The sequence below is a fragment of the Bidens hawaiensis genome, unplaced genomic scaffold, assembly GCF_021521415.1.
Source record: "Bidens hawaiensis isolate Kalapana, Puna unplaced genomic scaffold, B.hawaiensis_p1.1 tig00017570_1, whole genome shotgun sequence".
Lineage (NCBI taxonomy): Eukaryota > Viridiplantae > Streptophyta > Magnoliopsida > Asterales > Asteraceae > Bidens > Bidens hawaiensis.
In genome coordinates, this window is record NW_027492658.1 from 272,597 (window position 1) to 403,547 (window position 130,951).

The following is a 130,951-nucleotide window of genomic DNA, read 5'->3' on the forward strand; positions in this document are numbered from 1 at the left end:
AGATCGAGCGTATGAATGGGGAGAAGAACAAGAAATGGCCTTCCAAACGTTAAAACAGAAGTTATGTGAGGCTCCAATATTAAGCCTTCCAGATGGAACTGATGAATTGGTGGTATATTGTGACGCGTCTCGTAAAGGTTTAGGATGCGTACTAATGCAAGGAAAGAAAGTAATAGCATATGCCTCCCGACAATTAAAGATACACGAGAAGAACTATACAACCCACGATTTGGAATTGGGAGCGGTTATTTTTGCATTGAAGATCTGGAGACACTACTTGTACGACACAAAATGTACTATCTATACTGATCACAAAAGCCTACAACACATATTTGATCAGAAAGAGCTAAACATGAGACAAAGGAGATGGGTAGAACTGTTAAATGATTATGATTGTGAGATTAAATACCATCCGGGTAAGGCCAACGTAGTAGCTGATGCTTTAAGCTGAAAAGATAGAGTCAAACCAGTAAGGGTACGAGCACTCTGAATGATTGTTCAAAGTAGCCTAACCGAACAAGTTCGTGTTGCACAAGATGAGGCTTTGAAGGCAGATCAGCTAGAAAAAAAAGAACTACATGGGAATGAAAGGAATTTTGAGAAGAAAATTAATGAAGTATATTATTACAAAAACCGGGTCTGGATTCCAACACTTCATAAACTCCGAAAGTTGATTCTTGATGAAGCACATAAGTCCAAATATTCTATTCATCCAGGTACTGATAAGATGTATAGGATGTTAAAGAATTTTACTGGTGGCCTGGCATGAAAAAGGATATAGCCGTGTATGTAAGTAAATGTGCAACGTGTGCAAGAGTTAAAGCCGAATATCAAAAACCTTCGGGAATGTTACAACAACCCGAAATCCCACAATGGAAATGGGAACAAATTACCATGGACTTTGTGACGCACCTTCCTAAAACCTCCCGAGGACACAATGCTATCTGGGTAATTGTTGACCGATTAACCAAATCTGCACACTTTATTCCCATCTGTAACAACTACACCACCGAAAAAATCGCTCAAATTTACATCGATGAAATTGTATCCCGACACGGAGTACCTCTTTCGATTATTTCAGATCGAGACAGTCACTTTACTTCACATTTCTGGCAAGCAGTACAAAAATCTTTGGGAACTCGAATAGATTTGAGTACCGCCTACCATCCCCAAACCTACGGCCAATCTGAGCGAACCATTCAAACCTTAGAAGATCTACTTCGTGCTTGTGTACTTGATTTCAATGGAAACTGGGATCAACATCTCTCGCTTATTGAGTTTTCCTATAATAATAGCTACCACAGTAGTATAAAAGCTGCACCTTATGAAGCTCTATACGTGCGAAAATGTAGATCACCACTATGTTGGACGGAAATGGGTGATACCCAAATTTCAAGGTCAGATTTAATTCAGAAAACCACCGACAAGATTCACCAGATTAAGCAAAAATTGAAAGCTGCCCGCGACCGACAAAAGAGTTATGCCGATGTTCGCAGAAAACCGTTATCTTTTGAAATAGGTGATAAGGTGTTTTTAAAAGTATCGCCGTGGAAAGGTGTTATAAGACTTGGAAAGACTGGTAAACTAGCCCCGAGATACATCGGACCTTTCGAGATTATTGCAAAAATTGGTCCCGTAGCTTACCGATTAAAACTACCCTTAGAACTAAGCACTATTCACGACGTGTTTCATGTATCGAATCTGAAAAAGTGTTTGACTGATGAAACGACAATAGTACCACTGGAAGAAGTTCAGATTAATGAAAAGCTCAACTTCGTAGAGGAACTGGTAGAAATTGTGGACGGGAAAACCAAACAGTTACGACACAACAAAATATCTCTAGTAAAAGTTTGGTGGAATTCAAAACAATGACCCAAATATATTTGGGAACGAAAGGACGAATTCCGAAAGAAATACGCACACCTATTCCCTAAAAAGAAAACCGATGACACATTAAATTTCGAGGACGAAATTTCTTAACGGGGGGAGAATGTGACATTCGTGACAAAACGAGGTATATTATATTCACTATGTAGCATGTAAACGATAAATCGGTTAATTCGTAGTGCTTAAACGAGTAACCGACCGATACTAATTATGACCCGTATACATAATGAGGGGTCATATACGAGTTATAGATATATTATAGAGGCTAACATATTGATATTTAGGACCCAGTACGTTTAAAACTCTTTAAACGAAAAAGGTTTCGTTTATCGATACGCTATAAGCTTAAACGCAATCGTTAATATCAAAACGAGCATTGTAGCATCCGTTAAGCCGAAAAAGATTTATAAAACACTTATATGACATATTCTAAGCAATCCGTGAAAATATTTTGGAATTTTACAACGAGTCAGTACGTTTTTCTTATTTTACAAAAAGAAGCTGAAAAACACTCGTTTTCGCGCTGGCTTTCGCACTCGAACTAGTTTTCTTGCAAAAAACCAAACCCGAATTAAATTTTTGACCGAAATTTATGCGTGGCACGAATACCGAGGAACCATTGGGCCAAATAGGAGGCCCAATGGGCCCTTATGGGTTCCGGTCGCAACTTTGGGGGGGGGGGGCTTTTGATTAGCTTGTTAAATAAGCTAAGGTAATACCGTATTACTCATTTAGGGGCTGTTTAGTATTAGGTTGTGATGTAATTGTTGTTTTATTGTGAAAATATTCAGGGACATTAGGGATAATATAAATGAGTCCCTGTTCAAATTTGGTAATTTTTCGATAAACGGAGAATATTTGGTGAGTTTATTTAGGTTTATGAGCGTTTATTTGGGAAAAATAGCTAAACATATTGAAAAATTATGAAATTTGGCTATGAAGATTAATATGTGATGGTAAGATCACTGGTAAAGTTTGGGGATCATTGGAAATGCCTAAGTATGTTTTGTGCAATTATGATTTAACCGAATTTTAACAGCCGAAAAACGCACAAAAAGGCATTTTGTCAAAAGAGTTAGGTTCTGGAGATTTTGAAGGGGCTATGTAATAACATTGAGGCAATTTGTAAAAATTATCGGATTTTTCGGAGGTCGTTTGATATAAACGGGCCATTTATTACACGATTATAACCTATTAAATGAATTTTATAAATAAATAATTAATCATAAAATTTTAAAAATATTTTTATAAAATTCTCCATATTTTAATTTATTTTTACCAAAATTTACATAATTTATATATAAATACATATTTAGTTATGATTAATCAAAGATTTAAATTATTATTGTTTTAACGAAACCGGCAGTTTGATGTTTAGCGGACTGACTGGTACGTCAAAATTTCAAAAGTGGTCAAATATTATATTTTTGGATGAAATTGATAAAAACAAACTTTTTACGAGAATTCCGGACAATTCGGGTGGATTGTACGCGTCTTGTATAATCAAACCCGTGTGAAAACGGGAACGAACCTTGCGATCAATCCAGATACCGAAACCTTAAAATTCTTTTATAAATTAAATCATTTTATCAATAAATATGTTTACTTAAGTTTTTATGATCCTACCTATTCCCGAAACGCGTAAACGATCAACTTGGCTAGACTCGGAAAACGGTGAAACTGAGCCAAATCTGATTTTAAGTATTTCACAGTATACAACATCACAATCTAAGACTATGGTCATGTTTTGAGCCTAACAGCTATAACCAAACTAGTTATACAGCCTGATTTGGTTTAAACACTTTACTAGTATTAACAGTACGATACCGATTATAGGATACAAGCTATAATCGAGGCATAACACCTATTGACGTATATTACCTGCTCGAACTACAATAAGGTGAGTTTCACGACCCCACTTTCTAAACTGTTTGATGAACTTTTGGGGTGGAAAGCATGTTTACATATACTTATATACTTGAAAACGTGTGATGATGTGAATTATCTAAGTACTAACACTTGAAAGTCCCCACAAACACAAGTGATTAACTTCGTGCCGGTGACGTGTGGATAGTACTATCGGTTTGACAAACCCAACTGACAGAGCCGGTGGGGTATGCCGGAACATGTTAACCCAGTTGCACATTGTCATTTAAACTTATTACATACTGCTATGTGGTGTTAGACATAGTACATACTTGGGGCAAAGTGGCTGTTAAATGCCAACGGGAGTGCATGGGCAGGGGTGGCCATGTGTTTTAGCTCGTTTCGGTTTCACTTGTGGCTTAGTATAATGCATCATACACATACATGTATACATACACACTGTAAACTTTACGAACTCGTATACTGATTTCGTTGATACTCGTGAAACTTGAAACTCACCAACTAGACGTAGTTGACCCGTTTTAGCATGCTTTTCAGGTATGCCGAAGTTGGAATGATGCTTACGTGCTTGGTGTTAGAAGGAAAGTTGAATAGCTGTGAATAGATGCAAATACGTACTAATGAATAAGGAACCGAGAACTGGTTATGTGTTTTTAATCTAGTTTGTAAACATAGTACCTACCAATGTAATATGATGTAAATTACTTGTTGAATTTCTTTATAAACAATGTGGTTGATACCAGTGTTATCTGTTACATTCCCGTATTACGCTTCCGCAACTACCTAGTCGGGGTGTGACATCAGTTTACTGGCACTAAGTCCAACGTTCAACCTTAAAGTCTAAAATTTGCTTTTATATATAATCTTTTGATCAAGCACTAGGGGGTTGGAGTCAAATTGGGGTGATATGAGGAAAGCCAAATATGCTTTGAGAAGAGATAGGAGGCATCACAGGTCTATGAGTGATGTCCATCTAAGCTTTATGCCGAACTGAACCCTAATCAAATCACTGATACGATGAAAATCAGGCTAAGTATGTTATACATGCTATCAACCTGTCTCTTTATGTCATAATAACGTTGAACATGAATCCTAGTGACAGCCTCTTAAACGATATGATTCCATATTCAGATCTTTTCGGAAAAAGGGCGGCGATTTTACTAAAACTTAAATTTGATCCCGACTTTATAAAATTCAAGGGAGTTCATGTGTATATTAATGTGGATTTATTCTTCTTGCTCTATTTTAATTTCATTTTGTTTTGCTTTATCTATTTTATTTTATTTATTTATTTTTTTTCTGAAACTACTCTCCTCGAAATGTTTGTATAAATTGAGCTTATTTTTCAATTTGGGTTTTTGAAAGTTTTGGGTCACCTTACTGTTTGGTCATGTTCCTACTTGGATTGCCCTTTGAATTGAGCCATTAAGGGTTTTTGGCCTGCATTGGTTATAGTATAAATAATCTCAAAGTTTTTTTTAACACTTATTACCCTCATCTGATTAAAAAGACTTAACTTTTCTCTCAAAGTGTTCTAGCCGAAATCTAAACCCTCGTCACTAATCATCTTTCAGTGTGCACTTATTTGCTTAACAGGTATTGAACAAAGTCATATGGGATCTTTGTACCGACAGAGGCTTAATTGATGTTTCCATGAACTGATTTCATGGATAGTTTGATAAATTAAAAGTGGATTCTTGAGTAATTAAGGGTTTTAGTGGACTTCTTAGGGTTTGATTAAGTCTTTTCGGTTGGTTGTTGTAGACTAGTTGCAGGTTTAATGGAGGTTTTAGAGATCTCGGTGGGTTGAATATGATTGCACGTTTCCCAATGAGGAACCCAAGGGGTTCTCTGTCCCCAGCTGTCAAGGGGTTCTCAATTGACTTTCGTTGACCGAGACCACCTTGTATTGACATAGAACTTATGTTCTCGGTCAAATGTTGACAGAGAACCCCAGCTCTCGGCTGATTCCATTGACTTTCGTTGACCGAGAACTCCCCCAGTTGACCGAGATCTCTCCTTTTGGGCTTTATTCTATACTGGTTTATCATTTGGGCCAACTAATGTGACTTTTGGGCTTTCAAATGAGCCCTATTTTGGGCCTGGTTCAACTTATTGGCCCAAATCTCTTATATGTCATGAACCATTTTTAAATACTATCAAATTAATCTATATATTTATCTAACTTGATACATTTGGTGCAGAAATGGCTGATCAGAATTCGTTAAAGGTTGTTGATACGCACAACATAGCTGGATACTTATATGATCCACCTCTGACTTACAAGGAATTCAGGTCTATGATTTTCGGTCTTAACACTTGTAGGATCTCTCACGCACTACGAGAAAATCCTGTCATATGTAAGAAGATGATCACGGATTTTTGGAACAACGCTTCAATCAACCTGCGAGGACAAGATTGAGTCGTGTCCATAGATTCCAAGGTTAAAAAGAAGCCAGTTAGTATCACTAAGGCTACAGTGAGAGAGGTGTTGATATTTGGTGATCAACCTGATTACCCGACTGAGTACCCCACTGCTGATGTTACGGAGATCCTCTCCAAAATGGGTTACGAGGGCACCTATCCTCCGGCAATCAAGAAGCTATTTCACCCATACTGGAGATTCTTGATTCACACGTTTTTCACTTGCGTGTTCTGTAGGAGAGGGGGCTCTGATGAGATTAGTCATATTCAGATGTCCGCTGTCACTGCTCTGATCATGGATTGGAATTACAATTATTCCAAGTTCGTTTTCAATGAAATGATGAGCAATCTGAAAGGGAAGAAGAAGGAGATGTTCCTTATGTATCCAAGATTTCTGCAGATGATCTTCGACTCTCACTACACAGACCTTGTCAAGTCTGTTGATACCTTGGATATGAAGTCAATGGGACCCAGTACCTTTGGGTTGATGAAACAAAACAGAAAAGGATCCAAGATTGTGTACCGGGGCCTCCATTCTTGGCTAAATTCGGACGATTTGCGAAAATAGAAGTTGAGCCAGTTATAGCTCAGGTTGCTTATGAACATGTGGCTCCAACTCAGCCACGTGTTGCGTCATTTTAAATTTCTGATGATGAAGAAGATGAGACTGAACACCGTCAGTCAGATACCTCTCCAAGTGCTTAGAACTTAAGTGCTTTGGAAGTTGTAAAAGCTTTATTACAGTCCACTGCTCTGAAGCTTCCTCAGACAATTGCTGAAATCATTGAAGAAAATATAGCTGAGGATCCAGCCGCAGACCTCGGTCCACGTAACGAAGAAAGAAAGACCCAAGGACTGGCGTGCTGATAAGTGAACTTGAAACAACCACTACACCAACCACAAATGCAACAATTAGCCCACAACAACAAACTGCTCAACCTGAGACACATGCTCCAGAAATACAAGCTGAACAAGATACATCTACTGCTGAGCCTTCATTTCATGATCTGTTGACTAGTGATTTTGTTAGTGAATTTGATTTTGAGACAGATATTCCACACACCGACACTACAGATATTTCCTCCGGTTCATCTGGACCAGATGTTCAGGGTCAGTCAAGCTCAAGTACATCAAACAAGATTGCCCAAATTCTGGCTATGCAAGAAACTTACTTTCAGAACAAAGTTAAAGTTGTGGTTATTGAAGATGCTCCTGTTGACATTCATGCATTACAACGTCGAGTATTTGAACTCGAACAAGATTCGGTAGTCAAAGAAGTTCGTATTCATGAGTTGGAAGCAGGTAACTCTGATAAAGATGCCAAGATCAAAGAACTACAGTCCAACATGGGAGAATTAACAGCCTTGTATCTTGATCTCCAACAAAAACTGTTTCAAAAGTTTGGAGATGAGTTTAAAGGTAGTGATGATATGGTCTCTAAAATGCCCAACGTTAGTCAAGGCGGCAGTTCTACTACTCGCCCTGTTGACAACATTGATGTGTCGGAATCACTGCAACAGTACATTGATGCCCCCTCCATCACCAAAGAGAAATCAGACAGAATTCAGAAGAAATTACTTAAAAAGGGTAAGAAGTAATTGTTGGTGATGAAGAACTCAAATCAGAACGTTGAATCATCGAATCATCCAGACAGGTTTGTCATTACTTTTCAAAAGGGGTTCTCGGATAAATATGGTGACCGATCAGGAGTTTTATCATGGGGTTTTGATGCGGACAAGAATATGTGGTGGGTAAAGAGGAGGTCAGGAACAACTGAATATTACAAGAAGATAAAAGACTTTGGCTCCTGGACCAAATTGGATCTTAGTGACCTAATTAATTCTCCATTCACCAACCCGAAAAACGACAAACGTGGTAGAGATTTTTGGAATTTCTTGAGAAGTCAAGTCGATAAAGGTTTTCCTGACATGCCAACTGCAGAATCGTTTTCAAAGAAAGCTAAAGGGGTCATGGATCCAAAGATAGGGAAAACGATGGTGAATGTAGTGTGGCCTCCCACAAAAAAGGCTACTCATATTCCTGTTCATGAAAAGATTCCAGATGGCACAATGGACAACATGAGATTTTGGATGTATGATAGTGTCACTACCACTGTTGTTATTAAGCTGGCGACAGGAGAGGGTCAGTACAGATTTGTTGATCCAAGAGACTTATTAAAGTTGGGAGAAAGGGACATCAAGACCCTCAGTACTTTCCAGATAATTGTTGATTCGATTTTTGAAATGGCTGCTAAAGAATTCACCGGTATGGTAGCTTCTATTATCAGATGCAAGTTCTGGGCAGGAGGATTGAAGGATGCTGATATAGACTACAAGGACCATGATTAAAAGACAAAGCTACAAACCAAGGGGGAGATTGTTGGGCCTAGTTTATATGGTTTGTGCTTAGTCTAAGGGTATTTGGGCTTAACTTGTATATGGGCTTGGGTTAACATGTAAGCCGAGAACTCCTTAGTGTTCTCGGCGGGCTTTTGGTGTGTATGGGCTTTGGTGGTTTGTTTTCTCTATATATAGTTGATGTCATGTATAGGCAAAGGTGGTTGGTTCACTTTTTATTCAGTATCGTGTATTGTAAGTGCTTAAGCACCCGACGTATCTTAATTTACATGTGTTTTGAAGCAATCTCGTGTTACTTACTGGTGTTCATTCGTGTTCTTGAATCACCAAGTATCGGTATTCCGCACCTATACTTGTTATATTAATATCATAATTGTAGTGATCCAGATTCGGGACTTACAGGTAATTAAACCCAATGCTTTGGTATAAATAATTGTAGTGATCCAGATTCGGGACTTACAGGTAATTAAACCCAATGCTTTGGTATAAAAAAGAGAAGGGTCGGTTGATTCTGGACAGAACCCTACGCACACGAAGAAAGAAAAGAAAAGAGGGGGTTTCTTTGGGATGGCTCTTGTTTTACATATTTGATCAGCCGCAAGAAGAAGAAAAAATAAAGAGAACAAATCTTTTGGTTCGAGCATAAAGCTTTTGGGTTCAACACTTATTCAACCAAGCATCATTAATATTCGGTTTAAATTTATTATTTTAATTATGAGCTTGGTTGTTGAACTAAATTATTTTAGTTTCTTTGATTTTAAGATGCTAGGCTAAACTTCATAAACTACCTAGGTCGTGATGAACCTTTTTTTGGTTTGATTTTGATGGGGATTTCTTTTCGTTATGGATTTTATGTTTTAAGTAAAGTGTTGAGTTTGAGGTAATTGATGCATATTATTGCTTGGTTTTATTTACTTGGATTTATTGTTTCACATTGCCCTTGGTGATTGTTTCTTAGGATAGGGTTTTGTTAGATCATTTGTAGTGTGTTCTTGACTAGTTTATGATTGATATGCATTAAGATCATAGAAACAATAAAACTAATTAAATAGATAAAAGTGAGTTGTTAGCCTAAAAAGCTGTAAGGTGATAGGTTATTGATAGATCTTTGTTGGTCAGGATTGCTAGATTTAGTTCTTCGTAAGGAGTCCGTCTAGGTTTGATTGTCAGCTTAGTCTATTAAGTCAATTGAGTCTTCTTAACTATCTTTGATTTCCGCGCTGTAAGGTAGGATTTCGTCATAAAGATACTTAGACATAAATTGTTAAATAACCGTAAGGAAGTTTAATTCATAAAACTGGTGAGTCTTAAAACTTGTTAGAAATCTATAGGTGTCTTCTTGAAGGTCAATGGTCATGTTCGGGTTTTCTGTCAATGGTCTATTTTACGATCCCAGTTCCATAACTTAAGTTTCTTATTTGATTGATTGCCGTAACATTAGGGATTCTAGCCTAGGTAGTTATTTTTATCATTTGAGTTAATCTAAGTGTTTTAATAGTTTATTATATTTTATTTAATTAGGGTTAAGTTTATAATATTTAATTAATTAGGTTTTAAGTAATGATTATGTTTTATTATATTTTAATCAATTAGGGTTAGGTTTAGTTAATTAATAATTAGTTTATAAAAACCCCATTAAACATTATTATTAAATAGTCATGTCTTGTAGTTGAGTCTAATTAGCTAGTATACGTAATTTATAGAGTCTCGTGGGTTCGATATCCAGACTTACTTAGCTTTACTAGAGTCGATCGGTTCACTTGCCGGTTAGTAGTTTAAGTTAAGTTTAAGAGTCTAGAGTATTACTTATAGTTTAGCGTAATTTTAGTTAATAATTATTTGACTACTTTTAGCACATCTTTGGCCGTTGGTTTAATATGAAAGTTATTTTTTCAATTTTCAAATCGAAAAATATTTTTAATTAAAATTAATAAGTAGGTGTTAACGGCTATATTTATTTTAATTTTTTTAGTAGTTGTTTGATTTTATTTAATTGTTTCTCTCAACACAAGACAACACTTTTTTTGTAACTTTTATTAAAAATATATTTTAATAACAATAAGTTTTCTTGGAAGGGATTTGAGTGTTATGTAAAAGAAAGCATTCGTCAGTGAAATTCCATTTTTCTGCTAGTAATCTGATTATTTTTATATGAAACAAAAATGCAATTATCAATTTTTAGTTAATATATTTAGTATGTACATTCATAATAGTTATTATTATTTACTTTTATGATAAAAGTAACTCAATTGTATATTATGTTATATATAAAAACTAATATTAATTAAAACATATATAAAACATAATTATTAGTATAGGGTTTGGATCAAATACAAATGAAATTAACATGCTAATTGTGAGAATCAAGTAGAGTAATTATATATATATATATAGGGTTTGGATCAAATACAAATGAAATTAATGTTCTAAACGTGATAATCAAGTAGAGTAATTATATATACAAGTAGAGTAATTATGTAATTACATCATAGAATAATTACATAATTACTCTACTTGTATATATAATTACTCTACTTGGTTCCCACGTTTAGCACATTAATTTTATTTGTACGTTAACCTTTCCCTATATATATATATATATATATATATATATAACTAAAGTAATTATGTAATTACATCATAGGGTAATTACATATATTCTACTTGATTTTAACAATTAACAAGTTAATTTCGTTTGTACATTAACTTTCCCATATTAATATATTTAAATAACTGATAAATAATAAACGATCCTAGTCCTAGCATAGCCTGAAAAGTTACTCATGAGATGAGCTTAGCTCGAGCTTTCATAATTTTAACAAGCTAAGCTCGAACCTAGACGAAATCGGGCTCGGCTCCACTCGTTTACACCCCTATTTGATCTAATATTTTCATTTTTAGTTTGTACTTCATACATCACGGCTGGTGGGTCCTACTTAAGTGTGACAAACAATGGGACCGACAAAATTTATATTTCAGGTGATCATGTAAGTTGGTGTGTTCTTAGTTTCGTCATATATATTTGTAGCACAGGAAAAAAGATCAACATAGTCAAAATTACACATCAAAGTTTAAAACTTTTTTTTTATAGAAGGTAATAAACTCTAGTTTTTAAAATCAACATGGTCAAAGTTACACATCATGTTTCTTATAGTTCACCAACTTGGTATCTGATCTAGGTGCCTTTTGTTTCCATTTATGAGATTGTTTTATAAGTTAAAGACATTTTACGTTTTGTAACATCCCAATTTTTCGTTCAGTTAATATTATAATGGAATAAAGTAGGAGTCATTATGAGTCGGGCTTGTGTTGGATTAAGTAATATGGGTAATGGACATGGATTAGAAACGGAGGAAGATGGACCATGGGCTCAAGCCCATGACCATAATATATAAACAATAATTAACCCTTAATCCATTCATTCTCATCCATTCCATACACCACCTAAAACACACACTTGGCTCTCACTCATCCTACTTTCTCTCTCTAGCCGAAACAGAAGAAGAGCCGATCCCGACCCGAGGTAATGATAGTATGATATTGTAGATATATAAACCCGTTAGATCTAGTCGCAAAACGACGAGCCGACACCTTAAACCGTTAAAGTTATGAGATCTGGATGAAATCAGGTATAAACTGATCAAAAGATGAGCTTAGGGATCACCCTAGCTCAGATCTGGATCGAACGGGATGAAAAACGGTGAAAACGGTGGTGAAAGAAGCGAGATCTTGCTTTTTCGGCGAGATCCCGTTTTTCCGGCAAATGCGGCGCCGGAACAGTGGGGATGTCAGAGAATGTCTCTGACCTAAACTTAATTCGTTAGCGGGGAATTAATGAATTAACGGTAATTCGTTATGTTGATTCGCTAAGGAAGAACAACGAACTAGCTTCAATTCGTTAAGTAGTTCGTGATGATCTTCGTTAAAGTCAGGTCGTTATGGAATGCCAGTTCGCTATGTTAAGATGACGAATCAAGTGATTCGTTACTCACCCAGTTCGTTATGTTAAGATAACGAATCATGAGATTCGCTATTCACCAATTAGTTACGTTAAGATAACGAATCAGGCTGTGTTCTGAATAACGAATAAGACTTTAAAGTAATGACAGAATTGGTCCCTGGACTTGAGATAGAATGAATTAATCAAAATAGCCCTTGGACTTTATTAATTGATGGAAGATACCTTAAAGGATTAAGAGGTTAACAATAAAATATTATCATGAAATCGTAATGGAAAATATGTTAAGACAGTTAATGAAAATAAAATTTTTCCAAGCTGACCTGGTAGCTTAACCCCAGCCAGGGGCTCTGCCCCTTGGACTTGCTAGGGGCTTCCGCCCCTAGAACCCCGCTGACAGGGGCGCTGTCCCCGGACCCCCGTTCGTTGAGGGTTATAATTAGACTAGAAACGCGATATGGGTAGTGAAAGTTAATTGATACATGTAATTGTTATACAGTTAGTAACGCACAGCCAAAGAAAGGAATAACCATTAACGGTGAGGGTACCGAATTCAGGTGAGTTTATAGCCCCATTTCCTTGTTATGTTTTTGGGGCTGTGTGTATACTCGATGTGAAGTGTGAATACACTTACCTTAAGTGGTAAGTGTATGCCATATATAATATACGAGTTAGTTATTGTAATGAGGTTATGAATTAATGCTTGTCGGTGCTTGAATGATCTTCGGATATTGCACGCATCGCCAAGGTGAGTGAGTGTCAGGTGTTTATTAGTGTGTATGAATGCTATGATGTAACTTGCTTAATATGTAAATAATGAACTGATAGGAAGTGTGTTATAGACGAGTAGAAGTAGAGTGTGATAGTAGTGGAGAGGGGTCTAGAAAGGTGTTAGTGGCATGACGATAGTACGTGGTAGGGTAAGCCTATATGTGCCTTCGTTATTAAAGTGGCATAACGTGAGTGCGTGGTAGGGCAAGCCTATACGTGCCTCCGTTATTAAGTGGCATGACGATAGTACGTGGGAGTACAAGCCTCTACGTGCCTTTGTTAATAAGTGGAATAACGTGAGTGCGTGGGAGGGCAAGCCTCCATGTGCTTCCGTAATCGAGTGGCTAAGCTGTAAGGGTAATAAAGAGGTTAGCGGTGAGATGAGGAAGTTATATAGACGACCATGTGTCTTCGGACACGTATATAAATGCATGTAGTGGTTGTATGGTAAGTTGCTTGCTTAACTAGAACTCACTTAGTGTAGCTGACTTTTAGTATGCACGCAGTTGATCAGACTATAGAGCTAGCTTGAGGATGACACATGGCATGGATTGAACTGCTATCATCTGAATATGGAATAAATGATTTTTTAAATATGATGTATTATGATACGTTTTTATAGACAAGTTGTATATTTTGTAACAAATGATTGAAGTTAACACTTCCGTGAAAAGTTTTAATTAACTCTGACTTGTAGAACTATGTTTCTGAGTAAATCCGACGTTAAAGTAGGGCTATCGGATTCGGGGCCTTACACGTTTAATATATGGTGTTCTTGAATTCATTTTTTTTACCACTTTGAGAAAATTACGTCGTACTACCAAAAGATTACAAAATCGACACCAAACAAATTAGCTTCTAAAATGATACCGTTCATAGTATATATACATAAAGTCTACCACAACAATTTTACATGGAGCAATATCTGTTTTCACCTTATTTTAAGAGCTAAGGCCATCCATATCTTATAAAACAGCTAATCATATCTAGGAAAAGTTAAAATTCTGATTTAACCAGTTTCTTAGTAGCCATTGAATTGAAAGAAACGTGTCATATATTCATCGTTGTTTCCAAAGCGGAGTTAGCAAGAGCACTTTCTGCACGAATATGGGAACCGGTCCCCTCTTCCACGCCTCTTTCTCTCTTCAACAAATAGTTGGATCCACTGGTTAGACCTTCTAGTTTTCTTTCTATTAAACTTGTGATCCATATTAGCACTACTATCTCTAATGCTAAAGACGGAGGGATTTGCCATTTCTTTAAAGACTTTTTTGGCCAAGTGTCTCAATATTTCTTCTTCCAAATAACCGTGTTAGGGGCAAAACGGTTAAACTCGGAATAGAGATAATCAACATACATGATCACCACTGCTTTGTTGGTAATCTCAAACGTAAAATGAAGAAATGCAATACACACTAATGACGAAAATAAGACAAGAATATGTGTGTAAATGAGAGTAATCAATTACCAAAATCACCTTATATAGAGAACTATTGATTTTATAGCCGTTAGGTAACGGATATATTTGTAGAATTTTTCAACTTAATTAAATGTGAGATCAAAGTTATTCAAAATGATGAATTAGTTGGTCGTTGATTTAATATGAAAGTTATGTTTTCAATTTTCAAATCGAACAATATATTTAATTAAAATTAATAAGAGGTGGTAACGGCTATATATATTTTAATTTTTTTAGTAGTTGTTTGATTTTATTTTAAAGTTTCTCTCAACACAAGACAACACTTTTACACGCTCTTTTTTGTAACTTTTAGTAAAAATATTGTAACATCCTGAAATATTATAATATTAAATAAAGGAATATTTCGTTAAGTTGTCAAGCGTTAAATAATATTAGCTAGTGTTTAATAAAGAATCATGGACTTGGATTAATTATGGTGGATTAAAGGGTAATGGGCCTTAGGTCCATGGGCTTTAAGGGATATAAATATCCCCTTAAACCATCCTAAAACCCTAATCCTCATTCCATCTTCCATATTTCTCTACACACGTAAAAACACACACATCCTACACCCTATACGGCAGAGAGAGAGAGAGAGACGAGCGAGATCCGAGAGCGAGTAAACGTTAGTTGTGATTAGATCTTTGTTATTCGAGTCTTATACAAGATCTAGAGTTCCTAAACAAGCTAACCAAGATCAAACGAGCACGTAAAGGTATGTCTTTCACCTTAAAGTTTACGTTTTAATAAACGTTTAGCCTTAAAACTTAGAACGAGAGTAGATCGGGTGTAAATGAAACGTAAAGTTCTAAACTTGATGATAAAACGAACCTAATGAACCTATAAACCTGTGCGGCTCGATTAAAAGAAAACCTAAGATCTAGTTTGGAACGTTTTTAGCTTAAAGGTCCAACCTTTATGCGTTTCGGCCCGAATCTTTATTAAAACTGACCAAAGGAATGATCGCGGGTTGGTTAAAATCATAACCAAGACTTAAACAATAAAACTGAGATGATTATAGAGGTTATCGGGATGAGCCGTAGCTGCAACTTAACAACTTCGTCTGCAACCCCAGCCAGGAGCTCTGCCCCTTGGACCCCGCTAGGGGCTGCCGCCCCTAGAACCCCGCTGCCAGGGGCGCTGTCCCCGGACCCCCGTTCGTTGCGGGTTATATAAAGATAGAAATACGATATGACTAGTAATAGTTAATTGATACATGTAAATATTATACAGTTAGCCGTGCACAGCTCAGGAAAGGGATTACGATTAACGGTGAACGTAACCGCATTCAGGTGAGTTTCTAGCCCCATTTTCTTGTTATATTTTCGGGGTTGTGTGCATACTCGATGTGATTGTTAATACACTTACCTTAAATGGTAAGTGTATACCATGTATGATTTATGTGATAGATATTATGTTATGATTGTGAATGAAAGTTTGTCGATACGTGAACGATCTTCGGATATTGCACGTATTGACAAGGGAGGTATGTATATGAAAGATGAATGTGTATGGTATAAATATATGAATGATATATGAGTATGTAATATTGATTAAAGAAAGTATATGTATGAGTATGTAAAGATAGTATGAACGAAGAAGAAGAAAGAGGGATCAGACCCTAATAATATCTGAGATAGAGAAGACGGGATCAGACCCGATATTATATCTGAGATAGAGAAGTAAAAAGAGATCAGACCCGAATAATATCTGAGATAGACAAGAAAGGGATCAGACCCTAATAATATCTGAGATAGACAAAGGAAAGAGGGATCAGACCCTAATAATATCTGAGATAGAAAAGGAAGGGATCAGACCCTAATAATATCTGAGATAAAATGGACAGTAAATATAAAGTATAAAAGTAATAAAGTATGTACGTATGTATGAAAGTATGAAATAAAAGCAAATTAGTAAATTAATTATTATGTATCTTCGGATGCATGATTGAAGGTAAGTGAATGTATTGTATGATGTATGATTAACTAGAACTCACTCAGCGTAGCTGACTTTTAGTATGCACGCAGGTGAGTAGGATACGACAGCTGGCGTGAGCGGGACACATGGCAGAAGAATAAGAGTCTGGAATCTGAAGACCTGTCATGTTTTATAAGTTATGATTTGATTTTGAAAGACAAAAAGAATGTATTAAGACATGTTTATGATTTGATATTTAATGTTTAATGAAAGTTTTATATTCCGCGTAAAGTTTTTAATTAACTCTGATTTTATAACTGCGTTTATGAGTAAATTCAACGTCTAAATGTGAGGCACCGGTAACGGGGCCTTACAAATATTTTATAATAACAATAACTTTTCTTGGCAACAATTTGAGTGTTATGTAAAAGAAAGCATCCGTGGGTAAAATTCCATTTTTCTTGTAGTAATCTGATTATATTTATAGGAAACAAAAATGCAAATATCATATTTTAGTTAATATATTTAGTATGTACAGTTATAATAGTTATTATTATTTACGTTTAAGATAAAAGTAACTAAATTATATATTATGTTATATATATAAACTAATATTAATGAAAACATATATAAAAGATAATTATTAATATAGGGTTTGGATCGAATACAAATGAAATTAACGTGCTAATTGTGAGAATCAGGTAGAGTAATTATATATATAAATATATATATATATATATATATAACTAGAGTAATTATGTATTTACATCATAAAGTAATTACATATACTCTACTTGATTTTCACAATTAACACGTTAATTTCGTTTGTATGTTAATTTCCCATATTAATATATTTAAATAACTGATAAATAATAAACGCGCCTAGTCCTTGCATATCTTGAAAAGTTACTCACGAGATGAGCTTTAGCTCTAGCTTTTGTAATTTTAACAAGCCAAGCTCGAGTCTGGACGAAATCGGCTTGGCTCCACTCGTTTACACCCCTATTTGATCTAATATTTTCATTTGGTTTGTACTTCTTACATCACGGATCGTGGGTCATACTTAAGTGTGACAAACAATGGGACCGACAAAATTTATATTTCAGGTGTTCATGTAAGTTGGTGTGTTCATAATTTCATCATATATATTAGTAACACAGGAAAAAAGGTCAACATGGTCAAAATTACACATCAAAGTTAAAAAAAAAATTTATAGAAGGTAATAAACTCTTGTTTTTAAAGTCAACATGGTCAAAGTTACACATCAAGTTTCTTATAGTTCACCAACTTGGTATCTGATCTAAGTGCCTTTTGTTTCCATTTATCAGATTGTTTTATCAATTAAAGACGTTTTACGTTTAATATATTGTTGTCTTGAATTGATTTTTTTACTATTTTGAGAAAAGTACATCGTACTACTAAAAGATCACAAAACCGATGCCAAACAAATTAGCTTCTAAAAAGATACCGTTCATAGTATATAAACAAAAAGTCTACAACAACAATTTTACATGGAGTAGTATCTGTTTTCACCTTATTTTAGGAGCTAAGGCCATCCATATATTATAAAACAGCTTATCATATCTAGGAAAAGTTAAAATTCTGAGTTAACCAGTTTCTTGGTAGCCATTGCATTGAAACAAACGTGTCATATATTCATCGTTGTTTCCGAAGCCGAGTTAGCAAAAGCACTTTCCGCAAGAATTTGGGAACCATTCCTCTCTTCCACGCCTCTTTCTCTCTTCAACAAATAGTTGGATCCACTGGTTAGACCTTCTAGTTTTCTTCCGGTTAAAATTGTGATCCATATTAGCACTACTATCTGTAATGCAAAGGACGGAGGGATTTGCCATTTCTTTAAAGACTTTTTTTTGGCCAAATGTTGCAAGATTTCTTCTTCCAAATAACCGTGTCAGGAGTAAAATGGTTAAACTCGGAATAGAGATAATTAACATACATGATCACCACTGCTTTGTTGGTAATCTCAAACGTAAAATGAAGAAATGTAATACACACTAGTGACGAAAATAAGACAAGAAGATGTGTGTAAATGAGAGTAATCAATTTCCAAAATCACCTTAAACAGAGAACTTTTAATTTTATAGTCGTTAGGTAACGGCTATATTGTAGAATTTTCAACTTAATTAAGTGTGAGATCAATGTTATTCATAATGATGTATTAGTTGACCGTTGGTTTAATATGAACGTTATGTTTTCAATTTTCAAATCGATCAATGATTTTAATTAAAATTAATAAGTAGGTGGTAACGGCTATATTTATTTTAATTTTTTTAGTAGTTGTTTGATTTTATTTAAAAGTATCTCTCAACACAACACGAAGCTTTTACACGCTATGTCGAAAATAGCTATAACTTTTATTGAAAAAGTTTTCTGTTAATAACAGTAACATTTCTTAGCAGTGATTTAAGTGTTATGTAAAAGAAAGCATTCTTCGGTGAAATTCCATTTTTCTGGTAGTAATCTGATTATTTTTGTAGGAAACAAAAACGCAATTATCAATTTTTAGTTGATATATTTTGTATATACATTTTTAATAGTTATTATTATTTACGTTTATGATAAAAGTAATTAAATTATATATTATGTTATATACAAAAACTAATATTAATTAAAACATATATAAAAGATAATTATTAATATAGGGTTTGGATCAAATACAAATGAAATTAATGTGATAATGTTGAGAATCAAGTAGAGTAATTATATATAAAAATAGAGTAATTATGTAATTATGTCATAGAGTAATTAGATATACTCTACTTGATTTTCACAATTAACATGTTAATTTCATTGGTACGTTAACTTTCCGATATTAATATATTTACATAAGTGATAAATAATAAACGAGCTTAGTCCTTGTCAAGCTTGACAAGTTACTAACGTGATGATCTTTAGCTCGAGCTTTCGTAAGTTAAACAAGCCAAGCTCGAGCCAAGACGAGCTCGGGCTCGGCTCCACTCGCTTACACCCCTATTTGATCTAATATTTTCATTTTTGGTCCATACTTCTTGCATCACGGATTGTGGGTCCAACTTAAATGTGACAAACAATGGAACCATAAAATTTATGTTTCTGGTGATCATGTAAGTTGGTGTGTTATTAATGCCATCATATATAGTAGTTGCATAGGAAAAAAAGGTCAACATGGTCAAAATTATTCATCAAAGTTTAAAACTTTTTATTGATGGTAATAAACTCTAGTTTTTCAAAGTCAACATGGTCAAAGTTACACATTAAATTTCTTATAATTCACCAACTTGGTATCTAATCTAAGTGACTTTTGTTTCCACTTATGAGATTGTCTTATCAGTTAAAGACCTTTTACGTTTAATATATTGTTTCCTTGAATAGATTTTTTACTATTTTAACCAAAGTACATCGTACTACTAAAAGATCACAAACCCGACGCCAAATAAATTAGCTTCTAAAAAGATATTGTTCGTAGTATATAAACATATAGTCTACCACAACAGTTTTATACGATGAAGTATCTATTATCACCTTATTTTAGGAGATATGGTCATCCATATATTATAAATTAGCTAATCATAACCAGGAAAAGTTACAATTATAAACAATTTCTTGGTGGCCATTGCATTGAAAAGTTAAGGTGTCATATATTCATCGTTGTTTCCGAAGCGGAGTTAGCAAGATCACTTTCTGCAAGAATATGGGAACCCGTCCTCTCTTCCACGCCTCTGTCTCTCTTCAAAAGATAGTTGGATCCACTGGTAAGACCTTCTAGTTTTCTTCTAGTTAAACTTTTGACCCATATTAGAACTACTATTTGTAATGCGAAGGACAGAGAGATTTGTCATTTCTTTAAATACTTTTTTGGCCAAATGTTGCAAGATTTCTTCTTCCAAATAACCGTGTCAGTGGCAAAACGGTAAAACTCGGAATAGAGATAATCAACATACACGATCACCACTACTTTTTTGGAAATCTCAAGCATAAACTTAAGAAATGTAATACACTAATGATGAAACTAAGACAAGAAGATGTGTGTAAATGAGAGTAATCACTTACCAAAATCACCTTAAAGAGAGAACTTTTGATTTTATAGCCGTTAGGTATCGGCTATATTTGTAGCATTTTTCATCTTAATTAAATGTGGGATCAATGTTACTCATAATGATGTATAAGTTGACCGTTGTTTTAATATGAACGTTATATTTTCAATTTTTAAATCGATTAATGATTTTAATTAGAATTAATAAGTAGGTGGTAACGGTTATATTTATTTTAATTTTTTTAGTAGTTGTTTGAGTATATTTAAAAGTTTCTCTCAACATAAGACAATGCTTTTACACGCTCTTTGCCAAAAATAGTTGTAACTTTTATTGAAAAAGTTTTTTTTTTAATAACAGTAACTTTTCTTAGAAGTAATTCGTCGGTGAAATTCCATTTTTAAGGTAGTAATCTGATTATTTTTGTAGGTAACAAAAATGCAATTATCAATTTTAAGTTAATAAATTTAGTATGTACATTTATAATAGTTATTATTATTTACGTTTATGATAAAAGTAACTGAATTTTATATTATGTTATATACAAAAACTTATATTAATTAAAACATATGTAAAAGGTAATTATTAATATAGGGTTTGGGTCAAATACAAATGAAATTAACGTGCTAGTTTTGACAATCAAGTATAATAATTATATATATAACTTGAGTAATTACATATACTCTACTTGATTTTCACAATTAATGCGTTATTTCCATATGTACGTTAACTTTCTCATACTAATATATTTAAATAAGTGATGCTTTACATCATGGGTTAGGTTGCATGTTAATGCAACGAGGAATGGTGATAGCTTATGCATCCAGAAAGTTGAAGATTCACGAGAGTACCTACCCGACGCATGATTTAGAGCTAGAAGCAGTAGTGCACGCTCTCAAGATATGGAGATATTAACAGTATGGTACTAAGTGTACTATTTATACAGATCATAAGAGTTGAAGTATTTCTTCGAGCAGAAAGAGTTAAATATGAGACAAAGGAGATGGTTAGAGCAAATAAAGGACTACGACTGTGATGTCAAATACTATCACGGTAAGGCTAATGTGGTTGCTTACGCGCTAAGCCGTAAGAATGAAGAAGTCATTGCAACAGTGAAGTTGTATAAGTTGATCATTAACTCATACTCTTCGAAGAAATCATCAAAGTGCAGTCTAAGGTGCTTGCAGATGAAGGGTTAGTGAAAAGGAAAGAATCTTCGGACAGCAAGACGAGCTGATGGACAACACTCATGGTGTTAAGACTAAGTTTGACCGTATGTTGATTCATCCGGGATCCACGAAGATGTATCAGGATCTAAAGAGAGACTATTGTTGGCCGTGTATGAAGAATGATGTAGTAGATTATGTCAGTAGGTGTTTAACTTGCTTGCAAGTCAAAGCAGAACACCAGAAAACTTATGGGAAGTTGCAGCCATTAAAGATACCAAGTAACACATCACCATGGATTTCATAACTAAGCTATCGCATACAGCAAAACATCATGATACCATTTGGGTGATAATGGACCGTCTAATGAAAAGTGCTCACTTTCTGTCAATACAAGAGTCCATCTCGTCAGAAACTTTAGCAAATGTGTTCATAAAAGAGGTTATGGCTAAGCATAGAGTGCCGATGTAGATCATGTTTGATAGAGATACTCGTTTTACTTCAAGATTTCGGAAAAAGTTCCATGAAGCTATGGGGACAAGATCGAACATCAGTACGGCGTATCATCCTCAGACCAATGGGCATTCTGAAAGGACTATCCAAACCCTTAAGGATATGCTACGTGCTTGTTTGTTGGACTTTGGAGGAAGTTGGGATGATCACTTGCATCTTGCAGAATTTTCTTATAACAATAGCTACCACTCGAGTATTGGTATGCTGCCATTTTAGATGTTGTATGGTAGACATTGTAGAACTCCTATATGTTGGGGAGAGAATGGTCAGAAAGATATTGGAAGCCTATAGGTGGTGCAAGAAACCTCTTCAAGGTTTGATCTAATCAAGGCAAGAATGAAAGCCGCCTAAGATCGCCAGAAGTCGTATGCTGATAAGTGGCAACGACCAATCGAGTTTAACGTTGGTGACAATGTGATGCTCAAAGTCTCACCTTGTAAAGGAATTATTCGTTTCAGAAAGAGAGGGAATTTAAGTTCAAGGTACATGGACCGCTTAAGATCATAGATCGTGTTGGTGAAGTAGCTTAAAAGATGGGTTTGTCTGAAGAGTTAAAAGGGATTCACTCTACTTTTTATGTTTCTCACTTGAGAAAATGTCTAACTGATGACACGTCCCACGTGCCATTAGTAGATATTGAGGTTGACGAGCAGTTAAACTATATCGAGCAGCTTGTTGAGATATGGATCGTAAGGAAAGGCAACTCCGCTATAAAGCTATTTCTTTAGTTAAAGTGATATGGAAACACCGAAAGGGATCAGATGCCACTTGGTAAGTAGAAGAGGAGATGCGCAAGTTTTACCTAGACCCGTTTAAGTAATTGCTAGGTTTCGGGGACAAAACCTCTTTTAAGGAGGGTAGACTTGTAACATCCCGAAATAAAGATAAGGATAATAATAAAGATAAGTATGGTGGGCTAAAATAAATGAATTTAATTGTGGACTTAAAATGAAGATGGGCCTAAGATCCTTGGGCTTAGGGAGTATAAATATCCCTTAAACCCTAAATCATTTCCATCCCCATCATTCTACACCTTAGCCTACACCATCAAACAAACACACACTTAAGCCAAACACTCTCTACTCTATTCCGTTCAACGATCCAAAACCAGCCGAAGGTAAGAAATCATTTATCTCAGCTGACCCAACAATTTAGAATCCGACACCGCAGCCCCGAGATGCTTAATGAGCCATTTGAATCTAGATCTAGCTTATTTCGGGTGTTTAGTCGACCAAAAACGAGCTTAAGGGCCCCCTTAGCTCAAATCTAGACGCCCCGAATCCACCTAGGTCATAAACAATCAAACTCTGGCCAACCATGGTGGTTAACGGTGGCTAACAGCGCTGGAAACGAAGAAAAACCCTAAAAACGCGAATTGGTTTGAACGTTAGGGCGTATAAGTATGTGTAGCGTATAAGTACATACACCATATAAGTATACCTAGCTTGTATGTATATATATACCTTATATATGTATAAGCCGTATATGTAACGTACCGTGTATGTATCTACAGCGCATATGTATGCAAGCCGTATATGTATATGTATGACATATATGTATGGACACATATGTATGTGCCGTATATGTATATATATGACGCATATGTATGTGCTGGATATGTATATGTATGACGCATATGTATATGCATGACGCATATGTATAAGTATGCCGTATGTGTATATATATGATGTATATCGTATATGTATATGTATGTATGCTATAAATGTGTATGCATGTATATATATATACATGCATGCCATGTATTTATGTATACCGTATATGTATGTATGACGTATATGTATGTGAGCAAAGAATATGGACTTGTACGCTAAGAACAAGGAACCAATTAATAAGGAAAGGCAACGTAGAAATATGATATAATTAGGATTAGTTAAGTAATACTTGTTAATGATACACAATTAGCCATGCACAGCTCAAGAAGGACATTACCATAAATTCATAAAGGAATCGTTTACATGTGAGTTTCTAGCCCCATTTCCTTGTTATATTTTCGGGGCTGTGTGCATACTCGATGTGATTAGATAGTACACTTACCTTAAGTGTTAACTGTATGTTATGTGAATGTTTTATAAAGTATGTAAGAATGTTTTATAAAGTACGTATGAAATGGTATGAATGATAGCATGAAGAAATATATGTATGAAGGTATGAGTAAATGGAAAGGAGGGACGAGACCCTTATAATATCTGAGAGGATAGGGACCAGACCCTTATAATATCTGAGAGATTATAGGGCGAAAGACTCTTTAAAACGTATAATTATATATGTAAAGTAAGATAAAATACGAAAGTATGAAAGAAGGAAAGTAAGAAGGTAAGAATGAAAATATATACTTATGTATGTATAAAAGGAAGTAAAGTTTGAATGTATGAAGTATGTGAATGTAATGTATGATTAACTATAACTCACTCAGCGTAGCTGACTTTTAGTATGCACGCAGATAAATAGGATAAAGAAGCTGTGGCATGATCTAAAGAGGCTGACATCGACTGAAGAATTGTCATGATGTTCAAATACTATGTTTTATGTTATGCTTAAAGACAAGATTTGAATATTTGTACTGAATGGTTGACTTTTATTTCCCGCGAAAAGTTTTTAATTAACCCTGATATTTAGAACTGTGTTTATGAGTAAACCCAACGCCAAAATAGGGCACTGGAACTGTGGCCTTACAGTACGGGTTGCTTCGACTATTCGACCAACATCTCACTCGGCATATAAGGATAACCATTTCTAAAAAACATTGCTAGCACTATTTTTGGGATAGTTAGAAAAATTAATAAGTAGGTGGTAACGGCTATATTTGTTTTATTTTTTTTAGTAGCTGTTTGATTTATTTAAAAGTTTTTCTCAACACAAAATAACACTTTTACACGCTCTTTATTGTAACTATTATTGAAAATATTTTATTAACAACAATAACTTTTCTTAACAGTGATTTGAGTGTTATGTAAAAGAAAGCATTCGTCACTGAAACTCCATTTTTCTGGTAGTAATCTGATTATTTTTTTAGGAAACAAAAATGCAATTATCAATTTTCAGTTAATATGTTTAGCATGTACATTTATAATAGTTATTATTATTTACGTTTATGATAAAAGTAACTGAATTTTATATTATGTTATATACAAAAACTTATATTAATTAAAACATATGTAAAAGATAATTATTAATATAGGGTTTGGATTAAATACAAATGAAATTAACGTGCTAATTGTGAGAATTAAGTAGAGTAATTATATATACAACTAGAGTAATTATGTAATTAAATCATAGAGTAATTACATATACTTTACTTGATTTTCACAGTTAACACGTTAATTTCATTTATACGTTAACTTTCTCATATTAATATATTTAAATAACTGATAAATAATAAACGAGGCTAGTCCTAGCCAAGCTTGAAAAGTTACTCAAGAGATCAGCTTTAGCTCGAGCTTTTGTAAGTTAAACAAACCAAGCTCGAGCCTAGACGACCTCGGGCTCGGCTCCACTCGTGTACACCCCTATTTTATCTAATAGTTTTATTTTTGGTTCATACTTCTTACATCACGGATCGTGGGTCCTACTTAATTGTAACAAACATTGGGACCATAAAATTTATATTTCAGGTGATCATGTAAGTTGGTGTGTTCGTAATGCCATCATATATATTAGTAGCACAGGAGAAAAGGTCAACATGGTCAAAATTACACATCAAAGTTTAAAACTTTTTTTATTGAAGGTAACAAACTCTAGTTTTCAAAGTCAACAGGGTCAAAGTTACACATCAAGTTTCTTATAGTTCACCGACTTGATATCTGATCTAAATGACCTTTGCTTCCATTTATGAGATTGTTTTATCAATTAAAGACGTTTTACGTTTAATATATTGTGTTCTTGAATTGATTTTTTACTATTTTGACAGAAGTACACCGTACTACTAAAAGATCACAAATCTGAAGCCAAACAAATTAGCTTCTAAAAAGATACCGTACATAGTATATAAACATAAAGTCTATCACAACAATTTTACATGGTGTAGTATATATGTTTTCACTTTATTTTAGGAGCCAAGGCCATCCATATATTATAAAAAAACCAATCATATCTAGGAAATGTTAAAATTATGAGTTAAACAGTTTATTGGTGGCCATTGCATTGAAACAGTTAAGGTGTCATATATTCATCGTTATTTCCCAAGCGGAGTTAGAAAGAGCACTTTCCGCAAGAATATGGGATTTGGTCCTCTCTTCCATGCCTCTTTCTCTCTTAAACAGATAGTTGGATCCACTGCTAAGACCTTCTAGTTTTCTTCTAGTTAAACTTTTGGTCCATATTAGCAGTACTATCTGTAATGCGAAGGACGGTGGGATTTGCCTTTTCTTTAAAGACTTTTTTTGCCAAATGTTGCAAGATTTCTTCTTCCAAATATTCGTGTCATGGGCAAAACGGTTATACTCATACTAGAGATAATCAACATACATGATCACCACTCCTTTTTTGGTAATCATAAGCGAAATGAAGAAATGTAATACACACTAATGACGAAACTAAGACAAGACGATGTGTTATGTAAAAGGAAGCATATGTTGGTGAAATTCCATTTTTCTGGTAGTAATCTGATTGTTTTCGCAGGAAATAAAAGCGCAATGATTCATCTCACTCGTTTCTATTGAAAGTGAGCTTTATGCAACTCGAGTTTACGTAATTCAATATTGTGTGTGGTTAGTTAGGGCTGGCTATTGAAAGTGAGCTTTACGTAACTCGAGTTTACGTAATTCGATATTGTGTGTGGTTAGTTAGGGCCGGCTCTAAGGGAGGGCCGGGTGGTCGACGGACCCTGCCCGACACCCCGATAGGCCCAGATTTAAAAAAAAATTATATATGTATTTTTATGAACAAAAAATATGTATATATATTGTGTTTAAACTTAATTAGACAACTATTAACCTGGTTTAGTGGCAAAGGGGTATGACTTTCAACCAAAAAGTTGTGAGATTCAAACCTCACTTGAGACATTTTAACCCTATTTTATAAAAAAGAAAGTTTTTTAAACAACCAAATCATAAGGCCCAAAAAGTTAAGGCTTATTTCAAAATTAAATTGTTTAAACCAACAAGACATCTTAAAGCCCAATAAAATTTAACCATTCTCGGAGCCAGATATGTGGTTAGTGAATTTAAGGCATGTGGTTAGTGAATTTAGGTTGTCAACTGTCAGAAAGTATTCTTGATAAAAAAAACTAATCAAATAAAACTTAGATTATACTAAAGAAATTAAGGGTATTGGATTTTAATAAGGAAAGTTGGATATTATTAATTCAAACAAGTATTGGCTAATATTAATCCTAACTAATAATTTGACTCATGATTTTGTTATTAGTGGGATTTACCGAGTTTGGAATATTCAAAAAGTGATTTTGGTTTTTTCGGCTTCCATTTTTGGTTCAGTTTTGTTGTTTTTTTTCAGTTTTAACATTTGAGTTTTGAATTTTTTGGCCAAAAATTAATGAGTTTATGGACTAAATCATTTTGTTAATTAATAACTAATTAATTATTATACAATTAACCAGGTATGATTACTTAAGCAAGCTTAAGCTTATGGCGGTGGCGGAGATGCCCGTAAAAGCTCAAAAAGGCTTCTTTTAATTGAAATTATTTATTCTTCCATTCAATTCATTTGGAAGCAAAAGAACGAGCGGGTCTCAAATAGTCTTGTCTCTTTATCCAAAGGAATTTCTTAGCTTAGATAAAAGTATGGTCTACACACAAGGCAATTGCTCGGTCAGTTTACGTAATTCAATTTTGTGTGTGATACACCCAAAATTCATGAATTTAGTCAGTCAAATGCCAAAAAAAAAAACATTCTTAATAAAAGTTGATGAATAAATATTTTTAACAAACTAAGGTTTCAAAGATTAACAAATTGTTACAGCCAATAATGCCACTGCTTTGTTGGTGATCTCATGCGTAAAATGAAGAAATGTAATGCACACTAATAATGAAACTAAGACAAGAAGATGTGTGAAAATGAGAATAATCACTTTCCAAAATAACCTTAAATAGATGACTTTTATTTTATAGCCGTTAGGTAACAGCTATATTTGTAGAGTGTTTCAACTTAATTAAATGTGAGATCAATGTTATTCAAAATGATTTATTAGTTGACCGTTGTTTTAATATGAACGTTTTGTTTTCAATTTTCAAATCGATTAATGTTTGGTGGTAACGGCTATATTTAGTTTAATTTTTTTAGTAGTTGTTTGATTTTATTTGAAACTTTCTCTTAACACAAGACAACACTTTACATGCTCTTTGTCAAAAATAGCTACAACTTTTATAGGAAAGAAGTCTATTTAATAACAATAGCTTTTCTTAGTAGTGATGTAAGTGGTATGTAAAATTCCATTTTTTTGGTAGTAATCTCATTGTTTTTGCAGAAAAAGAAAACGTAATAAATTCTTGATAAAAACTAATCAAATAACTTTTAACAAACTCAGGTTATAAAGACAACGAATTTGTTACAAATAATCAAACTCAAGTCCATTGATTTCAGGTTGTATGGTGTTATGAATCGAATCCTGTATGTGCTATTTCTTTGAGGAATATTTTGGCCGAGTGTTGCAAGACTGCTTCGTTTCAATAACTTTATCAACATCATAATGACAAAACTCGAATAGAGAAAACACTTTTTGACGCTCTTTGTTGTAACTTTTGTTGAAAATATTTTTATTAATAACAATAACATTTCTTAGGAGTGATTTTAAGTATTATGTAAAACAAAACATCCGTAAGTAAAATTACATTTTTCTAGTAGTAATCTTGATTTATTTTATAGAAAAAAATACAATAATTGATTTTCAATTAATGTATTTTGCATATAAATTTATAATAGTTATTATTATTTACATTTATGATAAAAGTAACTAACTATTTTATATTATGTTACATACAAAAACTAATATTAATTAAAATATATATAAAAGAGAATTATATATGTATTTAAGCAACTAATCAATAATTAACGAACCGTGTCCTAGCCAAGCTTGAAAAGTTACTAACGAGCCAAGCTTTTGTAGGTTAAACAAGCCAAGCTCAAGCTAAGATGAGCTCGGGCTCAGCTCCACTCGTTTACACCCTTATTTAATTTAATATTTTTATTTTTGGTTCATACTTCTTCATCACGGATCGTGGGTCTCACTTAAATGTGCTAACACCAACAACGGTTAATGGGACCCACAAAGTTTTTATTCCAGATGATCATGTAAGTTGGTGTGTTTCTAATGTCATCATATATATTAGAACAGGAAATAATGTTAGCATGGTCAAAGTTACACATCAAATTTTAAAACTTTTTATTGAAGATAATAAACTCTAATTTTTAAAAGTTAAAATGCTCAAAATTAAAATTCAAGTTTCTTATTTATTGAAAGGTTAGTATCTGATCTAAGTGAATTTTGTTTCCAGTTCTGAGATTGTGTTATCAATTAAAGACGTTTTATGTTTATTATGTTGTCTTGAATTGATTATAACTATTTCGATAGAAGTACATCATACTACTACAAGATCACAAACCCAACGCCAAACAAATTAGTTTCTAAAAAGATACCGTTGATAGTATATAAACATAAAGTCTACCACAACAATCTTACATGGTGCAGTATCAGTTTTCACCTTATTTTTGGAGCTGAGGCCGTCCATATATTTTAAAACAGCTAATCATATCTAGGAAAAGCTAAATTTATGAGTTAAACAGTTTCTTGGTGGCCATTGCATTGAAACATTGTTAGAAACTAACTTCTTGGTGTCATATATTCATTGTTGTTTCCAAAGCGGAGTTAGTCACATAGACCTGCTCATTGCGTTCAGCAAGAGCACTTTCTGCAAGAATATGGAAACCGATCCTCTCTTTCACACCCCTTTTTCCCTTCAACAGATAGTTGGATCCACCGGTAAGACCTTAAAGTTTTCTTCCGGTTAAACTTTTGATCCTTATTAGTACCACTATCTGTAATGCGATGGACGGAGACGCAGCCATATAATATTTGATTCGCCATTTCTTTAAAGACTTTTTTGGCCAAATGTTGCAAGATCATTTCTTCTAATTTCCATATAACCGTGTCAGGAGCAAAATGGTTGAACACATAATAGAGATAATCACCACTTCTTTTTTGGTAATCTCAAGCGTAAAATAAAGAAATGTAACGCACACTAATAATGAAACTAAGACAAGAAGATGTGTGTAAATGAGAATAATCACTTTCCAAAATAACGTTAAATAGAGGACTTTTGATTTTATAGCCGTTAGGTAAACGCTATGTTTGTAGAGTTTTTCAACTTAAATAAATAAATGTGAGATCAATGTTATTCAAAATGATTTATTAGTTGACCGTTGTTTTAATATGAACGTTTTATTTTCAATTTTCAAATCGATCAATGTTTGGTGGTAACGGCTATATTTATTTTAATTTTTTTAGTAGTTGTTTGATTTTATTTGAAAGTTTCTCTTAACACAAGAAAACACTTTACACGCTCTTTGTCAAAAATAGCTACAACTTTTATAGGAAAGAAGTCTATTTAATAACAATAGCTTTTCTTAGCAGTGATGTAAGTGTTATGTAAAAGAAAGCATTTGTTGGTGAAATTCCATTTTTTGGGTAGTAATATGATTGTTTTTGCAGAAAAAAAAAACGTAATAATTTGTAATATGTCATAAAGCATTCTTGATAAAAACTAATCAAATAACTTTTAACAAACTCAGGTTATAAAGATAACGAATTTGTTACAAATAATCAAACTCAAGTCCATTGATTTCAGGTTGTATGGTGTTATGAATCCAATCCTGTATGTGCTATTTCTTTGAGGAATATTTTGGCCGAGTGTTGCAAGACTGCTTCGTTTCAATAACTTTATCAACATCATAATGATAAAACTCGAATACAGAAAACACTTTTTGACGCTCTTTGTTGTAACGTTTGTTGAAAATATTTTTTTTAATAACATAACTTTTCTTAGCAGTGATTTTAAGTATTATGTAAAAAAACACATCCGTAAGTGAAATCCATTTTTCTAGTAGTAATCTTGATTTATTTTATAGAAAAAAAATGCAATAATTGATTTTCAATTAATGTATTTAGCATATAAATTTATAATAGTTATTATTATTTACATTTATGATAAAAGTAACTAACTATTTTATATTATGTTACATACAAAAACTAATATTAATTAAAATATATATATATATAAGAGAATTATATATTTATTTAAACAACTAATCAATAATAAACGAACCGTGTCCTAGCCAAGCTTGAAAAGTTACTCACGAGCCAAGCTTTCGTAGGTTAAACAAGACAAGCTCGAGCTAAGATGAGCTCGGGATCTGATGTGTGTATAATGATGCTCTCACAACTATGCTTTAAATTTATTAAACGAAAATCCTAAAGAAACCACACAAAACCGACAAGTGTACCGATCACTAATAGTATAGCACTAAGGAAGTCCGAGTATCGAACACAAGGACACTTGGAAACGTTAATGATACTTAACCATAACCAAGACTCACCTAAGAATATTTAAATGATTTTAATGTAATTAACTACTTAACCTAACTTACTTTAACTAAATTATTTAACTAGACTTAACTTAACTTAACTAAACTCTTAACAAAACTTGAAAAGTTGACTACAATCGGAGAAAACGTCTACCTAGGTAAGAATCATATTGAAGGTATAATGAGCTAATGGATTGAGAATCTCACGACACTGGTTCCTAAGGATGACACAACTAAGGTTCACTCAAGAAAGCTAGATCACCTTTCAGTCTCACTAACAAACTCTAACTTACACTTAGTTGATTTTAAGAACAAACCGGGAAACGAATTGTTAAAGTGCTCTGATGTCGACTCTCCTCTTGGTCTCACCGACACACTACCCTAATGGAGACGAATACTACGCAACCAAGGATAGAGGAACAATTTAGTTTAACTTAAACTAGATCAACTAATCGCTCAAAACCCCAAACCCGACAAGAACCGAACCCGCTCTTGCGGGGTCCTAATTCTAACAAGTAAAAGCTATGAGAAGACCTTACTTCCTATCACCTCTCGGTCTCTAGGAAGGTGTTCACCCGCTGATGATATTCAATCCGCAAACAAACCCTAAACACAAAGTTAAGAGTTCTAACAAGCAACAATCACTCAAAACTTATTCAATTAATCAAAGCAAGAGGTATATGAGTATAATTAATAAATTCAAAGCCACTAAACACAACCTAATTCAATGTTAAACCAAACTTTTCATTAACAATTCAAGTCATGATAATCAACAATCCATATTACTCATTAAAACCTAAAAATAATCATCTAACCTAGGTAGAACTAAGAAGATTAGCTACTCATAACTTTTGGACAACAGCAAACACTCAATGTAAAAACCATATTAATCATCACAAACATCATTAAAATCATTCAACAATCTATGATAATCAATAACAGCTCAAACCCTAACTCAATTGAAAAATAAATCAACTTTAAAGTTCAAAATCAAAGAGTTATGAATACTAACAAGAACACAAGGATTATGAATATTATACTCAAGATTAGGGCTGAGTTTTATGATGAAAATTAATCCCTAGCTGCTGTCCAAAGTCTCCTTTTTCTTCACTTGGTCACCCAAGATGCAAAAACGACTTTCTTTTAACCCTAGAAGCTGTCGAACGGAAGTTTTATGGCTGGTTGCTGCTGATTTCGGGATTTAGGGGCTTTTAGGGTTCTTATTTTTTTTAATTAACTTAATATATTATGCATAAAAGGCTTGTATCTTGTGGGCTTGGGTCGGGCCTTGAATTGTAGTCTTCAAAATTGATCAAAAGGCCCCTAGAGTCTTCAAATTTGTCACTTTTTTCCATTAAAGCTCAACACCTACATGTAATCAATCATCTTTGTAAAATCAAACATAAACAAGCCAAAACTCTTAATAATTAAACTAAAAAGCAATTAAATCATGATAAAACGATAACGAAAGTAAGTGTGTTTGACAACACATTAGGCTCAGCTCCACTCGTTTACACCCTTATTTAATTTAATATTTTTATTTTTGGGTCATACTTCTTGCATCACGGATCATAGGTCTCACTTAAATGTGCGAACACCAACAATGGTTAATGGGACCCACAAAGTTTTTATTCCAGATGATCATGTAAGTAGGTGTGTTTCTAATGTCATCATATATAGTAGAATAGGAAATAATGTCAACATGGTCAAAGTTACACATCAAAGTTTAAAACTTTTTATTGAAGATAATAAAATCTAATTTTTAAAAGTTAACATGCTCAAAGTTAAACTTCAAGTTTGTTATTTATTGGAAGGTTGGTATCTAATCAAAGTGAATTGTGTTTCCAGTTCTGAGATTGTTTTATCAATTAAAGACATTTTATGTTTATTATGTTGTCTTGAATTGATTATAACTATTTCGATAGAAGTACATCATACTACTACAAGATCACAAACCCAACGCCAAACAAATTAGTTTCTAAAAAGATACCGTTCATAGTATATAAACATAAAGTCTACCACAACAATCTTACATGGTGCAGTATCTGTTTTCACCTTATTTTAGGAGCTAAGGTCGTCCATATATTATAAAACAACTAATCATATCTAGGAAAAGCTAAATTTATGAGTTAAACAGTTTCTTGGTGGCCATTGCATTGAAACATTGTTAGAAACTAATTTCTTGGTGTCATATATTCATTGTTGTTTTCGAAGCGGAGTTAGTCATATAGACCTGCTCATTGCGTTCAGCAAGAGCACTTTTCGCAAGAATATGGAAACCGATCCTCTCTTCCACACCCCTTTTTCACTTCAACAGATAGTTGGATCCACTAGTAAGACCTTCTAGGTTTCGTCCGGTTAAACTTTTGATCCATATTAGTACCTGTAACATCCCGTTTTATAGTTTCGGTTAATAAATGAAAATACAAGTTATATTGAGTCGGGCTAGTGTTGGGTTAAATGGATATGGGTTATGGACTTGGGCTATGAAAGAAAGAGGAAAGGACCATGGGCTTAAGCCCATGATCCATAATTATATAAGTCATAAATGCCCAATAATCATTCATTTCATACATTCCATACACCTCCCAAAACACACACTTAAGCTCTATCTCTCTAGTCTCTCTCTAGCAGAAATCACCAAGGAAACCGATCCCGATCCAAGGTAATGATAGTATGATATTGTATGAGCTTAAACCTGTTAGATATAATCACGAAACGACGAGACGACGCCGTTAAAACATTTAAGTCACGAGATCCGGGTGGAATCGGGTATAAACCAAACCTATGATGAGCTTAGGGGTCACCCTAGCTCAGATCTGGATCGAACGGGACAAAAAACGGTGAAAAACGAGTTAGAACTCTTTTTTCTGGTGAATCCGCGGATTTCCGGCGGCCTTCCGGCTGCGGCGCCGGAAAGCCGACGCCGAAAAAGTTAATACGAGGTATGAATTTCAGGGAATGTTCTGACATTCCCTGACTTAACCCTAGTTCGCTAAGGAGTAACTAGCGAATTAGAGATAATTCGCCAGCTGATTCGCTAAGGAAAGATTAATGAACTAGCTGTAATTCGTATCCAATTCGTTAAGGGATTAAGATAACGAATTACCCTTAATTCGTTATAGTCATTCGTTAACAGAGATAACGAATTAGAAGGTCCAGTTCGCTACTTGGACTGGTTCGCTATATGGACTGATTTGTTAGAGGGTCCAGTTCGTTACTATGACCAGTTCGTTAAGAGAAATGTAACGAATTAGAAGTTTAACGCAAACTAATAATGAAACTAAGACAAGAAGATATGTGTAAATGAGAATAATCACATTCCAAAATAACCTTAAATAGAGGACTTTTGATTTTATAGCTGTTAGGTAACGGCTATATTTGTAGAGTTTTTCAACTTAATTAAATGTGGGATCAATGTTATTAAAAATGATATATTAGTTGACCATTGGTTTAATATGAACGTTTTGTTTACAATTTTCAAATCGATCAATATATGGTGATAACGGCTATATTTATTTTAATTTTTTTAGTAATTGTTTGAGTTTATTTGAAAGTTTCTCTTAACACAAGACAACAGTTTACACGCTCTTTGTCAAAAATAGCTACAACTTTTATAGGAAAGAAGTCTATTTAATAGCAATAGCTTTTCTTAGCAGTGATGTAAGTGTTATATAAAAGAAAGCATTTGTTGGTGAAATTCCATTTTTTTGGTAGTAATCTGATTGTTTTTGTAAAAAAAAGAAAACGTAATAATTTGTCTAATGTCAGAAAGCATAATTGATAAAAACTAATCAAATAACTTTTAACAAATTCCGGTTATAAAGACAATGAATTTGTTACAAATAATCAAACTCAAGTCCATTGATTTCAGGTTGTATGGTGTTATGAATCAAATCATGTATGTGCAATTTCTTTGAGGAATATTTTGGCCGAGTGTTGCAAGACTACTTCGTTTCAATAACTTTATCAACATCATAATGATAAAACCCGAACAGAGAAAACACTTTTAGACGCTCTTTGTTGTAACTTTTGTTGAAAAAAAATTTTTTAATAACAATAACTTTTCTTAGCAGTGATTTTAAGTATTATGTAAAACAAAACATCCGTAAGTGAAATTCCATTTTTCTAGCAGTAATCTTGATTGATTTTATAGAAAACAAATGCAATAATTGATTTTCAATTAATGTATTTAGCATATAAATTTATAATAGTTATTATTATTTACATTTATGATAAAAGTAACTAACTATTTTATATTATGTTACATACAAAAACTAATATTAATTAAAATATATATAAAAGAGAATTATATATTTATTTAAACAACTGATCAATAATAAATGAACCGTGTCCTAGCCAAGCTTGAAAAGTTACTCACGAGCCAAGCTTTCGAAGGTTAAACAAGCCAAGCTCGAGCTAATATGAGCTCGGGCTCTGCTCCACTCGTTTACACCCTTATTTAATTTAATATTTTTATTTTTGGATCACACTTCTTGCATCACGGATCGTGGGTCTCACTTAAATATGCGAACAGCAACAATGGTTAATCGGACACACAAAGCTTTTATTCCAGATGATCATGTAAGTTGGTGTGTTTCTAATATCATCATATGTAGTAGAATAGGATATAATGTCAGCATGGTCAAAGTTACACATCAAAGTTTAAAACTTTTTATTGAAGATAAACTCTAATTTTTAAAAGTTAACACGCTCAAAGTTAAACTTCAAGTTTCTTATTTATTGAAAGGTTGGTATCTGATCTAAGTGAATTTTTTTTCCAGTTCTGAGATTGTTTTATAAATTAAAGACGTTTTATGTTTATTATTGAAGAAACACTAAGTGACCCGGTACAGATTATAGATAATCTGGGGGTTAAGTAATGTTTCCCACGGATGAGATCTAGCTGAGAAGGCTGTTCTTCAGGAGACCTGCAAAACAAACACCGTAAGCTCGTCACTGAGAAGGAGGAGGAACCCCCCCCCCCCCTTCTCAGTGACGAGCTTACGGTGTTTGTTTTGCAGGTCTCCTGAAGAACAGCCTTCTCAGCTAGATCTCATCCGTGGGAAACATTACTTAACCCCCAGATTATCTATAATCTGTACCGGGTCACTTAGTGTTTCTTCATTGGCGCCATCCGTGCATAAAAGCTAGAACTATTTTAGTTTTTTCACAATTTCTGAAGAAATGGTTAACGTTACTCCGGTCCAAAGGCCTGTAACCGACCAAGAAACCCCGATAACAACCCCAGCAACTGGGGGGAACACCGGCGGTTATACAATCCTTACGAACACTACCCCGACTACCCAAGCCGGGGCAAGTGCAGTAAATATTCCACTGGGGTTCACCGATACCCAGCTGGAAAAACAAACGAGGGTCCCTCGCCAAACACTAGATCAAGTGAAGGCGTGGGCCGAAGCACGGCAAAGAGAATTCCAAGCCGAATTGGATGAACGCTTGCGTTCAGCTCAACAGGCCGACGAATTCGGCAGTACTCGCCAACACCTCAATATGAGCAGTGACTGCGAGTACTCAGACGACGAGTTGGAGTCCGATACCGACGCGAACCCTCGCCATAAGGCGAAAGGGAAGCGTAAGGAAACGGACGTCCAACCAAAAAGGAATTTTGGGGAAGCTTTTAAACCAATCGCGGAGAGAAACCCGCGTGACTTCTCCAAAACCTTTAGACCAACTGCTACAAATGCAGGAAAGTCAAAATTCGCAAGGGACATTGCGGAAGCAATCGCCCCGAGAAGTGCCAAACAAATGTCCAACATTGGCACTTATGATGGTCTATCCGACCCAGACGACCATTTGAACAGGTTCATTGCGGGGGCTACCGTCAGCAACTGGACGGAACCCACGTGGTGCTACATGTTCCAAATGACTCTGGTCGGAGCGGCCAGGGCATGGTTCGATCGTTTACCGATCCACCACATATATGACTGGGCGGACTTTCAGAACAAGTTCAGCCAGCACTTCAGCCAACAGAGGAAGTACACTGAAGAGCAGTGGACGATCCTCAACTGCGTGAGAGAGGAGGATGAATCTTTACTGGACTTCATCACTCGCTTCAACTCCAAAAAGCTTAGTCTCGGCAACATAAGTGAGGATCTGGTTCGCGCCGCCTTCATCCAAGGCGCCGAATACCCAGAACTTATCCGCACATTGACGAGTAAGGATGGCATGCCATCAACTTGGGATGCCATCATGACGGCGGCAAAGCGCTTTGCCGAGACGGAAAAGCAACTGGGAAGGGATCTTCCCCAGAGTACACACCTCTACACGTAGAGGACAAGAGAGAACAATGTCCGGATCGCCCGGCAGAACAAAAAGAGGAGGCTAGGTATTTGGCAGTCAAGGGTAAACTTTGACACCTCATCCAGCTCTCGCCCTCTTGTTGGCGGAAGGGATAACACACACCCTTCAAACCGAAAACACCGGTGGACGCCACTCACGAAGAGCGTCACGGAGATATTTGCCACGGAAAAATTGCCATGGCCAAAAGCCCCATTGATCCGGCAGAAACCTAATGCGGATCAAAGCAAATCCTGTGATTTCCACGGGACAAAGGGTCATGGTACTGAAGAGTGCACATCCTTGAAGGATATTATTGAGACATTTGTCAAGGATGGAAGACTTGCACATATCGTGGCATCAATCAGGAAGGGAGGAAGGAATGACAACCGGTACAGAGGTAACGGACGGAAGCCCGTCGACATCAGCATCAACATGGTTCATGTTAAGGTCAGAGGAAGAAAAAGGCGAGTGACAGAACCATGCGCGTGGAAGGAAGCTGAGGTGCGCTTCCCGCGAGTGCCAGGAGGCCCCAGCAAAGAAGGCCCCATCGTCATCAGAAGCCAGCTGGGGCATTACATCACTTCCCGCACTCTTGCTGACAACGGCGCTTCGTCGACAGTGATGTACAGGCAGTTCTTTGATAAGCTGGATGATGAAGATAAAGAACGCTTGGAAACGGTCTACGCTTCAATGGAAGGGTTTGACGGCAGTACAGAAACCCCCCTGGGTATCCTATCTTTCCCCGTTACTCTTACTGATGGGAATCATTCACGCACAGAAGACGTGGATTTTTTCGTGATGAAAAAGCCACACCACACGTACGACATCCTATTCGGAAGAGACGGGATGGCAAGATTCAATGCCGTGGTATCTTCAGTCCACGGCATGATGGGATGGCCAACAGCTGAGGGTGTAGCGATGATCTCTGGCATTCCCCAGGTATGCATTGCATCTGTCTCATCTAAACCCAAACCGAAAAAGGCTAAACCAACCATCACTGAACCGGAAAAATGGGCCTTCAATGGCAAATACCCCGACCAGGCCGTTACCATTGGACCAACAATCGTTGATCCCACCCGCACATTACTCAAACGCTTACTGCAGAAAAACGCTGACATCTTTGCGTGGGCACCAGCTGACATGACTGGTGTACCCCGAAGTAAGGCGGAGCATAAGCTCAAGTGCGATCCGGCTGTTACGCCAGTCGTACAAAAGCGCAGAGTAATGGGGCCTGAACAAACTAACGCGTGTAGAACCCAAGTCAAGGAACTCCTTGACGCAGGCATCGTACGCGTTAGTAGATATCAAACATGGGTTGCAAATCCCGTAATGGTACCGAAGAATGACAAACAATGGCGCATGTGCATAGATTTCAAAGATTTGAACAAAGCATGCCCCAAAGATTGTTATCCGTTACCAGAAATTGATCTCAAGGTGGATTCGTTGGCACCATTTCGCCTTAAATGCTTCTTGGATGCGTATAAGGGGTACCACCAAATCCACATGGCCATAGATGACCAGGACAAAACCGCATTTCGGACGCCCGATGGTACATTTTGTTATAAAATGATGCCATTCGGACTTAAGAATGCAGGGTCCACGTACCAACGACTAATGGACAAAGAGTTTCATGCCCAAATCGGGAGAAACTTGGAAGTCTATATGGATGATTTGGTCATCAAAAGCCTCGAGCCAGAAGCGATGTTGAAAGACATTGAAGAAACTTTCAACACGCTCCGAAAAATAAACATGAAGCTCAACCCGAGCAAGTGTTCATTTGGGATGGAAGAAGGGAAGTTCTTGGGAGTCATTGTTACTAAAGATGGCTTCAGAGCGAACCCTGAAAAGGTCGAAGCCATTGTTAAAATGGAATCACCTACCACCATCAAACAGGCTCAGACACTGAATGGACGACTAGTCGCACTTAATCGCTTCTTGGCAAACCATGCGGATAAGTCGTTTCCTTTCGTGTCAACATTGAGAAACTGCTTGAAGAAAACGCACTTCCGCTGGACACCAGAAGCGGAAGCAGCTTTTCAGAAGATTCGGTCACGCTTGATCGAACTTCCAACACTTACAGCACCACAAGCAGGAGAGGAGTTAATCCTATACCTTTCCGCAACAGATAGAGCAACCGGGGTAGTCCTGCTAGTAGAACGAAAGGGCATCCAGATGCCAATCTATTATGTTAGCCGTGTACTAACAGACGTAGAAACCCGGTACTCTACCCTCGAAAAATTAGTCTTAGCACTTATACACGCTTCACGCAGGTTAAGACGATATTTCCAGGGTCACCCAATTACCATTCTCACCAACTTCAAACTCTCAAACGTTCTAGGCAAACCCGAATTATCGGGACGTCTAGCCAAATGGGCAATTGAATTGGGAGAATATGCAATTAAGTACAAGCCAAAACCAGCCATAAAAGGCCAGGTCCTGGCCGATTTTATTGCAGAAGTCCCCACTTCGCGGGAGAAAGAGTGCCAGGAGGAGGCTCAACCCTCCCCAGCACAGGACATCAATGATGTCTGGCGACTCTACACTGATGGAGCCGCCAGTAACGAGGGTTCAGGCGTAGGGTTAAAATTAACCAACCCAGCAGGCCAAGAATATACTTACGCTATTCGGTTGGATTTTCCAAGTATGAATAACGAAGCCGAATACGAAGCATTCTTGGCCGGTTTGAGAATTGCGCGTAAGATGGGAGTGAAAAACTTGGAAGCCCACGTGGATTCCATGCTGGTGGCCAACCAAATAAATGGGACGTACACGGCTGTGAACGACACAATGGCCCTGTACCTCGCCCAGGCAAAAACCCTCATGCGTGATTTTAATGATTGTAAAGTCATACACGTCAAGCGCAGCGAAAACAAATCTGCGGATGCGTTAAGCAAGCTTGCGTCACTAGCCTTCACCCATTTGGGAAAGGACATCCGCATTGAACTCCTCGAAGCACCATCAGTCCCGCACAAGGAAATTTGTGTCATCCAAACCGGTACAGAAACGTGGATGACACCGATAATAAATTACCTTGCAGCAGGAACACTACCGGAGTCAAAAACACAGGCAAGAAAACTACGCTGTAAAGCACTAAATTATCAACTTATCAATGACATCCTTTACAGACGTAACTTTCTTGGCCCACTCTTAAGATGCGTGGACAACCAAGATGCTGATTACCTCCTAAGGGAAGTACACGAAGGCATCTGTGGGGTACACGCAGGTCCCCGCGCTGTTGTAGCCAAGCTAAACAACGCGGGATACTTTTGGCCGGGGATGCATACGGATGCACTGGCATACATCAGAAAATGCAGGTCTTGCCAGCTTTACGCACCCAACACGCACCGCCCGAAGAATGAACTTGTTCCAGTCACTTCTTCATGGCCATTTCAGAAATGGGCCATCGATGTGACAGGCCCATTTCCCACGGCAGCAGGAAATGTTCAGTTCCTAGTGGTAGCCATCGACTACTTCACCAAGTGGATAGAAGCAAAACCTTTAGCCCAAACAACCGCAAAACATATCAAAAAATTTATTTGGGAATTTATTATTTGTCGTTTTGGACTTCCACAGAATTTGGTGAGCGATAACGGCACCAACTTTGCTGACAAGAAGCTACAACAGTGGCTAAAAGAACTTCAAATCACCCACACCTTTACCTCAGTGGCACACCCGCAAGGTAATGGTGAGGTGGAAAGAGCAAACAAGAGCATCGTCGATGGCATAAAGAGAAGACTCTTGAAACACAGATCCGGCTGGGTGGACGAGCTTCCGCACGTCCTTTGGGCAAACAGAACGCTGAAGAAGGCCAGTACGGGAGAAACCCCGTTCAGTCTCACTTATGGCACTGAAGCCATGGTCCCAGTCGAAATTGGTTTACCCTCACCAAGGGTCTTGATCCAGCCAGAAGACAATGATGCGGAAAGACGGTTAGACCTTATGCTAGCCGAGGAACGCAGAGACTTAGCCGCAGTGCGTGAAGAGAACTACAAACGACAAATGCAAAAGTACTACAACACGCGGGTAAAACTCTGCAACTTCAAGATAGGAGACTACATACTGCGTAACAACGAGGCTTCAAACCAAGAGCGCCCGGGAAAGCTGGCCCCGGTTTGGGAAGGGCCATACATTATCAAAGAAGTCCTGGGAAAGGGCGCATACCGGCTCGAAAGGCTCGATGGCACTCCCATCCCAAGAACATGGAATGGAGCTCAATTACGCAAATGTTATATGTAGATCAATTCCAAAACTTGTAAAGAAAAGTCCTAGAGCCACTTCTAATGGAAATGATTCTCCTTCCATAATGTGTTTACCTTTATCCTTATGAACTTCCCGCTAGTGCCGGTATTTACCGCATAAACGGGGAGAAGTAAGTCGTTACGTGTGTAAGGCGGCAAAACCCGCATAAACACAACGTTAAGGGAAACCTACACGCAGGTATGATGTAAGTAAAGTTTAGCCATCCTTGTAAGTGCAAGTGACGGTCCTACCCGCACAATCACGAACAAAGAAGCAAAACTTCAACCTATCATCTACCACGTTCAAAGGTTATCCTAAAAAAAAAAAAAAAAAAAAAATGAGGAAAACCTACACGCAGGTCAGATATGGGTAAAGTTTAGCCATCCTACTAAGTGCAAGTGACGGTCATACCCGCACAATCACGAAAGAGGAAGCAAAACTTCACACCTATTATCTACCACGTTCAAAGGTTAACTTATCCTCAAATAAGGTAAACCTACACGCAGGTCAGATGGTAAAGTTTAGCCATCCTACTACGTGCAAGTGACGGTCCTACCCGCACAATCACGGAAGAGGAAGCAAAACTTCACACCTATCTACCACGTTCAAAGGTTAACTTATTCTAAACACTTGGAAAATTGCTAATTTAAACTTAAGTATGTAAGTCATATAACGTTTATAAAGCAAGGAATCCAATGAATCAAGCGGTCTTAGCCGCGCAAAGATTTACATTTCATAAATATTCGTTACAAGAATGGCCGGGTAACTACCCGCCTACAAGAAAGTAAATCTATACAAACTAAATCTATCCTTGTAGCGGGAAGGGATCTTCAGGATCAGGCTTCAGGGCCGCTTCCACTTGGAACAGCGCCGTCAGTAGAGCGTGGCTGTTCAAGATAAGCCTTAAGGATAGGTAGCCCGTCATCAGCAGCAGCAATTTCATTCACCTTCTCCACCACCGGATGCGGGAAGGCGGCGTATTGATTTACTGCTTGGTCATATATGGATTCAGTATCTACATTGTACAAAGGGAAGTTGGATGGCGGGACGCCTTTCTCAACAAACCCTAGACCAAGCAGGAAGCCGACCCGTTCCCCATCCTCGTGAGAAGCGTTGAGGGCTGCGCTCATTGCATCGTCGTAAGACGTCTCTGAAAAGACCCGATGCACAACCTGCATAAGAAAATATACAAGTGTCAACACCCTATCTACAAAGAAAAGCGTGAAGACATGAAAGACTTACCTGAGACAACGCTTCTCGAAGAAGCCATTCCTTGGCAACCAGAGCTTCTTTAAGGGCGGCTTGAGCTTGGGTGCAGGCGCGTTCGGCTTCGCTTTTGTTAAGGTTGGCAAGTAGCACTTCCTTTGCGGCAGCCTCTTCGACGCCCTTAAGCTTCCGCTCTGTATGGTCAAGCACGCCCCTCTGGTCCAAGATCTCCTGGAGCTTCTTGGCATCTTCCATCGCCAAGGCATCATGAGCGCGTTGGAGAGCCTCTAATTTGGCCTTGAGCTCCTCGTTCTCCACGCGTAAAGGCTCAGCAACGGCTTCAGCCTTGGTGGCCCTCTCGGTCGCGTTCCTCGCAGTCTCCTTAGCTAGCCGAAGCTGTTCGTTAACAGCTTGGGCAGCCTTGGAGCGGGCCTCGAGTCGCGCTTGAACCTCAACCTCGAGGGCCTTGAAGGCCTTCTCCTTCTCCGCAGCAGCTGCGGACAGCTTTTGGTTCTCCTCCCGAAGAGCCCGCGCTTGGGATACTTCTTTGGCATGAGCTGCTTTCAACTTGTCATTTTCACGACAAAGCAGCTCGACGCGCGGCTGCATCCGGGCTTGGAGAACTCGAAGCTCGTTGGTTAGCCTACCCTCCTGGTAGCTAGCCATGGCTTCCCCCAACGCACCATGGGGAGCAGCGTGGCGAGCCCATTCCACGCACTCCACAGGGGTACGAAGGGTTGTTCCTCGGCGTATGTTCCATCGAGGAACATACACTTCATTGGAATCCGAAACTGCAGAAAACAAAAAGCAGTTAGGAAAAGATGATAAAATATATAAGTAAAAAAGGGCCAAAGGAACCCTACGCACCTGTAGGGTCAATTACAGGCCGATAGCCGCCGAACCCATCACCTGAACCCAATGGAAATCCATCCAAGAGGTCAGGCAGATGGGAAGGTGGCGGAAAGATGCGAGAAGCCCCACGCACCTGCTGATCTAAGTGAATTTTATTTCCAGTTCTGAGATTGTTTTATAAATTAAAGACGTTTTATGTTTATTATGTTGTCTTGAATTGATTATAACTATTTCGATAGAAGTACATCATACTACTACAAGATCACAAACCCAACGCCAAACAAATTAGTTTCTAAAAAGATACCGTTGATAGTATATAAACATAAAGTCTACCAAAACAATCATACATGGTGCAGTATCTGTTTTCACCTTATTTTAGGAGCTAAGAACGTCCATATATTATAAAACAACTAATCATATCTAGGATAAGCTAAATTAATGAGTTAAACAGTTTCTTGGTGGCCATTTCATTGAAACATTGTTAGAAACTAATTTCTTGGTGTCATATATTCATTGTTGTTTCCGAAGCGGAGTTAGTCACATAGACCTGCTCATTACGTTCAGCAAGAGCACTGTCCGCAAGAATATGGAAACCGATCCTCTCTTCCTCACCCCTTTTTCTCTTCAACAGATAGTTGAATCCACTGGTAAGACCTTCTAGTTTTCTTCCGGTTAAACTTTTGTTCCATATTAGTACCACTATCTGTAATGCGAAGGACGGAGACGCAGCCATATAATATTGGATTCGCCATTTCTTTAAAGACTTTTTGGCCAAATGTTGCAAGATCATTTCTTCTAATTTCCATATAACCGTGTCAGGAGCAAAATGGTTAAACTCATAATAGAGATGATCACCACTTCTTTGTTGGTAATCTCAAGCGTAAAATGAAGAAATATAACGCACACTAATAATGAAACTAAGACAAGAAGATATGTGTGAATGAGAATAATCACATTCCAAAATAACCTAAAATAGAGGACTTTTGATTTTATAGCCGTTAGGTAACGGCTATATTTGTAGAGTTTTTCAACTTAATTAAATGTGAGATCAATGTTATTAAAAATGATATATTAGTTGACCATTGGTTTAATATGAACGTTTTGTTTTCAGTTTTCAAATCGATCAATGTTTGGTGGTAACGGCTATATTTTTTTAATTTTTTTAGTAATTGTTTGAGTTTATTTGAAAGTTTCTCTTAACACAAGACAACACTTTACACGCTCTTTGTCAAAAATAGCTACAACTTTTATAGGAAAGAAGTCTATTTAATAGCAATAGCTTTTCTTAGCAGTGATGTAAGTGTAATGTAAAAGAAAGCATTTGTTGGTGAAATTCCATTTTTTTGGTAGTAATCTGATTGTTTTTGTAAAAAAAAGAAAACGTAATAATTTTTCTAATGTCAGAAAGCATAATTGATAAAAACTAATCAAATAACTTTTAACAAATTCTGGTTATAAAGACAATGAATTTGTTACAAATAATCAAACTCAAGTCCATTGATTTCAGGTTGTATGGTGTTATGAATCAAATCATGTATGTGCAATTTCTTTGAGGAATATTTTGGCCGAGTGTTGCAAGACTACTTCGTTCCAATAACTTTATCAACATCATAATGATAAAACTCGAATAGGGAAAAACACTTTTAGACGCTCTTTGTTGTAACTTTTGTTGAAAAAAAAATTTTAAATAACAATAATTTTTCTTAGCAGTGATTTTAAGTATTATGTAAAACAAAACATCCGTAAGTGAAATTTCATTTTTCTAGCAGTAATCTTGATTGATTTATAGAAAACAAATGCAATAATTGATTTTCAATTAATGTATTAAGCATATAAATTTATAATAGTTATTATTATTTACATTTATGATAAAAGTAACTAACTATTTTATATTATGTTACATACAAAAACTAATATTAATTAAAATATATATAAAAGAGAATTATATATTTATTTAAACAACTAATCAATATAAAACGAACCGTGTCCAAGCCAAGCTTGAAAAGTTACTCACGAGCCAAGCTTTCATAGGTTAAACAAGCCAAGCTCGAGCTAAGATGTGCTCTGGCTCGGATCCACTCGTTTACACCCTTATTTAATTTAATATTTTTATTTTTGGGTCATACTTCTTGCATCACGGATCGTGGGTCTCACTTAAATGTGCGAACACCAACAATGGTTAATGAGACCCACAAAGTTTTTATTCCAGATGATCATGTAAGTTGGTGTGTTTCTAATGTTATCATATATTGTAGAACAGGAAAAAATGTCAGCATGGTCAAAGTTACACATCAAAGTTTAAAACTTTTTATTGAAGATAATAAACTCTAATTTTTAAAAGTTAAAATGCTCAAAATTAAAATTCAAGTTTCTTATTTATTGAAAGGTTAGTATCTGATCTAAGTGAATTTTGTTTCCAGTTCTGAGATTGTGTTATCAATTAAAGACGTTTTATGTTTATTATGTTGTCTTGAATTGATTATAACTATTTCGATAGAAGTACATCATACTACTACAAGATCACAAACCCAACGCCAAACAAATTAGTTTCTAAAAAGATACCATTGATAGTATATAAACATAAAGTCTACCACAACAATCTTACATGGTGCAGTATCATTTTTCACCTTATTTTTGGAGCTGAGGCCGTCCATATATTATAAAACAGCTAATCATATCTAGGATAAGCTAAATTAATGAGTTAAACAGTTTCTTGGTGGCCATTTCATTGAAACATTGTTAGAAACTAATTTCTTGGTGTCATATATTCATTGTTGTTTCCGAAGCGGAGTTAGTCACATAGACCTGCTCATTGCGTTCAGCAAGAGCACTGTCCGCAAGAATATGGAAACCGATCCTCTCTTCCACACCCCTTTTTCTTTTCAACAAATAGTTGAATCCACTGGTAAGACCTTCTAGTTTTCTTCCGGTTAAACTTTTGATCCATATTAGTACCACTATCTGTAATGCGAAGGACGGAGACGCAGCCATATAATATTGGATTCGCCATTTCTTTAAAGACTTTTTTGGCCAAATGTTGCAAGATCATTTCTTCTAATTTCCATATAACCGTGTCAGGAGCAAAATGGTTAAACTCATAATAGATATGATCACCACTTCTTTGTTGGTAATCTCAAGCGTAAAATGAAGAAATGTAACGCACGCTAATAATGAAACTAAGACAAGAAGATATGTGTGAATGAGAATAATCACATTCCAAAATAACCTTAAATAGAGGACTTTTGATTTTATAGCCGTTAGGTAACGGCTATATTTTTAGAGTTTTGCAACTTAATTAAATGTGAGATCAATGTTATTAAAAATGATATATTAGTTGACCATTGGTTTAATATGAACGTTTTGTTTTCAATTTTCAAATCGATCAATGTTTGGTGGTAACGGCTATATTTATTTAAATTTTTTTAGTAATTGTTTGAGTTTATTTGAAAGTTTCTCTTAGCACAAGACAACACTTTACACGCTCTTTGTCAAAAATAGCTACAACTTTTATAGGAAAGAAGTCTATTTAATAGCAATAGCTTTTCTTAGCAGTGATGTAAGTGTTATGTAAAAGAAAGCATTTGTTGGTGAAATTCCATTTTATTGGTAGTAATCTGATTGTTTTTGTAAAAAAAGGAAAACGTAATAATTTGTCTAATGTCAGAAAGCATAATTGATAAAAACTAATCAAATAACTTTTAACAAACTCAGGTTATAAAGACAACGAATTTGTTATAAATAATCAAACTCAAGTCCATTGATTTTAGGTTGTATGGTGTTATGAATCCAATCCTGTATGTGCTATTTCTTCGAGGAATATTTTGGCCGAGTGTTGCAAGACTGCTTCGTTTCAATAACTTTATCAACATCATAATGATAAAACTCGAATAGGGAAAACACTTTTAGACGCTCTTTGTTGTAACTTTTGTTGAAAAAAATTTTTTTAATAACAATAACTTTTCTTAGCAGTGATTTTAAGTATTATGTAAACCAAAACATCCGTAAGTGAAATTCCATTTTTCTAGCAGTAATCTTGATTGATTTTATAGAAAACAAATGCAATAATTGATTTTCAATTAATGTATTAAGCATATAAATTTATAATACTTATTATTATTTACATTTATGATAAAAGTAACTAACTATTTTATATTATGTTACATACAAAAACTAATATTAATTAAAATATATATAAAAGAGAATTATATATTTATTTAAACAACTAATCAATATAAAACGAACCGTGTCCTAGCCAAGGTTGAAAAGTTACTCACGAGCCAAGCTTTCGTAGGTTAAACAAGCCAAGCTCGAGCTAAGATGTGCTCGGGCTCGGCTCCACTCGTTTACACCCTTATTTAATTTAATATTTTTATTTTTGGGTCATACTTCTTGCATCACGGATCGTGGGTCTCACTTAAATGTGCGAACACCAACAATGGTTAATGAGACCCACAAAGTTTTTATTCCAGATGATCATGTAAGTTGGTGTGTTTCTAATGTCATCATATATTGTAGAACAGGAAATAATGTCAGCATGGTCAAAGTTACACATCAAAGTTTAAAACTTTTTATTGAAGATAATAAACTCTAATTTTTAAAAGTTAAAATGCTCAAAATTAAAATTCAAGTTTCTTATTTATTGAAAGGTTAGTATCTGATCTAAGTGAATTTTGTTTCCAGTTCTGAGATTGTGTTATCAATTAAAGACGTTTTATGTTTATTATGTTGTCTTGAATTGATTATAACTATTTCGATAGAAGTACATCATACTACTACAAGATCACAAACCCAACGCCAAACAAATTAGTTTCTAAAAAGATACCGTTGATAGTATATAAACATAAAGTCTACCACAACAATCTTACATGGTGCAGTATCAGTTTTCACCTTATTTTTGGAGCTGAGGCCGTCCATATATTTTAAAACAGCTAATCATATCTAGGATAAGCTAAATTAATGAGTTAAACAGTTTCTTGGTGGCCATTTCATTGAAACATTGTTAGAAACTAATTTCTTGGTGTTATATATTCATTGTTGTTTCCGAAGCGGAGTTAGTCACATAGACCTGCTCATTGCGTTCAGCAAGAGCACTGTCCGCAAGAATATGGAAACCGATCCTCTCTTCCTATGACAAACTGAAAATTTTTCTTACTTTTTCAGACACTCATCACGACTTGACTCAAATTTTCGGGACGAAAATTCTTTAACATGGGAATGATGTGACAATCGTCAATTTCAGGTTAACTCCGTTAACTCAACTCCGTCAATTCAAACTTAAGATTACTGAATCTATAACGCACACCTCATTACATTTAAACTAGGGTTTAAATGACGCTTAACACTTACTACATGTGTAGTCTTTCGGGAATTGCACCGAAACGCAAACGAGTTGACGCAAACAATTGATGAATAAACGAAAAACGTCAAAACAGTAATTATGTGATTATTATATGTTAGACTTATGTGTTATGTGATAACATGGTTATAAACGTTAACTCAAGATGTAAACTAGTTATTTAAGTTAGAAAAACAACAATTGAAAGTGGAGGGACTTGAGTGTAACTTATTATTATTATAAATAATACTAATAACTAAACCCTAACTTATTTCTTTCCCCCACAATCCCGATCGGACCCTCCCCTCCATCTCCCTTGGCTGCCGTCACCAATACACACACATACAACCAGCAATTTCAACTTTTCGAAGATTAAGGTGCTAGGAAGGTATAAACGACTATCCTATGCATCCTTTATACTTGATTTTGATGTTTATTGGGTTAATTACAAACCCTAGCTGCCGATTTTTATATGGTTGTGTGTTCATATGATTTTGTTTGATTGGATGATGTATTGATGATGATTTGATAACTAGAATTGATATTGTTACATGTTGATTGTTGTGTCTTTGATTTGAGTTCAAACAAAAACCCTAATCATGTATGTAATGTGTAATTGATGTGCATGGGTAGTGATTATGGAGTCTAGAGTGTTATATGAATGCATGATGGTCCATAGATAGTTGATATGTTGAGTTTGGATGCAAACAGTTTCTGGACAGATTGTGTTACTGATGTTTAATTGACTGTAACGAGTTGTAAATGTGAAAATTGGTTGAGATTATTGATACTACAGTAAACTAGGTTGAGTCTAGTTTCTAAAGAATATAAATTTGCAATTTTTGGACGTGAAGAAGTTAACTTTTATGATTTTACAAAAATGTTGTGCAAAGCTGAGCTGTTAGACCTGCTGTTAGGTTGTTTTGTAAATGTTATATCTCATGAACTACGAGACCAATTGGGTTGGTTCTACTTCTGGAAGTTGACTCATTAAGTTAGAAACCTAACCCAAGTGGTCTTGCATTTATTGGATTTTTCGTTTAACGGGAATTTCAAATAACATTCTGTTGCGCATGAATTTGACTGTTATGAGTTTGCTGTAATGATTTGATGATTATGAGAAAACTATGTGGAATAAAAATATAATAAAATATGTTCTGGAAACCTAAGACATATGTGCTTCTGTGATGATTTTTGGTAAATTAATTGAGATGCTATGATCGGTGGAATAGTACAATCTTTCAAGTAGAATTTCTGTCTCGGTGAAACTAGCTGCTGAATTGTGTGAAAATGCATGAAACATGATACTTGCTATATAATTGTTATGTTTTGACCAAAATGCCCTTGCGGGGAATAATTGCTAATTGGTTGTCATGATTTGACCAAATTGCCCTCATGGGGAAATAATGGCTAGTTAATTGTTATTTGTTGACCAAAATGCCCTTACAGGGAGTAATTGCTAGTGATGTACTTTATGAATACATGACACGTATATAATTGCTTACACATGTAACGTATCACAAATACATTTGTTAAAGTCACACACGATTCACAAACGAAACACGAAACATGTTATGTGCATAGGTATTATGTTCCGGGTCTAGAGACTCGATAATATTCTGACACTTAGAAAAATCTCTTTGTTGTTTTAGAACGCTAGAGAGAGTTTTTCTGTGACGCGCATCTTGGTGATTTAATTTGGGAATATCTTCGCAAACAGTGAGTTTCACTTTCCCCTTTTAAACTGTTCTAAACGCTTTTCTCTTGGGGGAGATAACATACTCCGAAACGCATTTAAGATTTTGTTAATATAGATTATATATCACTTGTAAAGACTAAGTGGCAAACGCGTTAACTAAAGTCCTTCATAACATCGAACCGGTTAATATTTGGATAATAGCGAGTCACTGTTGAGTAGTACTACTGGGTTTGACAAACCCCACCCAACGCTAACTCAACTGGAAGTCGAGCGGGTGTAATCTTGGCTAAACACATACCATGGTCTGGATGACCTGGTGGCAAGGCAAATGATAAACAGTCAGCTTCGGTGTCGAACACTTAGTGATACTTGTTTTATAGGCTAGCTACCTATAGATATATAATTGACATAACACTATCTGGTAACGCAAAACGCTGTAACGCAAAACGCTAAACCCTAAACGCTTTCTTTTATATAAACTTGTGAACTCACCAACCTTGTGTTGACACTTTTAGTATGTTATTCTCAGGTAGCCGAGGCGGGCGCGCGGTTTAGGAACATGCATTGCTTGAAACTCTTTTAATTATGCAAACTTATTTTTAACGGTTATCATTGGTTTTAAGTCGTCCTGCGTGATGCAACTTTTGGTTAAAGGTTTTTACGCTTCCGCATTAAATTACTCGTAAACGTTTTTCATGGTTTTGAAACTTTGTTTTATGGTTTGATTATAACTAATGATTCCGATCCTGTTAGTTCACACCCTCTGACGGTAAAACTCCGTTAGTGGATATTGAGGGTGTGACACTTCCACACCCCTTTTTCTCTTCAACAGATAGTTGAATCCACTGGTAAGACCTTCTAGTTTTCTTCCGGTTAATCTTTTGATCCATATTAGTACCACTATCTGTAATGCGAAGGACGGAGACGCAGCCATATAATATTTGATTCGCCATTTCTTTAAAGACTTTTTGGGCCAAATGTTGCAAGATCATTTCTTCTAATTTCCATATAACCGTGTCTGGAGCAAAATGGTTGAACACATAATAGAGATAATCACCACTGCTTTGTTGGTAATCTCAAGCGTAAAATAAAGAAATGTAACGCACACTAATAATGAAACTAAGACAAGAAGATGTGTGTAAATGAGAATAATCACTTTCCAAAATAACCTTAAATAGAGGACTTTTGATTTTATAGCCGTTAGGTAACGGCTATGTTTGTAGAGTTTTTCAGCTTAATTAAATGTGAGATCAATGTTATTTAAAATGATTTATTAGTTGACCGCTGTTTTAATATAAACGTTTTATTTTCAATTTTCAAATCGATCAATGTTTGGTTGTAACGGCTATATTTATTTTAATTTTTTTAGTAGTTGTTTGATTTTATTTGAAAGTTTCTCTTAACACAAGAAAACACTTTACACGCTCTTTGTCAAAAATAGCTACAACTTTTATAGGAAAGAAGTCTATTTAATAACAATAGCTTTTCTTAGCAGTGATGTAAGTGTTATGTAAAAGAAAGCATTTGTTGGTGAAATTCCATTTTATTGGTAGTAATCTGATTGTTTTTGTAGGAAAGAAGTCTATTTAATAACAATAGCTTTTCTTAGCAGTGATGTAAGGTTATAAAGACAACGAATTTGTTACAAATAATCAAACTCAAGTCCATTGATTTTAGGTTGTATGGTGTTATGAATCCAATCCTGTATGTGCTATTTCTTCGAGGAATATTTTGGCCGAGTGTTGCAAGACTGCTTCGTTTCAATAACTTTATCAACATCATAATGATAAAACTCGAATAGGGAAAACACTTTTAGACGCTCTTTGTTGTAACTTTTGTTGAAAAAAAATTTTTTAATAACAATAACTTTTCTTAGCAGTGATTTTAAGTATTATGTAAAACAAAACATCCGTAAGTGAAATTCCATTTTTCTAGCAGTAATCTTGATTGATTTTATAGAAAACAAATGCAATAATTGATTTTCAATTAATGTATTAAGCATATAAATTTATAATACTTATTATTATTTACATTTATGATAAAAGTAACTAACTATTTTATATTATGTTACATACAAAAACTAATATTAATTAAAATATATATAAAAGAGAATTATATATTTATTTAAACAACTAATCAATATAAAACGAACCGTGTCCTAGCCAAGCTTGAAAAGTTACTCACGAGCCAAGCTTTCGTAGATTAAACAAGCCAAGCTCGAGCTAAGATGTGCTCGGGCTCGGATCCACTCGTTTACACCCTTATTAAATTTAATATTTTTATTTTTGGGTCATACTTCTTGCATCACGGATCGTGGGTCTCACTTAAATGTGCGAACACCAACAATGGTTAATGAGACCCACAAAGTTTTTATTCCAGATGATCATGTAAGTTGGTGTGTTTCTAATGTCATCATATATTGTAGAACAGGAAATAATGTCAGCATGGTCAAAGTTACACATCAAAGTTTAAAACTTTTTATTGAAGATAATAAACTCTAATTTTTAAAAGTTAAAATGCTCAAAATTAAAATTCAAGTTTCTAATTTATTGAAAGGTTAGTATCTGATCTAAGTGAATTTTGTTTCCAGTTCTGAGATTGTGTTATCAATTAAAGACGTTTTATGTTTATTATGTTGTCTTGAATTGATTATAACTATTTCGATAGAAGTACATCATACTACTACAAGACCACAAACCCAACGCCAAACAAATTAGTTTCTAAAAAGATACCGTTGATAGTATAGAAACATAAAGTCTACCACAACAATCTTACATGGTGCAGTATCAGTTTTCACCTTATTTTTGGAGCTGAGGCCGTCCATATATTTTAAAACAGCTAATCATATCTAGGATAAGCTAAATTAATGAGTTAAACAGTTTCTTGGTGGCCATTTCATTGAAACATTGTTAGAAACTAATTTCTTGGTGTCATATATTCATTGTTGTTTCCGAAGCGGAGTTAGTCACATAGACCTGCTCATTGCGTTCAGCAAGAGCACTGTCCGCAAGAATATGGAAACCGATCCTCTCTTCCACACCCCTTTTTCTCTTCAACAGATAGTTGAATCCACTGGTAAGACCTTCTAGTTTTCTTCCGGTTAATCTTTTGATCCATATTAGTACCACTATCTGTAATGCGAAGGACGGAGACGCAGCCATATAATATTTGATTCGCCATTTCTTTAAAGACTTTTTTGGCCAAATGTTGCAAGATCATTTCTTCTAATTTCCATATAACCGTGTCTGGAGCAAAATGGTTGAACACATAATAGAGATAATCACCACTGCTTTGTTGGTAATCTCAAGCGTAAAATAAAGAAATGTAACGCACACTAATAGTGAAACTAAGACAAGAAGATGTGTGTAAATGAGAATAATCACTTTCCAAAATAACCTTAAATAGAGGACTTTTGATTTTATAGCCGTTAGGTAACGGCTATGTTTGTAGAGTTTTTCAGCTTAATTAAATGTGAGATCAATGTTATTTAAAATGATTTATTAGTTGACCGTTGTTTTAATATAAACGTTTTATTTTCAATTTTCAAATCGATCAATGTTTGGTTGTAACGGCTATATTTATTTTAATTTTTTTAGTAGTTGTTTGATTTTATTTGAAAGTTTCTCTTAACACAAGAAAACACTTTACACGCTCTTTGTCAAAAATAGCTACAACTTTTATAGGAAAGAAGTCTATTTAATAACAATAGCTTTTCTTAGCAGTGATGTAAGTGTTATGTAAAAGAAAGCATTTGTTGGTGAAATTCCATTTTATTGGTAGTAATCTGATTGTTTTTGTAGAAAAAAGAGAACGTAATAATTTGTCAAATGTCAGAAAGCATTCTTGATAAAAACTAATCAAATAACTTTTAACAAACTCAGGTTATAAAGACAACGAATTTGTTAAAAATAATCAAACTCAAGTCCATTGATTTTAGGTTGTATGGTGTTATGAATCCAATCCTGTATGTGCTATTTCTTTGAGGAATATTTTGGCCGAGTGTTGCAAGACTGCTTCGTTTCAATAACTTTATCAACATCATAATGATAAAACTCGAATATAGAAAACACTTTTAGACATTCTTTGTTGTAACTTTTGTTGACAATATTTTTTTTAATAACAATCACTTTTCTTAGCAGTGATTTTAAGTATTTTGTAAAACAACACATCTGTAAGTGAAATTCCATTTTTCTAGTAGTAATCTTGATTGCTTTTATAGAAAAAAAATGCAATAATTGATTTTCAATTAATGTATTTAGCATATAAATTTATAATAGTTATTATTATTTACATTTATGATAAATGTAACTAACTATTTTTTATAATGTTATATACGAAAACTAATATTAATTAAAATATAATATAAAAGAAAATTATATATTTATTTAAATAACTAATCAATAATAAATGAACCGTGTCCTAGCCAAGCTTGAAAAGTTACTCACGAGCTAGGCTTTCGTAGGTTAAACAAGCCAAGCTCGAGCTAAGATGAGCTCGGGCTCGGCTCCACTCGTTTACACCCTTATTTAATTTAATATTTTTATTTTTGGGTCATACTTCTTGCATCACGGATCGTGGGTCTCACTTAAATGTGCGAACATCAACAATGGTTAATGGGACCCACAAAGTTTTTATTCCAGATGATCATGTAAGTTGGTGTGTTTCTAATGTCATCATATATAGTAGAACAGGAAATAATGTCAGCATGGTCAAAGTTACACATCAAAGTTTAAAACATTTTATTGAAGATAATAAACTCTAATTTTTAAAGTTAACATGCTCAAAGTTAAACTTCAAGTTTCTTATTTATTGAAAGGTTGGTATCTGATCTAAGTGAATTTTGTTTCCAGTTCTGAGATTGTTTTATCAATTAAAGACGTTTTATGTTTATTATGTTGTCTTGAATTGATTATAACTATTTCGATAGAAGTACATCATACTACTACAAGATCACAAACCCAACGCCAAACAAATTAGTTTCTAAAAAGAGACCGTTGATAGTATATAAACACAAAGTCTACCACAATAATCTTACATGGTGTAGTATCTGTTTTCACCTTATTTTAGGAGCTAAAGGCGTCCATATATTATAAAACAACTAATCATATCTAGGAAAAGCTAAATTTATGAGTTAAACAGTTTCTTGGTGGCCATTGCATTAAAACATTGTTAGAAACTAATTTCTTGGTGTCATATATTCATTGTTTCCGAAGCGGAGTTAGTCACATAGACCTGCTCATTGCGTTCAGCAAGAGCACTTTCCACAAGAATATGGAAACCGATCCTCTCTTCCACACCCCTTTTTCTCTTCAACAGATAGTTGGATCCACTGGTAAGACCTTGTAGTGTTCTTCCGGTTAAACTTTTGATCTATATTAGTACCACTATCTGTAATGCGAAGGACGGAGACGCAGCCATATAATATTGGATTCGCCATTTCTTTAAAGACTTTTTTGGACAAATGTTGCAAGATCATTTCTTCCAATTTCCATATAACCGTGTCAGGAGCAAAATGGTTAAACTCATAATAGAGATAATCACCACTGCTTTGTTGGTAATCTCAAGCGTAAAATGAAGAAATGTAACGCACACTAATAATGGAACTAAGACAAGAAGATGTGTGTAAATGAGAATAATCACTTTCCAAAATAACCTTAAATAAAGGACTTTTGATTTTATAGCCGTTAGGTAACGGCTATATTTGTAGAGTTTTTCAACTTAATTAAATGTGAGATCAATGTTATTCAAAATGATATATTAGTTGACCGTTGGTTTGATATGAACGTTTTGTTTTCAATTTTCAAATCGATCAATGTTTGGTGGTAACGTCTATATTTATATTAATTTTTTTAGTAGTTTGATTTTATTTGAAAGTTTCTCTTAAGACAAGACAACACTTTACACGCCCTTTGTCAAAAATAGCTACAACTTTTATAGGAATGAAGTCTATTTAATAACAATAGGTTTTCTTAGCATTGATGTAAGTGTTATGTAAAAGAAAGCATTTGTTGGTGAAATTCCATTTTTTTGTGTAAGACCTTGTTACCGGTGCCTCACTTTAACGTTGGATTTACTCGTTAACATAGTTCTATTCATCAGAGTTAATAAAAACATTCGGGGAATATTAAAACATTCGAACCATTATATTACATAACCATCCATTCTTGTCTTAACTAGCATTCAAAACATTTAATCGTAAAATATTGTCTTTAAAATAACATAACATTTCTTGAGATGTCAGCTTCTTCAAGATCATGCCATGTGCTTCCCCTTATGCAAGCTGCCTCGGTCTACTCACCTGCATGCATACTAAAAGTCATCTATGCTGAGTGAGTTCTAGTTAATCATACGACATACAATCTGTTCACATACTTGCACACATGCCCGAAGGTGTGTACATTATTCATACTTTATTTTACTTGCATAACTATCCATACTATATAAAGAGCCTTCCGCCCTATAACCTCACATATATTATAAGGATCTGGTCCCCAACATCACAGATATTATTACGGTCTGGTCCCTACCATCACAGATATTATTAGGGTCTAGTCCCTATCCTCACAGATATTATTAGGGTCTGGTCCCTTTGTATCGAGCTACGGTAACATACTTGTCCTTTACATACTATCCTTGACGTTACGTGCAATATCCAGAGATCGTTCACGTACTATCAACATATCTTACATACATCATTCATACATCATATATATATATATATATATATATATATATATATATATATATCATACATACATCATACGTGCGTCATTTATACATCATATATATATCGATCATATCCTTAACTACTACCTGGCGGTACATGCAATATCCGAAGATCGTTCACGCACCGTCAAGCAATCATCATACATAAATCATACGAGGCATACACTTACCACTTAAGGTAAGTGTATTAACTATCACATCGAGTATGCACACAGCCCTGGAAACATTACAAGGAAGTGGGGCTAGAAACTCACCTGAACGCGATTACGTTCACCGGTTATAGTTAATCCTTTCCGGAGCTGAGTACGACTACTGTACAATCATACATATATTAAATACGGCTCTAGCTCTTCCTATCATCTACTTAATTGGATCATTACATATTAGTTAATCGTTTCTCGATAAACTTTAAAGGTAGCTTTCATATATTATCAAAGTCCAAGCGTTATTGTGTAATTATCTCATTATTTACTAAGTCCAGGGACTGTTCTGTTATTATGTTAAACTTCTAGTTCGTTACCTATTCTTAACGAATTGACTCATCGTAACGAACCGGTTCCTGTAACGAATTGAACCCTTTATAAACAAACTAGTTATTAAACGAATTGGACCCTTTAACGAATCAGTCGCTTAACGAATTGGCCCTTATAATTCGTTATCTCCTTTAACGAACTGACTATCACGAATCAAGGGTGATTCGTTATCTTTTCCCCCTTAAGGAACTGAGCACGAACTGTAGCTAATTCGTTATGCTCCCTTAGACGAATCAACTAGCGAATCACCTTTAATTCGTTAAATTCCCGTTAGCGAACTAGGGTTAGGTCAGGGAATGTCAGAACGTTCTCTGACATCCCTTAACCTCGCATAACCTTTTCCGACGCCGCCGCCGGAAAAACGAGTTTTGACTCGTTTTTCACCGTTTTTCGCCCCGTTCAATCCAAATCTGAGCTAGGGCGATCCCTAAGCTCATCTTAGGCTCGGTTTATACCCGATTCCACCCGCATCTCGTGACTTAAACGTTTTAACGGTGTCGGCTCGTCATTTCGTGATTATATCTAACGGGTTTAAGCTCAAACAACATCATACTATCATTACCTTGGATCGGGATCAGTTTTCCTTGGTGATTTCGGCTAGAGAGAGAAAAACTAGAGAGAGAGCTTAAGTCTGTGTTTTGGGAGGTGTATGGAATGTGTGAAATGAATGATTAATGAGTATTTATGACTTATATAATTATGGATCATAGGCTTAAGCCCATGGTCTTTTCCTTTTTCTTTCATAACCCAAATCCAAAACCCATATCCATTTAACCCAACACTAGCCCGACTCATAATAACTCGTACCATCATTTATTAACCGAAACTAGAAAACGGGATGTTACAAGTCTTCCCTCCTTAAAGAGGTTTCGTCCCCGAAACCTAACTATTACATAAACAAATTCGGATAAAACTTTCGCATCTCTTCCTCCGCTTCCCATGTAGCGTCTGATCACTTGCGATGCTTCCATATCACTTTCACTAAGGGTATAATCTTGTGTCGGAGTTGTTTTTCCTTGCGATCAACTATCTCGATTGGTTGTTCAATGTAGTTCAACTGCTCATCAACCTCAATGTCCATCAACGGCACATGAGATGTGTCATCAGCTAGACATTTCCTCCGATAAGAGACATGAAAAGTAGAATGAATTCCTTCCAACTCCTCTGGCAATTCTAGCATGTAAGCTACTTCGCCCACACGTTCCACAATCTTAAACTGTCCAATGTTCCTCGGACTCAGCTTTCCTCTCTTCCTAAAGCGAATAATTCCTTTCCAAGGCGAGACCTTGAGCATCATGTTATCACCAACGCTAAACTCAATCGGTCGTCGCCGGTTATCAGCATACGACTTTTGTCTATCTTGAGCAGCTTTCATTCTTGCCTTTATCTGATCGAACTTTGAAGAAGTTTCTTGCACAACTTCTAAACTTCCCATCTCCTTCTGACCAATCTCCCCCCAACATACCGGGGTTCTACATCGTCTACCGTAAAGCATCTCAAACGGTGGCATACCAATACGTAAATTACTTAAATTAGTTGAGATAAGTTCAAGGACCAGTTTTTTGACAATTCCTAAAACACAAATTGAAGCATGCACACATACGTATTCTTTCCGATAAAAACGTGAACAACAAACAATACGACTATATCGGAATTTGATTTTGTTTCAAACTCGTTTAATATATATATATTTATATATATATATATATACACGATAACATTCCAATGATTTTTAATTGATCCAAAAACCTTAAATCTTAACCTTTTCTCTACCGCCATCACCACCGCCGCCCTGCAACTAGCCGGAGAAACCGCAGACACCACAGCCACCGCTACGCGAGTCCTCGCCGTCGCCGCTGGTAGCCAGACAACCAACACTCGCTTGCATTCCCTGCACGTACACGTGAGGTCTTTGCTGCAACCGTAACCTGTTGTTGCCGGAAAGCACCAACGCTATCACCATCTCGAGTCGACCTTCCAACCGAACAGCCGTAGAAGGTAACCCAATATCGATTCATGCTGGAAGTTTTGTTTCTATTTGAACAACTGATCCAATAAAAAGAAACACATAATTTATGTTTTGGGGGAGTTCGTTGTGTATTGTTTTTCAAAACAAAACAAACGAATGGAGTTGAGTCCATTGTTGTTGTTTTTCTTTTTAATTGTTCCACTCCTGATCCTCAAAAAAAAAGTTCATATTAAATAGTTATAAAAACATTCTGAACATTTCAAAGTTTGGTTTCAAGAAAGAAAGAAGCAGATTGTATGTTTCATTCATTCCACTCCAATCAATAATAATTGATGATAAAAAAAAGCTAAACCTAATACACTCCTCGTTCTTTTTACTCCTCTAATTATGGAGATGATATTATAATACAAACAATAAAAATAAGGATCCTATAATTACGAGAATATCCTTTACTCCCCCTCAAGTTGGAGCGTGTAGGTCACAAACGCCCACCTTGCAAAGTAGAGTTTGAAGACGTTGGGCTCCCAAAGGCTTTGTAAATAAATCAGCGATCTGTTGATTTGTATTGATATGCAGCTGTAAAACATCGTGGGATTCGACTCGTTCTCGAACGAAGTAGTAATCCATCTCAACGTGTTTCGTCTTTCGTGGAAAACGGGGTTATTGGCAATGTGCTTAACTGCCATATTATCACAAAAGAGAGGTGTGGGTTGGTCTTGAGTGGCTTGTAGGTCGGTGAGGAGCCATCGCATCCAAAGAACCTCGCTAACGGTTGTGGCCATAGAGCGATACTCAGCTTCAACTGAAGAACGAGAAACCACCGACTGCTTTTTTGTTTTCCAAGAAATTGGTGCTCCACCGAGAAGTAGTACATAACCAGTTCGTGAATGTCTTGTAAGTTCGCAACCAAGCCAATCAGCATCACAAAAGGCAGAAAGATTTAAACCACCAAGTTTTGGTAAAAGAATACCCTGACCGGGACTAGACTTGAGGTAGCGTAAAATCCGATTGGCAGCTGTCAAATGATCTTCTCTTGGATCAAAAACAAACTGGCTTAACAAGTTGACGGCGTACGCGATATCCGGTCGTGTAGCTTGTAAATATAAAAGCCTACCAATGAGGCATCGATATTGTTGCGCATCAACTTTAGGGCTTTCTTCACATTGACCAAGCTTCAACCCTTGTTCTATGGGAAAAGAACTCGGTCGACAGCCGAGCATGCCACTATCTTCAATCAAATCTAATGTGTATTTGCGCTGGCTCAAAACTAATCCATCTGTGGTGCGGGCTACTTCGATTCCCAAGAAATACTTGAGCGAACCAAGGTTCTTGATGCTGAATTTTTCATCGAGATATTGCTTTGTCTTTTGAATTTTAGTAGCATTATTTCCTGTTATAATTACGTCATCTACATAAATAAGAATGGCCACGAAGGTAGCTCCATCCCCGAAAGTGAACAGAGAATGATCCGCATGAGATTGCTTGTAACTAGTGGAAATTAGAGAAGCGGTAAACTTGTGGTACCAATTCCGGGAAGCTTGTTTCAAACCGTAAAGGGACTTACGAAGTCGACAAACGCGAGTGTCCCCCTTTTTCGAAAAACCTTGTGGGAACTTCATATAAACTTCTTCATCTAGGTCACCGTGTAAAAACGCGTTGTTAACGTCGAGTTGATGGATCAACCATTCTTTCTTAACGGCGACCGCAAGCAAGGTGCGAACAGTAACTAACTTAGCGACGGGAGTAAACGTATCATGAAAATCAACACCTTCCATTTGGGTGTAACCCTTTGCCACAAGACGAGCTTTATATCTTTCGATTTCACCATTCGGTTTGTATTTAAGTTTGTATACCCATTTGGAGTCGATTGTTCGTATGCCATCCGGCAATGTTTCCAAGGTCCATGTCTTGTTTTCTTCAAGAGCCCGGATTTCTTCTTTCATGCCTAGCTTCCAATTTTCATCTTGCATAGCCTCGTGAAATGACTTCGGCTCATTATGTGTAGTAATAGCCATAAAAAATGCTTTGTGTGAGTTTGAAAATTTTTTATAGGAAATGTAATGGGCTAATGGATGTGTTGTGGTGTTCAAAGGTTCTTGATTGGAAGCAGGTGCGCGGTGATTGATGGATTGTGGCAGATTCACGTGAAAATCATCGAGTCGTTTAGGTCGTGTCTTAATTCTTTGTTGTCTGCTTGTTTCTGGTTCCTCAACATTCACCACAGTTTCAGTTTGTTCTTCATCATGTGTGCCATTTTCTTGCTCCATGTGGGAATCAAATTCATTTGTTTCATTTGATATATTGACATTTTCAACGTGTGGATTTTCATATGGGCTTTGTAGGTTCAGCCCATATGTTGATTCTTCTCTTGCGACTTCTTCATAGTACCAAGGAGGAAAGCTAAAAAGTTTTTCATTCTCAAGTTTATCAATTCGATCTAAATTCAAAAAAGGGAACACCTCTTCAACAAACTTCACATCCCTTGAAACAACTATTTTGTTGTTGATCATGTCAAATATTTTGTATCCCTTTGTTCCCGGTGGGTACCCTAGGAATACCCCGGGACTCCCTCTCCATTCGAATTTATCACCCTTTGTATCAGTGATTCGATAATAAGCAAGACACCCAAATACCCTCATGTGCTCATATTCGGGCTTTTGTTCAAACAATATTTCAAATGGAGTTTTGTTGTCTATGGGTTTAGAAGGAAGACGATTGATTATGTAAGCTGTTGTCAAGACACATTCTCCCTAAAACCTTTTTGGAAGATTTGCCTCTATACGAAGGGCTCACGCGGTTTCAAGTAAATGCCTGTGCTTCCGTTCCACGACACCATTTTGTTGTGGTGTGTGAGGACAAGTGGTCTCAAGTATTATGCCTTGTTCAACATAAAAATCATGCATGCGACTTGAAGTGAATTCTCCCCCGTTGTCACAGCGTATCCTTTTAATCATTTTGCCAAATTGAGTTTTTACCATCTTGTGAAAACTCATTAGAGCATCGCTTGCCTCATACTTATGTTTCAAGAGAAAAAACCAAACGGATCGACTATAATCATCCACAATTGTTAAAAAATAGCTCTTCCCGGTAAGTGAAGGAGTTCTATACCTCCCCCAAATGTCACAATGTATTAAATCGAAACACTCTTTGGTTTTGACGGTGCTCTTGGGAAAAGGTAATCTAGTATGTTTGGCTTTCGCACAAGAATCACAATCTTCGGTTTTAAAGGACGCCTTTTCAACGAAATCAAGATGAGAAAGTTTACTGCTAGAGGTGTGTCCTAGCCTCTTAAGCCACACATCCACAGTGACCACCATTGCACATCTTTCGCTCTGCCATGCCTTGATCCGATACAATCCACTTATACATTTACCTGCTCCAATCAATTCTCTCGAACGCAAGTCTTGCATAAAACAAAAGTCTGGGTAAAAGGTTATGGAGCATTGATGCTCTCTTGATAGTTTGCTTACGGATAAAAGATTACATTTAAACTTTGGAACATGAAGTACATCTTTTATTAAGATCCCGTACCAGTGACGGGCACAGATTCACCATTTGGTATTAAGACCGGTGGCTCACTGGTCGAAGCCCTTCTCTTATCGAGCCATTCGGTATATTGAGTTATGTACTCGGTACATCCCGAGTCCAAAATCCAGTCATCTTCTTTATTTTCTTTTTCTGCAAGATATCTCAAAAGAGCATGATATTGCTCAGAATTTAAGTTAGGTAGCGGACTTACATTCGGATCCGACTCGCCACAACCGGCTTCTGGTCTTATTGAGTCTTGCTTCGCTTTCCCTGGCCACCACTTTGGATAGCCAATTCTTTTAAAACATCCCTCCTTGTTATGGCCATCTCTTCCACAGTGATCACAATGCTCCTTGTCGTCCCACCTTGTTGTGCTCATCTTCTTGTTTTCACTTTTAGGGCTTTTGATATTTTTGATTTATATATATATATTTGATGATAGTAGGTTGTGGTAATGAAAGAATGGATAGACTAGTTGATCAGATGTTAGGATTCATGACCTGCTCTGATGTCATTTCAAAGTTTGGTTTCAAGAAAGAAGCAGATTGTATGTTTCATTCATTCCACTCCAATCAATAATAAGTGATGATAAAAAAAGCTAAACCTAATACACTCCTCGTTCTTTTTACTCCTCTAATTATGGAGATGATATTATAATACAAACAACAAAAATAAGGATCCTATAATTACGAGAGATCCAATAATTACGAGAATATCCTTTAGAACATGAGTTTCTTTTTGTTGGGTAAAACTCTATATTGGTTATAATTAGCCTTTAAAAATTTGAAACTTGATTAGAAGGTTGTTCGTATATTAAATAGATCACCGTCCACTTATATAATGTATAAAATGCCCGAAAAAACTATAATTTAAGTTACCATAATATTGTAGGTTCTCGTGACGTTTAATCAAGCTTAAGTCTTTTTACGATTTTTGCTACTCGCTTATAAGGTACGGATTCCGTGTTTCTCTTGTTTTAGCTTTATATTGTTTTCACCGATCTCGTAGTGTACGGATTCTGTGGTCTTTTACTGGTAGCGTAAATATTGTTTTTCATCATTCTCATAGTGTACGGACTTTGGGGTCTTGCACTTGTAGCGCCATACCGTGTCTTTGCTATCTAGTATATGAGTTCTTGAGTTATTGATCGCGTTATAATTATTGAGTTGATTCATAGTATCTTGTCACCATTAATTAAATAGTTTCGCTCTTTATTTATTGCAAATTGTTATTGTTATATTGTCATGCATGCGATATATAATATTTTATTGCACTCATTGTCGCATGTTCCTAATAGTCCATTGTACATTGACTGATTGTTATTGAGACATATTATATTGATATTGATCATTGTTATTGTATTTTATTTGACCTCAATACCCGAGCATTTATCCACCTATGGGGACGTAGGGCGTCAATCGAGGCACCTTTGACGTGCTCTATCTGTGGCGGAGTGATTAGTCCACAGCGTCTCTATTTTATTGTGCGATGAGAGCACTTACTGATATACTGATTACTGAGAGGCGTATGGATCGATCCTAGGTAAATTGTTATTGGAGTGAGATGGTTAGGTGTGTGTGTGTCCACATTCCTATCTCACTTAATTATTGGTGCATTAGTCTGCAGCTAATGTACTTACTGTTACTGTTACTGGTTCACATGGGTATTGCCAATATATTGTTATTGTACTGCTTCATAACTGATAGTTCAACGTATTGTTACTGTTATCGGCCCGCAAACTGTAATTGCTTCTTCTTTGATTGTTCATCGTATCGTTTTTAATTGTATATTGTTACTAATATTTTCCTCCGTTACTGGGCAATTTTTGGCTCATCCTAGGTAAATTGTTATTGGAGTGAGATGGTTAGGTGTGTGTGTGTCCACATTCCTATCTCACTTAATTATTGGTGCATTAGTCTGCAGCTAATGTACTTACTGTTACTGTTACTGGTTCACATGGGTATTGCCAATATATTGTTATTGTACTGCTTCATAACTGATAGTTCAACGTATTGTTACTGTTATCGGCCCGCAAACTGTAATTGCTTCTTCTTTGATTGTTCATCGTATCGTTTTTAATTGTATATTGTTACTACTATTTTCCTCCGTTACTGGGCAATTTTTGGCTCATCCGTGTTTTTTTTTTTTTTTTTTTTTTTTTTTGTTTCCTTTAATTTGTTACAGGTACTCAAGGGAATCAGGGGAATGTGTGATAAAAGTGTAAAAGGCTAGAAATTGGAAAACAAGGAATTTAATAATTTATTTTGAGTGAAACAATTTTATTTATTTTTCGTTGTCAAAAATGTTAAATTTTTTTGTGGTATTGAATGATTTTAACTTTTAAATTTGGATTTTATTTATCGTATTGAGTGACACGTCGGCCCTAACCGGGCTGGGGTGTTACAGATATGATATCAGAGCTTAGGCTCTTTCCTGTCGAAACTTATTTTTTTTTATAAATCTAAATAAATAAGACATGTGAGGATTGGGTAGACGTTGGGCTAGGATTTCATCTCTTATTTTATTCTTCATCCGATTCGTTTCATGAACTATTCGTTCTGATATAAAAACGTTCTAATCCTCTGTTATAGATGCCTCCACATCGCGATCCTAATAATTCCGGTGGAGCAAACCTGCCTGATCCAGCTCTTATAGCTGCTGTCACTCAAGCTGTTACTGCTATGCTGCCGAACATCATTAATGCCCTACAAAACCAGGGAGGAGGCGCCGGAGGAAATCCACCTATAGGTATTCATAATTGGCTAGAGAAATTTCAGAAGCAGAAACCCAAACCTTTCACTAAGGCCGCCACACCAACTGTAGCAAGAGACTGGATTGCTCACATTGAGAAGATATTTCGTGTGCTAGGAGTTGAAGACCAATACAAGGCGAGATTGTCATCGTATAAGCTTGAAGAGGATGCACAAACTTGGTGGGAAGGTGTGCTAACCAAAAGAGGAGGAGATCAGTTTGTTGAAAATTTATCTTGGGAAGACTTTTGTTCTATTTTCTTTGAGACGTATTTCACTACTGTGGATAAGAGCCACTACACTCGGGAGTATCATAGCCTTCGTCAGCGAGATGACGAATCACTTTCTGAATTCACTGACCGATTCTACCTGTTGATTGGATTCCTTGGAGCAGCCGCCGGAACACCTGAGGAACAAGCAGAAAAATACCAATGGGCTGTATGTGACCGGATTCGTAGATCTATCATTCATTCAACTTTTGCTACCGTTGCAAAAGCTGTTAAAGCTGCAAAGAAGGTTGACATGGAAAGGCAGGCATTTCTTGGAAGTTCTGGTGATAGCCGGAAGAGAAATAGGGATGGGAACCGTACTGGCGAGTCATCTCAAGGGTCATCAGGAAAACAGACTAAACTATGGCAAGGTAGGACCCAAAACCAGCAACCGACCCAAGCTCAACCCTTAAACCAGAACACTACACTGATTCCTTTATGTGAACATTGTAACAAACATCACCCAGGCGTCTGCCGCCGACTTACTGGAGCTTTTCTTAGGTGTGGGGAGATGGGGCATATGATTAGAAATTGCCCTCTGGCCAGAAACCGAGCAGATGACACTACTAGAGGAGCTACTGCGCCACCTGCTACCGGAGAACGAGTGTTTACACTGACTGCTGGAGAAAACGCAAATACTCCATGTATCAATTCTTAATTATTCCTAATATTCGTGCTCTGCATGTGCTCATTGATTCTAGTTGTTCGTGTCTCAGTAGTTATCGATACACTAGGTGGTACTCTTTCTAGTCTGATTTGTTTTCTTTAACTGATGTGCCTTATACGTGCTAATTGATATCGGCGTAACCCACTTTGTGTTCTTGCAATTTCTGCCCAACATCTTAAAATGAGTGCCTCTTCAACTCCTTGTTCTTTTAGTTGTTACCTCTCTGTCAAAAGTAATAGTCTATCTATTGTATAACATTGTTCCTTATTTTAGCAGTCTTAAATTTCGAGGCCGAAATTTTTTTGGGGGGTAGAGTGTTGAAATATCCGAACGTGTAGTGAATTATAACGTAAATTTCGAGGACGAAGTTTCTTTTAAGAGAGGTAGAATTGTAATATACCAAAATTCGAAACAATAAAATAATAAAATAATAAATGTCGATTGTTAGAAGATTGATAAACCGATGAACCGTTAATAAACGAAAAAATCATGACTTACATATAAATGCTATATTTAATATCAAATAATAATAATAATAAGATGTTAAGGATGGTTAAATACAAGGGTTAAAACGTAAATTACTTAAATTAGTTGAGATAAGTTCAAGGACCAGTTTTGGCAATTCCTAAAACACAAATTGAAGCATGCACACATACGTATTCTTTCCGGTAAAAACGTGAACAACAAACAATACGACTATATCGGAATTTGATTGTGTTTCAAACTCGTTTAATATATATATATATATATATATATATATATATATATACACATATATATATATACACACGATAACAATCCAACGATTTTTAATTGATCCAAAAACCTTAAATCTTAACCTTTTCTCTACCGCCATCACCACCGCCACCCTGCAACTAGCCGGAGAAACCGCGGACACCACAGCCACCGCTACGCGAGTCCTCGCCGTCGCCGCTGGTAGCCAGACAACCAACGCTCGCTTGCATTCCATGCGCGTACACGTGAGGTCTTTGCTGCTACCGTAACCTGTTGTTGCCGGAAAGCACCAACGCTATCACCATCTCGAGTTGACCTTCCAACCGAACAGCCGTAGAAGGTAACCCAATATCGATTCATGCTGGAAGTTTTGTTTCTATTTGATCCAATAAAAAGAAGCACAAAATTTATGTTTTGGGGGAGTTCCCTGTGTATTGTTTTTCAAAACAAAACAAACGAATGGAGTTGAGTCCATTGTTGTTGTTTTTCTTTTTAATTGTTCCACTCCTGATCCTCAAAACAAAAGTTCATATTAAATAGTTATAAAAACATTCTGGACATGAGTTTCTTTTTGTTGGGTAAAACTCTATATTGGTTATAATTAGCCTTTAAAAATTTGAAACTTGATCAGAAGGTTGTTCGTATGTTAAATAGATCACCGTCCACTTATATAATGTATCAAATGCCCGACAAAACTATAATTTAAGTTACCATAATATTGTAGGTTCTCGTGACGTTTAATCAAGCTTAAGTCTTTTTACGATTTTTGCTACTCGCTTATAAGGTACGGATTCCGTGTTTCTCTTCTTTTAGCTTTATATTGTTTTCACCGTTCTCGTGTACGGATTCTGTGGTCTTTTACTGGTAGCGTAAATATTGTTTTTCATCATTCTCATAGTGTACGGACTTTGTGGTCTTGCACTTGTAGCGCCATACCGTGTCTTTGCTATCATAGTATATGAGTTCTTGAGTTATTGATCGCGTTATAATTATTGAGTTGATTCATAGTATCTTGTCACCATTATTAAATAGTTTCGCTCTTTATTTATTGCAAATTGTTATTGTTATATTGTCATGCATGCGATATATAATATTTTATTGCACTCATTGTCGCATGTTCCTAATAGTCCATTGTACATTGACTGATTGTTATTGAGACATATTATATTGATATTGATCATTGTTATTGTATTTTATTTGACCTCAATACCCGAGCATTTATCCACCTATGGGGACGTAGGGCGTCAATCGAGGCACCTTTGACGTGCTCTATCTGTGGCGGAGCGATTAGTCCACAGCGTCTCTATTTTATTGTGCGATGAGAGCACTTACTGATATACTGATTACTGAGAGGCGTATGGATCGATCCTAGGTAAATTGTTATTGGAGTGAGATGGTTAGGTGTGTGTGTGTCCACATTCCTATCTCACTTAATTATTGGTGCATTAGTCTGCAGCAAATGTACTTACTGTTACTGTTACTGGTTCACATGGGTATTGCCAATATATTGTTATTGTACTGCTTCATAACTGATAGTTCAACGTATTGTTACTGTTATCGGCCCGCAAACTGTAATTGCTTCTTCTTTGATTGTTCATCGTATCGTTTTTAATCGTATATTGTTATTGCTATTTTCCTCCATTACTGGGCAATTTTTGGCTCATCTGTGTTTATTTTGTTTTGTGTTTCCTTTAATTTGTACAGGTACTCAAAGGAATCAGGGGAATGTGTGATAAGAGAGTAAAAGGCTTGAAATTGGAAAACAAGGAATTTAATAATTTATTTTGAGTGAAACAATTTTATTTATTTTTCGTTGTTAAAAATGTTAAACTTTTTTGTGGTATTGAATGATTTTTAACTTTTAAGTTTGGATTTTATTTATCGTATTGAGTGACGTTGTTACATATATATATATATATATATATATATATAGCAATTTAACAATAACAATTCCGTATAGTCTCCTACCAGTAACAAATTAACCTTTTTGCAAATTACAAAACACTAACAATCGTAGCAAGTAAGAATTGATTAAGACTTAAAACATAGATATCGGGAATATCTGTGATATATCGGTCAAATATTAGTCCAATATCGGTCAATATCTTTGATATTATCGGTACCAATATTCTGATTTATGTATCGTCAATGGACCGATAACCGATATATCAGTGATATGTCGATGATATATCGGCGATATCGACTGCATATATTATAAATAATATATATATATATATATATATATATATATATATATATATATATATATATATATATTTAAATAAATAATATATTAATTTTTAGTATATCCATACTTTATAGAATTTTTAAATCTAATATTTGGTGGTATTAGTTTTTAATTTAATAAGATGTTATAACCCGTTTAAGAAAGATATGAGTTTGATTAGATTCATACCCATGAATTCGGGTCAATGCATGAGAATCCTCAATTTAAAAATCAAGAAAATCTGGTGACTCCAAAAAAAAAGGGGAGCGACCACATCACGACACGTATGATTTTATTGTTTTCGTTTATATATATAATATATATAATAGATAGATACATCACTACGCCCTGCTTGCGGTGCGCACATATAATGTATATATGTGTGAACCCTTGGGTGGGCAAAAGTAAAATTGCACTAATTTTGACGTTATTTTACTAATCACGTGAAAATAACGTTAAAAGTGGCGGAAGGTTAATCAGGCATCATGTGGTGGCGTTGATAGCCGAAAGACAAGGGCACATGCACCAATCAGCCGGTGTCCCGATGATTGAGTGTTATGTGTCTTATGTCCAAGGCTTGATTCAAAACTACTATCGAGCCGGGGGTCTCACCGGAAGCAGCCTCTCTATCCCTATGGGATAGAGGTAAGGCTGTCTACATCTTACCCTCCTCAGACCCTACCATAGCATTGTTATTGGTGGGATATACTGAGTACGATGATGATGATGATGATGATAGATACATCACTCCCTCTTGTTATGCGGGTCATGTACAGACAATATAACTTATCCGTAACTGTGGATCATGTAAAGTTATAGGAGTTTAATCGATCCTACACCATAAATGTTTCATAAACCATAACATATTATTTGAACAATGAGTTTCTAAAATTGAAACAATTCCAGGTCCAAAACAACGGGATCTAAATAAAAACTTCTAATGTATGAAATAGCCCAGAGTGAAAGTATAGAGAACTTAAACAACTATCAAATAAAGAAAAAAGACAAAAGAATATTATTCTCTCTTGTTGCATCATGGCAAGCTAATCGAAACGGTTGTTGGTTTATAATGCAACCAAAGATTGACACATGAACGATGAATGTGGTTATGGAAATTATTGAGGCTTCAGACAATACCCTGTACTCGAACATGATAAGGCGGGCCTCTACAGAAAACGGGCTCATCAGGAAAAGTAGAATGAGCCCGGGCCCGCAGAACATCATTCGGGTCATCTATCATTGCAGCAGCTAACAATGTGTATTCGCCCGGTACCAAAAAATAAAGAGAGAATGGATGTTTGATTTCTTTGAAAGGAGGAATCTCCACCTTTACACCATTTAAAGTACCTATGGTAATAAACAACTATTAGTGATATCAGGATCAAACTGTTTGCTTTGTTTATATGTATAAACCTAGGAATGTAAACGAGTCAAGCCGTTCATGAGTTTGCTTGAGATCGGCCTGCTAATATCTTGAATCGAGCCAAGCTTTAACGAGCTCGAGACTTAAAGTAAGCTTGTTAATTAAATTAAATGAGCCTGATCCCGAGCTCGAGCTTTACTTATCGTCCTCGGGCTGCCTCACGAGCCTATTACTGATATTAATAGGGATTGCTTTTGGTGTGAGAGGGAAAAGATAATAAGTTACACTTTTGTAACTTAACTTATTGAAAACTTATATGGAGTTTTCATAAGGAATCCCAAACACCCGTTATTACTTATAAAACCATAATAAAGTCAACTAAATAAATAATAATAATAATTTATGTTACGCACAAAAATTATTACTAAATTATATATATAAAAAGATAATTATAATGTATTTGAATTAGTTGATATATAATAAACGAGCCGAGCTTGAAAAACTACTCAAGATCTGAGCCCCTGCTTTTGAAATAGAACTAAAACGAGTCGAGCTCTAGCTCGAGCTTTCGTAAACGATCCAAGCTCGGGCACGTTTACACCCCCTACTTGCTTTAATATTTTCGTTTTTTGGTCACGCTTACATTTGTGGGTCCCGCTGATGGGACCCACAAAGTTTTCATTAAGTTGGCATGTGCTAAATGCCAAGAAAAAAAAATCAAACATGGTCAAAGTTGCCTACACATCAGCTGCCAGGTCATTGTTTTTGACCCGGTAGCGCGTTAGCAAAACCATAAATCTGAGATTAGTCTTGTTACCTGCCCATAAAACTGTAGGATTGTTGCCTTCAATGCAGTTCTCACCTGTCACATCTCTACATGTAACACTAAGACTCATTTTAATTGACTCCTTAGAATTATTCCTAACCTTAACTTCCATAGCACTCATATAATTCGCCAACACATAACCTTTAGCCAAATCTTCAAAGTCAACTTCCTTAGCAAGCCTAAAACAAAAGGTCAACGGGTCGGGTAACAAAACTTCCATTACTGATGACTGAAGGGCTGCTTGTGTGGCATCTTTAATATGCAACTCTCCCGAGCTGTTTCGGCCCGATTGCCACCTCACTTTAATCTTTGATATCATATCCTTAACTAAAGTATTAAGCTCAGACTTGGAAGTTGCATGTGAATTATTATTATTATTATTAACTAACACCAAACCGTCAAGAACGGGTAGTTTGAAATGCTCCAAGGGTATGAGAACCCGAGAGGTGTAATCTCTGTCTATTCTTGTTTTCGGGTAAGTGAACTCTGAATAATTTTCATTATTTGTATTTTCCAGCTGGACCGAGACACTGACCTCAAACACCACATCAGACGGGTTATGTAACTCGAGTTCAAGAAACCGTAGGCCCCACCGTCCTCCAAACGGGTCGGTTTTAACCAATATGTCTGTTTTTTGATGTAAAATGTTTTCAGAAATTTGAGCTGGGATTTCCATCTTTATCAAACGGGCCTTCATGAACTACAGCCCTTGCCGAACGCATATGTTTAGGGGAGTGACTAGACGTCGACCAGGCGGCAATGTGCCGCCATCGGGTGGATGCTCTCCTTGGTTTCCACTAGGCCCTGACATAAAGAAAGAAAAAGTCAACATGGTCAAAGCTACACATCAAAGATTGAAACTTTATTATTGAAGGAAAATAACTTAAGAATTTTGAAGTCAACATGATCAAAAGGTTTGTGAGTAACTAATTCTCAGATGCAGCATATCAAAAAAGTCAACATGATATAAAAGTCAATCTGGTCAAAAAATCTGACCAAAAATGTCAAAAGTTAGAAATGATAATCAGTTAACTACCTGCATAATAAACTAACAACATGGGGCTGCTTCCATCTGACCCAATTTCCCATGCTTTCACAGGCACTGGAATAATAACCTCAGCGCCCGGTTTTAACGGTAATGCAGATTTCAAATTCTCATAACCAACAGAAATAACAGCATGCTGATTCTTCCCAGATAACAAAATATGTGCTTGCTCAACTGGAACCGTACCCGCATTAGCCAAGTTAATATACAACTTCCGAATCTCACCTTCGTATAATATAATCGAGCTATCGCCACCAACAACGTGTGAAACTAGCAATGGCATTTGAGGTATGATAAGAATATTAGGAACAGTTATATTTTTCAACTTCACCGACCACCCACTAGACCGAAACGGGTCACAAATAATGAGCCCTTGAGCCGCCCCGAGGATTAAGTTGTCAACATCTTTGAAAAGATGTTCGGTTGTTACACCAAAACAATGAACAATGCATCCGGTTATACTTACCGGGCCTTCTTTAGTTGGTACACCTGATAAACTAAGTACTTTGGAAGTGTTGGAAGTTAAGGTCACGGTAACGGGAAACGCGTCGAAGTTTCCAGAATGTACCGAGAGGTAAATACTGTTGACTATTAAGTCAAACCCGCACGGGTTTGCTAATTCAACTAATACTTTTACGGGCTCACCGATGACCCATATTAGGCTGTGTTTAGTCGTGGAAGTTGAGTCTTTTTTTGGTAAATGGTGTGTAGATAAATGGGCCTGAAGGGACTGCTCCAGCCCACCAATCTTCTCGTTTTGGGTTTCGCTTAAAAATATCGGCTTGTGACGAATGAACCGGAAATGAATGTAACCTGAGAAATCAGGAATGATATTTAGTCTGCAATTTGTACATTTAGTTGTAAAATAAACTGTAAGGGTGAGCATGGGTCAGTTTTGGCCCAAAACTATAACCATAACCGAGCTATTGGTTAAGTGGAGAATGATAACTGATCGGTTATGGTTAAGCCGGTTTTACAAGTTGATTCGGTTCGGTTATGGGTCGGTTAACTGTGAACTAGAATTGGTCATAAAATGTTTTGTCTGACTAAAATAGCCCAAAACAATGAAATTGGGCCTCAAAGTTTAGGCTTAACTTTTTAACCAATTACTAAACCGTTATTAGATAGTTGGGCTTGAATAATTTGAGCTTTACCATTTGACATTTGTAAACCTGCTACCATAGCCAACCCGCCAATTTCGCTTTTCAAAGAAATTCAAAACCGAGCCATCAGTTTTTGGTTTGGTTCGGTTATATCTGTTCAGTTAATTCGGTTATGGGTCGTTAATACAGTTTTCTGCATTAAATAGTTAAAATAAATGATGTAATTTATGTACCTTATGAAAGGTAAAGCAGGATCAGGGCAATGAGTACCAGAAGGAAGTCGGTCTGCAGAATTAACAAGAGCAGTTACAAGTCCATTTTGGGCAGGGGGTGTAATTAAAGGATAATAAGATCTTAACAAACGGGCAGCAGCACTCCATGCTGCAAGTGGATCACCCGCCCGAACAGCAGATAAAAGTATTTCTTTTAAAACAATCATCTGCAATGTGCTCCATTGGGACTCAAATAAAGATACCACCATTTGTTGACGCATCTTCCAGTTATCAGTAACAATTTCCTTGCATAATTTACATACTTTATATTAAATTTTATGCAAGAATCTGAATTTTATGCAGGGCGGGTAACATGACTAAACGTGTACTTTGTGTACAGGTCGAAACGTGTTGGGTTGACCCGAGATGACAACATTCTTTTTGTGCAAAAGTATTGATTCTGTAAAAATACTTAATGCAAAATATGCTTTAAAACTATCTTATTTTGATAATGATCCTAAGTTTTATAACAAAAAGATTTACAGGTGTAAAGAGAAGTGATATATGGGTTGGGTTGAACCAAATTTTTTTCTACAAAATTATTAGCTTTTTATAAATATTGGTGTGTCATTTATCGTTCAAAAACCATATTTTCTCTTTAATAATAAATTTTTTTATAAACCATAATTTATTTATGAGGTTTTATGGATTAACTACGCTTTGCTTTGGAAGGGTTTTGACCCATTTGACCGGTTTTCTTTGTATACTTTTTATTAACCATTTGACCCATTCAAATAATACATAGCCCGTATCAACCAATGCATAAGTAAATGAGTCGAAAATGTCACCAATGCTAGAATATCCCAAATATATTCAAACTAATATAAACAGTGTAATAAGTTATAACTCACAGTGGAAACATTGTGTAAAGGAGTGGTAGCTCGACTTTGAACACGATAAACTTTTGTAGTGATTGCCAATACTTGTAAGGCACTAGAAGCAGCTAAATTATTTTGGTGCTGCAGATATAGTTTTGCCACCTGTCGGGAGAAAAACGCAGCTTTTCTATGGTAACCAAGATTTCCAAATAACCGAGCTATTTCAACATACAATATCAGTCTGTCATTTGGATCAATCAAAGATTTTGCTCCATCTGAGGCAATGGTCAACAGCTCAACAACCTCTTTAACCATTTCCGGTCTGCCCAATACATAAATATGACAAGGGAAAATAACTTAGATCGTTCACTGATATAATACAAAGAACTCTTTTATATTATGTACCTGCAGATAATCTTGCCAATTTCAAAGTAGCTTCAAGTTCAAAACTAAGAGGTGAAACCCTGCGCAATTAAATTAAATAACTTAGAAGTTTACAGGTTTTCTTTTTGTATTACAAGAGGTACCTCGGATCACTTTCTTGCATGATCGACTTGCGATAATGCATAATGACACCATTGTATCGATACTTCACCTCTTCCACTAAACTGGAATCTTTCTGTCCTATTTTACCCATCTTACAAAACCACATTAAACAAAAGAATAATTATAAGTTATAACTATTATGTATAACAACTATGCATCAAAAAATGTATAATAAACTTACCAAATACGCACAAACACCGCCTTCTAATGCACCAGCATACCAGAAATAATCCCCAATCATTCTAGAAAGTTCTAAAGCGGTACAACAATGGTTATGAGCATCAAGTGGTGAACCAGCAAGTAAACAATAATCCCCTATAGCTTTCTGGGCACGCGCATTTCTCCTTTTTTTCGCTTTAATTGCCTGGAAAAATTGCTGATAAAACAAAATCCGTTAAGTTTCTGTTATTAAGCGCTTCCTTGATTACTAAAATTATAACATTGCAATAATCATAACTATTAAGACACCTGAAATATTAAACCTCCTCTGCACTTAAACTGGCTTGAGTATCTAAAGGCGTCTTGAGAAGGGTCCCACTAGATTCAGCTGCAAGCACCCATTTTTTTCGAATTCCATTAAAAGCGAAGCAGCGATATCTTGCATCATTGTTTGCAGGTGAAATTCTTGAGTTCTTTGGTCAGCAGGAGGAAATAAAACCAGTTTATTTGGTTTATTGCTTTCTTTCTCTAGCTGCAATAAGAGATCAGGAAAACCATGTTAAGTAAAGGAGTATTTAGAATTGCTTACTATAACTACTTATGTGCTTATTGTGTTTTGATGCAGCAATAAATCTACTTTCAAACAAATAATATAATATCTATATTCAACAATTTCCGCCAGATTACGCTCACAATTCACATGTAGGTATGCAAATGAGCCGAGCCGCTCGTGAGCTACTTGAGTTGAGATTGATAAAAAAAGCTCGAAATGATCCGAGCCTCAAATAAAGCTCGTTTAGTTATCGAGCTCTATATGGGAAGATCATTCAGGCTGGTCAAGCCTAATTTATTTTTAAGGTTTTTACTCTTAAGTACTTTTATTTATTTATTTCACACTGCATAGTCGAGGTTTGGCTTGTTTATGGTACTGCACACGAGCTTGGCCGAGCTTAGAGGTGTCTCACAAAAACATATAAATCCAATTAAACATTTATAATAATTAATTAATAAGAAATAAACGAACCGGCTTTTATTACATCCCCACAAATGCACAATTAAAAATGATCTGTGAATAAATTCGATAAGCTCAACCTGAGAATCAGCAGGGGAGAAGGCGAAACAGCGTTGAACAAAGGACGAGGCGTACGCATTACACGCCTCAAGAAACTGCAACAAGACGCTTTCGAGATCGGGAGAGGAAGGACAGTGGCATATCCCAATGACTGCATGGATTTTCCTGTAGGCTTGGAAATCCTCCCAGGGACTCAAGGGCGATTCGCGTATTTGAAGCGGAGGGTACCGGAGTCCCATGATTGCTGGGAGAAGGGTGATTTCTTACGTGCAGAGTAGAAGGAGCTGAGTGCTGCAAGTTCTACGCTGCGGTGTTGGCCGAGCATGGCCACGTATTTACGGAAGTAGGGAGGGGTGATCGGGCCGATCAGGATCACAACAATGCGGATCATCGAGCAGGTTTCGATGCTCACGTCGGGTTCCATGGCTTCGCCGGAGGTGGTGGTGATCGGAATGACGGTTACAAATGATATTATTATATAACTTCTGTTACATTTCAGGTTAATATTAATATTCTATGCATTTGACTTGTTAAAATACGTCAATGGTTATGGTTGAGCTAAAATACATATATATATATATATATATATATATATATATATATATATATATATATATATATAGTTTTAGAAATGAGAACTCGTATCAAACGGATCCTGATTAAACTCAAACTAGTTAGTGGTATTGGAACCGTCTCGTCGAACTCTTTGATATGACATTTTGGGTTTTCATTTTTCGATTTCAAACATGTAGATTTAGATTATTTGTTCAGATGTCGGCTAAGTTAATAAACACATATTCCAAAGCCGACTAATTAAGAGTCAAGGATATCGGCTAAAAATACATGGTTGTAAGCTAAGTTTAGCTGTGTGTGACACGTATCAAATTTTAATTGGTTTAAAGTGGGTCCATCAACTTTTTATCAACTTCACTGCCCATAAAATGTCAGCTAAGGCTCAGCCGGCTTCTCTGACATGTCGATTGTTTATTAGACCAAAACTCAATGGTTAGGGACACGAAGCCTAAAAATATGCATGTCTATATTTGAAAATATTTTGGTAATTCACCCTTTTATTTATCATTTTCTTTTTTTATTTATTTTCGTCATCGTGTATTTTTTCATCTTTTACTCAACATTGTGTTATATTACTTAGCATTGAGTTATATTTTGTTCAACATTGTGTTATATTTTATGATTTATTATGTTCTCGTACCCTTCTAAGATTAATTTATGAGACTCTGTAGAATGACTTAACCCAAAACACAAAAGTTTATTTTATATTATTATTACTATAGAATATGAGGTAAATCAGTGCCAAAAGATAAATTTTTAACTTTTTTACAAAAGAAGTGTATATTATTTGTTTTTGTTGTATTATAGTTGTTTATAACGTCACGAACATAAGTGACACCGGATGAATTTGCGTCAGCTTGTCGTCATAACGCTCACGTTTTACATCAATTGGCTCACATCTTTTCTGATCCAATGTCTTAAAACATAAGTTTGAAATTCAATAAAACTTTACAGAGTTGAATTTTTTTTAACGAATATGACAAAAGGTGGGACTGGTGGTAAGAATTTTTTATGTGAGATTATTAATCGGTCAACTGCAAAAATATGAAATTATTAAAATCCAGTTTGCCTTATTTATTTACATTTTATTTTAATAACTTGGAAATATTAACTTGTATATATGTACAGGTGTGAAAAAGGAACACAAAGAAACATAAAAAAAAAAAAGAAAAAAAGAAAACCAGAGCAAGATGTGAATTAGATTTTCGGTTAGGTTTCTAGCCGTATCCAAATTGTGAATTTGGTTTGTGGTTCTAATATTATCAAAGAACAACAGGCGGATGCAAAGTATATATTACAAGGGTAGGCTAAGGTTCACCGTCCATTTCTAATTTGCAGTGTTATAAATAGCCTAATTTTCTTATTTCAATTTAAAACTTCATGCCTTAGGTATAAACCAATTAAATCTAAATCTAATTCTAATTGATTTTTTTATTTTAATGTATCATGCAATCGTGAATCAACTTCTGACTCTTAAACACCGTTTCAACTTCTTATATTTTGTCTCCCATTGCGTCCCAGTGCCCGCTACTTACCCTCGTCCATCCTTATCGTGCCCATACAAAAAAAATTACGTATCAATGTCCGGAAGATACATCTTTTTTAAATCGGTTTTGAAATAATATACGTATTAAATTATTATATGCATATGTTTGTAAGATTAGCCCAAACCCAATAGCAAAGGCAGGCTTGTCGAATAAATAATTAAATAGATTATTATTAATTATTATTATTCTTTTTGAAGTGTTGGATTACACAATTAACCCTTACGTAAACGATATCTTCACGGTTTAGAACCCTAAATCACGATCTCCGGCCATAAGAAGTTTTAGTGTAAGTGATTGATGAATTATACAACTAATTTAACTAGTGGTTTTATTTACCTGCATGCATACTAGCCATGGTTTCTAAAAATCCCGATTAGACGCTGATTATGTTGGAAATATGGACCGGTCCGCTTAAGTCAACGCGGCCGACCGGGTTATGACCCGTAAGAGTTACACCTTGGGCAACGAACAATAAATCCGCTTAACTTGTTTAACCGGTAATAACGAACTTTTAATGGTATTTATTATTTATACTAAATATAAATAATAAATATATATTAGTTTATTAGATAAACCAATTACGGGCTTTTAAACGCGATATAGATCGAGTTTGGTTGGAGATCCGGTTATTGTTCATCAAATATTATAATTATGATATTTTATTATATCATAATTATTATCCATATTTAACTAACAAATACTTGAAGAACAAGATATATATTACTATTATATATATCAATTATGATTTATGCATGAGCACTCCAAGGATCTCTCGTAAGATCTCAGGAGCTTTTTGACTCACGCAAATAATCGAGCGACCACCTCCGCTGCCCACTATCAATTACCGGAGGCTGCTGCAGCTACAAGCCTCTGCCGTTACCACGCTTGCTGTCATCCAACGCTTCCGTTGCCACTGCCGCTAACGCGCCATCGCCACCGGGTGTCACTTGTTTTCGGTTCGTAGACAAGCATCGTTCGTTGTACTTCGGTGTCTCAACCGGTTAATCATTAACCGAGGTATTATTTATCTCATCGGTAGTTAACAATATATCGTATATTATTACTCGTACTCGTATTGTTTGTAACCGGATCTTGTACGGTTCCATTATATGGTGATTACTAGTTTTATATTCCGCTGCGTATTCTATTATTAATGTGATTAATAATTATGAAACTAATTTTATTAAACCGGGTTTAAAAGTTAAACCATTGACTGATCACCACTAGAACCCAACAAATTATTATTCTTATTATTATTATTATTATGTGGATGTTGATGATCTAAATATATTTCCAAGTCTTTTTTAAAATACAGGGAGGATTGTTGGAATGTCTACAACATCCGGCACTGAGGACTGGGCGGCCTTTGAGGAATGGATGGGAGAATACCACAGATTTTACAAAGACGAAAAAGAGACGGCAGAAAAATTCAAGACGTTTCAAGGAAAGCTCCGTAAAATAGAGGCTCAAAAATCATTACCAGAACATTTCCAGATTTATGGTTTGAATGGGTTTTCGGACGTGACTCTTGAAGAGTTCCAGAGAGACTTCCTACGAAAACCTGTTGGTTACGTCCCTTATTACGACGACGAGGCAGAAGAAGAAGAAGAAGAAGAAGAAGAAGAAGAAGAAGAAGAAGAAACTAGTGATGAGGAGGCCGACGCAAAACGTCCTTGTAAGTTTTTACCCCTTCAAAATGATATCTTTGATTCAAATAATGGTTTGATAATAATAATTATAACAATGTCAGGGGATGAAAATGATACCAAAGAGATAGAGGAGGCTGTCAAACGCCAAAGAGTTGGGGGCGGTAAGTTAGTTTTTATTAACACACAAGATACAAAAGATTAACATCATTAATTCAAATTCTTTGAATTAATCATACGCTTATTTTATGCCTTGATGTTTGCACCTATTATTGGAAAATGTCTATATTCATTATACATTTATTTTGTCATATTCTACTCCATAATTCTAGCTCTGTATTATGGTTATATATTGTAAGTTACTTTATCAATAGTATAATGAATTGCAATTGCAAATATCATATCCTTTTCATGGTATCATAAGCCTACGATCAAAACTCTCTTCTGCCCTACAATTTTATTTTTTTTTGGCAGCCCTTCTCCATATATTCAACAACAGCCATTAGCCGTTGTTCTCTATTATTTATTCATTCAATTGATGCTTTCACTACCTCTCCCTCAATAATTAAGCATGTCAAACACCAATGAAATTCTCAATGTTAACAAAATACCAACTCCAAACCCAAAACCAACACCTAATGGTAATCGGCCATTTCTTGGAAAATGCCAATGGTGTTCTATTAAAGGGCATACACTTACAAATTGCCCAGTGTTCAAGAAATTACTGCCACATGTTATCATTCCTCCCTATATCCCTAACCCCTCCATCAACACTGCACAAGTTAACATGATGAATATGCCTAACCAATCCACTACAAAATGGCTAATGGACAGTGGAGCAACCCACCATGTCACCAATGATCTAAGCGCATTGGCCACCCATGTGCCTTATGATGAAACCGAGGAGCTTATAATCGGTGATGGTTCATCTCTTAAAATTACTCATATTGGTTCACTTGTCATATACACACCAACCACTACTCTTATACTCAAAAATTTTCTTTGCGTTCCAAGCATATCTAGAAACATTATATCCATATCTCATTTATGTGATGATAATAATGTTCTAATTCAATTCTTTCGATCTGTTTTTCTAATCAAAGATCCCAATTCACATCTCTTGCTTCTTGAAGGAAAAGCTACCCACGGGATATATGAACTTCATTCAACTTCTCATCCACAGCCGTCCACATTCACTATCCAAAAGACTACATCAAAGTTATGGCATCATAGATTGGGTCATCCCAATACTAAAAGTCTACAATTTTTATCGTCTTTTGTTCCTTGTATCTCAAATTCAAATAACCATTGTAACTCTTGTCACATAACCAAGAGTCATAAATTGCCATTTTCTGAATCCACTTTATCCTCAAAAGCTCCCTTGCAATTGGTTTTCTCAGATGTTTGGACATCACCAGTTACCTCACTCGATGGTTACAAATATTACATTATATTTGTAGATCATTATACAAAATACATATGGTTATATCCACTGAAAAACAAATCCGATTCTTTTTCTGTTTTCATTCGTTTTCAAAACTTGGTTGAAAATTACTTTCAAACCACTATTAAACAACTATTCTCCGATAATGGCGGCGAATATATAAAACTTTCCTCTCACCTTCAATCTCGAGGTGTTTCTCATCATACCTCACCACCGCACACACCCGAACATAACGGATATGCCGAGCGTAAACACCGTCATATTGTTGAAACCGCTTATCACTCCTTACTCGTGCTAAATTACCCACCAGTTTTTGGCCTTTTGCCATAACCACGGCCGCCTACCTCATAAATCGTCTTCCTACACCCACCCTCCAAAACATCTCACCATATCACAAACTATTCAACAAACAACCCAATTATGACAAACTAAGAAGTTTCGGTTGTCTTTGTTATCCATGGTTACGACCATATGCTCCTCATAAACTCCATCCTTCTCAAAGTGCTTATTACGCACTAGACCCTACCTCCAATAAAATACATACCTCTGACACATTATCTTTATTGAAAATCAGTTTCCTTATGAAACACTTACAACCAATAAAGTCTCCCCACCCAACCCAATTGAATGGTTTCCGCTCACCATTCAAACCGTTCCTTACTCTCATTCAACAAATTCTCCAACGCATACCTCCCTGCCATTCAATCAAATACCCACTTCATCCACTAACACCCATTCTCAATCCATTAACTCAACCCCAATAACAATTTCCAGCCCAAACTTAACAGCCCCTCCACCGTGGACTCTACAAACCCCCCCACAAACTGACCCCACCATTACAGAAACTCACGCCCAAATAAACTCCACCTCCTCTCAAATTAATAATCCATCTGGTGTGGAACCCCCACCCATCCAACAAACCAATACCACAGCTCACTTGCTGCCTCCGAACCTGCTGCCCAAACTCGTATTCCCAAACCCAATCCACGCTATCACAACCCTTCTTTCCAATTATATACAGCTATTAACAGACCGATCTCCGAACCTTCTACAATCACCCAAGCATTAAAGCATCCTCTTTGGAGAAACTCCATGACCGAAGAATATAAGGCTTTAATTAAAAACAACACTTGGACTCTTGTTCCTTCCACTCATGCTCCAAACCTTGTTGGCTCTAAATGGGTATTTCGTACGAAGTACAAACCCGATGGTTCCATTGATCGCCTAAAAGCTCTCCTTGTAGCCAAAGGTTTTCACCAACGGCCGGGAATTGACTATGCCGAAACTTTTAGCCCGGTCGTCAAACCCGCAACCCTTCGTCTCATTCTTTCCCTAGCCGTATCACACAATTGGAACCTCCGCCAACTTGACATCAACAATGCCTTTCTACAAGGCACATTGACTGAAAATGTTTACATGGCACAACCACCCGGTTTCGTCAACCCATCATTCCCGTCTCATATATGCAAGCTAAATAAAGCTATATATGGCCTTCGCCAAGCTTCTCACGCTTGGTACGAAGAATTAAAATCTCATCTTGCCTTAAATGGATTCCAACCCACTATATCGGATCCTTCATTGTTTATCCACACTAACGGCTCGTCTCCCATCTATATTCTTGTCTATGTCGATGATATTATTGTCACCGGCCCCAATCCTCAAATCCTTGATGCTTTTATTTCCACCCTTGCCACCAAATTCTCACTCAAGGACCTAGGTAACCTTTCCTATTTTCTTGGTGTTGAAGTTCTTCCCCATTCCCTTGGACTTTTCTTGTCTCAAACCAAATACATTCATGATATCCTACAACGAGCCAATATGAGTGATTGTAAACCAATGCCTACACCTATTACATGCTCCGAGACAATCACCCTACATGGCGGTACACTTCTACCGTCCCCTACAGAATATAGAGCATTAGTTGGTGCACTACAATACCTTTCTCTTACACGACCCGATGTTGCCTTTACCGTGAACAAATTATCTCAATTTATGCATGCACCCACTACTACCCATTGGAATGCCCTTAAACGACTACTTCGGTATCTTCACGGGTCCATAGATCAAGGTATTTTGCTTCGTTACAAATCTCCATTACAACTACATGCTTTCACCGACGCGGATTGGGCGGGTGATAAAGACAACTATAGAAGTACAACCGGTTACATCGTGTATCTTGGGTCCAACCCAATTGCATGGAGCTCAAAAAGACAACCAACAATTGCTCGTTCAACAACTGAAGCGGAATTTGGAGCCGTTGCTTCCACAACCACAGAAATTACATGGATAAATTCTCTCCTACGAGAAATTGGCTTTACATCCACCACTATCCCAACTATTTTTTGTGACAATCTAAGTGCCACTCAATATTCCGCCAATCCCGTTTTTCACTCCCGTATGAAACACCTAGCACTTGATTTCCATTTTGTTCGTGAAAAAGTGGCCGATCAATCTATTCGTGTTACACACATTGTCGGGGATGACCAACTAGCCGATGCTCTTACAAAACCCATACCTCGATCAAGATTTCATCTCCTAATGTCCAAGATTGGACTCATCACAAGACCGTCCATCTTGCGGGGGCATATTAACACACAAGATACAAAAGATTAACATCATTAATTCAAATACTTTGAATTAATCATACGCTTATTTTATGCCTTGATGTTTGCACCTATTATTGGAAAATGTCTATATTCATTATACATTTATTTTGTCATATTCTACTCCATGATTCTAGCTCTGTATTGTGGTTATATATTGTAAGTTACTTTATCAATAGTATAATGAATTGCAATTGCAAATATCATATCCTTGTTAGTTTTCACCCGCCATTTAAAATGATATCTTCTTCGATTCAGTAAGGATGTTATGCATTATCTTCGTGGATGTAGATGATGAAGAAAAAGATCCCAAAGTGTCTATGGAAGAGCGGCGAAATTGAAGAGTCATAAGACCAAGTATGTTCTCTTATATGTTGTACAACAAAGTCTGGTTTATATATTTGTATGCCAGCCTCTATTCACTGTTTATAAGAATGTATGTTACACCAAAGTAACACATCACATCTTGATATACTGCCATGCTGCAATAGTATTTTAACTCCAAAGACTGCAGGCAGCATTTTAATCCAAATCTGTGCAGAAGAATTTTTATTGTTTATTCATATAATAATAATTCATTTTGTTTAATGCAGAAAGCTTTTCCTTTGGAAGATATTGCAACTTGGCTTCAACCATAATGTTCTCTTCAGCAGTCTTCTTGTTTGCTTTTATACTTAATTCCAAAATTTGAAAAAAACAAAAACATTATCATGTGGATGTTTGGTAGAATTCTGTTGAATGATGTTTGCTTCCTTTAAAGTGACTTTATTTTTGTTATATGTTAATCTGGTATATTTGTATGAACCGGGTTGTTAGTAAGTTTGGATACTCCCACAAGTCGACTCAAGCTTAACATTTCAGGCTTTCAGCTTGTTAACATAAACGAGCCGAGCCCTAGCCTCACCTGGCTTGGCTTGGCTCATTTACCGTCCTATTTCATATGACCTTAGTTTTTTGGGTTAAATATATAAACATAAAAAAATATACATCACAACATATGGGGCGTGTTTGGTAGGAACCCGACATCAACTAAAACAGTTTTCAAATGATCGCCGACATCAACCAAAACGTGAATGAGATAGAAAAAGAAATAATCAGTTTGAAGAATAGGCTGAGTGAATAAGAGGCCAAGAGCAAAGATGTAAATTATAATGGGCAAAATACTAGTAGGAACCTGCGCGATGCGTTGGCATCAGTTCGGCTCATTTAACTCATTACACAACTGAATTCGTCCACTTTGCAGGACCTGGTTGTTGTGTTGATAGGATTTTGTGTGTGTGTGCGTGTGCGCGCGCGGGGGGGGGGGGGTGAGAGTTAGTATTGTATAGTTATATGTCTCAATGAAATCAGATAGAAATCGTCAAATTTACATAGATAGCAGGCTCCGTTGTATGAAGCTCGAGCACATTTTTAATTTTTCACAAGCTAGCCTCAAGTAGATTGATTACAAGTGAAGCCAAATTTACATACCTTTGGCAATCCATTTTTTATAACTTTGCACCAGAAGCAAATAAGTGTTGCAATAATAAACCAAAAATCTGAACTTGATATTCCCACAAGATGTTCCAATGAAAATTGTATATCAATTGTTGTTGGCATCTGCTGTTCATGTAGCAAACTGAAAGTTGTTAGTATTTTATAGATCGATCGAGTATACAATCCCCTTTAAAAACTGCAGTAAGCTTACACTTTCAACCGAAGTTAGGTAATCAGATAATGAGTCCAATAAGCTTCCATAGCCAAAACCAAAGTCAACCTGTCACAAACCAACAATAACCTCAAATCATATGTTAATCTAAGATATGTAAGGGTCCGCATGACTGCACAGAGTCACAGACCACTACCTCATAAACCACCAATCCATTTTTAACTTTCCCCCGGGTCCTCTTTTAATGATGCAACAATGGTGTCCCCTAATCGGGCTGCTTTTTTCCCTTCAAAGCATGTATGCAAAATTATGGAGGACCAAACTTCCCAGAGTTCAAGTTTGTGTCTGGTTGAACCCGCCAACACGGCCCGTTTAAGTTTTTAACTAATATGGGATCCTTGCATCTTGAACCGGTCCAAACATTGAACAAATTATTTATTAAAAAAGGCAGAAAACTAAATTATATTGATAGATGAAATTTAAAGAAAGAACACATTTATTTGTTTTTAAGGGTGTTTGCATAATCTGACCCTTTTTTGCTTGAAACTGGTACAGATGAAGCCATAATGCAAAACAAAAAGCAAGCAATTAACCTAAACACAAAATGAACAAAGCTAAGCTAAATTGTTTACAAACAGGGCATAAGTGAACTACCTTTTGGCATTGTCTTTCTGCAGCACACTCGTACTTTTTGAAATTCCCATCTTGCCCTTTTCTATCATTGGTCTGGATAAAACTAAGTGTAAACGTTTAGGGGCAGCTATGTCAAGTGACTAAATCTTGATGTAAACAGTTTAGGCACAGTCTAGTTCAAAGTCAAAAAACGACTCTCAGACTCAAGTTGTTGTTTGACTTTTATAGTAAAAAAGTAATGTATGACTTTCAAAGTCAAAATATAATGTTTACAGTTTATGTTTGGATTTCAAGTTTTATGCAAACGCTTTAGGTGCTCTTTCGATGCACAGGGTCATTTTCAAAACTGGGAAAACAGTGGGCTGGTAAAATTATCCTAAGACACTCACATCTTATGCATGTGATTAATCTTAACAAGAATCACCAACTCAAAAAAACCAAACGTGATTGAACTTGATATAAGGTAAACTACTTACTCCACCGTCTTTAGGAACTTTTTATGTGATTTCAGTGAGTTGTGTATCAAGAAAGAACTATAGAAGCATGTCACAAAAGTTAAGAGCACATCATCAAATTGTGAACTTTGTATTTGAAGTACAATTGCCATTTTTTATGTGATTTCAGTGAGTTGTGTATCATAAAGAATCACTGATGACATGGATTGTAGTTTGTCAACAACACAATGCATTCTATAAAGAAACATTTAGAATTTCTTATCAAGTTCCCTGTTTGTTCCTAACTTTTAGCCTTAATTCCAAATTTTCGAATTTTGTGATGGTTTTAAATTGACCCCTTTTGACCTAAACTTATGCTAATCAAGACGCGTTTTGATCCAAACCAAAATGGATCAGTTTGACCTAAACCCAACCCGTCTAATTTTGGCAGGCCTAGTCTTGCAAGACTAATAACTACATCTCTTCCACTTAGTAGGGGGGCGCCTTTTCTTATATCTCAAATGTGTTGGATTTCCCTCGTTGTCGAGTTCAAATAGTATCGAGTCAAATTTCTTGGAAAAAATTGTGTCACTTCCTATATGAAACTTTACACAGATTATTTTCACCCTAATTTCTAGCATGCCTCTATCAATCATAATAAAAAAAAATCATTAAAATTGCAAATTTAAATCAATGTAATTGTAACGCCAGGAGTATATAATAAACTATCTGCTGACAGTGTATCTTCAATAAACCGTTTAACTGTTGGTGTTCGATCGTTTGTCCGGTTAACACTAAACACACGAAATGAAACAGAAAAGCTAGTTCATTTAACTGTTTGTGTTCAATCGTCTGTTCGGTTAAAGTTAAACGAACAAACACCGGCATGCTTCATTCGTGTTTCTTTCCGAAGCAGAAGAGGACAACTATTAAACTGCTGCCTTAATCTTCAGCCCCCGGTAACACTTTCCCATCAATCTGCTCCAAAGCCGATTGGTAATGGGAAACGGCCACTCCATAGCATGGCCCAGTTTCCTGGAATAGCAGGGCCACTGTCCATTCCCATATTTCTGCAAGGACAACAAAGGTGTAAAAGTTGCAACACAACACTTCGAGTCAATTGCATAGAAAGCCGATTGGTAATTTTGGAAAAACTAACACCTGTTAGTGATAAATACGCACATGACACATACATGTTAAAACATGAGATTAGCACCAAGAACAAGACAATATGAGATCAGAACTAGAAAGTAACAGTTATATCACAAACACTAACTTAACATAATTCAAATACAAATCCAACACACAAACCAAAAGTAAGAAAACCGAAATCCTAAACATAATCCAAAGTCAAACGATAGAGCAAAAGGAAGAGAGGATGTCAACCAAGATAAAATTCCACGCGTTCGGATATGTGCCTAGTAGCATACGCCAGAAAGCTCGTCACATCCGAGTCGTCTGCTATATCAGTCGCTAAAAAGCTTATCTTTGGAAAGGTGGTTTCCCGATAGTGTTCTTTGTAGAAAATGCGCGTCCCATTCTCAAAGGATATCCCCGATTCGGTTTTCAAATGATCCACAAGCACAGCATATGATGTAAGCAGCTGTATAATGTTTGGATGTTTTTGGCCTCCTATGTACCCTTCAATTTTGTCGAAATGATAGACCCACGAGCCCCCGGTATAAAGAATCATATCTGCAATCTGGTCAGATGATCCTTCATTCCTTCCGATTTGCAATGCTTGCTGCTTTCCATTATGTGATCGAACTAAACAAAAAGTCAGAAACATAATAAACAAAAGATCAGAAACACAACACACACACTTAAATATATACTAGTAAGAGTGCCCGCGCGTTGCAGGGGGGACACATTTGTGATTCAGTTCGTAGCGGCTCGTTGTGTTACGGACATCTTCGATAGTAATATCTGGTTTCCGTATAGTTTACGATAGTAAAATTTGGTTTTCGTATAGTTTATGACACCAAGAATTTTAGACAACAATATTAGCCAAAGATAAAATATGCGTTTCAATAACTTATCAAATGTTGTATTTTTAATTAAACATTTGTTGACGATCATGTTATAGGCTGTAGTTAAACTAAAAAAATGTATAAGTAATTGAAAGTCTTAACCATAACAACGAAGATGAATACCAAAAAAGAAACTATTAAAGCCTAAAATAGTAAGTTGTGTTTCCACATAGTAGACAATTGTTTGGGTGTATACAACTGCATGTCATCGGTCGTGAAGAACCTCTTGATAAACAACGTTTTTAGTGAAACTTACGTCTTCATCAGTCAGTTCAACAGCAAAAAGGCAGCCCTCGCTTCGTGCGTTCTTGTAATGGCGCATTGTTCCTTTAGACGTGACACGGACTTTAATGGTCCAGTTTCCTTGATACGGGTTCAACGAAGCGAGCGGGTGTACACTCTTGCTATTTAACATGTGTGTTCCGGGTGCAATTCTGTGATACATGTTGAAAACAAACACGTTTAAAATTATATATTCGAAGCAGGGGTCCATACCGAAACGAAAGCAAAACCAAAGAAACCGCAACGAAACAAACAAACAAAAATCTTAACGTAACAAAACCATAAAAACTTAAACCGAAACAAAATGAAAGTTGAAAAAAAAACCCGAAATCGAAATGATACCAGAAACCAAGAAAACTAAAACCATACCGAGAACCAAAAACTGAGTAAACTAAGCAGAACGGATACGAAAGGGACACGAAAATAAGAACGGAAATATTAGTGAAGTATTTACGTTAATACATGGCAGAGGTTGTTGTATCAATTATTTGTACATAAAATATTGTGAAACAGGTAAAAATCTGTTTGTATTCCAAACCGAAACTAACCAAATAAAACACAAATCCCAAAAAACTGAAACGAAGCCAACAACGAAAAGGACCTTACCGAAACAAAGCTAAAAACCAAAATACTTAAAACAAAACGACCTCCAGCTGAGCTCAAATTTTAAAAACTGCATTATTCTCAGGTAAAAGTTGTTTTTAAATATTTAGATTTAAAAGGGTCAACGGGCCAACCCGTTTGTATGCAAACAGTTCAACTCGAACCCGACCTGTTTGTTAACGGGGCATGTAAGCTCACCCGGAACCTGTTTATTTTTTTGCTTCAGGGTCAGCTTGTGTTTTGGGCCATGACGCAAGTTGCCGTCCCTATAAAATAGCAATGAATTGAGAAAACGAAGCATACGGAAATATTAGTGAAGTATTTATGTTAATACATGGCGGAGGTTGTTATATCAATTATTTGTACAGAATATATGCATGGTTGTGAAAACAGGTAAAAATCTATTTGTATTCCAAACCGAAACTAAACAAAAAACCACACAAAAAACCACAAAACCCAGAAAACTGAAACGAAACCAACAACAAAAAAGGACCTTACCGAAACAAAGCCATAAACCAAAAAACTTAAAACAAAACGACCCCCCTGAGCTCAAATTTTAAAAACTGCAGCCTATTTATTCTCGGGTAAAAGTTTTTTTAAATATTTAGATTTAAACAGGTCAACGGGCCAACCCGTTTGTATGGAAACAGTTCAACTCGAACCCGGCGTGTTTGTTAACAGGGCATGTAAGCTGACCCGAAACCTGTTATAGAAAGAAATGCTTAATATATACACATGGCAAAATTATATATACACATGGTTATATATGCCTGTTTTAGGCCTCACAAACATACCTCACCAGAAATGAACTTTAATATCCTCCCACATGCTGATTTACTTTTCCATCAAAATAGTCAATCCTCTGTGTCAAATGTTTCTTGGCAGCCTGATAAAAAAAATAAAGATTTAAGAAATAATGAGTTTAAAAGCAGCACTACAGGATTACAAAGAATTTTTTTTTTAAAAATGATATTCAATAAAAAAAAAAGAAAAAGGAATAAAATGGACGTGCATATAGAATCATGCTCATGTTCAATGATAATAGTAAAACTCCTCTTGTACTATAGACATATGTATATGTATCTCATGTGCACAAAGATAAGCTCGAAATCAGCTCACAACTGACTTTGAGACATTGTAGCAAGTAACAAGTTGCTACGCGTAGTTGTAAATGGCTCCAGTAACACACCAGCTATCGTTGACTCTGGATGAGTCATATAAGTCTCTTTAACAATAATTATATAACAGTTAATGGGCTTTTATTAAGGTATTTAGGACTACCAATTTGAAATTGCAAGAATTTGTTATCATCACAGTTTCGACAAAAGATAAGTTGTATCAGATGCAGCCTTTCATGATCCCCTAACTAAAAGCAGCAAACCAAAATAATAAAATTCACATAACCACAACTTAAACCAATGTATTTGTTTTAAAAAGGTGTCGATATATAAACCTTATCCACAAGTGCAGATATAAGTAATTTTTAAAAAAAAGCAAACTAAGGCTGGAAGTTTAGAAACATTCCCTCATATCCATACGATTCAGTCATTATGTAGATGACGGTTACCAAACAGCAATTCAAAAGATCTAAATGGCAAAATAATACTATAAATATATCGAACGCCGAGTAAAATTTGGTGGTTTTTTTCATTAAAAAGACACATGAAGCGCATCACCCAAAGTCACCCACACCTCGAACTATATATAGAGTATCATAAAAAGTTAACCTATAATGAATGTTTCATTTGAAATATAACCATAACAGAAAATGAACATTTACCATTAACTCCTTACATGACGCCATTCACCAGCACGCCTAGTAATTGTTTTTAGCCCAAACTCCATGTATGCAATAAGAGGATGTTTATTTCATTTCAATTAAATACTGAAATCCAAACAAATATTAGTCCATTCCGATTTAATGATAAACATAAACTGACAAATTACCTTACATATTCAAGTATAAATAACAATAAGTCTAATCATTAAAAGTAATAATAAACCTAAATCCTAATTATCCCAGTTACAATATATAGAATTGAGAATTAGATATAAATCCTCCGTTTTTTTAGCAAGGATTAAGAATCCCTGACCGAACCAAAAGTAATATTTTTTCTAAAACAAACCATTGTGACCAAAACTCATACCAACAGATAAATACCAACCTGTCCCGTCCCTTTTGACAGCTATAAAAGAACATAAGTAACAATTTTGGCCTGTTTACTTATAAATGGGTCAACGCTCCGATACATGTTTTTGCTAACGGGTAAAACGGGTTGATAAAATACGTGTTGTTTTGTATTTGCATTATTTGCCACATCAATCACCAAAACAAAGCAGTGTACGATTATATGATAGAAATCATTAAATTCTGATGAACCGGAACGAAGTGAAGATATACCCCACAGAAAACATATAATACAAATTAAAAATTATTGGATTGCATCGGTGAAATGGTTTGATTAATTTCACAAAATGCATAGAAACAAAAGATTTCGATAGAATCTTAGACCCAAAGCATCGCACCTGGTTTTTGCAATTGTGGGGGCTGGAGAAACTACAGCAAACCATCTACCATGAAGATAACCCTAATTTAACATTGCGTGTAAGATTTCAGGTAAGGAGTGTCGTTGACGGATTCAACATTTATAACCCTAATCTAACGTCGATTGGAGACTTAGGGGTTATAATGATGCTTGACTGTAAGGTTTGGTGATTGGAACGGTTTTCGTTATAAATAACCCTAATTAAACCTCGCCGGAGAAGCATGGAAGGTCGCCGGAAGAGCATGGAACGTTGCCTGAGGTGAGGGGAATTAAAATTAACGGCGTCTCCATATTTAATGTTAACAGCGACTTAAAATACCATATTTTCCGTCTAAAATGTTTTATATATAATATAATATATATATATACATACATATATATATATATATAGAAAATTGTTCAAATAAAAATAAAGAGTTTCCTAACAAATAACCAACAGAATTTTGACATTTAGCATTACAAATGATGGTGAAGAAAAATTCTAGGAAACTATGTCGGTTATTGGTAATTTTAAATTTCAACTATTGATTAACATGATCCAATGACTATGATTTATTCCTAGTCTTTCTAAAACTATTTATTTTTAGGATAACCCTCTCATATATATATATATATATATATGTTTAAGTTAAGAAGAGAGATGGGATCACTGCGAGAAAATGCAAGAAATGAATATGAGTCACTAGTTTTATTTTATGTTTTAAAAGATTAAAGATAAATGAAAAAATATGTAAATGCAACAATAAATGTTATCTCTCTCACTTCAATTAATACAACTAATATAACTATAATAAATATCTCTTTAATTAATATATCTACCTAATTAAACTATAATAATTAAAATAATAAATAAACTAATTTAGTTTTATAACTTATTTACATCATCTTCATTTATCAAACAAAAATACAATTTATTCATGTACTACTAGTTCTTTATATTAAAAAAAAAATCTTTCCACTCAATTTATTAGCATATATCAATGCGTAATTTTTAACAATAAATATCAAACATAATTTTCTTTTAAATTGATATATCTAGAAAAACTGTTGTCATAAATAATTAAAAAATGTCATACAAATGTGTCCATTAAATATAAACAATAAATATACAACCTACATAAAATTATATAACCTACACTTGATTTGAGCAAATACAAAAAACATACAACTTACATATTTAATTCGACATCAACAATTATATAAATTACACAAAGATACACATATCCTACACGTGTGTAGGTTATTTGTTTTCTTATTCTTAGAACAAGTGTGGGTTATATGTTTTTGTGTATGTTGTATATTTCACATTTAATGCAAACATGAGATAAGATAGTTTTTTGTATTATTCATCACAATGTAATTACGTGTTGATGGATATTGATAAGTTGAGTTGGAAGAAACTGGTTTTAAATATAAAGAAATTTTAATGTATGAATAAATTGTATTTGTGTAGGATAAAATTTCCATGTGTGGTTATATGTTTTTGTGTGCGTGTGTATTTTATTGATGATGAATTTTTGTGTAGGTTATATGTTTTCTTATTCTTAGAACAAGTGTAGGCTATATGTTTTTATGTAGGTTGTATCGTTTTTTGTTGTTATTAATGCAAAAACGTGTAAAATAGTTTTTTGTATTATTTATCACAATGTAACTACGTGTTGATGGATTAATATATATTGAGTTCGAAGAAATTGGTTTTGGATAGAAAAAATTTTTAACGTATGAATAATTATAGTTGTGTAGGACAAAAATTCAAGAGACAAAAAATAAGTTATAAAAATAAATGAATTCTTAATATTTTTCAATCATAGTAATTTGATTTAAATAGATAATTATTATGGTATATTAGTTATCTTTATCTTTACTATATATAATATACCAAACAAGGGCAAATTAAGACATTTGTTTTAAGGGATTTACAATTTCCAATGCATAAGGTACAAATGTAAAGATATAATACTAAATGTTTATGTTTCCCGTGTATATTTTATTTAAAATTTTAATAGTTTTTGTTCGTTTTTAGTCGAGATTTGTATACTGCTAACACTTTTGTGTTTTGTAGGCATTGGAAGTTGATCGTGATAAAAAAGGGCGAAAAACGAGCTAAAAAGAGCCGAAACGAAGTTTTGGAATGCGTCAGGAAGGATCAGATTAGAGAATCGGTCTGACCAGCCCCCTTGGTGGAACACGCCATGCCGCGCGGCCAGGTTTTCATTTCATGGTCGCGCGGCGCCTAGGGAGTGCAGGAGTATTTTTATTTTGTTTTTGCTTCAAGTTGGGCCTTGTTTTGGGTATTTAAACATCTTTAACTTAAACCTGAAAATAAGCTGAAGCCACCAGCCGAAATTGGGAGTTCTTGGAGCATATTTTCGAGTTTCGGGGTGATTCTGAAGGCAAGAGGACAGTTGGTGAAGAGTTACACGTTCACGTTTGGAGATTACGGGTTTTATCGCCTTTAATCTGTCGTTTATTAGATATTCACCATGTTTCCAGTTTTATTTATTTTGTTTGATTTAGACTTTATGATGTTAGGTTAAATTCCATAAACTACCTAGGTCGTGATGAACCTTAGTTCGGTTTGATTTTGTTTGGATTTCTTTTCGTTATAGATAGTATGTTCTAAGTAAATTGTTGAGTTTGATTTAATTGATGCGTTTGATTGCTTGGTTTTGTTTACTTGGATTTATTGTTTCACATTGCCCTTGTTGAATGTTTCATAGAATAGGGTTTTGTTAGGTCATTTACTATGTGTTCTTGACTAGTTTGTGATTGATATCGATTAAAATCATAGAAACGATAAAATCAACTAAACAAATAAAAGTGAGCTGCTAGCCTAGAAAGCTGTAAGGTGATAGGTTATTGATAGATCTTTGCTTGTCAGGATTGCTAGATTTAGTTCTTCTTAAGGAGTCCGTCTGTGTTTGATTTGACGTTATTCGTTTGCTTAAAATTTGTTCATGCAATTATCTTACTAAAGATAACAATCGTTAATAATTACTTTTCTGTAAGTTTATTTCAATTTCGGGACGAAATTTTCAAAAAGTTGGGGATACTGTGACATTCATCAAATTTGAGTCTCGATTTTATTCGTTTTGTAAACTTTCATATTGTAAACCCGACTCAATACTTTTAAAACCTTATTTAATTATTGTATAATATTATTATATACCTCGACCATAATTATCGATGTTTGTCATATTATAGTGTCGTTAAGAAAACATAGAGGGTTTAAAATGATTTTCGTAAACTCGTTATAAGCCTTGGAATCTTTTAAACTCACATTAAACATTGATGGAAACTTGGAGGGCCATTATGTAAATATGTATGTTACATATAAAAAGAAAAATACCCTAAACCTAAACATATATACACAGCCGCCTCCCCCTTTCTTCTTCCTCTTTCCGGCGCCGAATTCCGGCCACCACCTCCGGCGACGGCAACCCGGCTAACACCACCTCTGGCCACCACCTCACCTTCCGTTAACCCTCCTCGTCTTTCCGGCGAGCCCAGACGCACCACCACCGCCCCCCTTCCTCTCCGGGTCGATTTTCCGGCGACCGGAGAGCGGGCCGCCGTGCCTCTACCTCTTTGTCTCTCTCGGCTTTCTCTCCCTCTATCTCTCTCGGCTTTCTCTCTCTCTCTCTCTATCTCTCTCGGCTCACTCTATCTCTCTCTCTCTCTCCCTCTCTCTCCGTGTTATCTCTCTCTCTCGCAGCTCTCTCTCTCTCTCTCGGCCTTTGTTTTTCGGCGGCTGCTGTTGCTTCGTCTCAAGCGGGTTCGGTTCGTTTACTTCCCGGTATAGATCCACGACTCGGGAACAGTTAATAGGTAAATTAATTTGGGGTTTTGGTATTATTAGTTTTCATATATTGATTTCCATATTTAAATTGTTAATAAGTGGTTTGTGTATCGGTTATAGTCTTTGAAACGAGTTGGTTTGAGTATGGAGTTATTTTTGATTTGGGGAAAAGATGAACACACGGGAAATGGAGATGTTATGTTCTTATGGGTTTAAATTAACAATTGATATTTTGGTTCGGTTGGTTTGTGCGTTAGTTAATAAACTAGAGGTCTCGGGTTCACGTCTCATCCTAGGCCGGTTTTGGTATTATCATATTTTTTATATACTTAACAAATAATGGTTACTATTAGTACTAATATTACTACTTAAGATTTTTATTAGTATTATTTTGTGTAACTTACTATTATATTTATTAACTGGTAATATTATTATTGTCATTATTATTATAAATATAAAAGTTGTTGTTAATATTATTAAAAGTCATAATATTATTATCTATTAAAATCATATTTTATCATTAAGTACTAGTAATAATATTATTATATTTATTTTGTGAACTCGTTTAGAACTCGAACCAACATCGAGGGTGGTATCATTATTTACTATAAATATTACTTATTATTATTACTATTTTTATCAACAACACCTTAAAAATTTATACCAAGATTTTATTCTCTAACTATTATTATAGGTATTATTAATAATAATTACTAGATTATTGACCCGTGTGTGAAAACATAGAAATAGTCTAACAAACACACGTAATCTGAAATGACAACATAATTTGTAATATGTTTTTTTTGGACGGCAATATGATGTTTAGTTGTAAATAATATTTGTACGAAAACACATGATTGTCAAACATATAGTTAAACTAAAATAACATTCAAAGTACAATTCTTAGAAACTTAATCAATAGTTGAAAATGTAAAATTCATAAATTACTAAATACTTCCTTATAAACCTTATTTGTTGTTTTATTTGTAACTTTACATTCATTGTCTTATATAAGCATTTTAATACAATCTATACGCATCACTCTTGATAAAGCAACAAAAGGTTGACCATGTGTAAACACGTGTCTCTCAAGTATATGCCAACTCTTGCTAGAGACTAACCTTAACTTCTATTAATGGTCATTGCAAAACAAACTGTAAATGAAAAGTGCATTCCTTTCAATTTAAATGGAAATTTTTTTAATCATAGATTCATAGTGAAGTTTTAATAAAAATCAACGCCTTGTTCGCACCAAGATAAACATTATACTTTGGAATACCAGTCTTTCTGACATAAGCTTGATTTCAGTTACCCTGTTATATAATTAACTTAACAAAAAAATGTGTAAATAAAATATTTATAAATAATAATTAGAATGTGTAAGTAGTAACGAATGTAAAATTAGATTATATATGTTTGCAAATATAAAAATAGAAATGAACCTTACGGAAAAAATTGTGAAATTTCATAATTTAATTGATGAAAATACGTGGGGTGAAATTTATTGTGAAACTGAAAGTATATATATGGAGGTAATAACATAAATATTTTTGGTTAGTTAATCAAAGAAGAAATATTATTCTCGATTGCATTTAAGGTTATCAATTTCATATAAATTTGAAAGATTTTTAAAGATGCAAAAAAAATATATATGAAAGTTCATATCTAATTTATCTAATTAATGCTATTACTAATAGTCAAACGATTTTTAATGTAAAAATGGTTCATATTGATTTGATATATATATATATATAGGTTTAAATTCAAGAGAGAAATCAAGTTATTGCAAGAAGTATGAGAAGTTCTTTCAACCAATCAAAATTTTTCTTTTTATTTTTTCTTTTAGTTAATTACAAGGTTATATTAGTCAAAGTTGTTTGTTCTATATTTGGAATTATTACTATATAATGCTAACCGATTGAATTGTACAGTTATTATTTTTTTAATTTAATGGTTTTTAATTTAGATATTTTCATTCAAACTTTTGTTTTAGTATTCACGTCCCAAGAATCCATTTTTAAACAATAATCCAAAATATACATTTCTACACGTTTGAACAAATAAAACAAACTAATTGTACAAATAGTAATTTTTGTGTTTTGACACATATCCATAATATAAAGTTGTATTTGAATATATATCTTACACAAGTATTAATCATACTACACACATAAAAACTCTAAATAAACATATAACCCTTCCTTCACTAAATTAAAGAACTCATATAACATTTTCTACACAAATTTAATAAATCCATACACCATGGTATTTGAATACAACCTACACAAGTGTTAATCATACTACACAAATAAAAAATCTAAGAAAATAGATAACCCTTCCTATACAAAATTAAAGAACCTATACACAATGGTATTTGAATATATCTTATGCAAATATTAATTGAATTAAACAATATAATAAAACATTATCATTAACAATACCCCAACATAAGTTGAATACATTCTACACAAGTAGAAAAGTATTTTCATTGGTATTTGAATATATCCTACATAAATTAAAAAACATCCTACACAGTTTATGTATCTTATCATATTTGTGAACAACCACTATTTGTTATAAAATATACAAAGGATCAAAACTATACCTACACAGAAAGAATGCAACCCTACACTCTCACTGAAGTCATTTTTTGTTACGAAATCGCAGTTAAAGAAAACAAAATTTTTTGAAATAACTTCTTGAATCACGCTATTTTTTAATCTTATCGCAAATGTAGATGTTTCAACATGAACACCATCGTGTGTTTTAGTAATCTGAGACAAAAAAAAATAAGATAAGGACAAATCTTGGTACGTATTTGAATTTTGTGATTGGAAGATTATGGAAAATAAGCATTAAATAAGATTTATCATCATAATTTTAGAAACTCATTGATTATAAAACGTTTGTTACAAAACAATAAGACAAAATTACCCTTTTTATATTAAAATCCTATAAATGATTTGCTTATTTATTACAAGATTGCCATTATCATTATGAACTATAGATCAAACATAATCAATTGTACAAATTCATTTCTTACACTTCTTGCATTAATTTGATTTCTCTCTTGAACCATCCCCTATATATATATATACTTATTTAAAATTCAAACTATAGAATGAAATTAGAGAATATATCATATACCATACTTAATATAGTTATATAAATCTAATTTAACATTTTAATAATTAAATTAACATTTAAAATTAATCCTAAAAAAATATATTTTGAGGCTATATGAATTATCATATAAGTTAAAATACAAAGATTTTTAATGCATAAAAGTTGTAAATACTTCTCCAAAATAAAAGTTTATAAATTATTATTATATACAAATATACAAAAAAATCAAAAATGTAAACCTGGAGATGTTATTGCATTCGTTTTAAAAAACAAAACAACCAATTTATTGACTAATAATTAGTTGTTTCCAAAAATACAAAGTTAATTGATTTTGTAAGTTTTAAAAGTTATAAATTTTTATTATATACAAATGTACAAAAAATTTGAAATGTAAACATGGAGATATTATTTCATTCATTTTTAATTACAAAACAACTAATTTAATAACTACTACTAAATTGTTTCCAAATATACAAACTTAATTGATTGTGTAAGTTTTAAAAGGTTTGCAAAGTTAATGCATTAGTTATTTATTTAATACCATATTTAATGTCAAATATATTTCAATTAATATGATAGCATAATCATGATATAGTACAAATAACATTAGTTCTAAAGCTTCAAACAAATTAAAAATCAAATTCAAAAAAATAAAGTTACATGATTTATGATTGGTGTAAAGTTACTATAACTCATCCAATCCTAACTTTGGTTTTAAGAATAGGAAAGTAATGTAAACAATTTACAAATGAAAACATTTATCTATTACTTTTTAGGTGAATTTCTTCTACATTATTTTGTATTTCTACAGCATTCCTTTAATACCATGTAGCATGCCACATAAAAATTATGTTAACCAAATTGATGTGTATCTTTTGGTTATACTTCATTATGCAAGAATTTTGTACAATGGAAGCTCCATCTACATTAAACATAATCATGTCAGATTTGCAAATTAAAGTTGTCATGATACTTTCTACATATATGAAACGTAGATACACTAATTAACATTTCTCATAATGAACTTCAACATTAATCCTTCCAATATCTTTCAAGGCATAATAGAGATTAAACTTCCAATATGAGTAATTACCTCAAGAATATTTAATCTCCTAATGATTGTCAACCAAGAAGCTTCCAATGGTAAACCTTGCACTACCTATCCATATGCCTTTCTAGCAAACGAAACTGCTACACCAATTAGGTGATGGCTGATAACGTAAAACTAATTAAGACGTAGAATGCATTAATAGTAGCAAATGCAAAAAAAAAAAACTAAAAGAATCCTTACACGATCTTAAAATGCCTTCATGTCCCCTTTTGAATCACATAATTGATCATGAAAAGAAAAAAATGAGTACTCAGATTGAGTAAAGAGTTAACAAAAATCAAATGAAATCAAATAAATTATAACGTTAACAAAAATCAATAAAAAAAAGACTTGTAGTGAAAATAGTGTTGCATTACTACAATATATTATAGGATGATAAAGAAAATCATATTTTTATTTTACTTTTTTAAATATAGAAGTTCTTTTAAAAGTTTTTAAAATATACATAAATTGTGTTGAATTCAAGTCATAGTCTGAGTATACGATTAATGCATAGTTGTCCTTCAAACACCATAGCCTGAATATACGAACCTTCAGTACACAGTCGTTGTTGGAAGCATCCAAATCCTTGAACATGGTACTGTTTGATGCTTCAATGTTGCTGTGTGAGAAAAAATAAAATTCAAGCAAAGATTAAGGATTCAATAATTAATATTTATACTTTGAAGAAAACAAATAAAATTATAAATATAAAAAAATTTATCCGTATGAAGAAAATTAAACCTTAAGAATGACACAAATATGAATTTTGAGTAACGAAGTGAGAAGTGTGAGAATTTCTTTATTCGGGTTATAGTATATATAGATAAACAGATTTTGTTAGAAAGTTTGAATTGTTAGATAAAAAGGAAAGATCTAAATATAGTAAATTTAGGGAATACAATTAGGGATTTCAAGAATGTAATTGATAATTGATATTTACTTAATTTGGTAGTAATAAATATAGTAAATTTAAAGAATGTAATTAGGGATTTTTGTATAATAACCGAATAATAAATATAGTCAATTTAGAGAATTTAATTAGGGATTTATTTATAACAAAATAATAATAATAATAACTCATAACTCATATCAATTAAATTATATTATAATTCGTGTTTACAAAATTAGACACATTAAGTTGACTTTGAATTCAAATTGAAATCCTTAAAAAGTTGTTAGGTAAGTTAGTATTGTTAGGACCTTTCCTAACAACTATTGTTCAAATAATTCATGTATTTAGGTGAAATTTTATTTAATGCTTCGAGACATAAGAAACATCTATATTTAGGGAAATTGCATTTAGACCCTTCCCTAATCAAATACAATTTCACGACACCTAACAACTATTTTAATTAAGTGGAATTTGTTTAAATTTGTTTAAATTGTATTATAAATACATGAAATAGATTCACAATAATAATTTGTTTATGTTTGTTATTTAAAAAGTTGTATTTAGAACCTTTCCCTAATTAAAATATTTGACCAATCTATTTCTCTAATTAAAATAGTTGTTAGGTGGCAGTATTAAATAATTACATAAGAAATTTCAATTGTATTTAGACCTTCTTGAACCAATAAAACAGTAATTGTTCAAATAATTCATGTTTACAAAATTAGACACATTAAGTTGACTTTGAATTCGGGTTTTGGTTAAATGCATACATTAACTATTTTAATTATTAATAATTGAATTTATTTTTGACTCATTTAATTGGTAAGAAAAATAGAGAAGTGTAAGATATATTTGGAAAGAAAGGTAATTGTCCAATAGAAAAGGGCCATGTGGAGGCAAACTAATTTGTTTTAATAGTATAGTAGGATTGTTATAATTATTATACTATATTAGTATTATTAGAAATAGTTATTGTTATCATTATTATCTTATATATCAATATATGTACATATATATATAGATAATAATTTTATAGTCATTATTATCATTACTATATTTATCTTTAATAATATTATGATAAGCTTTATTACCGATTCATTTTTTATAAAAGCCGAACCATTGATTTAAAACCCGTCTTGTTTCTTTTAATATTGGTTTAGCTATTTAAAAGCCCAATAAAATAATATTCTATTATCAATTAAGTACGAGTCCCTAATCGTTAACAAATTAACAGGTAACCCGATTAATAACCGAACCTCCTCGTTCAATGTTTCCAATATAGTTTCATTATGGTTTCAAGTTCATTAATATATATTACATTATTTAATTTAGCTAAGGTGTTTATCGTTTCAAGTCGGATCTGTTCGTTTACCGTTCTAGCTTCATTTATTTATCTATTTATTTCTCGGTTCATCAATCGAGGAGAGTACTTTCATACCCCTTTTTCCATCTTTTTTTTGGGGTGACATTTCATACTTATCAAACTAAATGATTTATTTACATGAATCTTAAACCCACAAACGTGATTGTATACATTACTTAAATACTTGCTCGATTTGGTGTTCTATGCTTATATGCCTATGTGTTTATCGCTTTCGGTTGGTTGAATCTATAAATCCTAGACTACTTGGCATCCCCTTGTAGCAAGGTGTCGTTAACGTAACGCAATTAACGATAATTTATTAAATCCTAGACTAATTGGCAACCCCTTGTAGCTAGGTGGCGCTAACGTAATTCTATTAGCGATTGTCAATTTATCCAAGTTGTTGCTTTTATTTATTGTTTCGTATACAAGTTTTGTGGCTTCTTATTACTATGTACTTATATGCTCAAACTTATGAATTGCTCACCAACCTTTGTATTGACAAACTTTATTCTATGAAATGTTACAGGTATGACTCTTGTTGACTCGAGGACTTGACGAAAACGTTACCAAGACTATTAGGATATTAGTAAAACAAACAACGTAATTGCTACTTGTATTTAACTTTTTTGTGTGGACGAGATGTGTTGTTTATTGATTTGTTGAAATAAAATGAGTTGAATAAATATTGTCATTTTAAATAGTGTCTTGTGTTTTTGGGAAATCCGTTGCACCTTGGCATGTTCCGCCGCCTTTGGTCGGGGTGTTACAAATGTGTAGGATATGTTGATTAATTATTGTGTAGGATATGTTATATGATGTATAGAATATATTGTTAACATTGATGTGTAGCATGCATTTTTAATGTGTAGGTAATGTTGTATGATACGTAGGATATGTTGGTGACACTAAAGTGTAGCATGTATTTTTAATGTGTATGATATGTTGTATGATATGTAGGATGTTGTTAACATTTATGTGTAGCATATATTTTTAATGTGTAGGGATAATTATACGAAATTAGTTGTTATTATTTTATTATAAAAACCGAGAACTATAAAAATAATTTTGAAATAATGAAAAATTAACAATCAATATAATATAAAAAACATAAAAAGAAAATTATGTGTGAGACTCCTAACTTATTTATTGGTTACCAAAAACAAAGCATATAAATTTTACAAATATGCCCTAGTAAATAATTAATATAAAATAAAAAGAAAATTATATGATTGGTTGGAAGAACTTCTTGCACTTCTCGCGTCATGAAAACTTCTAAGATTAAAGAATATTCAATCAAGTTTATAATCATTCAAAACATATAATCTGATCAAAGTTGGATACACAAAACCCTAGCCTAAAGTGAATAAGATGGTTTTAGCCTGACATCGGCATCACGAAAAATTCGCTAATATGATGAAAGGATGAAAGCATGCGATGAACTGACGAACCAGAGGCTTCGGAATGTGGAAAATCGTCATAGGGCTTCTTTCTGATTGTTGGAATGAAGGATATCTCGAATGGGGGCTCAAAACTGATTATATTAAAAGTTAGGTTTTATTTCCCAACTGATAAAGATTCGCGTCGTGCAAACGGTGTTAGGCTAAATCCTTCGTGTCGTGCGAAGGAAAAATTAGTTCTCTCATGATCTTGATCCTATATATATATATATATATATATATATATATATATATATATATATATATATATATATATATTTCTTATGTAATTATAAACAATGGCTAACGATTATTGGTTCAATGACATAAGAGCTAACCGTAAATGTTGATGAACACAACCAGAAAAGTGATGCAAAACTTGATAATCAAAAGCACAAACTGTTTAAACAATCAATTTGTAATGTACAACAAGATTAAAGAACATTCAATCAAGTTGATAATCATTCAAAACATAGAATCTGATCAAAGTTGGATACACAAAAACCTAGCCTAAAGTGAATACGATGGTTTTAGCCTGACATCGGCATCACGAAGAATTCGCCAATATGATAAAAGGACGAAAGCATGCGATGAACTGACGAACCAGAGGCTTCGGAATGTGGAAAATCGTCCTAGGGCTTCTTTCTGATTGTTGGAATGAATGATATCTCTAATGGGGGCTCAAAACTAATTATATTAAAAGTTAGGTTTTATTTCTCGTCTGATAAAGATTCGCATCGTGCAAATGGTGTTAGGCTAAGTCCTTCGTGTCGCGCGAAGGAAAAATTAGTTGGGGTTGATTTTTAACATCTTCACATCGCGCGAAGGGACATTTGACAAGATCTTTTGTTTTTCTTCTTGTTTTCTGCATAAGAAAGCGTGCCGACCATTTCCACTCTTCTAAGTCTTCGTTCCAAGCCCGTAAATCACCCCCAATAAACAACCTTAATGTCTTGTACCCTGAAACACGTAGACATGCTTGAAGTACCAAAGTTCATATAATATCTAAACTAATATTAAACAATTAATACAATAATAAACACGACTTTTACCCGACCATCACATCCACACACTTATCTTTTTCTTTCCCTCAAGCGAACTCTCATGCAACACATACACCTCAGGTCGAGTAAACACGTAGCCAAACGACAAAAATCAGATTAAAGGCGGTGACGGTGTATGATGGTGATGGCGGATGAATGAAGTTTGGGAATGTTGAAGAGGTTGTGAGGGTGAGTGGCGTTGACTGTGGTGAGAGGCTATATGGTGGCGGTGGGGATATGATGATGATGATGATGATGATGAGAAAGGACAGTGATGAGAAAAAAATTGATGATGATGATAGGTAGATAGCTGGAGGTGGTGTTGGTAGGGAGATAAGGGTTGAAACAGGTGTGGCCCCAGCTGCAACTTGCATTATGATATTATTTCTTTTTTTTTTTTTGAAATTTTGCTTCTGCCACGCCGCGCGAACGCCCGTTTTTACAAAAAATTTGACGATTTTAGATGTTGAAACTTTTTCTATCTTTCAAAATGTTTAACTTTCTTGATTCCCTTAACCATTTTTTCAACATGGAAACTTATAATACATATCTGGCACTCTGTTTACTAAATATTTTGCTTACCAACACGCCAAAGGAACACTCTGCGTTGCATCTTCCCCACAGTCCATTTTTGCGGTACACTAAACACTCGAGGCAAACGATTATAGACTCATATTACAAAATATACACTTACAGAGCCATATCCCCCCCCCCCCCCCCGGGCTAGTGATGAATTTAGTGTCTACAGCTAGACACCTCTTGGTTCTTAGTCAACCGAATACGTTGGTTCCTCTGCAATGAAACAAACCTCCGACTCGTGTATGCTCTTGTTCAAGTCTGTGTCTTCTAAGTACGGTTTCAATCGATGTCCATTGACAACTTGCCTCACATGAAAATCAAAGTCTTCAATTTCCATTTCACCAAACCTTCCAAATCTCTTAACTTGATACGGTCTCGTCCATTTGCTCTTTAGCTTTCCCGGGAAAAGCTTCAATCGCGAGTTGTACAACCAAACTCTTTGACCTTCCTCAAACGTCTTTCTCCTCAACTTAGCATCATGCACTCTCTTCATTTTGTCTTTATATGCTGATGTACATTCATACGCTTCATCTCTCAACTCCTCTAGCTCGCACAAATTTAACTTCCTTTGTTTACCTACACACTCATAATCTAGATTAATATTCCTAACCGCCCATAACGCACGATGGGCAAGTTCAACAGGTAAATGAAACCCCTTCCCATAAACCAACCGATAAGGGGTGGTTCCAGTAGGCATTTTAAAAGCCATACGGTAAGCCTATAATGCATCATTTAGCTTGTTTGACCGATCCTTACGATCGGGCCCTACCGTCTTTTGCAAAATCTCTTTGATTTGCCTATTAGAAACCTCTACTTAGCCACTTGTTTGAGGATGATATGGAGTGGCTATACGTTGGTTAACACTATACCGTTTAAGCAATTTTCCAAAGTTAAAAATTTTAAAATGTGAACCTCCATCACTAATTATAATGCGAGGAACACCAAAACGTGAAAATATGTTTGATTGAACAAATTTGCAAACAATGGTATGGTCGTTCGTCTTGGTGGCAATTGCTTCTTCCCATTTAGAAATATAATCAACTGCCATCATGATATATGATATGGGCTAAATTATACAATTATTATATAAATATTTTCTACACTTTATTTACTTTTGAATTAGATTCTTAATTAATATTATTCTTAGTTGGTTCAAATATAGGTTTTTAAAAGGTTCAAAAGTTAACGAGCTAAAATGGACTAATTTTACTAAATTTGTGTCGATAGTTGAACAATAAAAATATCATTGTACTTAGTATTATCAATCCTTAAACACTAAACATAAATTAGATTTGATCAAATAAAGAAAAATAATCTTACTTGAATCAAGTTTATATTATAATTATATCTTATGTACGTGAACTAATTCATGTTTTTTTTATCAGTGAATCCATGTACGTGCTGATGTTGAAGAATTATTGAATGGCCAAACAAGTTTAAAATCCACCAGATTTAGAATGCAAGCCGATGTTACGTGAACTCAAAATGAAGCCATCTACCTGTTCTAATAAAGTAAAATAATTCCAAACACTTCTTTTCCCGCCCAAAGCTTTCTGTACCCATTTACAATCGACTCGGGTCATATGATTACTTTCTTACGGATCCTATATCATCTTATGGCCCGTTAACATAAGAAGGCAAAACCCTAATTTTCATCGTTCTCTAATTGTGGCTCGTCTAATTATCTCTCTAAAGAATCCATCGAATCTTGATTTCAGTCGTTAATTAGGATTTGATTTGAAACCGTAACCTCTAGATATCTCACTGTTCTCAGGAATCTGTTTTCAATCTTCAAGGTATTAATAAGATAGTTTTTTGTTTTTCTAATCAAATTGTTCGGTCTTCCATTCTTCTCCATTGGCAGGCATCTGGATTGACAGTGAATTGAATAGAATTTTTTTTTCTCACAAACTTTTATTACTGAACATGATGACAGCTATAAGTTTGAGAGGTAACCGATGATTATGCACATTTGCTTTTTTATTTGATTTTGCATCTTTTCTGTTAACTGCATATGCCAGAAAGAAACTGTTGGTTAAGGGTTTGGATTTGAGAATAGTATTTGACAAAGTAGGGCTGATAGGATTGGGTTTAAAATAATATGTACATGTATGGCCATATGAAACTTTTTCATTTTTGAACAAATTACCATATCAAACTAATAGTTGAGTTTAAAGATTATCATGTGCTAATTGCCTTTGGATACCATGATAAGTTATTTTTAGTGCTTAATTGATTAACTGTGTTTGATATAATCTATTTGGACAAGGAGTTTAAAGCTGTTTATTGAAGAAGAAGCATAGACAAATAAGCAGTTTTAATAATCAATTCTCAAACACACCCTTAATGCATACATACTTTTGTAACATTGAAATTTAATGTGTTCATACTTTCTCCATCAATAGATTAATTCATAGATTGACTAACTATTAACAAAAAAAAAGTTTATTTGGCTAATTTAGTTTTTTTTTATCTTTGCAGTACTACGAGGGAGTTTAAGGATTAGTTAGATTAGATAAAAGTTGAAGTTGATATTACAATGTGAGGTTATTTCTATAAAGTTCGTGTACCAGGTCAAAATAGTTTTTATTGAAACTGATTGTTCTTTTAATACGGGTTGAACAACCCCAACCCGCGAATTCTTTAGCCTTGAAAAATAAATGAAATAACTGATGCATTAATTTATTAACTTTTGAAGAAATGATATAGCTATGATGACTTTCACCGGTTGACCTTTTTGAGATAAAACAAAATCCGAGTTAATGTTTTAAATTTCTAATTGTTGGTAGTCTGACTATGCAAAAAACCAATGGGACCAATGGGAAGACTAAAGCCTGCCATATATCGTGGTTGTGCAAACTCTTCGTATTACAAGACAGAGATTCTAGAAGGACCCTTTGAGATCAACGTCCCTTGGGTGGGAACTTGGATTTTGTTTCAGCTGCTATTATGATGGTGTTGTGTTTCTTAGAAACATGAATGGGTCGTGCCTGTTGTAAGTGATAACAGGTTCAAGGAAAACAGTTCGGGTTGAGCATAATCGTTTTTGGTTTTTGTTTCTCACAAGTTGGATGTAAAAAGTTGATGTATGGTCTTTTTTCCGTTTAATTTTTAAGTTTTGACGAGGAGTGCAAAGATAGTTGAGAGAGTGTATCATTATACCACATGCTAGGATACTAAGCAAAACAATATCATTATTTATAAAAGAATCTCAATTTTGAAATTCATGTTAATCTCAAAAGGATTGAGTAGACCTTATTAATAGTTACAATACATACACCATGAATAATGTTATGGTTACTTAAAGTTGCATATAGTTTAAGTCGCATACTTGGTGAACATAGAAATTGAAATAATATATTCTTCCAATGGTACTATGTAATTTTCATTGTTTTATTAAGGCATTAAATGATTATAGGTCAAATGTTTTTTTTCCAATTGCATTAGTGTTTTTACATTATTTACATTTTGTTATTTTTTTCAAATTTGTATATTGTAAATACAAAGCTTCTTTGTACATATAGTATAGATAGAAATATAGATGTAATACAATTTTCCAATTACATTATGTACTTCATGTTTAAATTTATTTATACTTTTATATTTATATCATTCCGTGTATTACATGGGTTCTAGACCTGGTAATTTATATTTTACAAAGTTTTTTCATGACAAATAAATAAACAGAGAAAAGAGAGATTGGGCCCACTTGTAGAGACACCAAGCCCAAAATAATGATTATTATTCTTGTTTACCGACTTTGTTCTTAATAAAAAAGGAAAATTGATGTAAACCTGTGAACGAAAATTAATAAGAAGGCAGCCGCCAACGGCTGGAGTAGGACGTCAGATGGATTTGGGGACCACCTTTGGTCACACAATAGAGAAGCAAGCACGGATTCAACACCTACTCATCCAAACAATATTATTATTCGGTTTGAATTTATTGTACTCGTCATGAATTTATTATTTGAACTTATTTATTTTGGTTTTTTCTTGAGTATGGTTGTTGGCTAAACCCTTAGACCGCCTAGGCTTTATGATGAACTTTTGTTGATTTTGGTTTGGATTTTGTTTTCGTTTTTGGATTTATCATCAAGTAAGAGGTTTATTGTTATTCGTTCGATGCATATGTGTGCTTAGGATTGTCTAGTGTGTTTTATTGTTTCATAGTTTCTTTGGTGATTATCTATCATATAATAGGATTCTGTTAGGTCATCTACTGTGTGTTTTTGACTGGTTTGTGGTTAATTTGCAATAAAACCATAGGAAAATATTAATGAATCAAGTAGACCTAAGTGTGCTGCAAATCTAAATAGTTGTAAGGTGATAGATTATGTAATAGGTTTTGGTTGATGAATTACTAGATTTAGTTATCTGTAAGGAGTTTGTCTAGGTTTGGTCTATTTGCCTTGTCTATCTAGTCTAGTGAATTCTTTAAACTCCCTTTGATTTTCGCGCTGTAAGGTAGGATTTCTTATAGAAGTACTTGTCATAAAATAAATTAGCAATTGTAAGCAAGTCTAATTAAACCAGTAATTTTAATAGCTTATTAGGATTCCATAGGTGTCTTCTTAAGAAGGGTCAAGTGTCCTGTTCGGTTTCCCATTAAGTAAATAGTGTAAGATCCCGGTTCCATAACTTAGCATTTTCCAACTATTTGATAATTGATTCATTAGGGATTCGAGCCTAGGTGGTTGTTCGTTATCATCTGAATTAAGTCTAGATTTAAGTCGTCTTTAGTTTTATTAATTAGTTTAATATTAGTTTTTAGTAAACCCCCCCTCCCAATAATAATGAATAAATAGTCGTGTGTGTAGTTTAGTCTAGTCTAGTTAATTTACGTAATTTAAAGAGTCTGTGGGTTCGATATCCGGACTTACTTAGCTGTACTAAAGTCGACCGGTTCACTTGCCAGTTCGTAGTTTTTCGTTAAGTTAAGAGTCTATAATTATTACTTAGTGTCTAATATTATAACTACTTTTAGCACATCAATATATAAATTCCCATAGGAATTTGGGAATGAGCCCATGAAATCAATCCCTCAAACATCAAAGATGTCGACAACAAGGATTGGTTGCATGGGCATCTCGTCCCTCTTGGAAATCCCAACCATTTGTTGGCTTTAACGCAATTTTTGACAAACTCAGCCGCGTCTTTAAAGAGGGAGGGCCAATAAAATCCACAAGCCAAGACTCGTTGCCCCGTCTTTTGTCCACTAAAATGTCCACCGCACTGTGATGAATGAGCGTGGTATAGGACACTCTTGACTTCCTCCTCCGAAATGCATCTTCTCATCACTTGGTCTGCACCCACCCGAAATAGGTCAGGGTCTTCCCAAACGTAGTATTTTACCTGTGATAAGAAGTGCTGCTTCTTTTTCTTGGGCCAAAATTCGGGAACTGTATCTGAAACAAGAAAATTAATAATGTCAAGATACCAAGGTAAAGTTGAAATAGAAAACAGTTGTTCATCCAGAAACGACTCATTGATGACCCTAGCATCTTCCTCCTCCTCTCCAATCAATCTGGATAAATGGTATGCGACAACATTCTCGCTCCCCTTCTTTTCCCGAATCGCCACATTGAACTCTTGAAGTAGCAAAATTCATTTGATCAAGTGCGGATTTGCATCTTTTTTTTCCATCAATTATTTCACTGCTCTATGATCTGAAAACAAAACACCTTTGCTTCCCCAAATATAAGATCGAAATTTATCCAACGCATATACTACGACAAGAAACTCCTTTTCCATGGTGGTGTAATTAATTTGAGCATCAGAAAGGTTTTTGCTCGCGTAGTATATGGAAACAGGTTTCTTATCCACCCGTTGACCCAAAACAACCCCGAACGCATAGTCACTCGCGTCACACATAATTTCAAACGGAAGTGACCAATCAGATGACATCAATATTGAGGCTTCAACCAATTTTTTTTAAACACATTAAAAGCGTTTAAGCAATCTTCATAAAAAACAAATGGTACTTCTTTTAATAACAAATTACACAACGTTTTGTGATGACACTAAAATTTTGTATGAACCGTCGGTAAAATCGGGCATGTCCCAGAAATGACTGAATCCCCTTAAAATTTGTAGGAGGTGGCAAATTAGATATAACATTAACATTAGCCCAGTTAACCTCAATCCCCTTACTTGAGATGACATAACCCAAAACCGTTCCCTCTTGAACCATAAAATGGCTTTTTTCCCAACTTAAGACCAAATTCGTTTCCACACATCTTTTCAAAACTTTTGTTAATTCGTTAAAACATGATTCAAAAAATGAGCCGAATATAGAAAAATGATCCATAAAAATTTCAAGTGAATCCCCGACCATATCTGAAGAGATACTAATCATACACCTTTGAAAGGTGGCTGGGGCATTACACAAACCAAAAGGCGTTCGCCTAAATGCGAAAGTACCGTATGGACACGAGAAAGTGGTCTTATGTTGGTCATCGAGGTGAATAACAATTTGATTGTACCTCGAGTAACCATTTAGAAAGCAATAAAACTTCTGACCAAATAATTTCTCAATAATTTGGTCAATGAATGGTAGAGGGAAGTGTTCTTTGGAAGTCGCGACATTCAACTTCCGATAGTCAACACAAATTCCCCACCCGGTTACCGTTCGGGTGGCAATCTCTTCACCTTTTTCATTACGGGTTATTTGAATACCCGCCTTCTTCGGAACCATTTGTGTTGGACTCACCCAAGTGCTATCCAAAATTCGGAAAATAATTCCCGCATCCAACAATTTCAATACTTCTTTCTTCACAACTTCCCTCATATTTGGATTCAAACGCCTTTGTGCATCATGTGCGGGTTTTACCTTAGGATCCGTGATAATTTTATGCATCACGATAGATGGATTAATTCCCCTCAAGTCCGCAACCGTCTACCCAATTGCCTCTTTATTATCTTTCAAGACATCCATAACGCCCTTTCTTTATCTTATTCTAAGTTTGAGGCGATAATGGCTGGCAACGTTTCATTTCTCCCAAAAACACGTATTTATGGTGCTTTGGGAGTTCCTTCAACTCGACTACCGGAGGACTCTTAAGTGAAGGTTTCAACTTGGACTCGATAGTGTCCGGTAACGTCTCCACTTGTTGAGGCCATGGTGGTTTCCCGATACTTGCAGCATAAACTTCAACTGCTCTTTCTTCCTCTTTCAACTGGTTTGAACGCTCCACTGCTGACCTGCAGCAAATAACACACTCCTGTGTGGCATCTTTCTCATTTTCATGAGGATTCAACCCGTCAATGATTTCAGCTGCGAATCATACATCACTCACCCGAGGGTTAAAAACGTTTGAAACGACATTCAGTCGAAGATTTTTAGAACTGAATGCCATGTCAACTTCTCCGGTTATACAGTTAATTAAAGCATTTGCAGTTTCCAAAAAAGGACCTACCGAGAATCACGTTCGGTTGCCGTTTCAGGTCAACTGTGACATGATCAAGAACCAGAAAGTCGACCGGGTAGTAAAAATCCTCGATCATAACAGTCACATCGGTAACAATTCCCCTAGGAAGCTTAGGTGTCAACTCGGCCAACACCACGGTGGTGTCGGATTTTCTAAGTGGGCCAAAATCATATTAATCATATAAGCTTCCCGGGAGAATACTTACCTTAGCTCCAAGATTTAATAACGCCGTTGTCATTTTAAATTTACCCACTTGAATGGGTGTTATTGGCGTTCCTGGATCTTGAAGCTTGGGTGGGAGGATTCCCGTCAAAACTGAACACACATTAGAACATAAATCAACCTGTTTAGGCATTTTGTGAGTTCGTTTTTTAGTACACAAGTCCTTTAAATATTTAGCATATGCGGGGACTTGTTTAATAGCGTCAATGAGAGGTAAATTAATTTTTACGTGTTTGAACACTTCCCATATTTCCTCTTATTATGGGCCCATCTTTTTAAGTGATGGTGTGATGGGATTCACCAATGCCCAAGAAAATGGAACGCTTTTATTCGTTTGTAACATCCTACTTTTGGTTATAATAATAAAATAAGTTTTCGTCTATTTTATAGTGTGTCGTGTATCGGTTTAGATAAATAAACTATAAGATGATGGTCTTGGACCTTAGAAGATAGAATAAAAGATGGAATGTGCCTTAGGTACATGGGCTTAAGGGAGTATAAGTACCCCTTAAACCCTAAACCTTTCCATTTTTATCCATCTCTACACCATATCCTACACCATAAAAAACACACACAAGACTCTACGTGAATATCGCCTTTTAGCCACACATGTGGTCTGGGAGATTTGCCACACTTCGGCTTAAATGTGTGGCTAAAAGGTCTTTGACCATGTTTGAAAACCTTCCAGAATGTTTTGGCCACACATGTTATTCTTCATGTGACCATTCTATACCTACTCAGGTACTTTTCGCCACACTTTGAAAAAAACTGTGACAAAAGTTTGCCACGCTTCAGATTAAATGTGTGGCTAAAGGTCACCAATCATAGTTTCAGCTACAGAACTTTTATTTGTGTGACAAAAAAACACACCTGCTAGAACCTTTAGCCACACATGTTTGGTTCATGTGACAATAATACACCTGTTCTGAACCTTAGTCACACATGTTCGAAGCTTTAGCCAAAAATGTTTGGTCGTGTGACTAAAAACCATACCTGTACATAGCTGGTCGAAACCTTTAGCCACACTTTCAAAAAAAATGTGACATTTATTAGCCACATTTAGAAAAAGTGAGGCCAAATGTCATCTACGGACACAATAGTTTTTTAATAATGTGGCTGAAAGCTAATACATATGGCCACACTTACGGGTTTATGTGACCATATAACATTGTTTGTTAGCCACTTATAATATTTGATGTGTGGCTAAAAGCTAATAGTGACAACAAAACAACAAATGTGACTATTATTAGTTAATGGTCACACTTTATGCTTCATATGAACATCATCTTCACCTCCTCCCAATTACAAACCTAATTCATAAACATCGATTGAAGCTCAATACTCTTCTTCATCACTTTGCTTCTTTCTCCAAACTTCATCAACCATCATGCGATCAAATCTTATGGGGGTTTTAAACATGATTATTTAGAAACCCAAAGATGTCATAAACATGTTAGGGTTTGAGTTTTGTTGAGAACAGTTGGCTGACAGATTCGTTTTCTTTTATTGATTGGTCTGTAACTCGATGTTAAACAATTATTATTGATCGATTCTTGATTTTTGGATATAGTATTCTGAGTCTAGTTTCCAGAAAGGTAAATTTTGTAATTTTTGGATGAGTGTTGAATACCTTTTATGATTTTACAAAAACATATGTCAAAGTTGACACGGGGAGTTATATTCTGGTCCATTTTTCGGACACCATAACTCCCTAATTACAAACCCAAACGGGTTGGTTTCACTTCTGAAACTTAGTATTATGAGTTTAAAAGATAACCCAATTGGTCTTACACAATTTGGTTTAATGAGTTGATAGAACCATTAAATTAGTTTTTGTTGCGCAATTTGCTGAACTGTTAGTACCTATCTGTAATGGTTGAACTATTGTGAGTTTTCTATGCTTGAGAAAAATATAATAAAAATTGTTTAAGAAACCTGATTCATATGTAATACTGTGGTAAATTTTGTTGAATTTATCCTTAATATTTTCTTTGTGAATAAAATCAGTTTGTACATGCCAGAATCTGTCTCGTGAACTGAATGATCATAAGTTAAGTTGTATGATGAATATTTGGTTGCTTTGCCATGATATATTGATATGATGTGTGGATACATGTTAGACTTTCGGTACTGTTGAAATTACTTATTATCACCAATGATTCGTCGGGTCAAGTTTGTGTTTGTGTGTGAGTTCATACGTGGGTCTTAGAGTCATGTGTTGTTGAACATACTCTCATAACTTAAATCACTTGTACTAGGTAACAGTTTGCGAGTCAAATGCATTCATTTGGTTTTGAGAAAACTCTGTTACACGCGACACCAGGTTTTGGATTGAAAACATGGACATACTTGCATACTGGTTTTGAAAACACTAAACGTTTGCCTATACTTGTTTTCTGGATTGAAAACACTAAACGTTTTGAAGTATTTGTTATAAACTTGCTGAAACGGGCAAAAACGAGCTGAACTGCTGATTTTTTATTACTGAATTGCTGCAAAACTGGTCAAAACGCGTTGAAACGATATGTTAAGTGCTTAAACGAGCTGTTAAGTGCTGAAACGAGCTGTCAAGAGCTGAAATGGACTGAAAAATCGCTGAAACGAGCTGTTTAACATGATGTTTGCTGTAAAAACGAGCTGAAACGAACTGAAAACTTGCTCAAACAAGTTGTTTAACATGCTGTTTGCTGTTAAAATGAGCTGTTAAGTGCTAAAACGGGCTGAAAAATCGCTGAAATTAGCTGTTTAGCATATTGTTTGCTGTAAAAACGAGCTGTTAAGTGCTGAAACGAGCTGTTAAGTGCTGAAACAGACTGAAAAATCGTTGAAACGAGCTGTTTAACATGATGTTTGCTGTAAAAACGAGCTGTTACGTGCTGAAACGAACTGAAAACTTGCTGAAACGAGCTGTTTAACATGCTGTTTGCTGTTAAAACGAGCTGTTAAGTGCTGAAACGGACTGAAATATCGCTGAAATGAGTTGTTTAGCATGTTGTTTGCTGTAAAAATGAGCTGTTAAGTGTTAAAACGAACTGGACTGGAACATGAACTTTAATGATAAAACTAAAACATTTCCTCCGTTGTCCTTGTTAAAAAAAGACCCAAAACCCGTTTTGGCCCGTTCCGACCTTGACCCATTTTGACCCGGACCCGTTATGACCCGAACCTTTTGACCCTGACCCGTTCCGACCCGAACCATAACAACCTTTTTTTAGTTGACCCGTTCCAACCCTGACATGTTTCGACCCTAACCCGTTTCGACCCAACCCAACCCATTTGCCACCCCTATGTTTAATGTATATCGACGGGTTAGGCGAGTTGTACCTCTTAAGACACAATTTAAAATTATATGCATAATGGGCCATTAGAGATTTCAAGGCCTAATATGGCCGATTAGGACATGTATGACTTGTTTTTGTCTATTATGGTCTAATATGACTCCCTATAACACGATATAACCCTTAAATATCTAATGTTACATATCACATGCCATAATAGGCCACTAAGAGATTTCAAGCCCTAATATGGCCCATTAGAGCGACTATGACATGAAAAAGCCTATAATGGGCCACTACACCAACAAGACCCAATAAGACCTATTGATGAAAGTATCACATGTTATCGCCCATTTAACATCTAACTATGACTAATGACATTCCTATACAACCTTCTTAGAGCAACTATGATGTGATAAAGGCTATAATGGGCCACAAACCCCAGTTAAGGTCCAATTAGGCCCATTGATGAAAGTATGACATATTATTGGGCGTTAACCAAACTATGACTCACTAAACTCATATTCAACCCTTTTAGAGCAACTATGATATGATAGAGACTACAATGGGTCACTAACAACAATCAAGGCCCAAGACGGCCCATTAATGCAAAGTATGACATGCTACTGGGCGTTAACACCAACTATGAGTCACTACACTCCTATACAACCTGTTAAATTAACTATGACATGATATAGATATATTGGGCCATTAACAACAATCAAGGCCCAATATGTTCCATTAACAAAAGTATAACATGTTATTGGGCGTTGACACATGACTATGGCTCACTACACTCATATACAACCTCCTTGTAGCGACTATGACATGATAGGTGATATAATGGGCCACTAATACCAATCAACACCATTTGATGAGACCAACTATGACTCACTACACTCCTATACAACCTGTTAACGTAACTATGACATGATAGAGATCATACTGGCCATTAACAACAATCAAGGTCCAGTAAGGCCCATTGATGAAAGTATGACATATTATTGGGCGTAACCAAATATGACTCACTAAACTCATATTCAAACCTTTTAGAGCAACTATAATATGATAAAGACTACAATGGGTCACTAACAACAATCAAGGCCCAAGACGGCCCATTAATGCAAAGTATGACGACCAACTATGACTCACTACACTCCTATACAACCTGTTAACGTAACTATGACATGATAGAGACGATATTGGCCAATAAAAACAATCAAGGCCCAATATGGCCCATTAATAAAAGTATAACATGTTATCGGGCATTGACACATGTCTATGGCTCACTACACCCATATACAACCCTCTTGTAGCAACGGGGATATGATAGATGCTATAATGACCACTAATACCAATCAAGGACCATTGATGAACGTATAACATGTTGGGCCATTGACACAAATCAAGGCCAAATAAGGCCTATTGACGAAAGTATGGTGTATTTCAGGCGTTAACACCTAACCATGACTAATGACACTCCTATACAACTCTTTTAGAGCAACTGTGACATGATAGATGCTATAATGGGACACTAACACCGATCAAGAACTACTATGACCCACTAATGAAAGTATTGTTTATTGGGCGTTAACATTGATTACTACACTCTTATACAACTCTTTTAGAGCAACTATAAATATCACTTGTATTTATTTTATATGTTTTTTATATTTAAAATAAAATTTCTTACCTTATTTAAGGTTTAATTAGTTATTATATATATATATATTTACACTAACAACTCTTTATTTTAATTATTAAAATTAAATTAGATTCATATTTAGTTCATATTAATTTCACTTCCCTCAAAATTTCAAATTAAATTCACTCCCCTCTTTTCTTCAAAAAATTTTGAATTACCCTCCCATTCTTAAATTTAATTTGACCACATATATAACCTAAATTTTTTTCTTTCTCTTCATTCCTTCTTATTATTCTTATTCTTCATCTCTTTACACCCACCATAATCCTCAATCATTAATTCTCTAACTCACTTAATTCTTAACCAAATCCTTTGATTCCGGGCTCTAATCTAATTGTTTTTGCGAGAGGAATTCATGTGTGGTGTCGGTTTCCATCAATTCTATCTCGATTTTTGCCAGATTCGTGTTGAGTGTGAAGAACCCTAAGAACCAAGTTTGGGGATTTTCAATTTTAAGTGTTATTTCTTGTAATTGAAACTTAGTACATCTTCTTTCATCGCTAAAAAGGTATGTATTTCTTTTGTTTGATGACAGCAGTTTGCTGACAGATTCGTTTTCGTTTATTTATCGGTATCTAACTTGATGTTAAACTATGATTACTAAACGATTTTTGATTCTAGGATATAGCACTATGAGTCTAGTTTCCATAAAGGTAAAGTTTGGAATTTTTGGGCACGTTTTGAATAGTTTTTATGATTTTACAAAAACACTGGTCAAAGCTGATTTGGTGAGTTATACTTCTGCATGTCTTTCTGACACCATAACTCCCTAATGACAAAACCAAACGGGTTGTTTCCAGTTCGGAAAGTTAGTACTATGAGTTTTGAAGACAACCCAATTGGTCTTGCACAATTTAGATTAATGAGTTGATAGAACCATTAAACAAGTGTTTGTTGTGTAATCTGCTGAACTGTTGGTACATATCTGTAATGGTTGGATTATTGTGAGTTTTGTATGTATAAGAAAAATATAATAATTTTTTTTTTGAGAAACCTAATTCATATATTCTACTATGGTAAATTTTGTAGAATTTATACTTAATTTTTTCTTAGTGAATAAAATCAGTTTGTACACGCTATAATCTGTCTCGTGAACTAAGTGATCATAAGTTAAGTTGTATGATGAATGTTTGGTTGATTTGCCATGATACGATGTGTGAATACATGTTAGGACTTTTTAGTATAAGTGACATTGATTATTATCACCAACGAGTCGTCGATTCAAGTTTTTTTTGTGTATACATTATGTCTAATGTGATTGTGCGTGATAGTCCTCGTGCTTTGAGGTTTCGCCTCACATTAACCCTTTAATAGTTATGATGCTAATATTTTAACAATTTTAGGTTTAAAAAGTTAGAGCCGAAATGGAAAAAGATGAAAGGAAGTCAAGAAACGAGTTGGAAAAACGAGTGAAACGAATGGAATAAATGGAAAAAGAACTTAAGGAAAATGAAGAAAGGAGGCAAAAACAATTTGATGAGTTTACGAGAAAGTTTGAGGTCGGTAGTAATTAGTAGTAGTTTCAAATATTTTGAATTCATAACTTATTAGTGAAGGTTTGTTAATGTAAACTTGTTTTGAATTTATGTTATTGGGTTTGTTAAACTTATGAAATAGCCACATTTATCTATGTGTGACCAAAAGTATGATAATAGCCACACTTTATATTACAAAAGCATTATGTGTGACAAACGGTAAGACAATGGCCACACCACAAACTACAAAAGAGTGTTTGAGTGGCAAGTTCACATTTTTAACCACATTGACAATAACCTCCAGTGTCTATATGATATGACTGGTCACACAATACATCATTGTGTGTGACCAAAAGTATGATAATAGCCACACTTTATATTACAAAAGCATTATGTGTGACAAACGGTAAGACAATGGCCACACCACAAACTACAAAAGAGTGTTTGAGTGGCAAGTTCACATTTTTAACCACATTGACAATAACCTCCAGTGTCTATATGATATGACTGGTCACACAATACATCATTGTGTGTGGCGAAAAGCTTGACAATAGCCACACTTTAAATTACGAAAAGCATTATGTGTGACAAACGGTAAGACAATAGCCACACTATAATCTACAAAGGAGTGTTTGAGTGGAAAGTAAACATATTTAGCCACTTTTAATGTAATATTCAGTGTCTGTATCATATAATTAGCCACTTTATTATTAAATTTAAGTGGTCATTTCTTTGCTATATCCACACGGTATAGGTCACAATGCAAGATTAACACAACCCTATTGGCCACATTATTATAAAATTCATGTGACTGAAACATTAATTTATGTGGCTTTATACGTGCAATGGTCACTTATTGTAAATAGTCATGTGGCCATTTTCTACCGTTAAGCCACACTTATTGGAGAGGCTTCTTGATGGCCAGCAACTAATGCATATACCCTTTAGCCACACTTATTACCACATAAGGCCACTAAAAACTGTGTGTGGCCATATCATACCCACGTTGTCGCGACCTTTGGCCACATATGACATGAACCAAATGTGTGTGGCAAAAGGCCTACGGCCACACTTTTTTCGTGTGACCAAAGGTCAATTTTCACGTAGTGAGACTATCTTATAACCCAAACCAAGATCCGAAGGCGAAAACCCGAGCTTGTTTGTGCTGGAACGTCGTGACGGACCAAAACAACATCAAGGTTTAACCGTGTTCGTAGTTCGGCTCGTTTAAGGTACGTATATAATTAGAGATCGTTCGTTTAGGTTCGGTTTTGTTTGGAAAATCATAGATCTGTTTTAGTAGGATAACAACGAATCCAACACAACAAATTCTACTGAAATCCATTAACGTTTGATAGGTTAATTGATAACCTAAAAGAACCCGTAATATGAATGTATAAATCGCACCCCTTAAATGTGAATATTTGGATGAATGGATTATTAGGGTTTCTAGGCGCTGTAATTCTGAATCCATTAATACTAAAATCGTGATGTTTCGCTAAGAAACGAAGGTTTAATTGTAGATCAAAGAAACGTTGACCAATTGGTGTTCTTGGCGATTTTGACTTTGACCCTGATTCAAAGTCTGGATAAGATTGGTGTAAGGTAACGAATCGACTAACCAATTTGTTAAGGCAGATAACGAATCAGTTCGCCAATTCGTTATGTCCAAAAAACGAATCAGTTCACCCATTAGTTACGCCCAAATAACGAACTAGACAGCAAACCAAATCACGAATCAGTTAACGAATCAGGTGATTCATTACTCGCCAATTCGTTAAGAATAAAGTAACGAATCAGAGTTGTTCAGATAACAAATTGGAATGATGAATCAGTTGATGATCAGATGACGAATCAATTAACGAACTAGATTATAAAAGTAACGAATTAGTTAGCGAACCAAGCTTTATTGGTAATAGCGAATGAGTTAACGAATTAGAAAATAATTCAAAATCCTAATGGAAAATGCATTAAGACAGTTAATGGAAATAAAATCCTAAGCTAGGGGCTTTGCCCCTTGGACCCCGCTAGGGGCTGCCGCCCTTAGAACCTTGCTGCCAGGGGCGCTGCCCCCGGACCCCCATTAGTTGTGGGTTATATAAAGATAGAAATACGATATGAGTAGTAATAGTTAATTGATACATGTAAATATTATACAGTTAGCCGTGCACAGCTCAAGAAAAGGATTACGATTAATGGTGAACATAACCACATTCAGGTGAGTTTCTAGCCCCATTTCCTTGTTATGTTTTCAGGGCTGTGTGCATACTCGATGTGATAGTTAATACACTTACCTAAAATGGTAAGTGTATTCCATGTATGATTTATATGTTAATTATGTATATCTTGAATGTGAACGAAATCTTTTCGGTACGTAAAAGATCTTCGGATATTGCACGTATTTACAAGGGAGGTATGTATGTAATGGATGAATGTGTATGATAGCTATATGTACAATATATGAATGTGTATGAATGAGTAAAGAATGTATGTGTATGTTACGAGTATGTAAAGACATAATGTACGAAGATGAAGAAGTAAGGGATCAGACCCTAATAATATCTTAGATAGAGAAGAAAGGGATCAGACCCTAATAATATCTGAGATAGAGAAGTATAAAGGGATCAGGCCCTACTAATATCTGAGATAGACAAGAAAGGGATCAAACCCTAATAATATCTGAGATAGACAAAGGAAAGAGGGATCAGACCCTAATAATATCTGAGATAGAAAAGGAAGGGATCAGACCCTAATAATATCTGAGATAGAATGGACAGTAAATATAAAGTATGAAAGTAATAAAGTATGTACGTATGTATGAAAGTATGAAATGAAAGTAAATTAGTAAAGTAATTATTATGTATCTTCGGATGCATGATTGAAGGTAAGTGTATGTATTGTCCGAGGTATGATTAACTAGAACTCACTCAACATAGCTGACTTTTAGTATGCACGCAGGTGAGTAGAATGAGACAGCTGGCTTGAGCGGGGGCACATGGCAGAAGAATAAGGATCTGGCATCTGAAGACCTGTTATGTTTTATAAGTTATGTTTTATAAGTTATGTTTTGATTTTGAAAGACAAGAAGAATGTTTTAAGACATGTTTATGATTTGATATGTTATGTTTTATGAACGTTTTATATTTCGCGTAAAGTTTTAATCAACTCTGATATTTAGAATTGTGTTTATGAGTAAATCCAACATCAAATGTAGGGCACCGGTAACGGGGTCTTACATCGTTGGACCCATCTCCTTGGCTGTTGGTGTTTCTTCTTATTTACCGATTCGTTTAATTTTTTTTAATTAATTTTTTCGGTTTATTTATTGGTTTGACTTCCACATCATCATCACTATTCTCCTCCCCCCCCAAGTCTTCCACCACTTCTTCAACGAAGGATGATGGTGGATTTACCCCATCATCATAAACCTTACCTCTCCTAAAGGTACTTACCTGGTGAATGTAGGTGCTCTTTCCACTAGAGGAACTGATGACTCAAGTTTTTCAAAGTGTCACTTGGCAATCCTTGTTCTTTAACTTTTCCACTTCTTCTGCCAACTGACTAACCTTCTTTATCTCTTGCTGCATTTACCTTATCTGCAATTTCCTTATCCTTCTTGTATTCTTTCTGCCCCTCCAAAACTAATGCCATCAAGGTGTCAAGTTTGGTGCTCACATCATATGCCTTTGAAGACTCGTTTTGCTTGTTACCCTGATTGTACCCATCATGATTTCCATACCCATTACTGTATCCTCCAGCTTCTCTTTGACTGTACCTGCTTTGACCATTACCCGAATTGTCCCATACTGTTTCTGGTTAGATTGGTATCATGTCTTCTGAGAACTGCCTGAAAATTCGGGTTCTGCTGAGTGTTTGGGTTTTAAAAGCTAAAATTTAGATGATTTCTGAGGCCCGAATGATAAGTACTTGAATTCATATAGTTGTACTTCCTTTCACCCTAAACATAATGACCTATTCTTCCTCGTTTTCCTCATCTTGTACTACCCCACAACTCGCAACTTCAAGCCCAAACTCACCACAACCTTCGCATACCGGGTATGTTTTTCCCGAGTTCCTCTTTCCTTGCATACCTGCATCCAACAACCTGTCCATTTTCTTTTACCAGTCTATCCATTCAGTCATCTAACCCGTGACTATCTACCGCTTTTACCACTACTCTTTTGAACATTTTGTTTGACTGAGCCTGTCTCTTTGAATTAGTCGCATGTCTTTCAAGATGCCTCCAATCCACATTTTCATCATTTGCAAAAAAAGACCCATTAGTAGTGGCTTGGAGGTCTCAAACATCATCATTAGAAACACTGCCGTGGAATGCCTTTATCAACTCTCATAAAACTATTCCATGATGAGGGCAAGTCCTCAACAATAACTTAAATCTCTAAAAAAAAGTTTCATAGAAAGTTTCCCCCGTACACTGCTGAAAATTCCGAATGGCATTTTGAGCCTCTGTGGTTCTCTATGGCGTATAATATTCATCCAAAAATGGTTGTGCCAAATCCCGCCATGTGTAAATACTAGCCAAAGGTAATGATAAGAACCACTGTTTTGCTGCATCCTTCAAACTAAACTGGAACACAACCATCTTCACCTAATCCGCAATAAAACCTTGACTTGATATAGTGGCACAAATTGAATTAAAATCACTCATGTGCAGATATGGTTCTTAAGTAGATTTTCCATGAAACGTTGGTAATCCAGTTAAACTGCTCTGTCTCACTGAAAAAGTTCTTCCATCTCTATCCGGGATAATGATCGGTAGAGGGTTTGTGGCCACTTGTGGGATGAAGTGACTTTCAACTCCCCTAACGAGTGGAGGAATATACGCTCTCGAGACTCCATCATCAAACTCATAAAAGGGAATATGTGGCTCGTAGTTATTCTGACGTCTCAGTTCTTGATATTGCTGATTTGCTGGATGGTTTTGTCGAGATTCCTGGTCATTCTGAAGATTTTGTTGCTGATACTGACCCTATATTCATCCAAAAATTCCTTCGTCCATCGCCATAATCCAACCCCACATCATCCCCTATGGTCCATTCTTCGACCCGTATATTAGCCCGGTTATCCTCAGGTCTTTCCTCTTTGAATTCTGCTGGCCTCTGTAGATTTAGTGGGGCGGATCTGACTAACCGGTTGTCATCATAATTCAGTTGTCTTTTTTTGTTACGATTACCCCCTCCACGGTTTACCTGGTTCCGGTTTCAGTTACGGTTAGCATTCTGGTTTTGTTTAGGTGGTGGGATTTTTTGAGGAACAGGTTGTTCCTGGTTTGGTGGTTGGTCTTGGTTATCTGGTTGGTAGTAATTTGGGTTTTGATTGTTTCGGTTACTCATGTCTTCTGTTTTTGGTATTGAAGTTGTGGCTTCTGTTTTCGGTTTAACTTGGGTTTCTGCGCTTCTCGGTTTCTCTTTGTTGTATTTTCAATTTCTGGATCAAACTGTAGCTGCTCTTTCTCGCATGAATATCTTGTCTGCATTAAACTATAAAATCACCTGCATAGACAAAAACACTAACACCCAGCGTAAAATCAACGAAGAAATAATAAAAACAAAAACTTTAAGTTAAACTAGCAATTTGAGCGTTGATTCCCCGGAAACGACGCCAATTTGACGTAGATGTCGTTCTCTAATAAAAAAAGTATTTTAAAGTTTTAAATACCTATAACTAGTACGGGTAAGTAAGGTTGTCTCCACGAGAATTAGTGGAAAGTGAATGTAAAGCTCATATTCAATCATTATAAAAATAGGCGAACAGTCGATGTCAAGCGGTTTAGAAAAACTGATTTTAAGAACATACGATTATAACTTAAGAGTTGTAAACAATTATGAGAAAATGATTCACTTCAGGTTCAGGTAATGTGATGGCCGAATAATCACATATTCAATTAAATTAATTGCGAATTAATTACTAACCCTAATAGTTAGGTTGTGATGACAAACGATACCCTAATCGAATTGTTGACACAACTGGATCTGGTTTACCCTATTACCAGTCTAATGTATGAAAATCAACTATAAGCAATGACTAACTATTATTGGTTCAATGAAATAAGAGCTAACCTAAATGTTGATGAACACAACCACAAAAGTGATGCAAAGTTTGATAATCAAAAGCACAAACTGTTTAAACAATCAATTTGTAATGTAAAACAAGATTAAAGAACATTCAATCAAGTTTATAATCATTCAAAACATAGAATCAGATCAAAGTTGGATACACAAAACCCTAGCTGTAACATCCCGTTTTTTTGAGTTTTGGTTAATAAAATGAAATATGAGTTATTATGAGTCGGGCTAGTATTGGGTTAAATGGATATGGGTTATGGACGTGGGTTATGAAGGAAGGAAGGAAAGACCATGGGCTTAAGCCCATGATCCATAATTATATAAGTCATAATTACCCATTTAATCTCATTTCACACATATTCCATACACCACCAAAACACACACTTAAGCTCTCTCTCTCTAATTTCTCTCCTTTCTCTAGCCAAATCAAGATTAAAAACTGATCCCGATTCAAGGTAATGATAGTATGATGTTGTAAGAGCTTAAACCCGTTAGATATGGTCACGGAACGACGAGCCGACACCGTTAACCGTTTAATTCACGAGATCCGGGTGGAATCGGGTATAAACCGAACCTAAGATGAGCTAAGGGATCACCCTAGCTCAGATCTGGATCGAACGTGGCGAAAAACAATGGAAAACGAGTCAAAACTCTTTTTTCCGGCGAAACCACGTTTTTCCGGCGACTGCGCCAGAAAGTGGTACGAGGTTAAGAGGAATGTCAGAGAATGTTATGACATTCTCTGACCTTACCCTAATTCGTTAGTGGAGGTCTAACGAACTAGCTTGGATTCGTGAACGGATTCGTTATGGAAAGAATGACGAACTAGCCCCAGTTCGTTAAGTCCAATTCGTATGATGACCAGTTCGTTATAAGGTCTAATTCGTTATGAGGACTTGTTCGTTATAGGGGTTCAATGGGCTAAAAAGTTCAATTCGTTAACCAGGCCAAACGAATAAGGTCCGATTCGTTATAAGGACCAATTCGCTAAAGGCCAATTCGTTATGAAGTAACGAATTTGCCAGTTCGTTATGGAAGACAGAAGTAATGAATGAACCCCAATTCGTTAAAGAGCATAATAACGAACTAGACTTTGAAAGAATTACAGAATGGTCCTTGGACTTAGAAAAGATTGAGTTAATTACAAAGAAGCCCTCGAGCTTTGAGCATAATAACGAGCCAGGGGCTCTGCCCCTAGGAACCTGCTAGGGGCTGCCACCCCTAGACCCCGTTGCCAAGGGCTCTGCCCCCGGACCCCCGTTCGTTGAGGGTTATAACTAGACTAGAAACTCGATGTGAGTAGTGATAGTTAATTGATACGTGTAATTGTTATACAGTTAGTCGAGCACAGCTAAGGAAAGGAATAACAATTAACGGTGAACGTAATCAAGTTCAGGTGAGTTTCTAACCCCACTTCCTTGTTATGTATTCGAGGATGTGTGCATACTCGGTGTGATAGTTAATACACTTACCTTAAATAGTAAGTGTATGCCTTGCATGATTTATGTATGATGATTTGCTTGATGGTGTGTGAACGATCTTCGGATATTGCATGTGCTGTCAGGTGGAAATTAAGGATATGATTGATATATATGATGTATGAATGATGTATGTATGAAGATATATGATGAATGAATAATGTATGTATGATATGTTGATGGTACGTGAACGATCTTCGGATATTGCACGTGTTGTCATGGAAGGTACGTAAAGACATGTATGGTATAGATGCACGAAACAAAGGGACCAGACCCTAATAATATCTGTGAGGATAGGAAACAGACCCTAATAATATCTGTGAGGAGGATAGGGACCAAACCCTCATAATATCTGTGATGGTAGGGACCAGACCCTTTATAATATCTGTGATGTAAGAGACCAACCCCTTATAATATATGTGAGGTTATAGGGCGGAAGGCTCTTTAAATAGGATGGATAGTTATGTATGAAAAATAAGTATGAATAATGTACACCCCTTCGGGCATGTGTGCAAGTATGTGAACTGATTGTATGTCGTATGATTAACTAGAACTCACTCAGCGTAGCTGACTTTTAGTATGCATGCAGGTGAGTAGGATGAGGCAGCTCGCTTGAGGGGAAGCACATGACATGGATTTGAAGACACTGGCATCTCAATGAAGTGTTATGTTATTTTAAAAGACAATGTTTTATGTTTGATGACTTGAATGCTCGTTAGGACAAGAATTAATGGTTATGTAATGTAACGATTTGAATGTTTTTAATATTCCGCGAATGTTTTTATTAACTCTGATATTATGAACTGTGTTTATGAGTAAATCCAACGTCCAAAGTAGGGCACCGGTAACGGGGCCTTACACTAGCCTAAAGTGAATACAATGGTTTTATCCTGACATCGGCATCACGAAGAATTCACTCATCTAATAAAAGAATGAAAGCATGCGATGAACTGACGAACCGAAGGCTTCAGGATGGTGAAAAATCGTCCTAGGGCTTCTCTCTGGTTCCTGGAATGAATGATATCTTTAATGGGGGCTAAAAAATGATTATATTAAAAGTTAGGTTTAATATCCAGTCTAGTAAAGATTTGCATCGGGCGAAAAGTGTTAGGCTAAGTCCTTCGCGTCGCACGAAGAACAAATTAGTCGGGGTTGCTTTTTAACATCTTGGTGTCGTGAAAGAGTCTTCACAAGTCCCTCCGTGTCGCGCAAAGGGACATCTGACATGATCTTTTGTTTTTCTTCTTGTTTTTTTGCATAAGAAAGCGTGCCGACCATTAAGGGGGTGTTTGGCTGAGCTTATTGTTTTTTGCTTTTTGCTTTTTGGAGGGGTAAAATGTCCAAAATGCCCCTCCAAAAGCACTTAAAAGCACCAAATTGAAGCTTTTTTGCTTTTTGGAGGGGAATTTTGGACATTTTGCCCCTTCAAAAAGCAAAAAGCAAAAAAAATAAGCTCAGCCAAACACCCTCTAAGTCTTAGTTCCAAGCCCGTAAATTACCCCAATAAGCATCCTTAACGTCTTGTATCCTGAAACACATAGACATGCTTGAATTACCAAAGTTCACATAGTATTTAAACTAAAATTAAACAGTTAATATAATAATAAACACAACTTTTACCCGACCATTTATAATAACCTCTCAACTATGAAATGGTAGGGTTGTTTCCCCTAAACGTTGATAGGCTTGACATGGGTATAGAGGATCTTATACAATAGTCATATAATTTTCTTTTTTATTATTATTCCCTTATAATTTTGATATGAGGTTGTTGATGGATGATTATCTTGAATG

The 130,951-nt window shown here is 35.2% G+C and overlaps 1 protein-coding gene and 1 pseudogene across 2 annotated transcripts; both read right to left on the reverse strand.

Moving 5' to 3' along the window:
• Positions 1-72,086: 72,086 nt before the first annotated feature.
• LOC143554248 (trafficking protein particle complex II-specific subunit 120 homolog) lies at positions 72,087-78,624 on the reverse strand (annotated as a pseudogene). Its single transcript, XR_013138980.1, has 10 exons — positions 78,185-78,624; positions 77,416-77,624; positions 77,115-77,297; positions 76,915-77,024; positions 76,799-76,851; positions 76,421-76,713; positions 75,531-75,814; positions 74,186-75,007; positions 73,141-73,953; positions 72,087-72,307 (listed from the first exon to the last, which is right to left on the reverse strand). The product of XR_013138980.1 is annotated as a trafficking protein particle complex II-specific subunit 120 homolog (transcript).
• A 29,050-nt stretch (positions 78,625-107,674) lies between these two features.
• On the reverse strand, positions 107,675-108,196 carry LOC143554256 (uncharacterized). The gene has a single exon (XM_077044057.1). It carries the CDS (start codon positions 108,194-108,196, stop codon positions 107,675-107,677), a length of 522 nt encoding a protein of 173 aa, XP_076900172.1.
• Positions 108,197-130,951: the final 22,755 nt, after the last annotated feature.

Bases quoted from the DNA above. Each gene is read 5' to 3' on its own strand.
- LOC143554256 (XM_077044057.1), bottom strand. From the start codon at position 108,196: ATGGCTTTTAAAATGCCTACTGGAACCACCCCTTATCGGTTGGTTTAT.